Below are 128,416 nucleotides of genomic sequence, written 5' to 3'. Positions count from 1 at the left end.
CATGGTGAGAGAGTGCGAAAGCTGCTGCCCACTGGTAAACCCAGTCAGTGAGGGAGAGAGAACGTGAGAACTCTTCTTCCAGCTAAACGTCTTTCCCCAGCCATTTTAGGTACCAGGCAGCCATTTTGCCTTCACTGGTGTCCTGTTTTCCATCGCAGCCTTAAACCACCGCTCACCACCTAGTTATCATATTCAACCACATTACCGTACTGAGCCATTTTAAACCACCGAAAATTTACCAGAACCAAATTAAACTGTGATGACAGTCATATAGGAACCCAGAAGTCCATGGCCTACTGTGAATGCTCTGGTTCAAACAGACACAGCCTTTTTGCCTGATATCACTACTGTCCTCCACTCCTCTCTCCTTCCCTCCCTTCCTCCCTCCCTTCCTCCCTCCCTTCCTCCCTCCCTCCCTCCCTCCCTCCCTCTCTCTGGGACCTGGGAGCTGTGTGGCATGCTACCGTGGAGATGAGAGGCATAAATGGGGGCGGTTGTCGGTATGACACCCCAGCTCAGAATTCCCTCCTCCCAGGATATGAACAGAGGAGTCTTTCTCTCTCCCTTTCTCTCTTTCTTGCTCTCTCTCTCTCTCCCTCTCTCCTGCTCTCTCTCTCCTTCCCTCGCTCACTCTCTCCCTCCCTCCCTCTCTCTCTAGATCCCGGGTTTCTCTCTTCTCTCATTCTCTCCAGCCTCCCCCTGTCTATATCCTTCCCTGCACAGCTATCTCCTCCCTCTGTCTGTCTGTCTGTCTGTCTGTCTGTCTGTCTGTCTGTCTGTCTGTCTGTCTGTCTGTCTGTCTGTCTGTCTGTCTGTCTCTGTCTCTGTCTCGGTCTCTGTCTCTCTGTCTGTCAGTCTCTGTCAGTCTCTGTCTGTCAGTCTGTCTGTCTGTCTCTGTCTCTGTCTCTGTCTCTGTCTCTGTCTCTGTCTCTGTCTCTGTCTCTGTCTCTCTGTCTCTCTGTCTCTCTGTCTCTCTGTCTGTCTCTGTCTCTGTCTCTGTCTCTGTGTCTGTGTCTGTGTCTGTGTCTGTGTCTGTGTCTGTGTCTGTCTGTCTGTCTGTCTGTCTGTCTGTCTGTCTGTCTGTCTGTCTGTCTGTCTGTCTCTGTCTCTGTCTCTGTCTCTGTCTCTGTCTGTCTGTCTGTCTGTCTGTCTGTCTGTCTGTCTGTCTGTCTGTCTGTCTGTCTGTGTCTGTCTGTCTGTCTGTCAGTCTGTCCCTCTCTCAAACACAGACCCACACCTTAAGACCTCTACTGTGAAACATGTACCATACACACATCCGATTTTCATATTACTGACCAACACGAGGGTACTGTAGCATATCTGCATGTGTGTGTGTGTGTGTGTGTGTGTTTGTGTGTGGGTGTGTGTGTGTGTCTGTGTGTCTGTGTGTGTGTGTGTGTGTGTGTGTGTGTGTGTGTGTGTGTGTGAGAGAGTGTGTGTGTGAGTGTGTGTGTGTGTGTGTGTGTGAGTCTTACCCCACAGTGCCTCCATAGAGCCATCCCCGGGTGCATTCGGAGAAGGAGCACTCCACCACAGCACGTCGCAACTCCTCGGCGGACGCCAGCCGGGCGCCGTGCGCCACACACGCGTGTTCGGCCGCCCCAAACTCTGACACGTTCCTCAGGTCCAACAGGAACACGCGACCTAAGAGAAAAACAAGTGTCCAATTAGGACGTACAACTCTGCACTAGCATCGGGACAGCAAGTCACTCAGGGAGGTTTGAGATACAACCAGATGTATGGAAGGGGGACTCAGATGAGATAGAAGGGGAGAGGTATTAGCTACAGGGACAGTGACATCCATATCATAACAGCTTGGTCCAAAACACAGGTCTACAATCACCTTACCCAGGTCCAATCCAGCCCATAGCCAATGGGGGAGGGAGTTGATGAGCTGATCTAAGATCAGCACTGGAGGTATCCTCTACCCTCTACAGCGATCATTGTATAACAGCGGCAGGATAGGGAGTGGCGCCCTCTGGAGACTCAGGCCTGATGCTCATCATATAGGCTACTGTAGCTCTCTGTGCGCGCATATCTTCATCATCATCATCATCATCGTCAACCTCACACTGACTAACACGTCAAAATAAAGAGCATAAACCAAACCAAAGAGCATAGTGTGTATTTAAAATAGCCCAATTCATATTTCATAATAATACATTTTCCATCTGGAGGAATTATTTCCAAGACTGAGGAGAATAAGCAGTCAGCGGTAGTGTGACAGAGCACTGATGTTTGGTGACGGGATAGGACTCACTGATGCACAGCAAATGCTGACCGACCGCTAATTACCCACAATACTCACTTTTACGCGTAAGTTTAACTTTGCCCATAGGCTTAATCGTGCATGTTGACGCAATATATATGATTTCTGTATTTTTTTCTTAATAATTTCCTTAAATTAAGTTCAAACTGCTGAAAAGATGTAGGTCCCAGGTTATTGGTATGGTAGAGCGCGCGACGAGGCTCCAGTAGTTGACATCTGCGCGCGCCACAGGTACTCTCGGCACCTCCACCGCACAGCCGCTACAATAGGATGTCACAACTCATGTAGAAAAACTTACCGTCGGCGCGAACGACAGAGGCGACCGTTATCCAAACCAAGCATCCAAAGAGAGGAGAGAAAACTAGATTTCGGTTAAAACTGAGTTTCCACATTTTCTGAGCACCCCGTTGACAAGCTTCTTAAGGTTTCCAAAGCTCCAGCACAAATGTCCCTTTGCGAGTTGATGAAGCAGGAGAGACGACAGCTCCCGTTATTTCCCTCCCGGTGGCGGAGATGGGACTGAGACAGACTTGAGTCAACCGAAGGTGAGCTTGTTGACGCGAAAGGTAAAACGGAAAGGAACGGTCGGTGCGGCTCGGATCGAGGCGCGGTTTATCTCTCCAAATAGTACCCAGTGCAGATGGAGCACCGGCGCGAAAACTCGCGTATTCCCGTTAGTCAATACGTCACAGCTCCGAATCTGAAGGGTGGGTATCCGCGCGTGCTAAGCAACACCAACGGTGGGGCTGCGCCTTTACGCACAGAGACAGAGGAAGGCAGAGATAGGGGGAGAGGTAGAGGCAGGGAGAGGGAGGGGGACAAAGAGCAAGCGAGAGAGGTTGGGGAGGGAGGGAGTTACCCCCACATAAAAGTTTCAAAGATGGGTTGTCTGGTGGGTAGCATTTCTTTTTCAGGTAGCCTATAGCCTAGTTCATCCAAGGATTCAAACGTGCATTCAAAACGGGGATGCTGTGTGTGTGTGTGTGTGTGTGTGTGTGTGTGTGTGTGTGTGTGTGTGTGTGTGTGTGTGTGCGCGCGCGCGTGCATGCGTGTGTATGCGCGTGCACGTGTTCCTGTTCCCGTGATGGACCGCCATCACCCATTGTGAGCAGGCGGCTGTATACAGGCATTGTCCTCCTGACCGGTCTGTGAGGGGAGATAACCGATGCACACAGTGAGGGGCCAGCAGGAGGGGTCCCAGTAAAGTTAAAAGAACATAATTACAGGCAGCCCACAGCTGTGAAAACCTATTAAACAACTTGAGAAATGGCTATATTTTCACATAATATATCACACGCACACACACGCACACACACACACACACACACACACATACACACACACACACACACACACACACACACTCTCTCTCTCTTTGTGAGGCTGGGGTCAGAGTTACAGTATCCACCCCAATTCAGCTCAGTTCCCCTGGGTGAGCTTGGGCGTTTTCTCATCTGTAAATGATGGAATCGTTCTCTTCGGAAGAGAGGAGGAGGAGGAGGCAGGAGGGAGGTCTGCTGGTCTCCACACCTGAGGAGAACTCATCTCCTCGACTCCTCGCTCACAGCATAGTGCCCCAGGGGGGGAGGAGGAGGAGGAGGAGGAGGGAGAATCCTTCACCCCTGCAGGGAAAGATGATGAGTGTGACTTCTAGACACAGAAAGTTCACGATTCAAGATTGCTTTTATTCGTCACATGTAATGTACGGTGTACAGTCACAGTGAAATGTTGCTGCCGGCTCCAAGATTATGCTACAGATAAACTCTAAAAATCAATTCCTCAAAAGTGACGAGAGTTTGGGGACTGGGAGAGACAGATGAAAAGGAGGAAAGGAAGAAAAATAAATCCTGAAAAAAGGAGTGACGCATACTCTCAACGCTCCGAGAAATCACACTTACTCACCTCCGTCGTCTCTCACATCACCCCCCCTCTTTTCCTCTTTCTCTCCGATTCTGTCCATCTCCAGCTTCCTGTCTTCACGGTCCTTCTCGCTTCCACGTTTCCGCTTTTGTTTCTTCTTCCTATCAACTCTCTCTCTCTCTCTTCCATATTCCATCTCTGTGTCTTCTACCCAGCCTATAATGTCCTCCACAGTGGAGGGGTCATGAGGAGTTGAGGAGATACCTGTGTGTGTGTGGGGGGGGGGGGGGGGGGGGGTAACGACCTATGCATCACCACTTGAGAAGGGGCCGTCTCAGACACGCCATTCATATTTCACAGGAGCGGAGGAGGAGGAGGAGGAGGAGGAGGAGGAGGAGGAGGAGGAGGAGGAGGGGTGGCAGGCCAGGCGGGTTGTGTGAGTCAGAAGAGGACAGGAGGGAGGGAGGGATGGCGTGGAGGAGAGAGACAGTGATTCACACCTGTGTTATCTGGGAGTGGGTGGTGAGAATTGTGTTGCAGGTGTCCAGGGGACTGAGTATGGGGACTGGAGCTGGAGTCCCCCGCCCCCCCCCCCCCCCCCCCCACCACCACCACCACCACAGACAAGTGTGTAATCTCCCAGGTCCCCTGACGCCGCCAGGAAAACACACACACACACACGTATGAACCCATACACGCATACACATACATCATTTGTCATAAATATTTAAGCATGGACAAGGAGACAGATAAACCAACACAGACACGCATGCATAAACAGACCCCCCCCCCCCCACACACACACACACACACACACGTGGGCTCGCTCACTGAGTCCACCTGATTTCCACAGGGGAGCATTTCTCTCAGAATATCTAGCTGAGTGTGTGGGGGCAGGGGGCCGAGCAGGTGTGTGAGTGACTCAGGGGAAGTACCTGACCTCACACACACGCGCGTGGCCAATGGCCCTGTTTGGTCTCCATGGCAACAGCCTCCGCAGCAGTCCATTATAGAGATGGGAAAATCAGAGGAAAGATGTGGTTTAGACTGCAGCTGCTAATGTCATCTGGTCTGCTAGTGTGTGTGTGTGTGTGTGTGTGTGTGTGTGTGTGTGTGCGCATGTGCGTGTGTGTGTGTGTCTGTGTGTGCGTGTGCATGCGTGTGTGTGTGTGGATGCGGGTATGTGTGTGTGTGTGTGTGTGTGTGTGTGTGTGTGTGTGTGTGTGTGTGTGTGAGAGAGAGAGAGAGAGAGAGAGAGAGAGAGAGAGGGAGAGAGAGTGAGACAGATGGAGGAATCCGTTGTGTGACTCACTGAGCCCTAAGAAGTTAAGATCCAAACATTATGTAGAAGACACTCTATCTACTGTATATACAGAAACATCCTTGTTCTTTATTAGTGGAGTCATTCTGAGCCCCAGACGACATTCTACACTGGGCTGCCAGGATTGGCTAGGAGGATCTCTATTTAAAGATCTGAGTTAATTAATTTGACTTTTTGCTGAGAGATTCTTAATTAACATGCAAAGCACTGGGCTGGGATAGGAGGCAGAACAGATAGACCTATTGTGCATTGATACTATACGTTGATGCATCCACAAATGCAGACCACACACACACACACACACACACACACACTGTGAGGAGGACAACTCAACCTAACTTAAAAATAACTTTTACCTTTTGTGTTAAAGGGTCCATAATTTCTGAATTGCTGTATAGTGAATGAATCTACCAGTATTAACCTGAGCATTCTATTCGTACTCAGTCATTTTATGACGTGACATTTTAACTAGTTGCCTGTTTAAACTAGTTGCAAGTTCAAACTTGCTTAGTCATTTTATGACATGCCATTTTAACTAGTTGCCTAACTCACTGTTGAGTAAACAACTCCTGTCGACCGTTTGGGGTATTGGGGTACTAACACACACACAGACACACACACACACACACACAACATAACATGTAGAAATGTGTGAAAGTCCTGGATTTCTAAAATGTTTTTCACTGTATTTGAAGGCTACCCAATAGGCTACCTGTATAAGCGCGCCCTCTAGCGGTAGTTTTGGGAACAAGTAGAGGTAGGGCATGGAAGATATTTCGTTCCAGATATTTCACTCCCGCCCTCTTCCGTCTTCAGCCAGTGAACTAAAGCCTTGGTTGTTTTTCGCGTTCTCATTGTGTGTCATGTTGAGGTTGAGGTTGATAGACCTTACTTGAACTATGCATTGATTGATTCTGAATTATCAAAGAAACTACCTCGATGTTAAAAACAACAAATATGACAGACGCGTCGCAGACGAAAAGAGGTAGACCCACTGAGTTTGCAACTAGTATTAAAGTTAAAATCTTGGTTATATAAGCTTTGTTCATTGTAAGTGATTTTGAACGCAAGAACCGGACCGTGCGCCTGTGACAGTGATGTAACTGGACGCACGGTGCTAAGTTCGTGGACTTTAAGGCGCTAGCGATCAGCTCTGCCGTATACATTCCATACCCCTGGAAGAACTTGGACAATCAAAACAAATCGGCCACGCGTGTTTTACCCGCAGAAATGACGTCACTACGCCCCGCCCCTTCCCCTATCTACGGGAGGCAACTAGTTAACACATACAGGAAGAAGAACTGCCAAAATACTGAAAACAAAGGATCAGAAAATTATTTAATTGAAGAGCATAGACGTTGTTTCCTTTTGTTTCATGTGTCGGTCTGAGAGATTGGGGCCACTGGAATTTGCGCTGGAGCAGACGGGAGAGGCGGAAGTGAAGTCACTTGACAGACCGTCCATGTTATTATTGTTATTTTGGTAGCTCTGTGATGAGACGGACTGGAGAGCCGTCGCGGCTCCGAGACAACCGCTCCTCCAGGCCGCCCCGGACCACCCTCGCTACTGCCCCGAAGAGAGGAGCTTCGCTACCGGCAGGGGACAGCGCCCATGCTCGGCCTCTTCTCCCTCCGCCCAGGCGATAAACACAATACGGCATTCGTTAAACAGCGTTCGCCCTAGTCTTGTGTGTGCAGTAACACACACAGCGACGTGCCGCCGCAGACATGAATGGCATCACCAAGGGCAGGTTCGAGGTATGACATCTGCGGGAATATGGGGGAGCTCTGCTAATTTATAATATGGATATGAATAGCCTAATAGGTTTTCCTTACCGTGTGTGTGTGTGTGTGTGTGTGTGTGTGTGTGTGTGTGTGTGTGTGTGTGTGTGTGTGTGCGTGTGCGTCTGTTTGTGCGTGTGTATGTCAGTCTGTGTGTGTGTGTGTGTGTGTGTTGGACCGTGCACTGTTCTAATTTTACATGCTGAAGGGAGCCACGGCTTTTGTTGGTCAAGGGTAATCCGAAATCCTGTTATTGTCCAGCCGCACCAGCTGACACGAGCGACAACACTGAGCTCAGGTCTGCGGGACAGGAGTGCCGTGGCAGGGGCTGGAGCTGGAGGTGCCAGGGCAGAGACGGGTCAGCCAGGCATACAAGCCCACTGTAGCATATCAGCAATGATTGGGCTCTATTGAGCTGTATATTAGTCTGGCTCAATCTAAACAGACTCCGTGGTTTCTTCATTGGGAAAACGCCACTGTCATGCCTCACAACCCTTTCAAATTGGCTTAAAGATTGGTTTACTTTGCTGTGTTGACATTTTCCCCATGTAGGCCTAGTGAACCTATCCTGCTATCTGTCAAACCTGTGCTGTGTCAAACCGCAAAGCAGCTCTAGTCCGAAAAGTCTGGTGAACAGAGGGTGTTGGTGTGTGCTGCCATCTCTGTGGATTCCCATGAGAGCCCCATAAGCCTCTTAGAAACAGGATGAAAAACAGCGGTTGGTGAGAAACAGCTTGTGTACATGAGGGAGAGGGGGATAGATAAGGAGAGAGAGAGAGAGAAAGACAGGGGTGGGCAGATGGGGGGGGTGGTGAGGTTTTGTCTGGAGAGAACAACGGAGAGGTGGAGGGTGATCATTCTTAGGAAGACATTCAGCTCAGAGCGGTGTTTCCAGCTCCTCTTGGAAATTCTTGACCAGCAGCTATAGGATCATGTAGCCTAGATGTAACTGAGTTGAATTGGTTAAACTCACTCCTCGGTATAAGTACCGCCCCACCCACGCCATCGAATTGCTAGCTTTTTGGTGGAGTAGCTGCTAGCGGTGTTTGAGTGGTGGTCACATGTGTCAGTAAGTCAGAGGACCCAGTTTGAACCCAGTGAGGGCAAGCAGGGTGGAAGCTATACTGACGAGCGACGTAGTGACACCTGTTACAAGCGGGGCTGTTGACTCCAGACACACAGCTGGGCTCAGCTCCACAGCACAGCTGGGGTCGCTGGGTTCTGGAGTGAGTTTAGTGGGGTGATTGTAACCGAGTTAAGTTTTATACTCACTCCTCAGTATAAATACTGCCCTCCCACGCCGTCAAATTGCTATCTTTTCGGTGGCGTATATCTGGTAGTGGTGTTTATGAGAGTTCAGAAGTCAGAGGACCCAGGTTTGAATCCAGTATGGTACTGTAAGCTAGGTTGGTACTGACGAGTGACGCAATGGCACCTGTTACATGGAGAAGGAACTCCCTATCCTGGAATGCTGCCTCACCAGGCAATGGATGCCAAGCACCGTCACCAGGATATAGCGGAACGTTCTTACTGGAACATTCATCCTGGAACCTTCATTCAGGTCTCTTGACTGTACCACCATTCACTGATGGGTCCAACCCATTAGAAGATTGGTCTGTTTTTTTTCCCCCATAGAGTATCTTGTTCTTGACCAGGCAAACATTGCAGATAGCTCAATGTAAACCCTGGCAAATCCTTGCCCTGTATCCACCATTTTGGCTCTGTGTGGCACAGAGGAGGAGGACAGTCATCCATCTTGGCTCTAGCCCTGGCAGTATCAGTGCTTCCTTCCTGTTGTTATCAGTAAGCTCAGGACGCCTGGCGAACTTTAGGGGCCTATATTTTCTGAGCAGAGCAGTGAGCACGAGTGATGTCTTGTGCCACATATTTGTGTTGACATAAACTGGGTGGCCTCTTTAGGGAAATTAGTTTTTTTTTTTGTGGGGGGGGGGCATTGCTCCGCTACACCAGAAAGTTTGGACCATAAAGCAGAGGTTGCATATCAGAACAGTTTGCAGCCCAATATGACCAGTATGGCCTTAGTTCTCTTGACCGCAGTGGACCCCATGGCTGTTCCAGCTAGCTTTTCACCCCCCCCCCCCTTTGAATAGCTGTGTTCAGACTTACACATACAATGTTTATATCTTTGTCTTACTCACTAGTCCGCCATTATTTGATCCTCCAGTACAGCACTCTGCCTGCTAGCGACGGCCTCTGAGATAGCAAGGCTGCCCTGGGAGGGGAAGAGAAGGAGAAGGAAACTGAGAAGGGCCGTCTGTGTGTCTCTGTCAGTTCAGTGACAAGGTGGTTCTTCCGCTCCGAGCACAATCCAGGTCTGTTAGAGGAGAGGAAGCGGGTTGGGTTCACTCTCAGACAGATTTAGTTTCCTCTCTCTCTTTCTCCCTTCACCGCCCCCCCCCCTTCATGAACCTACTCTGTTGCTAGGGGGTGGTGCGTAACTCCAACATTACAAAATCAACCTTTGGTCTCTCATCTGACAGTCTGTGTGTGAGTCTGTGTGTGTTTGTGTGTGCGTGCATGTGTGCGTGCATCTCTGTGTCTGTGTGACAGGAAGGGATTCCTTTCACATAAGAGACTTGTGTAAAAGATGGACAGAGAGAGGGGAAGACTTCCATGTGAGCTGCGTGTGCGTGTGCGTGTGTGTGTGTGTGCGTGTGTGTGTGTGCGCTGTAATGAAACTCTTGATATGAATAGGGTCTACCTGTACCTGAACTGGAACGTTCTGCCTCCATTCCTCAAAGCCAGCTGATATGGAGAAGCCCGAGCTTAATTACCTATGTGTGTGTGTGTGTGTGTGTGTGTGTGTGTGTGTGTGTGTGTGTGTGTGTGTGTGTGTGTGTGTATTTGTGTGTGTATGTGTGTATATGTATGTACAAAGCAACAGTGCAGTAGACAGCCGAACAACCTGCCAGTAGTCCTAATCGAGTTAATTAGGATAAGCATTCTAGCATGGCTGTTACTTACTAATCAACTTTAGTCACCAGAATGCCAACTGAACCAAGATGGAGGGCGAGCCAGAGTAGTAGCTTAGCATATGCTAGCATGTTAGCTTTGGGAAGCTACAGTTGATCATATATCTCAGGGTGCTGTGGTGATGGTTAACTCAGGGCTACTTCAGGTGGGAGTTGCCGTTGTTCACATGTTTTAGGGTTCCATTATAGCAACATAATGTGCTTTGTATGGATGATTATCTTGTACTTATACAGGATGATTATTATGCGCCCTGCGTCTCTTAACTGTTTCTATCTCTGCAGGTGTTCTCAAACAGCGATGAAGCCCCAATTAACAAGAAGCTTCCTAAGGAGCTTCTGCTTAGGTAAGCCAAATGGCCACACACACACACACATACACACACACACACGACAGAAAACACTGATTAAATAAGGGTAGAGTTGGCAACAAGCAGCTGATCAGCCTCTCGTGTGTATGTGTGTGTGCGCGTGTGTGTTTTGCAACACTTCTCTGGATCGTAGTTCTGATAATAACGTCCCACAGCAGCTGCCTGCCTCAATATAATCCCACCCTAACTCTAACACACATCACACAGTTGTTGTGTGTGTATTTGTACTGATATGTATTCATACTGTATTGTGTGTGTGTGTGTGTGTGTGTGTGTGTGTGTGTGTGTGTGTGTGTGCGCGTGTGCGTGTGCGTGTGCTTGTGCTATATACCTACTGTATGTGTATGTGCTATAAATAGCATATCTGCTGGTGGGGAATTCCGCAATGCTGAACCCTCTTGCTGCTCCAGCTGTGAGCTGTGCGGAGAGACACCAGTATAACCACCCATACCAGTACACACTCTCACCAGTATAACCACCCATACCAGTACACACTCTCACCAGTATAACCACCCATACCAGTACACACTCTCACCAGTATAACCACCCATACCAGTACACACTCTCACCAGTATAACCACCCATACCAGTACACACTCTCACCAGTATAACCACCCATACCAGTACACACTCTCACCAGTATAACCACCCATACCAGTACACACTCTCACCAGTATAGCCACCCATACCAGTACACACTCTCACCAGTATAACCACCCATACCAGTACACACTCTCACCAGTATAACCACCCATACCAGTACACACTCTCACCAGTATAACCACCCATACCAGTACACACTCTCACCAGTATAACCACCCATACCAGTACACACTCTCACCAGTATAGCCACCCATACCAGTACACACTCTCACCAGTATAATCACCCATACCAGTACACACTCTCACCAGTATAACCACCCATACCAGTACACACTCTCACCAGTATAACCACCCCTACCAGTACACACTCTCACCAGTATAACCACCCATACCAGTACACACTCTCACCAGTATAACCACCCATACCAGTACACACTCTCACCAGTATAGCCATTCATACCAGTACACACTCTCACCAGTATATCCATTCATACCAGTACACACTCTCACCAGTATAGCCATTCATACCAGTACACACTCTCACCAGTATAACCACCCATACCAGTACACACTCTCACCAGTATAACCACCCATACCAGTACACACTCTCACCAGTATAACCACCCATACCAGTACACACTCTCACCAGTATAGCCACCCATACCAGTACACACTCTCACCAGTATAATCACCCATACCAGTACACACTCTCACCAGTATAACCACCCATACCAGTACACACTCTCACCAGTATAACCACCCCTACCAGTACACACTCTCACCAGTATAACCACCCATACCAGTACACACTCTCACCAGTATAACCACCCATACCAGTACACACTCTCACCAGTATAGCCATTCATACCAGTACACACTCTCACCAGTATATCCATTCATACCAGTACACACTCTCACCAGTATAGCCATTCATACCAGTACACACTCTCACCAGTATAACCACCCATACCAGTACACACTCTCACCAGTATAACCACCCATACCAGTACACACTCTCACCAGTATATCCATTCATACCAGTACACACTCTCACCAGTATAGCCATTCATACCAGTACACATTCTCACCAATATAGCCATTCATACCAGTATAACCACTCATACCAGTACACTTTCACCAGCATAGCCACTACTTGTATACAGTACAATGACTATGCCACAATATCAAACTAGTAGGGCAGTAGGTACTGGAAGAGAGCCTGGAGTGTTAAGAGTATGTGTACATGTGTGTGCGTGTGCGTGTGCGTGTGTGTGTACAGAGCCAGCCTGAACTGTGTGTGTGTGTGTGTGTGTACAGAGCCAGCCTGAACTGTGTGTGTGTGTGCTCATTCACTTGGGGGTGGTTTGCGGTGACGTCTGATCGGAGCCCAGGAAGTGCAGACTCAGCTCCAAAAACACCCCAGACCAGCGTTGCCGTAGCAACCAGCGGCAGGCGGCGTGGAAGGCTTGTTGTTATCTGACCACGCTGGAGGGGAGCCCGGATCAAAACATCAAACATATGATAGAATACAAAACAAGATCAGATCCGCTCACTCCTCGGGGGAGGGGATAGTTATGTCAGGCATCTTGCTTAAGCTAGATGAATATGACTGACTTGGATGCTGCCCATGCTGCCCAGCTCAGTGGCCTTGTGGTTAGAGTGTCCACCCTGAGATTGGGAGGTTGGGGGTTCGATCCCTGGCCAAGTCATACCAAAGTTCGATCCCTGGCCAAGTCATACCAAAGACTATGCGTCCTTGCTTGGCATTCAGTATCAAGGGTTGGATTGGCGGTAAGTGTGACATACTAGCGTCATGTCCAGGGGGGGTACTTGTACATCAAGCTGCCTCATGCTGAGGAATCAGGAGATAGCTTCTTGCCCTATGGGCCACTAGGCTGGAGAAGCACTTACTTACTGTCCTTGCAGTGCCCAGCATGAAAGTCTGGCTCTGCAGTCAGCAAGCCTCTCGCTCTCTCTCTGACGTGACTTAATGGACCACAGAGAGAGTGAGATTAAACCGGACAGCCAATCAATGGTCTCCGTCACGTTCATTAACCAGTCATCAGAGAGACGATCGATCAGGTCCTATATGATTGGTCAGCTTGTCCCATCGGCCCCTGATCAATCAGAGTGTGCGTGTGTGCGCGCGTGTGAGAGAGTGAACCCATCTGTCAGTGTCTGTGTGTTGCATTACCTTTTTATGTGTGTTTTCTTGGTGTTCCTTGTACTTTGAGTTCAGCTCTGTACATCAGGCAGACATGTCCCTACATGCCCTTATCGACCTTGCACGCGCGCACACACACAAACACACACACACACACACACACACACACACACACACACAGCCTTTGTCTTTGTCTATATGAGGGAACAATGGCTAGCTCTGGTGTCCTGTACTGGGTTTAAAGGGACATGTCAGTTTAGGTACCAGCTGTCGGGGAAGCTTTGGTGTGAGGCTCTTCTGTCCAAACAAAGCATTAGTATATTTTTGATGCATTGTCCCATACATCACGGCCACTTATAGAATCAGTGTGTGGGACAATGAGACTGTCTGTCTGCCACTTATACAATCAGTTTGGACTGTCTGTCAATTTGTCTGTCTGTCTGTCCCTGTCTGTCTGTCAGTCTGTGTGCATGTGTGCTTTGTCTAGCCTGTTTGACAGCCACATTGCTACAGTGCATGCGCTGTATATGATATATATACAGTATATATCATTATTTATACAGGTTTGTCTTTTTCTAGAGAAACATCACTTACATAAATTGTTGTGGACTTCCTTCTATGTGACACTCGAGCAGACAACAGAATGAGGCTTGGCTTGGGGTTGGGCTGTGACCCATACAGTGTGTTTCAGGTGGAAAACAACAGAATGTACTCTGAGGAAGTTTTGAAGAAGGGCTAATGCACTGCCTCTCTCCCTCTCTCTCTCCCTCTCTCTCCCTCTCTCTCCCTCTCTCTCTCTCTCTCTCTCTCTCTATCTCTCTATCTCTCTCTCTCTAGAATATTTTCCTACCTAGACGTGGTCACACTGTGCAGGTGTGCCCAGGTGTCAAAGGTAAGCTACGCCCACTAATGAACTGAACAGAAGTCCTCCTAGAGTTTTACTGATGGAATGGAGTGTTGGTGAATGAGCAGAATGGTTTTAGGAAAAACAGGGCATGCATTGATCATATTTACTGTATGTATTTTTTATTTTTTTTCATGTGACCTTTATTTAACCAGATAAAATCAATTGGGAACCAATTCTCATTTTTAATGATGGCCTGGTCAAGAGGCCCCGGCAAGAATAAATACATACACACATACAGAAATACACAAGGTCAACACAGAACAATACATACAATACATGAGAACAGCTAAGACAGTGAAGATAAACACATAAAACCAATGTCAACTAGAGCTGTGCTGAAGGAGAGAGGGTGGTTGTGTATGTGTGTGTGAGAGCGTGTGTGTGTGAATGTGCGTGTGTGCGGTGGGGGGGCAACCAACAGGAACAACAGTCGACTATGATCTGTTGAATTTTCTGTTTGAAAGTAGTAAGTGATGTGAGTGCAGAGAGTTTCAGTGTGTTTTGTAAAGTGTTCCAATCGTTTGCTACAGTAAAACGGAAGGAGTTGCGGCCTAAAGCAGTGAGTGCTGTTGGGGTGGTGAGCCTGATGAAATCACTAGACTTTGAGTGGTAATCATTGTGAGAGAAGTGCAGGAGAGATGAGAGTTAGAGAGGTGACTTCCTCAGAATTGTCTTGTAAATGAAGTGAAGCCAGCGAAGAAGCCGTTTGGTGTGAAGGAGTGAGGGGTAGTGAAGGGTGCACCAGTGGCAAAGTTAATGGCTGAGTGGTGGAGTATGTCAAGTTTCCTAAGGGCACACACTGATGCCATTTTATAGATTGTGTCGCCATAGTCCCACATAGCATATCCTCTATGGTGAGGGCTAGACTAGAAGAGAGTAAAAATGTTTGTTTGTTTTGTTGATTTTAAGAAATCTTTTGATTGGATTAATAGAGAGCTTTTGGAGTATAAATTAATTTGCTGGGTATTGATGGGAACTTTTACAATGCCATCAAAGCCTTGTGCAAAGCCCCAGTTGCATGTCTGCAGTTAAATCATCAGGATGGGTTGATTCCCTACTCTGTGGGGTGCAGCAGGAAGATGTGATCTATCCACTCTATTTGCCCTTTACGTATGTCAATGATCTAGCCCAAGAAACCACGCAGGCTGACCTGGGTATATGGATTGATAATATGAACTGAAGTATTCTGTTGTATGCTGATGACATTGTGTTGTTTGCTGAGAATGACTTTAACTTAAAATGCTGAATATTATGAGTTGAAGGGGATATGGGGTTGTCTTAAAAAGCAGAGATGTGAAATCATTCGGCTGTGGAACCGCCTTGTCCACTTACCAGAGGGAAGGGTGACCAAAAAAACTTTAATTGCGATAGAGCACAGTTATACAGCGCAAGTTGCATGTTTTTCAGTGCATGTTATACAGTGCATGTTATACAGTGCATGTTATACAGTGCATGTTATTCAGTGCATGTTATACAGTGCATGTTATTCAGTGCATGTTATACAGTGCATGTTATACAGTGCATGTTATACAGCGTATGTTATTCAGTGCATGCAGTGTACTTGGTCAAGAGAGGGTTCTGCAATATTTTCTGTTTCTGATTCATACATAGTCTTCAGGAACAACTTGCAGTGTAATATAAATATAGTTAAACAAACATTGCTGGATGAACAATGGAAGGTGGAGATTTGGAAGAAGCTAAATCTCAGAAACTATGTTCAAATGAAAGAAGATTAATCCATCGAACCTTACACTGTATACCTGTAACATTTAATTTAAAAAGAGGGCAGATATCCTTATGTGCTCAGTTAAGAACCGGTACCCTACCACTAGCGATTGAGGCAGGCAGATATAAAAGTACTCCTTGAAGAGCTGTGTTGTATGTGTAATTTGTGATCTTGGTGTTGTTGAGGATGAACTTAATTTTGTGTTTCATTGTCCTACTGTATGTACAGGGATTTGAGAAAGTCTATATTTGATTTGATTTAAGATTCAGTCGATATAAAGCCTGATTTGTTTTGGCTGTCTGAAGGTCATATGTTGAGTTGGCTATTTAATGAAGAGATGATCGATCTATCTATCTATCTCTCTATCTATCTCGTTGAGGCAGCTGTAGTCTGAATGATAGCTTGCTAACTCTTGAATGATAACTCTTTCCTATTGAACCACTTTTTTCCATTTCTCTCTCTCCCTCTCTCTCTCCTCTATTCATCTTCTCTATCTCTGGACAATTCTCTTCTCCGCCCTACTCTGTTCCAGGCGTGGAATGTCCTGGCCCTAGATGGCAGTAACTGGCAGAAGATCGATCTGTTTAACTTCCAGACGGACATAGAGGTGAGAGGTTAGGGAGGTGTGCGTGTGTGCGTGTGTGCGTGCGTGTGTGTGTGTGTGTGTGTGTGTGTGTGTGTGTCAGTCACAGCCCAGGGCTTAGTGCTGGGTCAGTAGGCTTTGTTGCTGCTGAATGTCTGTGACATCATCACCGATCCTCTGACTAGCCCAGGTCAAATCAGGTTCTCTCTCTCTAGCCCCCCCCCCTCTCTCTCCTTTCTCTCTCTCCCTTCCCCCTCTTTCTCTCCCTCTCCCCATCCTTTCCCTCTCTCCACATTTTTTCTCTACCTCTCTCCACCCTCTATCTTTCTTCCATTCTCTCTCTTTCCCTCTTTCTCCCTTCTCTCTCTCTTGGTTTTAACTCAATTGACCTCCTTTTCCTGTTATGTTTCCTGTCACCCCCTCCTCCCTCTCTCTCTCTCTCTCTCTCTCTCTCTCCATCCCTCCATCCTAGGGAAGGGTAGTAGAGAACATCTCTAAACGCTGCGGAGGATTCCTGCGGCAGCTGAGTCTGAGGGGATGTCTGAGTGTGGGAGATGCCTCTATGAAGTGAGTCTCTCTCTCACACACACACACACACACACACACACACACACACACACACACACACACACACACACACACCGCTGACCGACTCGCGCTGCGTGGCCCCTCTCGCCAGGACGTTTGCTCAGAACTGCAGGAACATCGAGGTGTTGAATCTGAACGGCTGCACCAAGATCACGGACAGCACCTGTCTGAGCCTCAGCAAGTTCTGCTCCAAGCTCCGACAGCTGGACCTCACCTCCTGCGTCTCCGTCGGCAACCACTCCCTCAAGGCCCTCAGGTGAGACCGACCTCCCTCGGCGTCATCAGCCCTCATTAGGCGGGAATCGTGTCGTGTCAGGATAACATCATCCGTCAAGTCAATGACCCCTGCATAGGATAGATGGTAGAGTCAAGTTCTGCGTCTCCGTTTTCACCGCATGTGTGTGTGTGTGTGTGTCCATCCATCCTCAGTGACGGCTGCAGGATGCTGGAGACTTTGAACCTGTCGTGGTGTGACCAGATCACGCGTGACGGCATCGAAGCTCTGTCCAGGGGATGTACGGGCCTACGGGCGCTGTTCCTCAGAGGCTGCACACAGGTACACACACACACACACACATAAAATAAGGAGACATCGCCCTCTTCTGATAGCCTGGTGGTACGACATCCGTTGTTCTTGTGTTTGTTTCAGCTGGACGATGGCGCTTTGAAACACCTGCAGAAGCACTGCCCTGAACTCACCACTATCAACATGCAGTCCTGCACAGTGAGAGGGAGAGAGAGACGGAGACAGAGACAGTCAATGTATTTGCGTGCGCGTGATAGCGGCGGGTAACGCATGCGTGTGTGTTGTTGCATGTGTGTTGTCGTCCTTAGCAGATAACGGACGACGGCCTGGTGAGCCTATGCCGGGGCTGTCACAAGCTGCAGATCCTGTGCGTGTCGGGCTGCAGTAACATCACCGACGCGTCCCTCACAGCCCTGGGACTCAACTGCCCCAGACTCAAGTGAGAGGGAGAACACGGAGAACCCTAAACCTATACTGTGGCGCCCTTTTTTCTTTTTAGAACATATCGGCACCTTTCTCTCAGTAAGGATCCTTTAATCCTCCCTCCTCTCTACTTACTCTCCTCTTGTCAGGATCCTGGAGGCGGCGCGATGCTCCCATGTGACCGATGCCGGTTTCACAGTATTGGCCAGGGTGAGTCTCACACTATCTCTCCCTCTCCTTCCCTTTTTTGGTACTCACTATACTGCTGTCTGTTCTTCCATCTCACCAGCCTACTCTAGCTCATGTTTGTGTGTTTTAACTTGCAGAATTGTCACGAGCTTGAAAAAATGGACTTAGAAGAATGTATTTTGGTAAGATTTCATCTGTTGTTTTCCCGGTCTTGAATGCTCAGGTAATTTCACTGTGGACCAACCTGGCCAACTGATGCAGATCAGTTTGAGATGTTGTTGTTGGTCTGAACCTGAACGTTCTTATCGCTGAGTCTGCGTTTGTCTTCTTCCTGTTTCAGGTCACTGATAACACCCTGGTCCAGCTCTCTATACACTGCCCCCACCTGCAAGCGCTGGTACTGCACGTGTGTGTGTGTGTGTGTGTGCTCGTGTTAGGCTTGTCACGGTTGTCGGTGTTACCGGTGTTATTCGGTGTTGGGTCTTACACCTTATTCATATTCACCGAGACATTCCTTAAACACCGCCCACCGATGTTTTCTGCCCCCACCGTCGTTTTACCTATTTAGTTAATTCTCGCATATCAGCGCCCACTCATCAAACTCAAACAAGTGTCTGATCTGCCCCTCCGCATGCTCACACAGCACAGAGCGGAGTCTAGAGGAATCAGATTTCAGTTTCAGTTCACATGAAGAGAGGAAGGGGGAGATTATGGCTATAGCCTCTCGTGGCTAGCTATTTTAGCTAACATTCAGCTAACCTTAAAGGTTAGGTTAAGGTTAAAGTCCCACTGATTGTCACACACCTGAGTGTGTGAAATTTGTTCTCCCCTGGGGGAGCGGTGAGCAGCAGCAGTGCCGCGCTCGGGAATCATTTGGTGATCTAACCCCCCAATTCCAACCCTTGATGCTGAGTGACAAGCAGGGAGGCAATGGGTCCCATTTTTATAGTCTTTGGTATGACCCGGCCGGGGATTGAACCCACAGTCTCTGGGCGGACACTGACATAACCTAGTGGCTGCTGCCATTAGCTCGATGGCTAGCTTATTCTAGCAGCCTATTCTCTCTACTATTCTAGCAGCGTTCCGTTCATAACACAGATTTGCGGAGGCAATAGGTGTTGAATGCCTCCACAGCTCACCTGCAAAGGTGCGGTAAAAGTTACACTCAGTCCTGTGCTTCTTAATAATCAGGAACAGAATGTGTTTATTGCCATGTAGTTTTTCAACATACTAGGAATTTGCTACGGGTATGGTGCATATTCCTAGTAGGCTATGTTGAAAAACTGCATGGCAATAAACTAATTCTGATTATAAAGAAGCACAGGACCGAGTGTAACGTTTATATCTGACCTTACTTTGATTGCGCGTTTGCAGGCAAGCCGTGGAGGCACACAACACCAAATCCAAATAGGCTACACAACAGTGCTGTTCACCGTAGCCTAAGGCAAAGGTCTAATGTTAAAGATGAAAGTAAGCGCTCTCTTATTATAGGCTAGACGGTGTTCCCAGTAATACCGGTTGTCGTCATGAATTTATTAGTTGGTGGGGAAAAAATCCACACAGTGACATCCCTAGCTCGTGTGTATGTGTATATGAGTGTGTGTGTGTTTGTCATCACAAACAGTGTCTCTGTCTTCCCAGTCTCTGTCCCACTGTGAGCTGATCACAGATGATGGAATCCGGGCACTGAGCATCAGCACGTGCGGCCAGGAGCGCCTCACAGTGGTGGAGCTGGATAACTGCCCCCTGATCACTGACGTCACCTTAGAGCACCTGAAGAGCTGCCACCGTCTGGAACGCATCGAGCTGTACGACTGCCAACAGGTCACCAGGGCCGGCATCAAACGCATACGGGTCAGTCCCACTCTCGTCCTTATCTCCTTTTCTCTTGGCACGGCTCACCTCGTTTGTCTTTTCATTCACGGTTTTGATGGCATGCCAGCCTTTGAGGTCATGTTCTGCAGCGCCTTCTTGGAATGATAGTTTCCTGACATTTACGTTGCCCCCCCCCCCCCTCCCCTCCCCTCCCCTCGCAGGCTCACCTCCCGGAGATCAAGGTCCACGCCTACTTCGCCCCGGTGACCCCCCCGCCCTCGATGCACGGCGGAGGCCAGCGTTTGTGTCGCTGCTGCATCATCCTCTGACAGTGGAGGGCTAGGGGGGGGCACCTCTGTCTGCAGGTCCTGCTGCTGTGAGCCCACCTGGGGGGTGTGGGGGGGGGGGGGTCCTGGGGAGCCTAAGGGAGGGGAGGTGGTGGTGGGGGGGAAGGGGGAGGGGTTGGACCCAATCGCTACTACTGACCACTGGTCAATACACAAGACTGATCACCACTGATCATTGATCCATAGGACTGTCAGCACTGCTGCTCCCTTCAGCTTGGGGGTGGGGGGGGGGGCGGTTCTGAAAGAGGGAGGGGGAAGGTCTTGTGTCTTTCTCGGTCTCCCCCTCTCTCTCCATCAGAAATATACAAGTGTATACCTCCCATTCTCCACCCTCAGACACTTCCTGCGTCGTCCACACATCCCACTGCTAGCCAGGATACTAGGAGGAGGGGTGGGGGGCGGCAGGGGGGGGGGGCGGGCAACGAGCTTCCTTTCACTGGATGTAGGGGAAGCAGAGGAGAGCCCCCAAACAGTGTAACTACAGTACATTGTGCTTAAACAATGCAATAGAGGACATTGTTACAGGACAACGATTTAATCTGAGTGGAGCGTCATCTGAACCAATCATGCACCACCTCTATGTGATCATCCTGTGAGTCACCCTGCTTTGACCAATAGACACGCAACTCTGGGAGGAGGAGAGGGTGATTGTGGGAAATATAGTACTTCAGCAGAGAGGTTGGCGGGATAGGACTCTAGACACTATAAGGCACCCTCTAATTTCGGAGTGGGGGCGGGCAGGCGTGTAGGAACTACAAAAGAAGACACTTGACATTTTTTGTGCATCTGAAAACCTGATTTTGATTCTGTTTGTACAGAGAATGTTTTGCAACGGCAAGAAAAAGAGATACAACATAAGACCTCACTCTCAGATAGGAGGAGGTCTACAACAACAACAACCAATTATTTTAATTTTCTCTTTTTTTCCAGTGCTTATTGTAATTGTCCATGCTTGTTGACCCAGAGAGGGAGATATGTGTATCTTTCCTTTTTGAAATAATAGTGAAAAAAAAAATGCTGTTAAACAGAAATGGACCCTTTCAGTCAGGACCCCAGCATCTGGTGACACCAGGTTGGTCTTGTGTGCTACATCACTGGAATGCGTGTACTCAGGGCCTCCTGTGCAATGTCCTCCTGTGCTGTCGACACACAGACTTCGCTCCAAACCTATTACTAGCCCCTCCTATCTACCTGCTGGAATGAGATTAACACTGAACCTCAAGTGAACTTCTAGCTCCTTCCCTCTTTGCATAGAGGATTGAATTTGGTGAAAATGTAAAACATGTTAAACATTCTACTCATATATATTTAAGATCTGCCCAGGTGCCAAGAGAGATGGTGTTGATTTGGTGTTGAACTGTTTGTAGCCATACAGTGCTGTGTCATCATATGATCCTATTTTGCTGTCAGTGGTTTCATATGTTCAAGGCGGAAATTACATGGATCGTGGGGCTAGTGGTGGGTTTGGGACAAGCTGAGTATGGAGGAAAGCAGAGGTATCTGTGCTGACTCAGATGCAAGGATGTGTGGAGCTGACTGGACCCACTATGTGGCAGGGATACTAACGGCATCTCTTGACAGCTGTTTTAACATGAGTTTTATGTTGAAGAAAATAAACAAATGAATGAATAAAATACATGAATAAAAGTAACATAATAAATGTACTCCGGTTGTGTCTCCAATGTGGACTTTGTTTAAATAAAAATCCACTGCCGCCTCAACTAATGTGTGTGGGTGAGTGTAAACATGAAAGAGTATCCTATTTTACCGCCAGATGTCGCCGGTGAGCTGTGATAAAACAACAAACGGGCATTTCCCCCCTCTTGGGTTACTGGCACTTATTCCCTGCCCAGTATTCATGGCTTGCGTGTATTAAACTAGATCACTGGCGGTAAAACAAAAGATTAGTATTTTATCTACCGGTATGTGGAACCCGTGTCCATATTCACTGTGGATTTTACACTGTTAATCAGGCATTATCCTGGACACCTGTGCAGTGTGAAGGACCTCCGGCCTTCGTTGGTTGCTCGTTTGCGCCTCCCACCAAACTGCAGTGACACCGGCGGCGCGCTGCCTGTCTTACAGAGGAAGATATCTAACGACCGTTACGATTATTCTCGGATTAAGAGTTTCCAGGTACTGTGGGAGAGCAGTAAAATCTTGCCCTCGAAGTTGGGTGCAACTTTCTTTTGACGGGTTCCACAGTGTACAGATACTTTTCAGATCATGGATTACAACAGCAAAATAAAGCCAGGCGTCAGGCCTGTGACCATCTAACGTTAACTGGCTATGCTAGCTAACTAGGCTAGCTCTGTTCTGCTAGGTGTTTACTTTGCGCGGCTAACTAGCTAGCTTGTTAGCTGAGGGCACCAGCTCTCTTGTTTTGATGTGAGGCGATTCAAGTCCGTTCTATCGTATTTTCTATCGCTTTCTCAAAACTTTATGGAAGTGAATTAACCCGCGTTTTGTAATATCGCTTGCTTGCAAATGTGCAACTAGCTAGCCCGCTAGTCTTACCTGAAAAAAATCAATTAACGTTGTAGCTAGCCCAGGACCAGCTAGCTAACGTTACTGTTTTGTCAAGCGGATTATTTGATAGCTAGCTAGAGCATTTGGCCCCGGTGGCTCAGAAAACGCGGGTGGACCGCAGCTAACCGCCTCCCAGTCTATAAACACTCCATTCAACCGCCCGGCCAGTAACGTGAACATTACCCCCTCCTGTCTGCGGCTGGCCACACGGTCCGGCGTGCCCAATGGAGGAACATGACAACATGGACTATTTTTACCAGCAAGTTGTGCAGAAGGACGTTACAAGAAGGCTGCAGGTCGGCCAGGACCTAATCGACTACCTGAACGACCCGCAGCGTTCACAGGACGTGGAGCAAGACAAGCCGCGGCTGGATAAGACCATTGACGAGCTGGCAGGATGGGTGAACTCCAGCAATTACAAGGTGAGCTCCTCAGCTAGCAGCAGCGCATGGGGGCTGGGGGTTGTACTGCGGTGTGTGCATTGCAGTGTTTTCTCAGCTCCTCATTACAACCACCACAACAACATTATTAGCTATTGCACGCAAACTTTATGGGAAGGGGTTGGTTGTTTTGGCGAAATGAAGTAAGCTATTAACGGTAGCTACAACCATAAATGTGTCTAGAGAAGGGGGTAGGTGCTAACGTTACCCAGCTGCACTTAACGAGCTGTCATCGCCTGGGCTCATGAGGGACCGTCTAGCTAGCCGAAAGAATGTCGTATAATCTCACCAAAACCAAACTAATCTGTTTCAGACACATAGTTTGTAAATCTCCCCTAGTCTGCGCCCAAAGTTTACACGTTTTTCCACTGTATTTAAAGGAACATTTCACGTAATTTAATCAAAAATAGCCACTGTGCACGGCTGCTTTGTTTAGTTTGTTAAACTAAGCAATCATTTTCAATTGCCTGAATGGTAAAATTATCTTTTGCAATTTTAGTTCTCGAAATATCGATTTTGATGGAATTCGGGTAATTTACAAAATCTCTGTCTCAGACGGCCCGAGATTTTGGGAGTGTGTTTGAGAGGACCCATTGTCAGGGCGCTCGAGCTGAATGGGGGAGGGGTCATGGCCGTATTGTTTGGACCTGGCTCGTGTGTGTGCGCGTGCGCGTGCCTGTGCCCATGTCATATATTTGAAAACACTGGACTGCGCCTTGCTCACTTTTCCAAAGATTTTTAAAATCCTGACAGTCGTTTTTACTGCCAGCACTATTTAATTCTGAAGCTTAAGTAATGATGACATAATTTACGTTGACATTAACTGAGTCAACCCTGTGAACAAGCACAAATAATACACTAGACTGTACATTATCATAATTGTATATCTTTATATGTATGTATTGGCTACAGTTGTTTTAAAAATCCAGTGGAACTAACAGAATGTGATTGAAGCCAGTGCTAAACATCTAGAATCTATATACTATCCTCTCCTAGTGCCAAGGATTGCGTGTCTTGGGTGGAGTGAAGACCCAGTGAAGACGAAAACGGGATACTTCTTGCCGAAAGCACACGGCTAACATCATCGCAATAAACCCCAGCTGTGATGTAATTTGAACAGGGAGTGATTGAGTTATCATACGCTTAGCCTGAAAACCAGCCTCTGCCACTCCCACCTCCAGTTCTGGTGGCACAGACATTACTGATCCGGGATCAGCCCCCCTCCCCCCTCCACTTAACTGACCTCTAGATCAGAGTCTGGGAGTGACATCATTCTGACCTCTGCAACCTTCATGGCAGGTGCTTTGAGGGATCCAGATTTGTCCAGAGCAGCCAACAGGGGGATGGGCTAGTTTTCCTAGAAACGCTGAGTCAGCACAGACTAGGCTACATATGAGAGAGGGATGCTGAGGGAGAGATGGAGGGAGGGGGCTGGGGGAAGAGATGGAGAGGGGATGCAGAGCACTAAAAGGGGATGGAGGGAGGGAGGAAGGGAGAGGGATAGAGTGAGTTTCAGAGGACGGGTGGAAAGTCGAGTCAGAGTACTCTGAATCATGAGTGCTTCTGTCTAGAGGAGCGGACTGGTGGTCACAGTTCCTCTTTTATTTATGGAGCACATTTCTGTTCTCCTTCCCCTCAATCCCCTCCCCCCCTCTTTCTCTCTCTCTCTCTCTCTCTCTCTCTCATCTCTCTCTCTACCTTTCTATGCCTCTCTTTATCTCTTTCTATCCCTATCCCTCTCTCTCTACCCCTCTGTCTGTCTCTCTCCCTCTCTCTCTCTCTCTCCCCCTCTCCCTCCCTCTCTCTCTCTACCTCTCTCTATCCCTCTCTTTATCTCTTTCTATCCCTCTCTCTATCCCTCTCACTCTACCTCTCTGTCTCTCTCTATCCCTCTCTCTCTCCCTCTCTCTCTCTCTCTACCTCTCTCTCTATCCCTCTCTCTCTCTTTCTATCCCTCTCTCTCTATCCCTCTCTACCTCTCTGTCGCTCTCTATCCCTCTCTATCTATCTCTCTATCCCTCTCTCTATCTCTCTCTCTACCCTCTCTCTTTCTCTCCCCCTCCTTTTCTCTCTCTCTGCAGCAGATTCAGCTCAAGCTCACTAGCGTCTCGGCTCCACTGGGTCCGTCAGCGTCGACCATCAAGTCTCTGGTGCTGATGACAGCGGCTCCGCTGCGTTGCGTTCAGCGCCAGCGTCCGGCGTTAGAGAATGGCCCAGGTTCATTTCTTATTCTTGACGGACTCTGACAGTTGACGCTGACGGCTGCAGTGGAGCCAAGGGGGTTACACTACAGACGGACCGCACAGCAGCAGACATTAATATTATAATATTAATTAATATTGCAGGCTGCCTGTTCTGTGCTTGGCCATGATTGCCTTACGAAAACTGGATCAAGAATAATCGCTAGACTAGGCCAATCCAACAAGTCTATCCCTGTGGAAGGTGTAATTTACTCAGATATAAACTGCAGAACTGTAGCAGTGGGTTAGTGTAACTCTATGGGAGATGATGCTGATGTAGTGGAAGCTAGCCATACCGAGTGTAGCTTCATTCCTGCTTCATCCTCTCCAGCACAGCTGAGACCAGTATGGCAGTATGTTTCTGCAAGGTCACTGAACACGCTAAGATGGCAAATGCTGAACCACAGTGACAGAACTGAGGCGTTGTACGTGTGCGTGTTTGCCACGGTCAGACTGTGTGTTGTTGTGGTGGCCGGCTTGGCGAGGGCCCCCGGTGTACCTGCCTGAGTGGACATCTGTTCCTCCCCCAGCCCTGGTTGTGTGTGTGTGTGTCTGTGTCTGTCTGTGTCTGTCTGTGTCTGTCTGTGTCTGTGTCTGTGTCTGTGTGTGTGTGTGTGTGTGTGTGTGTGTGTGTGTGTGTGTGTGTGTATACACGCACGCCCGGTTCACGCCTCTGCTCCCCCCTACCTCCAGGTAAACAATCACAGTATCCTCCTGCCCCCCAACCCGGGAACCATATGGTCATGGGCCTCGGGCCGGTGGGGGTGTTTTGGGGCGGGGCCAGGGTTGTTGTCTTCTTCTCTCTCTCGTTATCCCGTCATGCTCTTTCTCGCTGTCCTCATCCCTTTTTATTATTACTTACCTCACCCTTGTCTCTCCCCTCTCTTTTCTGTCCTCCCTCATATCTTTCCCTCTCTCTCTCTCTCTCTCTCTCTCTCTCTCTCTCTCTCCCTTTCTCTCTCTCTCTCTCTCTCTCTCTCCTTCGTTCTCTCCTTCTCTTCCCAGTCCTCCCCCTCTCTCTGTAGTACCTGATTCTCTGTGTGTAGGAAGCATGGGGTTGTTTTTTTTCTCTTTTCTCACAATCTTATCACCCTCTTTCTCTCTTTCTTCATCTGTTTTTTCACTGTTATTACTGACGTCACCCTTCTCTCTTCCAGCCCCCCCCCCCCCCCCCCCTCTCTCCTTTCCCCTCTTCCCCTCCCTCTCTCTCATTGGTTACCTGGTTCCCTGTGTTTCTGACTAAAATAGGGAATAACTGCAGTCAGGAGTCTTCTCTCTCCTATGTGGGTTAGACACTAGAGCAATATGTTTTTACAGATTTTCTGAGGAATGTTTGGCTTCCATTGCGCTGCGCTGCCAACACAAGCATTCCAGGAGCCCGGCAGCACCACATGGGATCTGATTCTAATCAGAGAGACTGTGGAAAACTCTACTGCTGGAGACACACAGACACAGATCCACTCTACATAACTACACAGTCAGCTCCACTCTACATAACTACACAGACACAGATCCACTCTACATAACTACACAGTCAGCTCCACTCTACATAACTACACAGACACAGATCCACTCTACATAACTACATAGACACAGCTCCACACTACATAACTAAACAGTCAGCTACACTCTACATAACTACACAGTCAGCTCATCTCTACATAACTAAACAGTCAGCTCCACTCTACATAACTACACAGTCAGCTCCACTCTACATAACTACACAGTCAGCTCATCTCTACATAACTACACAGTCAGCTCCACTCTACATAACTACACAGTCAGCTCCACTCTACATAACTACACAGTCAGCTCATCTCTACAATACTACACAGACACAGATCCACTCTACATAACTACACAGTCAGCTCCACTCTACATAACTACACAGTCAGCTCCACTCTACATAACTACACAGTCAGCTCCACTCTACATAACTACACAGACACAGATCCACTCTACATAACTACACAGACACAGATCCACTCTGCATAACTAGGCAGACACAGGAGCATATAGCACGAACCTCATAGCACAGGAACTTTACTCTAGAATAGTAGACAGTAGAGTTATTCCACAGCATGGTGGCGGCGATGCTAGACTGACGTATTGATTCCACGTACTTGCTTGCATGCTAGACTTGGTGACTGTGTGCTTGAGGTCTGTTTGAATGCGCCTCATTTCTGTGGTGACCTGTTTCTGTCCTTCCCTGTAGGTGGCGCTGTTGGGGATCGACATCGTAGGGGCATTTGTGGACCGTTTGGGAGAGCGCTTCAAAGGATACCTTGGGACAGGTGAGGCAGAGCTTATTGTCCATAGCGTTGCTTTGTGTGTGTGGAGTGTGCTCTGTGCTGGTTAATATCCTTGTGATGAGGGGCATTCGATCTGGGTGTCCTCCGGTAATCTAAACTGTTTGTCCTCCATCTCACTTTTTCTTAATGCTAAAATGCCTCATTTTTTCTTAATCCAGACCATCTCTCTCTCTCTCTCCCTCCCTCTCTCTCTCTCTCTCTCTCTCTCTCTCTCTCTCTCTCTCTCTCCATCTCTCTCTATGTCTATGTCTCTCTCTCTTTCTCTCTCTCTCTCTCTCTCTCTCTCTCTCTCTCTCTCTCTATGTCTATGTCTCTCTCTCTTTCTCTCTCTCTCTCTCTCTCTATGTCTCTCTCTCTCTCTCTCCATATTGCCTTGTCCCTGTTTTAAGGCTGTAAATTGTCTGGCTTTCTGCAGTTCCTGTTACTCACAAACACACCCTATATGAGTTAAGACCATAACAGCTGTTGGTGTTTGTGTGTTTGTATGTTTGTGTGTGTGTGTGTGTGTGCGCGCGCCTGACTGAGAGGGCCATGTCCACTATGCAGTGGTGTCTAGCAAAAAATATCGCCTCCAGTTCAAAACCAATGGAAAGCGTGTGCTGGAAGGCGGAGTGACCTTTCTTCTGGTGGCGGTGCAAACCGCTCCAACACGGCCATGCCAATTCACTATTTATTTACATAAAGTAGACCACAAGGCTATTTTATGCAAATTCAAGGCAAATGTTGGAGAGTAAGGTACACCCTTTTCTGTTTGGCTAGCTAGCTGTCTGTGCTACCAAGCTGTGCGTTTTGGGGCATAACGTGTTTCTATATATTTGTATATATTTATTTATATATATGTGTATTTATCGTATCATTGCTGAAGATACATGTTCCAGAACAGTTCAGGGATCACACTGTTCGTCTAGTATTATCAGAATAAAACTCAACTGGGAATCCTGGCCTGTGCCTGTTGTGTACACATACCCGTTTATGACCTGACCAGCTAGCCATGAATGTTACTGGTCTGCTTGTTTGCTGTGCAACATACTGTATCAGTTGTCAAAATGAAATGCCAACAAACTGGTTATGCTAGCCAGCTAGTGTTCCCAAATAAATGTTAAGTTTGTTTGATACGTTATTTGACCGCCTGTCGCTGCCCGTCTCCGGTCTTGTGATTCTTCCAGTCATGTGATTCTTCCAGTCATGTGATTCGTCCAGTCATGTGACTCGTCCAGTCACGAATGACGGCCTCAGCTTATCACTTCAGATGAGCATGTTTTTGTGAAAACGTCTTTTTACGAACTTTTAACACAACAATATATTCAGCTAGTCAGCTAGTACTCAGCGTATTTGTTCTATGTGCAGTTAAAGTATTATAGCCTACAGAAGCACAACACAGACCCGGCAGCAGTGATCTCCGAACATCAGAGCAAATTTGGAATCAGGGCTTTTACAGTATTTGGATAAAATGACCGCATATTGGGAATTTACTTGGTTGCTTTCTCGCCTGAAAAAATATTTAAACTTAATAAAGTGATTAAGTTCGATCTGGAGCGGCTGTGGCTCAGTGGTAGAGTGGGTCGTCCAGTGATCGTAGGGTCGGCGGTTTGAATCCCACCTCCTCCTGTCCACATGCTGGAAGTGTCCTTGGGGCAAGACACTGAACCAGAAATTTCTGGTGAGCAGGCTAGCACCTTGCATGGCAGCTGCCGCCATTGGTGTGTGAATGAGAGGCCATTGTAAAGCGCTCTGGATAAAAGCGCTATAAAAGTGCAGTCCATTTACCATTTGCTATATTAACAGCCATACAGGCAAAATAACAACAACGGTTAAAGAAGAGAGTCAAAGAATCTAGTAAACCTGTCGGTGGGTAAGAGGCGAGAGGAACACAGCCCCTGACGTCACGCTACGGACAGAGAAGAGAACAACGCCCACAGGCGACTCAAACTGCAGAGTTGATTAACATCTGATGTCATCGCTGCATGGCGGAAGCACACAGCTAGGGCTGAAAATTAACACCCGCCAATGACAGGTCAAATTTCCATTTGGCAACTACATTTCGGAGGCTATCCGCCACGCTGGCGGGTAAATGTTTGTACCAATAGAGTCATGTTATAAATGATGCGTGCGATGTCGCCACATCCATGCCATAGACCGGCGTTCTGTTTGTTGTGTGTTGCACTTAAATAGCTCCCCCCGCTGCACCAAATAAAGTTTTCAGTCACATGACTGTTGCGGAACCTCGCGCACTAGGAGAGACTGGTGACGCGAGGCTACTCGCGCACAGAAAATGTTTCCCATTTACCTCAGAGGACGCTCGCTACTACAGTCGACACCTGTAAGAAAGGCAATTTATTTTGGCCGGTAAAAAATATACTTGGCCGGTGGATTTTTTAATCTACCAGTCCCCTTGGCAGGTGAGCCAAAAAGTTAATTTTCAGCCCTGCACACAGCCCAGGGAAAAAAATGTCCAACTCAAGCAAAGTTTTCGCCTGGCGAAAGGTAGTCACCTTCAGGGAGGGCTAGACACGTGCTACCACGGGTGCATTCTGGGAAACAGTTTTGAAGGCACACTGTGCTAATTATCTAGCTGTGTCAAACTTGCTGGCAGCGTGGAAACACAGCCCTGTCTGACGGCTGCAGGTGTCTCCAGTTGTCATTGTCACCCAGACTGGCCCTTGTTGTCACACACATTGACAGCCGAACAGTTGAGCTCCAGGAGCCTGTCACACACTGTCTGGGACATTGCCTCAGCCAGACCTTACTGTCTATGCTCTCTGTACGTGTGTGTGTATGCGCTTGTGTATGTGCGTGTAATATCCTTGTAGGGAGAGGCTTTCTAATATCTCTGCTCAGAGGAATCAAAACAAAAGAAATTCACACACACAAGCGATAAACAGGAATGGGAGATTAGATCATAGCAATGAACAATGATCATAGCAATGAGTTTCCTTACTAATCTATCATCTGCAAGGCAGAGCAGACTTGTCCCTACAGTAAGACACGCTGTGTGTGTGTGTGTGTGTGTGTGTGTGTGTGTGTGTGTGTGTGTGTGTTGACAGTGATCAGATGTGATGTGGGGAGGAGGGCTCCCCGTCCAGACTTCTTGAAGGAAGTGAACCCGTCAGAGCTGGACAAAGAGGAACAAGGGTGGAGCAGAGCCCTCTGATTGGCTGTAGGCGTCCGTCAGTTCTGAGACAGAGCAGCGTTATTGGCTAGCTGTGTGAAACAAAGAACGGATAGATTAAACAAAGAATGACATGTTTTGGGCGGATTAAGGCTCTTGATAACTGGGGATTACTTGTGCACACACACACATCTGTCTATTCTAGTGTGTGCGTGCGTGCGTGAGAGGTTTGATTCTAACTCCAGATGATGATGTCCTCTGTAACCATGCCTCCTGTCAGTTTGTCTTTGAGCTATTGTATTTGTTGCCATGGAAACTGCTTGTTGTGGAAGCAACACTACTCACACTACCCACTAACATCATCATGACATATGCACACACACACACATTCTTACTCGAGAACATTGGTGAGGTGATGTCATCCCTCCCACGCTTTTGGTGTGTGTGTGGGGGTGGGAGGGGTGGGGGCAGGGGGGCATTTGCTTGTGTGGGTCTGTGTGGGTGCTCTTGGATGTGAATGAGGAAGTTGATGTAATTCAGTGAAAGAGAGAGAAACCTCTGCCATCCTGGGGACTCTGGGTCCAGATTGTTGAACTGGACAGATCAGCAGCCTCTACTCTCAATGTTTCACTGTATTTCTCCCCCCAAAATATTCTGAATTTTAGCCTTTGCAGTTTATGGGAGGATGTTTACTGAGTCACTCTTTTTATGTGTTCATGTAGAAGATTAGTTAGTCTTTGAGTTGTGCGTGTGTGTGTGCGTGTGTGTGCGTAAGTAAGAGAGACTGTTGTTTGATGATGATGAAGCATGTTTGTTTGTGGGAGATTGAATCTTCTGTCATGATGTAACCTGACTGTGACCCTGGAGACAGAAGGATGTTTTACATTATGTCTGAGCCCAATAATTATTCTCTAAACTTTCCTCCCCTTATTCCTCTCTCTCTCTCTCTCTCTCTCTCTTCCTCTCTCTCTCTCTCTTCCTCACTCTCTCTCTCTCTCTCTCTCTCTCTTCCTCACTCTCTCACTCTCTCTCACTCTCACTCTCACTCTCACTCTCTCTCTCTCTCTCTCTCTCTCTCTCTCTCTCTCTCTCTCTCTCTCTCTCTCTCTGTAGTGGTTCCGGCGCTGGTGGACCGGCTGGGTGACAGTAAGGACCAGGTCAGAGAGCAGAGCCAGGCGCTCATCCTGCGCTGCATGGAACAGACCGCCTCGCCCATGGTGAGACACACACTCACACACTCACACATGGGCACACACGCACACACACATGCACACACACACACACACAGAGGCTGTTTTGGGACAACAGGCTGGGAACAGAACCCTCAGGTGAGCTGCTGTTGACGCTCCCCAGAGCTGCTGGTAGAGCATGAGACTCCAGGTTCCAGCCCCACGTTGGGCGCAGCCAAGCACTTCGTTGTACATGGTACCTGTATCGTGTGCATACAGTATGACAAATAAACCACGCTATTATTATTATTATTATCAAAGACAACGAGGGAGGAGAGAGAATGGCAAGATGTCATTATGATAGGAGCGCCCTCTGCTGGGGACAAATGCAACTTTGTGGAACACACACACGCTCACACACACCACACGGATTGTAACCTTTATAAACTTATCTGCTCAGCTCCTACAGAATTCCCCTCTTTACCCCCCTGCAGTCCTTCAGTATTCAGACCCCTTCTCACTCCATCCCTCCCTCTTTCTCTCTCTCTCTCCCTCTCTCACTCACTCTCACACCCTCCCTCTTCCTTTCACTCCTCTCTTTTTCTCACCCCCCCCCCTCCCTCTCTCTCTCTCTCCTCTCTCTGTGTCTCTCTTTCTGCAGTTCGTATGGGAGAGGCTGTTTGCTGGTTTTAAGCATAAGAACTTCCGCAGCAGAGAAGGCGTCTGCCTCTGTCTCTGCGCCACACTCAACACGTGAGTAGCTTCCTCTGTCACTAGCGATCGCTTCCTGTGTCAAATGTGTCAGATGTTGTTCCAGGTCATATACCGCTTTCAGTGGCGTGCACAGACATTTTGGGGGGCAGGTGCTCAGTGAAAAATTAGGGCACCTTGCGCGGCGAGATGTTGATGGACAGACGGACGGACGGATGGACGGACGGACGGGGGGATGCTGACAGAGATTTTTCATTGTCACACGAGTTGTTGACGTGGGGGGGAGGGGGGGGGGGGGAGGTGGGCGTGAGACTTGGTTAAGATTACTACATAATACTAAATATTCAGCTCAAGTACGCTATAGCTACTTCTGTACCAACAACGGATTCTACCGACATTGGTCGTGTGGTGGTCATCATTACGTTAAATCCATTAATTGATTATGACTAGCATCTAGCTTGTTAAGCAGGTGGGCAGTCGGCTAATTTAGGCTCAGCTGTTTGGCTCGGTATGAGACTTCACAACAGAGACAATGCAAGTTATAGTTTGGCAACTGAGGCTTAGGGGGCAAACAATACACTTGTTTGGTTTAAGTGTTACCTGGCTGGTTGGCTGTCATCACTCAGGCACTCTGGATGGGGAAAGGGCAGTGGAGGAGTAGCGTGCCTCCGTTTGTGTCCGCTTTTCGCGTTTACCGTTGACAAAGGAAGAGAGGGAGGGGAGGGGCACGGGTGTGTCGCGGGCACGTTGTGTGTGTGCGTGGGGGGGGCTGGCAAAATTACAACGCATTTTGGGGCATTATTATTACACGCTTTTAATCGAGAATTGATCGATGTCACCATGGGCCACATACAGTAGGCCTACACTGTAAAAAATAAAAAATAGAAGAAAACACAAAAGTAACTTTCAAAAGGGCACTTGCCTTGTCCAGAGGGCAAAGGGCAGGTGCTCTAGCACCACCTCGTGTCTATCTGTGCACGTCCCTGACCGCTTTCCACAAACTGTCAAACTCCACTCTGGTGGAAAAGCATTGGGGTGATGGGAAACAAATAATCATCTAAACTAAAGATGATGTTTTGTAAAGATGATGTTTTGACTTTGATCACTTTTGTCCTTTCTCTTTCTGTTAATGAGGGCAGTGAAGGAGTTCAAAGTACACTTCTAGGAAAAGGGTTAGAGATTTAGACCACTGCCTTCACCAAAGGGAGTGAGAGACACACACACACACACACCTTCTCTCTCAGATTAATCCTCTTAGCTGGTTCAGTAGAGGGCAGATACACACAGCTTGCCAGGGCGGTTTTAGAATTCACACAGCACTGTTTTGTACATGTTTGTTTATATAACTGTAAAATAGAGTAGCATTCTGCACATCCAACCGGTCTATAGGCCAGGTGCAAGATGAAAAGGATATCCACACACTGGATTAGAGCTCCCCGTACTAATACTTCATTATAAAAAGTATTTGGTACTGTAGCTGTAATCCAGTGTGTGTTTATATAACCGTTTCTCAGTCTCGGTTGTAACCCGTCTGTTGTTTCACTTTAGTTGAGCTAGCAGAGCAGCTAATCCCTGGCAGAAAGATGACACGAAACTGCAGTGCACCACTCCTCAGTGTTAGAGTAGCTTGCTGAACCTCCACCACCCTCTCTAGGGTGACGCCACTCCTACACTACAGCCCTCAGCGTCACCTTTCTAACTGTAGCATCAGTTTGTTAATAGCGACACTGTTTTGCTACATGGTAGAGGTCTTCTCGGGTCTAAAATGTGGACCCGAAACCGAGATGGACCCGAGACATTCTTTCCGAGATCCGACTAAATCCGATCATTTTTTAAAATATGTATACCGGACCCGATTTTGTCTGAGAGCCGAGTCGGATCGGGTATTTTACAGATCCGACAAGCAGTAGTAGCAAGTAGCATTAATCGCTTATGCCGGGCTCAGACTACAGGATTTTTGGGCCGATTTATCCCCGATTCACCCCTCCCGACAATCGGAGGAGAAATCTGGTCTGGAACGTTGGTCGGGGCCGATGATCGGCCCAGATTATCTTGTAATGTGAGGGGTTTACAGATCCAATCTTATACCTCCCGATCGGCTCGCAGACCCATCGGGGCGGCCCCGATAATATCAAACATGTTTGATATTTAAGATTATTACGTCCCAACTTTACAAGTGAGACGGCGAGACCAGTGGTTCGTTGCTCGCTCGGGCACGATAAGATCCTGTAGTGTGTGATGAGCCGTTATTTTCAAATCTGACTGTGTGTGCTTGTTTGATATGCGCAAGAAGAATATCTGTTAAGATTCTCCTTATGTGCGTGATGTAACCCGATTTCGAAATTGGTTAGGATTTTAAATATCCTGTAGTGTGAGCCCGGCATTAGGCTGTCACGGCTGTTGGCTTGCATGCTGTTGCATCACAGTTTGATGGAATTGCGATTTCCTCTCAATCTCGACAGGATCAATCGCTGTTTTGTCAGGCTGTGATGTGGCAGCATGGAAATGAAACGGCCGTAAATAAATAAGGCTACACAAAGCTGCCGCTAGGTTTGACCTCTTTATATTCATTTTCTTTCATCTTATTTTTCACAAGGTAGGCTACTGGTGGTGGCTGCCGTGTCTCCGCTCGCGTCACGCCCGCGGTCTCACTGAATTTGTGTCATGTGTTTCTCTCGGGTATTACGCATAATGACAAACAGACCCTGGACCCGAGGTAATAGAATCGGATCCACCCGAACCCAATTGACCATAATAAAAGCGTGGAAATGTGGACCCGGACCCGTACGGGTCTCGGGTCCGGTTCGGGTCCTCTCGGATTTACCCGACCCGTGAAGACCTCTACTACATGGTGCTGTAGCAGGTCTTCGCTGGGCACTGTCACGGCGCTTGCAGCAATTTGGAAGGTCCCGGAACATCCATTGTACGATCTATAATATAACATCCATTGTACGATCTATCAAATTTCACATTTCAACGTGTGTGTGTGTGTGTGTGTGTGTGTGTGTGTGTATGCGTGTTCTGTGTCACCCATTGCATGTGTATGACAAGAATAAAACAACGGCGGAAAAAGTCGGCATGTTTGTTTATACTGTCGATGGATAAAAGTCTAAATGCATTAATATACAGATATATCTGAGCTACTATCCAACACGATACAGCGTCACTAAACCCAGGACAGCAGGAAAGCTGAAGCTGTGTAATAACGCTCCCTGTTCTACTCTCACTCACACAGGTATGGTGCTCAGCCTCTGGGTCTCAGCAAGATAGTACCTTTCCTCTGCACCCTGACAGGAGACCAAAACCCACAGGTGAGACGGAGAGAGTGTGTGTTTGTGTTTGTGAGTGAACAGTGTGTGCGCGCATGTGCGCATGAGTTCGAGGAACTAATAGCACCCCAGTCTTTCTTTGTCTTGGTCTTGGTTTGAGCTCCTAATTCCTGACCTGCAGAGTGTGACGTGTAGAAAGCCGTTACCAGCCAAGCCTGTTATTAGTCAGTGGATGGATGACTGGTCTCTGAAACACCCCCGTCTCCCTGTCCACCCCTACTGATCACCACCCCCTGCTTATTATTGTGTGTGTGTGTGTGTGTGTGTGTGTGTGTGTGTGTGTGTGTGTGTATGGGGTGTGATTCGTGCCAGCGTAACAAACACTCAGTGCTTTCGTCGCCTGAATTGCGTGTATAAAGGTACTTTGGCGAGCTGATTAATAGGCGTGCATATACGCACACGTTACGAGTCGCTCGCATTCTCAGAGGGTGACGTGTCAAAACTGCCGTGCCATTTTTGCGCACATGCATGTAACGTTTGCACGCTCGTGTTAAGTCAGCGGGCACTAGAAGCTGCGAGCGGGGCTCATTTGTCCATATTGAATAAAAATTAATAATATTTATTTGCACTCAATCAAATTCCAGGACCCTCCTTGCATAACTTTTCCTAGATATGTGTCGTTTTATCTCCACTATCGCTACATTTTCAAATAGGTTGTGGCTGTTCGAACTGGTGCTGACGGTGCTGCAGCGCCCTCTATTGACAAGAAACACGTGTATCTGAACATTTGTTTTAAATTGCGAAGAAAGAGTCATTCAGATATTAGGCTTTATTAAAAACAAGTTGCTTAACATGTGCGAATTCCATTTATTGAGAATGCATTCGCAATGGGCAAGGACGAGATTAGAACCAGCTATGATTTAAAGGCAACTGATCTTACACGTGCGGCCGCTAACACGTCTGCTGCGCTAGCAAGGCACTGGCACGTTTGACACGTCGCTATGCAATTTCTGCACACATTACAAGCGAACGTACTTACGTTCATCTATGATTTTACCAAACTGTCATGTGTAGTGTTGGTGTCGCATATGTGAGGCGCATCTAACCTGTAGTGTTGCCGTCACGCACACGATGCGCAATTCGTGTAAACAACATGTGCACAGCGTCTGCGTGACAGGTACGTTACAGCTATGAGACGTCTGTCTCTCCATTGTTTGTCAATGGAAATTATACACGTGCGTTTAGACGTTTGATGTCATCGCGTCTTCTTAAGTAGGCGCAAGTCAAGCGTTTCAGTATGGTGTGCTGGCACTAATCACACCCCATAGTGTGTGTGTGTGTGTGTGTGCGCGCGCGCGTGTTCGTGTGTGTGCGCACGCGTGTGTGTGTGTGCGCACGCGTGTGTGTGTGTGCGCGCGCGTGTGTGTGTGTGTGCGCGCGTGTGCTTGCGGCTGGAGGCTGATCGTGCCTCCTGCAGAGCTTTACCCCAGGCTGGTACAGCCTCTCCTGTCGTCTAACCAATCATCATCTTCCCACACACTATCCAAACCAATCACCATCACCTGGCAGACTCCCGCCCACACAGAGGCAGCATTACACAGGAGTGTTCCACAATCTACCCAATCACAGCATCCCGCCATAACACATCTAGCCAATCGCATGTCTCCGACAACAGTCGTGCGTCTAGACACATATTTTGGTGTGTGTTTGTGTGTGCACAAGACTCACACATGTACTATGTGTGTGTGTGTTTGTGTGTCCTCCACCTCGTGATAATCCCACTCATAGAGGAGTGAGGATAATCTGTGTGTTTACAGAAAATAAACCATAATCCCACTGCCTTTAGCCATGATGACACCCTAGGCCAAGATGCACACACACACAGTCAGACACAGGCTCGCACGCACACACACACACACACACACACACACACGCACGCTACCAGACCCAAGCCGGACCCTGAGTTGCAGAGGGTCGTTACCCACCCCCCCCCCCAACCTGGTATTGACTACTTTAACCTGCCTACTACCTACTGTACCTAGACTCGTCATCATACAGCAGGTGAAGCTTATGTAAGCGAGTGAAACAGAATCCCTGTGAGTCCCGAGTCGGTAGCGAGTCGCTGGTTAAACTCGCCCCCGCAGTGAGCGAGCTTTTCACCGGGGTCGCTGGTTAAAACGGCGTCTGACCCGGGGTTGGAGTCCCGCCCTGGGCTGCCCCCGAGGCAGACGGCGTCCAATCACCTGGCGCCGCATGTCTTCCCTCCCGGCTGCAGGTGCGCGAGGCTTCCATAACGGCCCTGGTGGACGTCTACCGACACATAGGAGAGAGAGTCCGCGCAGACCTGGGCAAGAGAGGACTACCTGCTGCACGGTGGGTGTGTGGGGGGGTGGGGGTATGTGTGTGTGGGTGTGTGTGTGTGTGTGTAGTGTAATTGTACTGGCACATGTGGAGTGCCAGTGTTTTGCGTGTCTGTATGTGTGCAAGGGAAAGGATGGGGAAGGTGTGTGTGTGTGTGTGTGTGTGTGTGTGTGTGTGTGTGTGTGTGTGTGTGTGTGTGTGTGTGTGTGTGTGTGTGTGTGTGTGTGTGTGTGTGTGTGTGTGTGTGTGTGTGTGTGTGTGTGTGTGTGTGTGTGTGTGTGTGTGTGTGTGTGTGTGTGTGTGTGTGTGTGTATGGTGTAATTGTACTGGGACATCTGGAGTGCCAGTGTTTGGCGGTGTGTGTTTGAATGTGTGTGTACGTGTGTGTGTGTGTGTGCGTGGGGGAGGACAGGGAGGGGGAGTGTGTGTGGGGGAGAGTTGGGGTCAGTGAGTCCCGTGGTGTTGTTGGCTCTATCTCTGTCCCAGGCCACACCATGCTCCACTCTGCCCCTCACACACACACACACACACACACACACACACAGGGATTCTTTATCTACCGGACAATACTGACAGAGAGAGGAGGGAGGGAGAGAGACAGCAAGCGGGTTGGGGGGAGACATTTCTGTGTGTGTGTGTCAGAGGGGTATGAGTTGTCCGTCTCTGAAGAGGTCCATTGAGTGGTCGTGGTCTGCTCTGGTCCCCGTGGTAACCGTGGCAATTAGAAGTCCAGTCCCACACAGTCTCTCTCTCTCTCTCTCTCTCTCTCTCTCTCTCTCTCTCTCTCAGCAGGCTGTGAGGGTTCTGTATGTGAAAGCGAGGCCTGTCTATCATATGTTATGCAGATTATGGTGACTCCAATGTAAACACATGTGGTCTGCTAGTGTGGGACAGGACAGCAGTCTGCGGTGGGAATGGTGTGTGGGAGTGTGTGTGTGTCTCTGTGTGCGTGTGCTTGTATGTGTGCTTGTATGTGTGTGTGTGTGTGTGTGCACGTGTGTGTGTTATGCTTGCACGTGTTTGTGTGTATTGTGCTGTGTATCTGCCATTGTGTGTGTGTGTGTGTGTGTGTGTGTGTTTGTTTCTGGGTCTGACTCTTGCTGGAATGTAGAGCTGCAGCCAGAGGCCTGATGACCAGATCACATATCAGCTCTCTAGACCCAGGATCAGATAACCATGACGGAGAGGGAGGGATAGAGAGAGAGGGAGGGAGGGAGGGAGGGAGGGAGGGTGGAAGAGAGGAAAAGAGAAAGGTGGGCGGAAACCAAGGCAATGAGAAAATAGAGTGGTCTTGGCAGCTGTGCAGCCGATATTCACCATGAGAGCAGCAGAATCTGGTCTTTATATATATATCTGGTGTGTGAGAGGAGGATGGAGGGAGGGAGGAAGGAAGGAGTGAAGAAAAGAGAGTGCAGAGAGGAGGGAATGAGAAGCCCTATCATGTCTGAAGGGATCCCAAAAACAGGAGGTAGAGAGAGAGAGAGGGAGGCAGAGGGGGGAGGGGTAGTTTTGCTCTCGTCTGGAGGCGCCATCGTCATGGCCCATCCCCCTCATAAGTGTGTGTCTCGTGTCTCGTGTGTGTGCGTGCGTGCGTGTGCGCTTCGGTCCAGGAGGTTATGTAAAGGGGAACAGAATCTCCTCGCTGTCACACTGCCCTGCTCAGCTCTCTGCTCTCGCTCCAGACGTTGCGCACGCACACACACACACACACACACACACACACACACGAACAAAGCCCTCGTCTCAGATGTACCCCACGTCCCCCTTCTGAGGTGTGCTTCGGGGGAGTGAGTGTGTGTGTGTGTGCATGCGTGCGCGAGGTGGTGTGTCGTGCCTAGTCGCGTGCCTGCTTCATGCATAGGTCTCCCGCTGCGCCTCTCTCTCCCCCTCTCTCTCTCCTCCCCCTCCCTCCCTCTCAAAGCCACTGCACCATGTTGGATACAAAGAGTGGAGGGGAGTAGAGGACCACGGCGTGGTCACAGCGACGAAACAAACCGCTAATCGGCCCGCGTGGAAACGCTAGCGCTGCGCTAAATAGCACGACGTCTAGGCTTCTCCCGTTAGCAGCAGGAATCTGAATGCGAACGCTAATGTTGTAGGCTAACGAGAGGGCGGCGTGGACATGCTACGCAGCTGAGGAGACCGTCGCTACGCTAACCGCCAGCCGCCACCGGAGCTTAGCTGTCTGGTGGGGAAGGTGGGGGGGGGGGATTGTGTGTGTGTGGACGAGGCAGACGGACACAAGACGGTGTGTGCGCGCACACACACACACACATGCATGCACACAGACACAATGATTCTTCTAAGCAAAACAAGGCGGATCGAACGTTTGAGGGCGTGTGTGTTTGTTTCGCTGAAGCGTAGATGTTATAGGAGGCCCGTGTGTACGTGCGCGTACGATGTCGCAGGCTTTGTTTGGCGTATATCTGTCATGTTATTCAGACCATGTTATTATTGTTATTGTTGTTGTTATACCACCTCTTTCTCTCCTCTGTGGCCACTGGCCAGTAGTAATAATATACGCACTGATAAACATTTTCTATAAATAATGTTTTTACTGTCATCAGACCACCCTGATGTCCGTGCGTGTTTAGAGGGGGCTGGGGGTCTAGGTGGCGGGATGTTGGTGTGTGTTTGGGGGATGTTGGTGTGGGGATGTTGGTGTGTGTTTGGGGGGTCCGTGGATCTGGGTGTGGGGATGTTGGTGTGTGTTTGGGGGATGTTGGTGGGGGGATGTTGGTGTGTGTTTGGGGGGTCCTGGGGTCTAGGTGGGGGGATGTTGGTGTGTGTTTGGGGGGTCCGGGGGTCTAGGTGGGGGGATGTTGGTGTGTGTTTGGGGGGTCCGGGCGTCTAGGTGGGGGGATGTTGGTGTGTGTTTGGGGGGTCCGGGCGTCTAGGTGGGGGGATGTTGGTGTGTGTTTGGGGGGTCCGGGGGTCTAGGTGGGGGGATGTTGGTGTGTGTTTGGGGGGTCCGGGCGTCTAGGTGGGGGGATGTTGATGTGTGTTTGGGGGATGTCGGTGTGTGTTTGGGGGGTCCGGGGGTCTAGGTGGGGGGATGTTGGTGTGTGTTTGGGGGGTCCTGGGGTCTAGGTGGGGGGATGTTGGTGTGTGTTTGGGGGATGTTGGTGTGTGTTTGGGGGATGTCGGTGTGTGTTTGGGGGGTCCGGGGGTCTAGGTGGGGGGATGTTGGTGTGTGTTTGGGGGGTCCGGGGGTCTAGGTGTGGGGATGTTGGTGTGTGTTTGGGGGGTCCGGGGGTCTAGGTGTGGGGATGTTGGTGTGTGTTTGGGGGGTCCGGGGGTCTAGGTGGGGGGATGTTGGTGTGTGTTTGGGGGATGTTGGTGTGTGTTTGGGGGATGTTGGTGTGGGGATGTTGGTGTTGGTATTCATGCTGCACCACGACGGCTGCTATAGCTGTCAGTAGCATGACTATGGAGACACACCCACTTCCTCACATACAGCCACAAGTGCTACTGACGCCGGGTCTGTGTTAAGCCTCCAGGCGTGTGTGTGTGCGTGTGTGTGTGTGTGTGTGCGTGTGCGTGTGTGCGTGCGTGCGTGTGTGTGTGCGTGTGTGCATTTGATGACGTATTATCTCATTTTGCTTGTGTCCTCCTAACCTCGTCTGTCTCTCCCTCGTCTCTCCCTCCAGGTTGCAGACGATATTCGGACGGTTTGATGAAGCTCTGAATTCTGGGAACATGGCTCTTAGCCCGGGTCACGGTCAGTCCTCCTCTACTCTGCTCTCTTGATCCCCTGCTTCTGTCGTCTGTTCTGTTTCTTTATCCCTCTGTTCCTCCTGGTCAGTGCTACGTCGAGTCTCAGCTGTGTCCAGTCAGCGCTGTTGTGCTTTGTCGAGTGAGTCAGTGCTGTGTTGAGTCAGTGCTGTGTCGTGTCTGTGCTCTGTCGAGTCTGCCCTGTGTTCAGTCAGTGCTCTGTGGACTCGAGTCTCTGCTGTGTCGAGTCAGTGCTGTCGAGTCTCTGCTGTGTTCAGTCAGTGCTGTCGAATGCGCTGTGTTCAGTCAGTGCTGTCGAGTAGTGCTGTGTTCAGTCAGTGCTCTGTGGACTCGAGTCTCTGCTGTGTCGAGTCAGTGCTGTCGAGTCTCTGCTGTGTTCAGCCAGTGCTGTGTCGAGTCTCTGCTGTGTTCAGTCAGTGCTGTGTCGAGTCTGCTGTGTTCAGTCAGTGCTGTGTCGAGTCTCTGCTGTGTTCAGTCAGTGCTGTGTCGAGTCTCTGCTGTGTTCAGTCAGTGCTGTGTCGAGTCTCTGCTGTGTTCAGTCAGTGCTGTGTCGAGTCTGCTGTGTTCAGTCAGTGCTGTGTCGAGTCTCTGCTGTGTTCAGTCAGTGCTGTGTCGAGTCTCTGCTGTGTTCAGTCAGTGCTGTGTCGAGTCTCTGCTGTGTTCAGTCAGTGCTGTGTCGAGTAGTGCTGTCAGCGCTGTGTCACCAGCGATCTCTGTCATCATGTCGCAGTGTGAGAGACTGAGTTAGTGTGGAATAGAAACACAGGGAATATGCAGCAGGCTTCAGAGGCATGTACTGTAGGCACACTGTGGCTGGAAGGTCTGTCAGAAGAGCCAGTAGGATTAGTGTGGTCTTTAAAATGTAATTGTGGCGTTGAGTGTCCAGCCCCAGACCTCATCTGTGCTCCCTGTTGACCATGACACTAACCTGGTCTCTGCTCCTGGGCCTGGCTGGGAATGTGTGTTTGCCCGGTAGTCAGGAGACGTAGCGGGTTAGCGACATAGCGTTTCATAGCGGGTTATTGTGTTTTAGACTAATAGGACTATACCAGTTTATATAACAGTTTGCCTGTAGTTTTGTGACAGTCTTTGGTTTGGTAGTAATGCATATATGAATATTTGGCATGGCAGTTATGAATGGCATGCTGGTGTATATTGTATAGCTCAGCCAGTATTGCTGCGGTCTGTTTACTGTGTGTTTACTTGCTGTTTAGCTAGAGAGAGAGAGAGAGCGCTTAGGGGGTTGGGAGGTGGGGGGGTTGTTGCTATGATACCGTCTCCGGTGGCACCAGTTGGGGGTGGCTGGGGATTTAACTCTCGGTTGCCTTACTGGGAGACACACACGCGCACACACACAGTTAGGAGGCAATGGGTGCAGCAAGAGTGAACAAGAGAGTCCAGAATCATGGCTGCTTACTCGTCTCTCATCCCTGCGTCGTGTGTTTTTGGCGTCCAGTAATCTCGGCTTCTGGCTGCTGACAGTGACAAACCTACAAGACCATGGAAGGTCAGTGACATCATCACACTGGGGCAGGTGTGTGCGTGTGTGTGTTTTTTGTGGGTCACTAAAGAAGCTAGGCTTGTGTTTGTCCTCCAAACACTCAGTAGTCGCACCCAGACTTCGACCTTACTGGACAGACTACAAACACACACCGCCTCTCTCTCTCTCTCTCTCTCTCTCTCTCTCTCTCTCCCTCTCCCTCTCCCTCTCTCGCTCTCTCGCACAAACTCTTCAGTGGCTCTCATTTTGAGGGTTCAACACAGCTGTTGCTGAGAGGGGAAGGGAGAGAGAGAAAAGGAGGGAGAGAGGGAGGGCTGGATAGGAGGGAGGGAAGAGAGGAGGGAGGGAGAGAGAGAGAGAGAGAGAGAGAGGAGGGAGGGAGCACTGAAAGAGATCTGCAGTAGCCGGGTCACAGAGCTGTGCCTGTCACTGCCTCTCACTGATCCAGCGTGACAGGGAGAGAGGGAGGAGGGGAGAGAGAGAGAGAGAGAAGGAGCCACGAAGAGGAGAGAAGGAGTAAGAAGTGAGAAGAGAGTTTTTGCTCATTATTGACTGTTGCTATGGTGGTCGGGGACAAGGGAGATGGTAAGTGTCGTGTGTGTGTGTGCGTGTGTGTGTGTGTGTGCGCGCATGTGTGCGTGTGTCACTCTACATGATTTTGCGTGTGTAATGGCATCTTGTTTATGCGAGGGATACACAGGCATATGGTGGGGAGTGAGAGCTTATGGTGTGTTAGTCCAGGAGGTCTAAGTGCTCCATATCTCATCTGAGAGTCCGAACTCATGAATGCATCTAAATCAGTACATTTTCTATCGTTGTTCGTGAGTCTTGATGCTGCTCAGTTTTCATAGTCCTGCTTTATATCCTTATCTGCTTTATTTCATTGAGGATTTGTTTCATTACATATTCAATACCTGTTTTTCTCCTCTGGTCCCCCTCCTCTCTCTCTCTCTCTCTCTCTCTCTCTCTCTCTCTCTCGCGCGTGCTCTTTCTTTCTCTCTTTCTCTTTCTCTCTCTCTCTCTTTCTCTCTCTCTCTCTTTCTCTCTCTCTCTCTCTCTTTCTCTCTTTCCTTTTCTTTCTTTTGCATTCTCTCTCTCTTGTTCGTACTTTAGTAGGTCAGGTGTGTTTTGTCATCCTGGCAGGTAGGACAGTGTGTGTGTTGGTGTGTGGGTGTGTGTGTGGGTGGGTGGGTATTAATTAAGACTGTTGGCAGGGGAGGGATGGAGTTTTAGCCTGCCCTTGATCTAACACAGATTTGAACCACCATCAACAACCTTGAGCAAAGTATGTCAGTGCAGCTGGCCTCTATGTTCATTTCTACGTTATCTCTTTCTGAGCTTTGTATATGTGCAAAACACACACACACACACACACATGTTACATTGGCTGGTTAGGATTGCTAATGGTGACACACACGCACACGCACACACTCAGACATGGTCATTCTGCCTCAGTGCATCTCTGTCTCTGCAGAGGAAACGGTGACCCCGTTTCCAGGCTTGCCTGGTTTCCATGGCTAAGCTTTCATGTTGGTGTTGTGGTTGATCTCTTCCCCAGGCCCGGGAGCAGATAGGCTCATGTTGGTGTTGTGGTTGATCTCTTCCCCAGGCCCGGGAGCAGATAGGCTCATGTTGGCGTGGTTGATCTCTTCCCCAGGCCCGGGAGCGGATAGGCTCATGTTGGTGTTGTGGTTGATCTCTTCCCCAGGCCCGGGAGCAGATAGGCTCATGTTGGTGTTTGCTTTTTGACGCTGTGTCTCTTCTACAACAGTGTGCTTCTGTAAAGAATCTAATTTCCTCTGAGCTGGAACTGGAACAGCCTGGCCCATATTAAAGAGCGTTGCCCCCCATCCTCCCACAACCCTATTCCTCCCGTCCTCATCCATCCCTCATCCATCCCTCATCCATCCCTCATCTAGTCTGACAGGACTCCTCCGTCTAGGCCGGCCCTCCTCTCTCCTCCTGTTCTAGGTATTCATCTCTGTGCAGCTACAGGAAAACGGCCCGAGAGAAACGGCCATGTCTGTTTGTTTGTTGAGCTGGTGTGATGTGTGGGATCTGTTCTTTTTTCCCTCCACAGCTGCTACTGTGTGTGTGTGTGTGTGTGATTGTTAGGGATATTCAAATTAATTTAGTAGTTCGAACGATATTCGAATTTAAATTTTTTTGAAAGATTTTTCATGAATATAACAGCCTAATAAAATAATCCTTGACTGTAATATTGTACTGTGAACACTGTTACCCCTCGCTGAGGTGTTTTTGACAGCGCGGGAAATGAACGTTTCGTGCATGAACACGATTCGCTGCATAATTTTGTGTGTGTGTGTGTGTGTGTGATGTGTGATGTGTGATGTGTGATGTGTGCGCGCTGCACCGGGACAAGTCAGTCTGCGTGAAGTGGATCTATGTTTGTTAGTTGTGATGTGTCACACAGTGGAAATATGTGATTTATATGCATGTACTTGTGCTGCTAAACACAGATTACCTGAAGAATGTTTGTGGCACACACACACACACACACACACACACACACAGACAGATGCATTGAACACTATACAGAAGGGCCTCTTGTCTCAGTTTGAATCCATCTTGTTATGCTGCTTACCTAATGTTCCAGACATATGTCATGCTTCACAAGAGCATGCCACTCTGACACAGCACACACACACACACACACTCACTCACTCACTCACTCACTCACTCTTACGCCTTACGTACACACTGACCTCTGTGTAGTTCACACTGTCTCTTAAACATAACCCACACACTCTCATTCTCAGCGCTGACTGAGTCGCACAGCCTTTGTTTATGTTTTGATGACAGCGACAGAGACCAGTGCTGCCCCCCGGTGGACGGACTGTGGCACAGACACAGTTGATGTTTGGCAAGGTGCAAAGGATAAATGTGTTTGGGGCTTGACTGGTTTCACCTCCCCCTGCGCCCCAGCTTTTCTGTGAGTGCGTGCGTGTGTACTTGTACATTGTGTACTGGTGTGAGTGCGTGTCTCGCGTGTATGGATTATGCTGTGTTTACCCTCTGGCCTGGGAATAACTCTGGGATTATTCCCACGTGGATTAGGGACTCAGAAGCGTGTGTATGGCGCTGCTTGTCGTGTGTGCGTGAGAAAGGATTATATTTCATTGTTTAAGATCTGGGAGGTCATATTGAATGTTGGTCGAGTCATTACACGCTTCGTGCTTTTGCTGCAGCCAGTGGTGTATGGCTGAACAGGTGTTGGCTTGGATTTAATTCAAAATAGGGGCTGTGTGAAGGTTCCGGAACTTCCGGTGCTAAGAGACAGCTGTTGATGACATCATACAGCCGGCTACTACTCCCAGTACACCAAGGCCCTGTCACTAGACTTGGTTTTAGAATGCGTTTTGGACGATCAGATCACAAGTGGACAGCGAGACACATCGTCGTTTACACCTTTGTCTAGCATGCGACTCCAAATGTGTCCAGCTGACCACTTGTGTTCATATAGTAACCATAGTAACTCACTCACTCCTGCCTGCGTGCTGTTCATGTAAACAAATCAATAATCAGTCGGTTTGACTTCGGTCAGATTCAAAAAAGTGCGCATGAAAGCAACTGAAGATGTTTGAAGAACTAATGTGCATAATGGGACTATTCCAACTGTTTCAGTTGATGGGACAAGCCATTTGCGACTTGCAGAAGTGCGCAGGATAAGGCGAAAAAGAAGAAATATTCTCCTGCATTGATGACGCGTTTTCCTGTTACGTCTCTACGTCGGGGACTCATCAGGACGCATTAGCGCTTAGACTAAAGATATAGATTAGATTATAAAGATATATATTTAGACTAAAGATATAGATTAGATTATAAAGATATATATTTAGACTAAAGATATGTGGTCAAATACGTCCCAAACCAAATGGTTTGAGTAAATGCGTCACAATGCGTTTTGGGGGCCGTTTACACTTGTAAGCGCTGTCCGCTTGTGATCTGATCGCCCAAAACGCATTTTAAAACCAAGTCTAAACAGGGTCTAAGATGGTAGTGGTGGTAGGTGTGTCTTAAAACCCGGTCTCGGCCGATCACAGCCAATAGCGAACCTGCAACAAGTAGCACGCTTATCGGGATATGGCATATGGGAAATCACGAAGAGCTGTTTAAAGTATCTAGCTTTTCTTCTTTTCTTAGATCTACATGGGAGTGATACTGTCTTTCTTCTCTTTCATTCCCTCCTTCTCTCTCTTTTTCTCTCTCTCCAGTATCTCTCCATCTGAAATAAAGGGAATCTCTGGCAGGAGTTTCCATGGCAACAGTGAGAGAAAGAAGCTCCAGTGTTCTCCAAAGACTGTGTGCGTGTGCGTGCGCGCATGTGTGTCTTTTTTGCTATCTGGTACCTCTGGTGCTGCAGATAATCAGTCCTGATGGACCATCAGGGTTGGGCTCCATTCCATCTGAAAGTCAACTAGGCCTAATTAATTGAATCCTCCTGTTGAATCAGATACTGTATTGTTGGTTTGATTTCCTGATATGTGTTTCCTGGTGTGTGTGTGTGTGTGTGTGTGTCTGTGTGGGATGGTTTTTGCTTGCTGCCGTAGTCTATTCCCCTGAGCCTATGGTCTCTACAGGTCACCATGGTAACAGCCTGTGCAGTCTGTTCACCATGAACGATCCCCTGCCCCCTTCCGTCCATCTCTCTCTCGCTCTCTCTCTCTCAATATTGGTCTCTCTGCGTTCTCTCTATCCGTCTCTCTGTCTCATGGGTGTCTTTGCTCGGTCTTTGACAGCATACACGCCCTCCCAAGGGGGGAGACAGGAGAAAAGCTGTAGATGATAATCACGCTAACGATGCTAATCAATGCTAATCAACGTTAATACAGCCAACCAACCAACAGACTGGTACAAACAGCACTGTTAGCACCCTTAGCTAATGATAAGCATCTCCCTAACGTGATACATCCATCCATTCATAATCCTCATAGAAAAACACTACTCCATGGCTTTGGCCTCGGTTTGGTTTCGCATGCGTTATGGTGTCTTAAAGCTGCAGTATGTAGGCTTTTCATGAGATTTTAAGCATTTAAATATAGCTATGTTGTCTATCAATCAAGAGGGATACGTGATTGAGCTCCTCTGTGAAAACTGTCTTTGTAGACTGCTGTTTGACTAATTATTATAATTTGTTTTTGGGTCTACAGAGCGCATAAAAAATGTTTAAAAAAAAAAGACGCTTGGAGGCGTGGCCACACCGTGTTCAAAGCGTGCATGCGTGCTGAGATCCAATCAAGGGGCATTCTTCTATGGCCCCATGGGTACCCAAATCCAACCTGATGCGTCAGATGGTTTGTTTTGCATAACCATCTGAGAACTCTCCGTTGGAAACTGTTTGGAAAAGGGTGGGCACTTTCAAAACTACTTGGCAGGTGATTGGATGAACCATCTGTCTATCACCGTCTATCATGCACTAACTTGAACCGCTCCTCGCTGTCATCAGCCCGCCCAGCACGGCTGTTTGTATTTCAAATTCCTTAGAACCTATTGGCGAGATTATTTTCTGATCTGGCACAAACGGATCTCTATGGAGAGTATCCAAACTGATTTGCAAGAGAAACAGAATGTGAGCTCGCGATATCAGGATGGTCTCACAAGGCCGCTCATCCGTTGGGACATGCTGGCTCACAGTGCGGTCTCTAACGCCTCTAACTCACCAGTCGCGCAAGCGCAACAGACGCTGTTTGCGCGAGTGGATTCTGAGCGGAACCGAACCCACCGGATGCTGGTTCAGGGCGCACACCCGACAGTGCGCTTTAGCACCGTGTGTTGTTTCTGTAAAACTCAGCAGTTAGATCATATAACTCTCTTCGTTTTTCCACTTCAATGATCAGTCTGATGTCATCCATGTCTTCTGGGTGAAAGTAGTTAGCTACTGACTGACGGATTTGTTGACAGCGTGTTGTCACTTCTGATTAGATGGTAGGATGCAAGCATGTGGAGATGATATTGGTGCTTTGATTATATAATAATAGTAGGTTGAAAAACATGTAGTGATCTGATTAATATATTTTAAATATCCAATGTATTTCTATGAGATTGCACATGCGCGGAAAATTCTCACTCCGGTGAGAACGGCAGCATTCCTTTAACATGGGAGCTGAAGTGAAGCGCAGCAGTGCGCTTTGCGCTTCCGCGACTGGTGAGTTCGAGGCGTTACCCAAACCCACAAACCGTGGGACAGAATTTAACTTGGCAGACTAAATTGTCCCTTGTTGCTAGCTCGAAGCTAGCTCATAGCAAGCTCATAGTGCAGAAGTTAAATACTGCATATTAAAAGGCCTGGCCACCCATCCTTAAATAGCTCTGCCCATTATCATTTATTCTCTGGATTTAATTTGAATTATGGAGTGAATGAAAACTTTGCAGTGAAATTACAATTCAGTATTGAGTTGTCAGGCGAGTGTCTTAAGGATCTTCGGCTAACACAGCTAAACATCACTGAACACAGCGGGCTCTCTCATTAACCCAGCCCGGCTCCCTGGCTTTCGACCTCTGACCCTAACACGCTGATGAAGATGTTCCTGTTCTGGTTGAGAAACACGGATGTCACGCAGCTGTTAATGTAGACTGCTGGTCTGTGTGTGTTGTGTTGGGGGGACTGCTGGGGAAGTGTGTGTGTGTGTGTGTGTGTGTGTGTGTGTGTGTGTGTGTGTGTGTGTGTGTGTGTGTGTGTGTGTGTGTGTGTGTGTGTGTGTGTGTGTGTGTGTGTGTGTGTGTGTGTGTGTGTGTGTGTGTGTGTGTGTGTGTGTGTGTGTGTGTGTGTGTGTGTGTGTTTCAAGGAGCAGGTTTCAGCTGGAGGGTGTGGTTTTGTTCCCTCCTGTCCCGTTTCTCCCTAATCTGTCCATCACCCCCTCCTTCCTCATCACCTCCTCCTTCATCGTCACCTCCTCCTTCATCACCTCCATCTTCATCACCACCTCCTTTCTCCTCACCTCCTGTGTATGTGTGGCTAGCGAGGTTTTGTCATGTGAGCGTTAGTTAAGTTACAAATAACAATGTGTGTGTGTCGTGTTACGTAGTCAATGATAATACGATTAGGTTAGCCACTCTGGCAGTGCAGAGAACCTTGTTAATATTCCAGGGTTGTCCCCCCCCCCGCCCACACACACACACACACACACACACAGTCCTGCCTCCGTACTGGCTGCTACCCAATGATGTCATGCCTCTTCTGATTGGCTGTCTGGATGCAGAGGGGAGGTGGGGAGCTGTGAGGGAGAGTGAGAGGACGGCTGAAAGAGAAAGGGAGGAGGAAAGACGGAGAGAGAGAATGGCAGTGGTTTGGGTGGAGGGTTTTTCAGGTGGCAGTGTGAGGAGCGTGTGTAGCACCGGCTCTGGTGTGTGGTGTATACGTGTGTGAGGCGTGTGTGTGGGGTGTGTTTTGGGGTACGGGTTGAAGAAAAGGGGGGGAGGACGCCCCCGAAACCACGCCCTCCAGGAGGCATGAGGCGTCTCATCTGCCAACGCATCTGTGACTGTGAGTGCAGGGGTGGGCCCTGTGTGTGTGTGTGTGTCTGTCTGTGTGTGTGTGTGTGTGTGTGTGTGTGTGTCTGTGTGTGTGTGCGCGTGTGTCATTTGTTTTTGTGAACGTATGCCTGTCTTTCCATTTCTTTGTCTTTATGCAGGATCCTACAGCAGAGCTGGGTGCTTCTGTATTAGTATGAGTCAGAATGCATGCCGTAGATACAGTAGGTGTGTGTTGCAACTAGGGATGTTTTATGTTATTCAGTGCATGTATGCTTGTATGCATGTGTATTGACATTTTTGGTCATGGTCTACATTGCCCTGATCTGGTACGGTATACACGAGTAAGTGTGTGTGTGTGTGTGTGTGTGTGGTTGATGTATGAGTGGAACGGTTGGGCGCGGTGGCTTTGGCGCATTTCTCCGCACTGCACGGCGGTTGTCACAGCGACAGGAGTACGGGACTCCATTCCACTTTCATCTCGGCCGCCTACTGTAGCTGGAAGCGTGTCTGTGTGTCTTCGTGTGTGTGTGTGTGTGTATGTGTGTGTGTGTGTGTGTGTGTGTGCTTCCACAACACGCATACAAACGCTGGTCGATCAAGGTGCCACGGCCGAAGCCTGGACACAGAGAGCGCTACCACTGCTAGCATGCTAACATCCTCCTGTCGCTGGAGAGTTCTCGTCAGTGGACGTGTGTGGGTGGATATCTTTATTGGCAGGTCCTCGCGTGTGTGTGTGTGTGTGTGTGTGTGTGTGTGAGAGAGAGAGAGAGAGAGCATTTTAGAGGTCAGTGAGTCTATATTGCCTATCCAAGCTGCTTTACCTTCTGGGCTAAAGGCCGCCTCCTGATTCTAATTAGTATTGATTAATGATGGTGACCGAGCTCTGGCCAGAAGACTTTCTCTTCGTCCACCATCACTCTTTTTTCCTGCTCTGTTTTTCTACCTTTTCTTCCTGGTCATCGTCTTTTTTTTATTTTTTTATTTATTTATTTATTTTTTACAGCCCTCTGATTGACGTTAGACTTTTTCAAAGTGTTGCAATAGTGCAAACGTAGTACAATTCTGAACTAAGACTGTCTCCCTCGCCTTGCAAACTACTTCTCAGGACGCTAACTCTCCCTCCCTCCATCTTTCTCTCCCTCCCTCCCTCAGACCGTAGTTTTGACGGAGATGACGACAGCGTTGACGGGAGCCGACCGTCCTCAGCCCAGGCCGCCTTCAAGGTCCCCAAAGTCCCCAAGAAGCCCACAGAGTCCTCCTCGGCTCGCAGGCCCAGCGCCACAGGGGTGGGCAAGATGGGTAAGAACGTACACACACACGGCGCACACACACATATCCCAGAGAAACACACACACACACACACACACACATATCACAGAGAAACACACACACACACACACACATCTCAGAGAAACACACACATACACATATCCCAGAGAAACACACACACATATCCCAGAGAAACACACACACACACGCACACACACATATCCCAGAGAAACACACACATACACATATCCCAGAGAAACACACACACACACACAGAAGACTCTTAAGCCGGGTTTACATACAACACCCGAGATGAGAAGCTTTCCCATAAGATTCGACATGTTAAGTCTTGGGGGGGAGGGGAGGGGGAGGGGGGGGGGGGTTGTTCTAAAACTGCTGAAAACCGTCTGGGCTGTGGTGTGTGAACTCTGTTAGACTAGTCTGGGCTGTGGTGTGTGAACCCGGTGTTAGACTAGTCTGGGCTGTGGTGTGTGAACTCTGTGTTGGACTAGTCTGGGCTGTGGTGTGTGAACCCGGTGTTGGACTAGTCTGGGCTGTGGTGTGTGAACCCGGTGTTAGACTAGTCTGGGCTGTGGTGTGTGAACTCTGTGTTAGACTAGTCTGGGCTGTGGTGTGTGAACTCTGTGTTAGACTAGTCTGGGCTGTGGTGTGTGAACCCGGTGTTAGACTAGTCTGGGCTGTGGTGTGTGAACCCGGTGTTGGACTAGTCTGGGCTGTGGTGTGTGAACCCGGTGTTAGACTAGTCTGGGCTGTGGTGTGTGAACCCGGTGTTAGACTAGTCTGGGCTGTGGTGTGTGAACCCGGTGTTGGACTAGTCTGGGCTGTGGTGTGTGAACTCTGTGTTAGACTAGTCTGGGCTGTGGTGTGTGAACCCGGTGTTAGACCAGTCTGGGCTGTGGTGTGTGAACCCGGTGTTGGACTAGTCTGGGCTGTGGTGTGTGAACCCAGTGTTGGACTAGTCTGTCGCAGAAGGAAACTAGAGAAGCCAGAGGAAGCAGCGCTCCCTCCATGTTATTTTGAGTACTGGCGGATTCTCATGAGTGAGACACTTTTCTTGTCGGGGAGGGGGGGGGGGGTTGTTCTAAAACTGCTGAAAACCGTCTGGGCTGTGGTGTGTGAACTCTGTTAGACTAGTCTGGGCTGTGGTGTGTGAACCCGGTGTTAGACTAGTCTGGGCTGTGGTGTGTGAACTCTGTGTTGGACTAGTCTGGGCTGTGGTGTGTGAACCCGGTGTTGGACTAGTCTGGGCTGTGGTGTGTGAACCCGGTGTTAGACTAGTCTGGGCTGTGGTGTGTGAACTCTGTGTTAGACTAGTCTGGGCTGTGGTGTGTGAACTCTGTGTTAGACTAGTCTGGGCTGTGGTGTGTGAACCCGGTGTTAGACTAGTCTGGGCTGTGGTGTGTGAACCCGGTGTTGGACTAGTCTGGGCTGTGGTGTGTGAACCCGGTGTTAGACTAGTCTGGGCTGTGGTGTGTGAACCCGGTGTTAGACTAGTCTGGGCTGTGGTGTGTGAACCCGGTGTTGGACTAGTCTGGGCTGTGGTGTGTGAACTCTGTGTTAGACTAGTCTGGGCTGTGGTGTGTGAACCCGGTGTTAGACCAGTCTGGGCTGTGGTGTGTGAACCCGGTGTTGGACTAGTCTGGGCTGTGGTGTGTGAACCCAGTGTTGGACTAGTCTGTCGCAGAAGGAAACTAGAGAAGCCAGAGGAAGCAGCGCTCCCTCCATGTTATTTTGAGTACTGGCGGATTCTCATGAGTGAGACACTTTTCTTGTCGTTAACCTCATCATATCTGGGTTTGGTTGGTGACGCCTTTATAATCTGATACATAACTTCAGTACAACATCAGACAGTCAGCTCCTCTTTGGATCCTCCCCCTCTCCCTCTCTCTCTCTCTCTCTCTCTCTCTCTCTCTCTTTCTTTCTTTTTCTTTTCTGGCCTTGACTCAGCAGGGTCAGTTCAAGACAGAGAAGGTTTCGTCTTTGCTGCCTTTTATCTGTCTCCCTCTCTGTCTCTCTCTCTCTGTCTGTCTCTCTCTGTCTGTCTCTCTCTCTGTCTGTCTGTCTCTCTCTCTGTCTGTCTCTCTCTGTCTCTCTCTCTCTCTGTATTGATCCCCCTCTCTCTTTCTCGACCAGAGGAAGGAGGGAGCCATGTTTCCATGACCAGGAAGTCGATTCAGGGCTGGTGTGTCAGATCAGATGTATCCATAACAGTCCTGGCTGAGCACCACTGCACAATGTACACACACACACACACTTAATACACACTCACCCTCACAAACACATACACACACACTCAATACACACTCACCCTCACAAACACATACACAAACACTCAATACACACTCAATACACACTCACCCTCACAAACACACACACACACACTCAATACACACTCACCCTCACAAACACATACACACACACTCAATACACACTCAGCCTCACAAACACATACACACCCACTCAATACACACTCACCCTCACAAACACATACACACACACTCAATACACACTCAGCCTCACAAACACATACACACCCACTCAATACACACTCACCCTCACAAACACATACACACACACTCAATACACACTCACCCACAGACACACACAGTATACACACACACACACTCAATACACACTCACCCTCACAAACACATACACACACACTCAATACACACTCACCCACAGACACACACAGTATACACACACACACACACACTCAATACACACTCACCCTCACGCACACAGACACACACACTATTACACACACATTCACCCTCACGCACAGAGACACACAATATAAACGCACATGCACACACACTCAATACACACTCACCCTCACGCACGGACACATACAGTACAGTACACAAAACACCCACAAACAGTAGTGTGTGTGTCAGACAGTCTGTGACATTTCCGGTATTGTGCTCTGACTGGAGGAAAAATAACACTGTTTTGTTGCTGAAATGTCTTTGAGACCATCGGCTGCAGGTCCAGCTGACACAAAATGACGAGTGACCTTCCGGACCCCTTTGAAGGTTAACCAGGAGCCCGTACCTCGGTCTCTGGGGTTTGACATTCTGGGTTGTGTACTCTACATGGCCAGCCGAGGGTCACCCAGATACGGTCATGTAGCACAGGGACAGGGCAGCCATGAAGGGCCTTGACGATGTCCCGCCCCCCAGGGCTCTGTGCCGTTTGAACACCGTCTCCTTCAACCCGATTGGATCAGAAATATTATTGTTTGGGTATTCTAGCCGGGTGGATAAGCACCGTTGTTTGTCTATGCCTATCACTGTGTTCATTAGCATTCAAATGAGCACGCTCAACACAGACTCAGTCCACACACTCAACGCACCCAGTCCACACACTCAACGCAGACTCCGCCCCAGACAGAGCGAGCGTGACAGAGGGAGAGAGAGATGAGGACAGAAGATAAGCTGGGCAATTAGCTCGGGGAGACGCTGAGAGAGAGAGCGGAGCGGAGGCGGCCTTAGTGCCTCATGGCGGGTCTGGATTAGCTTTGTCCTGAAGACGGCCTCGGCGCCCGGCAGAAATGCACAGCGCCCGTAACTGCAGACGGAAGGACACCGGGAGCTGAGCTGGGGACCGTGCTTAGAGCCATCTCCATCAGTCACTACACACACGCCCACACACACGCCCACACACACGCCCACACACACATCCAGCCTGTGGTCTTTAGAAAGAGCCTGGCGTCATCTCTCCCGCAGCTGAAGGACCCGGCGCTGGACGGAGCGCGTTCTTTTGTCTGGAAGAGGAGGGAGAGAAAGGCCAAGCAGGCTAGCAGTTAGAGATCAGTCATTGATTCCCACACAGCTCGCTCTCTGTCTGTCTCTCTGTATGTCTCTCTCTGTCTCTCTCTCTCTGTCTCTCTCTCTCTCTGACCCAGCTGTCTGACTGAGGCGGGCTGTAATGGAAACAAGCCCAGGGGTAGGAGAGGAAGGTTAGGTTTCCACCGATCGCTCTCCTTCCTCTCCTGTCCTCTCCTCCTCTCTCCTTCCTCTCCTGTCCTCTCCTCTCCTCCCCTCTCCTCCTCTCTCCTTCCTCTCCTCCCCTCTCCTTCCTCTCCTCCCCTCTCCTCCCCTCTCCTTCCTCGCCTGTCCTCTCCTCCCCTCTCCTTCCTCGCCTGTCCTCTCCTCCCCTCTCCTGTCCTCTCCTCCTCTCCTTCCTCTCCTTCCTCTCCTCCCCTCTCCTTCCTCTCCTGTCCTCTCCTCCCCTCTCCTTCCTCTCCTCCCCTCCCCTCTTCTGTCCTCTCCTTCCTCTCCTGTCCTCTCCTCCTCCCCTTATTTCTTTACCCCACATCTCCCCTGTTTCCCTCATCATTCCTTCTCATCTTCCATCCCTCCCATCCCCTCCCTCCCTCTCTCCTGTGAAGGGGTGTGGTTTAGAGCTTCCTGCTTCAGCAGCGCCGGCCCCCTGGGGGCTGTGATTGGCAGGCCTGTTACCGACAGGAAGTCCATTAGCTAGCGATGCAGCATGGGAGAACGAAAGCTGTGTGTTGTCGGGTAGAGAGAGAGAATTGGAGTTATATCAGAGGTATATCAATGGTTGAATTACGTACCCGCGCGCGTGTTTTTCAGAAACACACACACACACACACACACACACTCACTCACCACTGTGTTCTGTTCCCCATCTCCAGGAGCATCAAAGGAAGGTACTGGTGGCATTGATGAGGAAGACTTCATCAAAGCCTTCACTGATGTCCCTACAGTCCAGGTAACACACACACACGCGCGCACACACAGCTTTCTTGCTTATGGCGTTGCTCCAAATTGATTTGTTGGGGTGCATTTTGCCTATGCATAGTCTCTCTCTCTCTCTCTCTCTCTCTCCATCTCTCTCTCTTTCTCTAGATCTACTCTTCTCGGGATCTGGAGGACAACCTAAATAAAATCCGTGAGATCTGCTCCGATGACAAACACGACTGGGACCAGAGAGCATTAGCTGTGAGTTGCCTAGTACACACTACTACTCCCTAACTACTAGTGTACTAATACTCAGATAGGTACAGACAACTTTGCTAATAAACATTTTTCCCCAAAAATTACAAACGCCAAAATGATAACCAAAAAATGACCAATCTTCTTCTGCGTTTGTGCCCTGGGTGGTGCGCATGTGTGGGCGGAACGGTTTTAGAAAACAAACGTTGATACGTTTTTTTTTACAAAAATAAAAAAAAAGAAGCTCATTAGCAGCGCTGAGCTTTCAGAACCCACCATCCATGTTCGCGAAACCCTCAAGCAGCTGTGAGCACCTTTAAGCCTAATTTATACTCAGTCGAAAAGTGTTGTACGACAAATGTCTGTTCACAGAAAAAAAATTCCGACTGACATTTAGCATTTATACTTCAGCGAAGTGTCTGATCAGCGCCATGGTAACTTGCAGATGCGTGACTGATTGATCCATGGCAACGAACGTGCCTTCTATCTAGCTATCCAATCACAGCTGTGCGACGAAAGTGACGGTGTCTGCGACATTAGAAAGTTTGGTAGGTGCAAGACACCCCTGTTCGACACAAAAGTGGTCGACGGTGACATCATTTCTGTCTGTCGACACTTTCAAAACGACTGTAGCTACGGAGAGTGTTAGCTCGTCCGCCGTTACGGTAACCGCACCCAAAGGACTGAAAGGAGTTACCTACACACACTAACCCCTACAACACATGCTTGACTAGTGCACGGTTGACACTCGACTTAACCCAAACCCTTGGAAGTTAACATGGATCCCGATTGGTCGAGCTTCTCTTTGCCTTCCTCTCTGTGATTGGCTGTTCCTGCCGTCTCGTCTAACCTCTGCAGATGAAGAAAATCCGCTCGTTGCTCGTTGCCGGAGCGACGGAGTACGACTGTTTCTACCAGCACCTGCGTCTGTTGGACGGGGCGTTCAAGCTCTCGGCCAAAGACCTGCGCTCCCAGGTGGTACGAGAGGTCTGCATCACTGTAGCGTAAGTACCCCACACCGCCTGAGTGTCTGGGAGAGGGTGGCTGCGTTCCGAATCGCATACTACCCTACTATATAGTATGCCAAAACAGGATGTAGTATGTCCCAATACATAGTATGCCACATGCAGTATGGCAAAAATACCAGGATGTCCTACTACATCCGGTCGTATTTTGCAGTATGCAAGCCAGCAGGCTTTTCTGGCTATTCTGACCCACAATCCTGTGCGCAGCGGAAATGTGCATCACGTGCGAGTCGTGACAGCTGTAGACGAATGTCGCGTTATGGACAGCGACGGATGTGGGCAAATTTCAAGGCGCAATGTTATCACAAGGTAGTATGTCCCAATTGGATGCCTACGGCTTGCAAAGTACGTACTTTCTAAGGGCAGCTGTAGTAGGTACTGGTAGTAAGAAGTAGAAGTATGCGATTCGGAACGCAGCCCCAGTATTTGGGCGTAGTGGTAAAATGGTATTGGGTGGACTGCAGTTACATAGTGCTTTTATCCAAAGCGCTTTACAATGAAGGCCTCTCATTCACCCATTCACACACACATTCACACACCAGTGGCAGCAGCTGCCATGCCAGGTGCTAGCCTGCTCATTGGGAGCATTTTGGGGTTCAGTGTCTTTGCCTGAAGGACACTTCGTCATCAGGAGGAGGTGGGATTCGAACCACCAACCTTACGGTCACTGGACCTGGTCTACCTCCTGGAGTGCGGTGTATTCATCTCTGTGTGTGTGTGTGTAGCCACCTGTCCACCATTCTGGGAAACAAGTTTGACCACGGAGCGGAGGCCATCGTTCCCGTCCTCTTCAACCTCATCCCCAACTGTGCCAAAGTCATGGCCCAGTCCGGAGTGTCTGCCATACGTTTCATCATAAGGGTGGGTAGGAAACGCACACACACACACACACACACACACACACACACACACACACACACACACGTGAGTGTATACTAATGTTTTCTCCCTCTCCACCCAGCACACCCACGTACCCAGACTGATCCCTCTCATTACCAGTAACTGCACCTGCAAGTCTGTGGCAGTGAGGAGGTGAGGAAGAAGATGATGATGATGATTATGATGATGGGTTACATAGGAATCCAGTCTGATGATGGTGGTAAAAAAAAAACATGATGGTGGTGATGACAATGGTGATGGTGATGGTAGTGAGGATGATGATGATGGTGGTGGTGGTGATGATGATGATGATGATGATGATGATGGTGGTGGTGGTGATAATGATGGTAGTGATGGTGGTGATGATGATGAGGGTGGTGGTGGTGATGATGATGATGATGATGATGGTGGTGGTGGTGATGATGATGATGATGATGATAGTGGTGGTGGTGATGATTATGGTGGTAATGGTGATGATGGTGATTCCTCTCTTCCAGGCGCTGTTATGATTTCCTGGATCTCCTGCTGCAGGAGTGGCAGACTCATTCTCTGGAGAGGTCAGTAGTGCCGACAACCGCAGCGACTGTGTTCTAGTCAACAGCAGCAGCAGCAGTGCGCTGTATATGCGTTATGTGCTGTTTATGTGTTGTTTGTGTGTTGTTTGTGTTGTTTATGCGTTGTTTATGTGTTGTTTATGCGTTGTTTATGTGTTTATGCGTTGTTTGTGTTTATGCATTTGTGTTTATGCGTTGTTTATGCGTTGTTTATGCACTGTGAACATGGCGGGTGTCTGTCCTCTCCGCAGGCACACGTCAGTGATGGTGGAGAGCATCAAGAAGGGCATCCGAGATGCAGACGCAGAGGCCAGAGTGGAAGCCCGCAAGTAAGACACACACACACCGCGCATGCACACACACACACACACGGACATACACGTTCAGAAACACACACACACACACACACTTAAATCATGTGAATGAGTGTCACCGTAACATCAGTCTCTCTCCTCTATTCCTCCTTCTCTCTATTTGGGGGTCTCTATCTATCTCTGCATCTCTCTCTATCTCTGCTCCTCCCTCGCTCCTCCCTCTCTCCTCTATCTGTCTCTATCTGTCTCTATCTCTATTCCTCTCTCTGCTCTTCCCTTCCTCCCTCTCTCTCTCCCTCTCGCCTCCCCTCTCTCTCCCTCCCTCTATCTCTCTCTGTCCCTCTCTCTCCCTCCCTCTCTCTCTCTCCCTCCCTCTCTCTCCCTCTCTCCCTCTCTCCCTCTCTCCCTCTCTCCCTCTCTCTCTCTCTCTCCCTCCCTCCCTCCCTCTCTCTCTCTCTCCCTCTCTCTCTCTCTCTCTTTCTCTCTCTCTCTCCCTCTCTCTCTCTCTCTCTCAGGGCGTACTGGGGCCTTAGGAACCACTTCCCTGCTGAGGCGGACTCCCTCTTTAACTCCCTGGAGTCGTCCTATCAGAGGAGCCTGCAGTCGAGTCTGCGCAGCTCTGGCAGCGTGGCCTCCCTGCCTCAGAGCGACCGCTCCTCCTCCTCCTCCCAGGAGAGCCTCAAGTAAAACCTCCCTCAGTCCCTCAGCCGGAGCCCTTCTATTTATGTTGTTGTTGTTGTTTGTGTGTGGCTGTTTTGTTTATACTTTTTTTGGTCTTTTTTTCTTTACCCTCAGTCGCCCTCTGTCGTCTAAATGGTCAGCTCCCCCAGGGAGAGGTGAGTCACGCGCACCAGCAAGTACACACATGCGCGCGCACACACACACACACACACACACGCGACTGCCTGTGTCCAGCGCTGCACAGTGAGTATATGTGGATATCTGATGTATGTTTGTATTTTATCACACACACATACAGCTATGTGTGTCGCTAGATGGCTGTGGTTGTACATATGATGTGGCAAGTACTTGTTGCTGTTGTTGTTGCTGTTGTTGGTGTTTGTGTATCAGTAGTGCTTGCATGTGTGTGTGATGTTTGTGTCGTCTCCCCCGGCTCCTCCCCCGGCTCCTCCCCTGACTCCTCCCCCTCTCAGTGTCCGCTGGCTCAAAGGGCGGGCCGTCAGCCGCCTCCCTGCAGCGTTCCCGTAGCGACGTCGACGTTAACGCGGCAGCGGTCGCTAAGCACCGGCACGTCGGTCAGGCCGGGGGGGCGGGGAGACTGCCTCCCGGCTCCTACTCCTCACTGGGTAAGGGACCTGTCAATCAAGCTGATAATCAGTCAGACGTCTGTGTATATAATGGCAGACAGCTGACAAGCAGTTTGACTCCCTGATCACTCAAAAAAAGTGTTACAGATCAAATATTGGAGTGTGTGTGTGCGTGTGCGTGCGCCCTGTCGTGTGTGCGAGTGAGAGTGTTAGGCTTCATAACTAACGGTTTAGAATCCCCTGTTCTGGTATTATCAAAGGCGTGCAGGAGAAGTCTCTTCGTTTTGGACCAATCAGAGGTCCTGCTGTCTGTAGGGATGGATCCCTTTGGGTCAGAGAACAGCCTCCAGAACCCTCCCAGTTAGCTGATGCATGTCTGTCTCTTTCACACACACACACACACACACACACTCTTCCTCCCCAACTCTCACGGTGCTGCGCAATATGAATGATCCTCTACAGGAGCTCAACACTGGCTGCCTCTCCCCTGTCCCCTTCCCTTCTCCCCTCCTCTCCTCTCTCTTCCTCTCCTCTCCCATTCTCTCCCCTCCTCTCCACTACTCTGTCTGTTTCTGCCTGCTGCCTGTAGGTGTGTGGTCTGTATGTGTTTCTGAATCGATGTGTGTATTCGTGGCGGCTTTGTCTTGCGTGTATGTGTGTGTAGGACCACGTGCACGATTGTGTGTCAGAACGGTTCTCTCACTAAGACAGGCCCTTGTAAAACTCTGCTCTATCTCTCTCTCCTCTGACCTTCCTCCCATCTCTGCACTCGTCTCTTCTCTCTCTCTCTCTCTCTCTTCTCTCTCTCTTCTCTCTCTCTCTCTTCTCTCTCTCTCTTCTCTCTCTCTTCTCTCTCTCTCCCTGCCTCTAAAGATGATGCCTCTGATAAAGCGGATGGTAAGATCATCTCCCGTCTGCTTCAGCCCCCCCACCCCTGCTCAGACCACCTCACGCTTCACTCTCTTTTATTTCTTCTCTTTCGTTCTCTCCCTCCCTCCATAGTGTGTTCTGGGGGCTAGCCACCATTGTGGTCTGTAACCACAGCGCCCTCTGCTGTTTGTCTCTCATAACGACCCTCATCTCATATGCCATTCCATAATAGCTCAGGCTACAGATAGATTAAAACTCCCAAATGTTCAGGGAAGTAATAAATGAAATATCATTTTTAGGATCAGTGTCATTCCTGTGTACAGCATATATAGAGGTGTGTGTGTGTGTGTGTGTGTGTGTGTGTGTGTGTGTGTGTGTGTGTGTGTGTGTATGTGTGTGTGTGTGTGTGTGTGTGTGTGTGGTTTGAGGTTGGTGGTCAGAGGTTTGACTTACACCTCTCCCTCCCTCCCTCTTTGTCTGTAGGGACCAGGTCAGACAATGGTAAGAGATGTGTGTGTTGGGTGTGAGTATGAATGGGTATGTAGACTAGTGTTAAGCAGTAGAGCTCAATAGTAACACTTAGGAGGCTGGGCTTGCTTCATCCCATTCCAATCTGTGTGCGTGTGCGTGCGCGTGCGCGTGTGCGCGTGCGTGCGTGAGAGGCTGGAGTAGTTTGTCGATGCAAACGGGAGGAGTGATTCTGTACGCTGGCGCTTTTCTGGAACGTGCATCACGTCTCACGTCTCGAGTGCGTCCTAACGGCTTTGACCTCTGACCCACAGGGCGCCTGCGCACCAAGCAGCCCCTCTCCACGGCCAGCAGCGGAGTGGCTGCCCCGGTGGACTCGCGAGGACGCAGCCGAACAAAGATGGTGTCCCAGTCGCAACGTACGTAACCACCAGCTGACACAGCCCAGTGACACAACTTCTCCTCACAAACACTTCTCTATGTGTGATGATGACGCCATGTCACAAAACACCACCTCCCTCTTAAACACACGCGCACACACACAACTGTGCACTGCTGTGTGCGTGGTTATACACACTCATTACGCACACACACACACTTTGTGGAGTTGTGCTGTAAGCTGTGCTCGTCATCTAACAGTGACAGTAAAGGTCCCTGCAAATGTTTTTGTGCCTTCAGGTTCCGACGAATCAGATTGCACGCCAGGTATAATGTTTGTACATGAGAGTGAGGGAGAGAGAGAGAGTGTGTGTGCGTGCGTGTGTGCGCAGGCGTGCGTGTGTGTGTGTGTGTGTGTATTTTCTGTAGTGGGAAGGTTGAACACTTGCTGTCACATTGTTTTTTTATATATGTGCGTGGTGGCGTGTGTGTCTGCATGCATTGTTGTCTCATCACTGAGGGTGGTGTGTCCTGGCGTGAAGACTCCATTTCTGCTGCTTCAGGTCAGCTTTGGCCGTCAATAGAATGACGCAGATGTAACACCGCAACAGCATAACACACCTAGCTGCTATTGTGTTGAAGGTGTTAGCGGACCTAGAAGATAAGGTAAGGTGTGTGTGAGAGAGGGAGAGAGAGAGAGAGAGAGGGGGCTGTGATTAGCTCAGCTCTCAGCTTGCGTTTGCACAGTACATAGTTCAGTCCTGAATAATCTCCCTGTATTATTTTGTTTTACATCAATAAAACCTCAAAGTTCACACAAACCTTTTGGCACGTTTGATATTGAAATTGATGTTGTGTGAGCCTTGTCCACACCGATTGGATGGCTGGTTGCGGACTACCCATATGAACCAGTGAAACACCAGGATGAGTCCGTCGCTCAGCTCACACGCTCAGGTCAGGGGTCACACGGGTTTAGTTCTGTGATCAGGAGTTCACGTCTGATCTGAAAGAACAGTTTCCAAGAAAGAGATTAAGAGAAGGAGAAAAAAGAAAGAAAGAGAGAGAGCAGCTGGGTGGAGAGTTCTTCGTAAGGGATTTGGAGGTGTGTGTGTGTGTGTGTGTGTCCGTGCGTGCGTGCGTGCGTGTGTGTGATAGCATATGCACTTCTCAGGCATTCTTATTTTCCTCCATGGTGACCTGGCCTTGCCCTCGTTCCATCAGCTCTGGTGTCACACATCAACCAGCTACATCATCAACGTTCTTCTGTTCCTCATCCCCGGCCGGCTCGGTCCGTCTGCGTGGTCCGTGTTTCAGCGACGCCTCAGTTCTTACTCATCTGTTTTTCATTTCCAGTATTAACAGTTCAATATTTATTTTCTGTAAAGCGTCGTTGTTTTTGGCCCCCTGCCCTCGTTCTCTTGGTCTGGACCAATGGGACGCTCCCGTCATTGCTGCTTTGCGCTGTATGTTCTAACTCCCACAAGGCTCTGTGCTTTTAACTACCCATAATTCATCTGGTTTTTAACCTGCTGTTCCTTCCCCTGCCTCCGCTCCCCCACCACCAATACCAATGGGCTTACGGCTCCTCCCCCCTACAATCCTGCCTTCTTATTGGCTCAGGATCTCAGTCTGCTACCCCAGTTGGTGGTAAGATTCTTACAGTACTACCTTTCACCCCCCCCCCCCCCCCCCTCCTCATCCATCCACTCCACTCCCGCCCCCATCCACACTGGTCACCTGAAACTCCACCCACTCTTTGGCTGAAGCATGCTGGGACTTGTAGGCACAGACTCAAAACGGCTTTCTACACCCTCTTACCTGCACTGCTGCTGCTAGGGGCCTGAGTCTCCCTGCTCTGGGTGTGTGCGCTGCTGTAGGGCTGTCAGCACTTAGAGAGACCAGCAGGTAGACAGGGGGAATCCTGGGAAAGGGATTCGGAATTCCTGAAGAGAGAGAAAAAGACCAGGATGACATGAGAGAGATGGATGGAGAGAGGGAAAGACACCCCAGAGAGAGAGAGAGAGAGAGAAAATATGAGAGAGAGAGAATATGAGGGAGAGAGTGAATATGAGAGAGTAAGCCAGAAAGAGATGCCAAAGAACAGTGCAAAAGATGGATGGAAAAATGAACCCCAGAGGTATTGTGGTCAGACAGATTTGACTGTAGGGAGCAGAGAGACAGAGGTCCTGCTGAAACAAGCCCCTCGTCCACTGCCTTCCTCCTGCACGCCACTGGGTGACAGAGACTCTGAACTTCACCTTTGGTGATGTTTGTGATAGAATCTTAAGGGTGTGTGAGAGAGGAGAGAGAGAGAGAGAGAGAGAGAGCATTGTTTTTGAAATGAGTGTGAACAGGTGTGTTGTGTGTGTTCAGGTGATTGTGAGTTAGATCAGTGTGATAAGTTTCAGTGACGTGGGGAACGCCATGTCCTCTCACTCATATTGGTCACAGTGTTTGGGTTCTCCGTGGTTCTTCCCTAGTCCCTCCACGCATCTCATTCTCAGCACCCATAGAGCTTCTCCTTAGGTGTCGGCCTCTGTGTGTTTTTGACCAAGTAGGTCCGTGTGACGTAGTGTGACACATTGTATTGTATAGGGCTGAGAGGAGGGGATAGCCACCACTGAATTGAAACGCTTTCCAAAATGGCCGCCCAAAATCTCCCTCAAACCCTCCCAGATCCCCTACTCCTGAGCCCTGTGTGAAAACAACAAGCTTGCCTATTCTGAAAACAACAAGCTTACTTATTATCATTGGGTTCATTGTTGACTCTGAAATTCACTGTTTTATAACGGTCATCCTTCTCTCCTATTTTCTCTCTTTTTCTCGTCCTTTCTCTCTTTTTCTCCCTCTCTGTCTTTCTTTCTCCCTCTCTCCCCTTTCTCTCTCTCCCCCCCCCACCCTCCAGCGGGCAGTAGGAGTGGATCACCAGGGCGTGTCCTGACCAGTACGGCCCTGAGCACGGTGAGCTCGGGGGCCCAGAGGGTGCTGGCCGGGGCGGGCGGGGCCAGGCGCAGCCGCATCCCCCGCAGCCAGGGCTGCTCGCGAGACTCCTCCCCCACGCGCCTGTCCGTCGGTGAGTATGCCCCACGGTCATAACATCATCATGTCCATCATCGTTTAACATTTACCCCCTCCCCAGTCCTGCCTTCCTTAAAAGAAACACACTAACAAGTAAACAAAAACAAACGCCAGCCCTTTCAGAACCTCCGTTCCTGTAACTTTTATTTGAGCGTTTCGGTCACATTAGACCATCAGGTTACAATGAATCACAATGTCAGACAAACAAATTACAGAGTCAATGTTAAAAAAAAAAGACCAGCGAATATATAGGAAACATACATCTGGATAGGCCAATTTAGGGGTGTCAAATCTGTCCCACTGGCTGTATGCAATGCAACAGTCGATTAGGGGAACAGCCATCACCAAATAAGGACAACCGGTCACATAAATTACCAAATAAGGACATCCAGCCACATAAAACACCAAATACAGACTTGTTTTTACAATAATCACAATTATATTTATACAATATCGACTACCGTAATTTCCGGACTATAAAGCACACCTGAATATAAGCCGCACCTGCTACATTTAGGGAAAAAAGCAAATGTGTACATATACAAGCCGCACTGGACTATAAGCCGCAGGTGTTTTAATATTTAATTACCATATATAAGGGTTCGTGCACAGAGGGGATTATCGGGAAAGAGATGGCTGTTTGGGGAAGCTTCCATTTTATTAACAATTTTCCATTTTTATTTCAACAAACAAGTTGCATATTTGCATAACTTATTCAAGTGTTACCATTTAGTGCAATAGTACGGAACATTTACTGTGCTGTGTAAACTGTACTGTATCACATAGCGTTTCAGACACAAACTTTCACATGTTTAACAGCATTCGAAACGTGTACACTCACTGTGCAGAAATAATACCGTAAACGGTGCACTCCCAGCGCACGTCCCGGCTTTCTTTTTTTTCTTCCTTTTTAAAAGTTTGTTTTCCATAATGAGGGTTTGTGCATGAAAACTTCCTTTGCGCAAACTGTCGCTCTCGTAATGTCTGTCTTGCTCTCGTTCTGTCTCTCGTACTGCATTTGGTTCCACATTTGCTTTCGGTGTTCGCGCGAACTGCCTGTCTAACACACTTTTCTGGCCTCCGACCTTTCCTGCTGGAGCCCGCCGCTTAAAGGTGGGGGACGTGGACCGGCCATAGAGATAGGTTTAGAAGGTCCCCTAGTGGCCGTTAGCTGTAAAAATCCATAGATTAGCCGCACCGTAGTATAGGCCGCAGGGTTCAAAGCATGGGGGGAAAGTTGCGGCTTATAGTCCGGAAATGACGGTACCCAAAACTGTGTAGGCTGCCTCAAATGCCTCTAGGTCGTATATCGGTTAACACGTACATATAACTACTCAGTGTAATTTTGAGTATAAATAAAGCCTGAATGAATGAATGAATATAAATATATACAATTAGCCCCTTTCAGTAATCAGTGAATTAAACATAAGTGTGGAAACTCTGCATATAGAGAAAACATGAAATTACACAATTAAAATACATTACCATAAGCATAAAGATGAAGTAAAAAGTAGGCTACGAGGAGCATCACAATGTGTTCAATACCTGTCAATATAAATATAGAATTAGAGGGTGTATCTAGTATAACCGCGCTCCGTGGCAGGCATGTCCCGCTGGCTGTCTACCCCACCACTTGATAGGTCCAGCTGCGTTGGTCTAGAGAATGAGTCCACTATAAGACTCCGTCTTCCTCCATGAAGTACAATTGCAGAAAGCGGCGCAAATCCTCTCTGCTATCAGAGCAGTCCAGAACCCCGGCGTCGTCGTGGGTCGAGGCGACAGCCACACTCTCTCCTGCTGCTGACGCTACCTGCGTGCTGCGTCACCTGGTGCACTGGTCTCTCAAACTACACCTCAGTGGTCTCTCAAACTACATCGTCGTCTTTGGCGCACATGTGGCGAGCACTGGTGCTTTCTAACTCTGATTCAAATCTCAACTCCTTTTCTCCTGTCTCCCTCTCTCCCTCTCCTTCCTTCTCCCTCTCTCTTCCAGCTCCCTCCAGCATTAGTTCCATCTACAACGGAGCGAGCAGGGGAGGTAAGACTCCGACCTCCGTCAGCCTCCAGCACCCTGCAGCCCTTCCCTCTCTCTCTCTCTCTCCCTCTCTCCCTGTTTCCCTCTCTCTCTCTCTCTCTCTCTCTCTCTCCCTCTCTCCCTCTCTCCCTCTCTCTCTCTCCCTCTCTCTCTCCCTCTCTCTCTCTCTCTCTCTCTCTCTCTCTCTCTCTCTCTCTCTCCCTCTCTCTCTCTCTCTCTCTCCCTCCCTCTCTCTCTCTCCATCCTAACTCCCTCACCCCTTCCTCCCTCACCGTCGTTCTCTCTCAGGCCACCCGGCCGGCCATCACTCGACACCTCGTTGTCCCAGGAATCATCTATCTAACCTCTGACCCCAAGGCTGCGTTGTTATGGTGACGGGTTCCCGTGGTGATCAGCTCCCCTGCGATAATAGCTGTGTGAAAGCCTCTCCCCTACTAACAAATCGGCAGGCGCTGCAAATGATGAAACTTCACAGGCTCAGGGAAGCTTCATTGGGCCTTCATAACCCCTCGTTAGGCTGTGATTAACCCTGATTGGCTAGTGGGTGCTGAAGCTGGCCAATGAACAGCCTCTTTGTGATGCTACTAGATGAAAACGGATATCCCTACCCTCCCACCCCTGACCTCTAAAATTCATCTACTTTACATTTTCCTGTCCCTCCTGTGTGTGTGTGTGTGTGCGCGTGTGCGTGTGAGCGTGCGTGTGTGCGTATCACCAGGCTTTTTGTGTATATGCATGTGATTCCTGAGTCCAGCAGTCCTCCACTCTTTCGGCGTGCATCTCAACAGTCAAACGTGGCCTCCTTGCCTGGTGCCCTCTCACCTGTCCAGCTCCTCCAGGCCAGTCTGCATGAGGTTCCATAGGCCTTAAGGAAAGGAGACAAAGGGGAGGAGGCCACATTAGTCTATTGAGACGCAACCTGACAGCAAGTGAAGCTGTGCTCATACTACACTCTGACCTGTTGCTATCAGTTTGTCACTCTTGCCACTATTCTCTCTTTCTCTCTCTCTCTGTTTTTGTCCCTTTATTTTTTACTTTTCTTTTTTGTGTCCCTTCCCTCTCCTCCCATCTCCTTGTCTCTGATCTCTCCTTACGTCTACATTTGCTTTTTATTTTTATTTTTTTTACTTTTTTTTTTACTATCTCTTTCTCCCCTCCGTCTCCTCCCTGTTATTTGTCTTCCTTTCCCTTCTGTGACCCCACCCCCACCCCCCTGGCGGTGGTTGTGGCGCTGGTCTGGCGCAGCCCGGGGCAGTCGTATCCCTCGGCCCAGTATGAGTCAGGGCTGCAGCCGGGAGGCCAGCAGGGAGAGCAGCCGGGACACCAGCCCCGTACGCTCCTTCACGCCCCTGGGTGAGTACCGGAGGGAGGAGGTATCGGCCGGCCCGCCGTACGTCGGAGGCTTTACCCGTAGGAGACGTCGGCCCGGTGCCGGCCCCTCAAATACAGGAGGCGCCCGGCCTCTGCAGAGAGAGACCCCCAATGCAGAGAGAGAGAGAGACTTGGGCTGGCACAAAACTGTGGATTCATCATTAAAATTAAAATCTTTGATCAAAGGGTATTAGATGAAAATGCCCTCGGAGGGGGCAAACTCTGACTCTGCACATTCTGTCAGTGTCATCTGCATAGTCATCTCAATGTTTCAGTAGTAGTTTTCAATAGTAAAAAGTTTTGCAAACGTGTTAACAAGCCAATCACACATCTAAGTTGCAGTGCTCCCAGCAGTGAATGTGGATCATGGGTTTACTGTGTGCGGGTTCACACATGGTGGGCGTAGCGTAGCCATGCTGCCTGTGGCGTCTCCTCCCTTTGACAGAGATGGGGGGGGGGGGGGGGGGAGGATAGAACATCAAGCTTACTAGACGAGTGGTGTGTGTATCCTGAACCACTGTAGGGAAGCAGTACTGAACTCTTAACAGGGGTTACAAAACACACACGTCACCCGCACACATTAGCATGATGATTGGGTGTTCTCACTCTGTGTGTGTGTGTGTGTGCGATCTAACGGTGAGGGGTACATGTTTGTTTTCTGTCCTTGGGGTGTGTGTGTGTGTGGGCGTGTGTGTGTGGGCGTGTTCTACATTGCAGCGTCTCGACACTACTCTCGCTCCACCGGAGCTCTACACTCTTCTGATGCTTTACTTGCAGCAGGTGAAGGCTGAGTACTTCTCTCTCTCTCTCCCTCCCTCACCAGCCCACGCCGCGCTCTTCTTTTCCTTCTTTTTCTTAAATGTGCATCACCTCTTCCTTCGTCTGTACCTTTGTTGTTGTTGTTGTTGTTGTTCTTTCCCCCCCGATCTCAACCGTTTCTTTGGTTTCTCATCAAGGGCCTCAGGCTTCCTCGCATGTTTTCGCCCGGCTCGGCTGCCACGGCGACCATACCGCACGCGCCCCTCCGGTGCCATTTTTTATTTTTCCTGTTTAGCCCCACCCACCATCCATACGGACACGCCCACGTGTCCTCCATGTTACATTTCTTTGCTCCCATCACGCTTTGCCCGGTGGCCTGTCCTGGGTTTGGGATCATCTCGTCACCTCTTTCGAGTCATGCGATCGACAAGCCGGGGCAGGGGGGGGGCTTCTGGGATATGGAGTGTTTGTTGAGTGTGGGAGGGGCTGAGTGACGACGCTGGGTGAACGAAGGTCTGCTGAGCGGATGAGTACGGAGAGGTGGGGGAGTGCGGCCTTCTGAATGGGCGTGGCCTTGTTGTGAGCGAGAGTTTGATTGTGAGTGAGTGATCTGCGAGGGATTAGCTCTGTCTGTTTTTGGTGTGTGATACCTCTCCCCTCTCCCCCCTCTCTCTCTCTCCATCCCTCTCTCCCTCCCTCTCTCCCTCCCTCTCTCTCTCTCTCCCTCTCGCCCTCTCCTTTTCTCTCTCCCTCTTTCTCTCTCTCTCCCCCCTCTCTCTCTCTCCATCCCTCCCCAGGTTCAGGGTTGGGCCTCAGTCCCTCTAGCCGCCTGTCCTCATCGGTCAGCGCCATGAGAGTGCTCAACACCGGCTCAGACGCAGAGGAGGCCGTCGCAGACTTACTGGTATACACACACACACACACACACACCCCAACACAACCAAGTACGTCTTACACACAATCCGTCTTTCCTTTGTGCAGCACAAGCCCTGGTTTTGAGTGTGTGTCCATGGCTGAGAGTGTGTGTGTGTGTGTGTGTGTGTGTGTGTGTGTGTGTGTGTGTGTGTGTGTGTGTGTGTGTGTGTGTGTGTGTGTGTGCGCATGTGTGTGCGTGCCTGTGTGTTCGTGTGTGTGTGTGTGTGTGTGTGTGTGTGTGTGTCTGACCCAAGTGTGTGGGCTTTGAGGGATTTTTTTTTTTTTTTTTGACTAACCCTTGATTCTACCTCTGTTCAATGCTCTCAGCTGTTGGGAGACATGCGGTCCAAGGTCAGCCTATTTTTCTGCCTCTGCTGTGTGTGTGTGTGTGTGTGTGTGTGTGTGTGCGTGCGTGCGCGCTTGTGTGATGCAGTAGAGTTTACATTGTTGCTTTGACTACTCAACCCAAGTGGGGGCATGTTTCAAAGCCACACACTAGTTTCCATAAACCATCATACTGTAGATTTAAACCGTAGAGCCATTATCTTACTACTATAGACCTGTAGTGCTCAAGGACTGAACTTAAAAAAGAAATTATCACCACATCTGTCTACTTCTCTCCCCCCCTCTCTACCCCTGTAGAAGAAATCTGCGCGGCGACGGTACGAGAATTATGGGATGTACTCCGATGACGACGCCAACAGCGACGCCTCGAGTGCGTGCTCGGAGCGGTCGTTCAGCTCCAGGAACGGAGGAGCCATCCCCACGTACATGAGACAGACGGAGGACGTGGCAGAGGTCAATAAAAACAAACAAACAAGCAGCAGCAGCATATATCAATATCAATATTGAACCTCTGTGTGTGTGTGTGTGTGTGTGTGTGTGTGTGTGTGTGTGTGTGTGTGTGTGTGTGTGTGTGTGTGTGTGTGTGTGTGTGTGTGTGTGTGTGTATTCCAGTGAACAGGGTGATTGATTTTTGTACGCACCAAAGCCAACCAGTGGTCACAGATTCTGTTTATGCTGTAGTCAGACTAGTAAATCTTGTTCACAAACCAATCTGGCCACCTGCAAAGTTAACAAAATCAATACATGATGGCATTTCTGACACTGATAATAAATGATCTGTCATATCTTACTTTATGGGTCATTTTGAGCTTTTCATAAACCATTCATTTTGAACATCCTCTCTGCAGGTGCTGAACCGCTGTGCCAGCGCCAACTGGTCGGAGAGGAAGGAGGGTCTTCTGGGTCTGCAGGCGCTGCTCAAGAACCAACGCACCCTCAGGTCAGCCTATCACAGAGCAGGGGTGAAACAGATCAGCCAATCACAGGCAGCCCACCTCTGAACACAAGGCAAAACATCCGATTGTGGTTGTTTTGGTCACGTTGTGGTCGTGTTTTGGTCAGATTGTGGTTGTGTTTTGGTCTCACCGTGGATGTGGTTGTGTTTGGGTCTGCAGTCGTGTGGAGCTGAAGAGGCTGTGTGAGATCTTCACCAGGATGTTTGCTGATCCCCACAGTAAGGTATGGATGCATGCTGAGCAATGACTCAAACGCCAACACGCACGCACGCACACACATACATTCTGACAGGTACATGCTCACCCATTTTCACCTAGTATACCGGATTCTGCCGAAACCAAAGCCAGGAGAATAGTGTTCGTAAACACACACACACATTCATGATCTAACATCCGTGCACACCTCTACACAGACACATAGATGAACACACTGAGACAGTACACACACACGCGCGCGCGCGCACACACAAAGGCATGTTCTGCGTGCGGCGGTAGCTGACTGGTATCTAACGGCATGCCACGCCTGAGTTTGCGTGTGGAAACCTCACTCTCTCCGCTAGCCAATGGGATTGCTCTCTCGCTGTCCGTCAGCCAATCCGCTGGCTGTGCTCACTTGCGGTTCACTGCAACCCCCCCCCCCTCCCCCCCTTGCGTAGTCTGAAACACTGACCTCACCCACACACACACAATGAGCAGCCCCACTTTTCCTCATGACTAACCAGCTACGGTTCGAGCCCTCTAACTCCGCCCCGCCCCCCCCTTCCCACTCCCAACTGCGGCGTTGTGAGTGCCCCCCCGCCCTCCGCTCCTACTGCCCCCCCACCCCCGCCCCCGACCCCCCCCACCCCCTCGTTTGACGGTGACGATTGTGAATTTCAGCGAGACTCCGGCAGGGTGTACGGCACGGCAGAATCTGGTATAAGCTCAGCCTCCTTCAAGGTATACATCCCATCATCACTCCCTCCTTCCCTCCACCTCCGTCTCTCCCTCCCTCCATCTACGTCTCTCGCTCCGTCTCTCTCTCCCATCTCCCATCAGCCTTCTGTCTGTTTTCTTTGTTTTCTTCCTTCTCATTTTCCAGGTCTTGTTTCTTTCTCCTCTTGATTTTTTTTTTTTTTTTTTTTTCCCATCTCTCGTTCCATCCCTGTGGTGTTTTTGCGTACAAACACGCCTTTAAGAGTGCTTATGGACAGGTTCAAGTGTAAAACAGAGCTTGCCTTACCGTGTGTGTACACTTGATAGTGACGGAGTGCGTGCTGTGTTTCTGGTCAGGATGCTAACTGCTGTGTGTTTCTGGTCAGGATGCTAACTGCTGTGTGTTTCTGGTCAGGATGCTAACTGCTGTGTGTTTCTGTCTCCTCCATGCGTCCCACTATGGAACTCTCTGTAGAGAGTAAGTCTGGCCCACATTTTATCAGCTGTGTGGATGTGTGGTTGCGCCTCTCGTATTAATCTGATGGGTGACTAATCTGCGACTAGTCTCCACGGCAACCCGCAGACTCACCAACTAACCCCACTCGATGATGTCGCCAGCTGTGACATCACGCCCTCTTATGATTGGTTACCTGTGGTCCTGCGTAGGCCACAGCCAATCAGCATGTAGAGTGATTATTGACACAGATGTTGGTGTGTGGTGATTGCTCGCTGTCTGACATGTTGGTATGATCATTGCTGTGATATTGGAGGTCAACTAATGAGCCGGTTGTGTGTATATGATTAATGGGGTGGATGGATGGAGGGAGGGAGGGAGGGAGGGAGGGAGGGAGGGAGGATAGATGGATGATTGGACATTTTCCTCTGCATGGAAATTTGACCTCGGTATCTCTCCCTGGAAAACTAATACTATCCCATAATGCCTCACTAAAACCTCTCCCTCTAGGTGTTGCTACGTGCTGCGTGCCCTTATGTTCATGGTTCATTGTGTGTGTGCATGCATGCACACAATGATGTGTGTAACCTCTCTGTGTGTGTGTGTGTGTGCGTGTGTGTGTGTGTGTAGGTATTCAGCATGTTCCTGGAGACGCTGGTGGACTTTGTGCTGGTCCATAAGGAGGACCTCCAGGACTGGCTGTTCGTCCTACTCACCCAGCTGCTCAAGAAGATGGGAGCTGACCTGCTGGGCTCTGTCCAGGCCAAGGTCCAGAGAGCCCTGGACGTCACACGGTGTGTGTGTGTGTGTGTGTGTGTGTGTTGAGGGCTGTGTGTGTGTTTACAGCTGCAGCAACGTTTTTTTTTATTCTTCTCTCAGGGAATCTTTCCCCAATGACCTCCAGTTCACCATCCTGATGAGGTTTACTGTGGACCAGACACAGACCCCCAGCCTCAAGGTAAAAAAAAAAACAGTGTTACTGGTGTGTGTGTGTCTGTGTGTGTGTACATACTAGACGTTGAGTGACATTTAAAGATTGTGATGTTTGAATAGGGCAGGGGGAGAGTTGAGTTCTCCAGACGTGTGCGGCGTGGTCGCTGAGGTAGGAGGGAGGGTTGCGCGGCAGACGCTGCGTCTCTGGGTCGCTGTATCTCTGTAACTATGGTAACCTGCCATGACCTCACGCCTGCTAACGCTGGCCCCGCTCCATTCCCGACTCCCGGATTCTGATTGGATAGCGAACGGCTCGCCTCCAATTACACGCTCCTCCTTTGCTCTGCAGACCAGACCCTCCGCTCCTCCTCCTTCGACCTCTCATCCCTCCATCCTCCCATCCCTCCATCCTCTCATCCCTCCATCCTCTCATCCCTCCATCCTTTCCCACCTGTCCCTTTGAGTAACAGTATCCCGTCTCTCCTCTCCCATCCAGCCCCTTCAATAATCTTCTTGCCTCTCCTCTCCCCTCTTATCTCCTCTCCCCTCTTCTCTCCTCTCCCCTCTTTTCTCCTCCCCTTTCCTCTTCTCTTCTGTCCTCTCCTCCACTCTCCTTCCCTCTCTTCTCTCCTCTCCTCTTCTGTCCTCTCCTCTCCTCCTTTCCTCCCACCCCCACTCTCTCTCCTCAACCCCTGTTTCTAAACCACTTGTTTTTCCTTCCTCTTCGTTCCCTGTTGTCCCCGCCCCGAAAACCTCCTCCCCTCCTCCCTTTTCCTCTCCCCCCTACCTCTGTCCCTCTCGTAGCGCTCTCTCTATCTCCCTCCCTCCTTTCTCCTCCATCCTCCTGCTCCCCCCCTAAACCCTCTCTCCGTTGATTGACGCGGTGCTCTCCTCTCTCTCTCTGAAGCCTGTGCGGAGCTCATGTTGCGGGCGAGGCAGGGGAAGGTCCGCGCTAAAATTGCTTCCCCCCAGAGCGAGGCGCCATGCCTGCTCTCTGCACGAGCAGGTCACAGCCTGGAACCAAACCTCCCAGGTCAGTGTGCTCCGGGGGGAGCAATTTTATGACGCGCGCACATTAAGTAGGTGGCGGTCAATATGGTGCACTTTGATAGAGAGAGAGAGAGACGGAAGAAGAGAAAGTGAGAGGGGAGAGTAATAGAACAGGCCAGCGGCGAGGAGGAGAGGATGAGGGCAAGTGCATTTTGTTGGAAAGTTTGTACTGAAGCCATTTTTTTTCATTTGTTATTTCTGTTGTCGTTGTTCCCGTTTTTCATTATCCTGTTTCCATTTTTGCTGATATTTCTTTTCATGCTCTCCAGTTCGTCGGGCGCGGACGGTCATAACACATTACTGTGGTTCTTCCGCTCTCACACACACACACACACACATACATTTTGTCTACAAGAGATTCACCATTGTGATTTAATTTTTCAGATGCGCTGCTTGAGATGCTTGTCCTCTTGGGCTGTGTGTATATTTATGTTGACGTTCTTTCCTTGTTGGTGTTTGTGGTTTGACTAACACCACCATGCAGTGGCGTGCACAGACATTTTGGGGGGCAAGTGCTTGCGTGGCGAGACGTTGACGGGGGACGGGGGGGTGCTGGCAGATAATTTGTATTTGTTTGATTGTCGCACGACTTGTTGACCGGGGGATTGGGGGGGTGGGACTTTTGCCCTGTTCGATTCGTTCGATCCACTCGATCCACCCCTGGCTACGGGCCTGTAGTATGTAGGGGTTGATCATTTCTCCGCGTGAGAATTGTGAAGTGTGGCGTGTGAGTGTGAGAAGAGGCTGAAACGCGTTGGCAGCCTTGTAGGCTAAGCCTAAGGTTACTACATAATACTAATTAAATATTCAGCTTAAGTATACTGATAGCTTAAGCTTCACATGCTGTACCAACAACAAATTCTACCGACATTGGTCGTGTGGTGGTCATCATTACGTTAAATCCATTAATTGATTAGGACTAGCTAGCTTGTTAAGTAGGTGGGCAGTCGGCTAATTTAGGCTCAGCTGTTTGGCTTGGTATGAGACTTCACAACAGAGACAAATAAATGCAAGTTATAGTTTGGCAACTGAGGCTTAGGGGGCAAACAATACACTTGTTTGGTTTATGTGTTACCTGGCTGGTTGGCTGTCATCACTCGGGCACTCTGGATGGGGAAAGGGCAGTGGAGGAGATGTGTGTGCTGTGTGACAAATGAAGAGAGGGAGGGGAGGGGCACGGGGGGGGAGGGGGGTCTGGCAAAATTAGAACGCATTTTGGGGCATTATTATTACACGCTTTTAATCGAGCATTGATGAGAATTTAATCACCATGGGCCACATACAGTAGGCCTACACTGTAAAAAAAAATTAAAAAAATTGAAAAGTAACTTTCAAAAGGGCATCCAGAGGGCAATGGGCAGGTGCTCTAGCACCACCTCATGTCTATCTGTGCATGTCCCTGCCACCATGTATCCTTGCAGGTAAAGGTGTCCATTTTTTTGTGTGTGTATAGTGCAGGATTCATGTATGTGTTTACTGTAATATTGCGGGTGAAATTAGGCCAGTCTATCTATTGCTGTGTATCTATTATGTTTATTAATGTGTGTGTGTGCTCTCTCCAGGTGAAAGTGGCCATTCTGAAGTACATCGAGACGTTGACGTTACAGATGGAAGCTCCAGACTTCGTCAACTCCAGTGAGACTCGTCTGGCCGTGTCGCGCATCATCACCTGGACCACGGAGCCCAAGAGCTCAGAAGTCAGGAAGGTACGAACACACACACACAGGCGCGCGCGCACACACTTTTTTTAATCAAATCTGCTGTTTGTTTGTTTTTCACAAAGTGTTTGGCTACTGTATTTCTTTTTGGGTCATTGGTTGCATAAAGTTGTGTGATTGATGGCTTCCAGAGATTGATGACTTCTATTGTGATGGCGCTGTAAGGTGTGTGTGTGTGCGTGTGTGTGCGTGTGTGCGTGTGTGTGTGCGCGTGTGTGTGCGCGTGTGTGTGCGCGTGTGTGTGTTTTAGGCTATAAGGTCTCTGATCTGTGTGTGTGTGTGTGTGTGTGTGTTGCAGGCGGCCCAGTCGGTGTTGATCTCCCTGTTCCAGCTGAACACTCCAGAGTTCAGCATGCTGCTGGGAGCTCTGCCCAAAACCTTCCAGGACGGAGCCACCAAGCTACTGCAGAACCACCTGAGAAACACCGGCAACACCGCACAGGTAACACACACACACACACACACACACACATGCCTGAATTAGCCTAGGTATGTGATTTATGGTACCAGTTCTGTATCTCAGCCATAACCCAGTACTCCCTAAAGTTCCCAGAGATTAACCTTCTTTACTCTGTTTTTGTATTCCCTTAATTCCCTGATCATTGTTAAGAGCGTTTTGTCTCTAGTTAATATATAGATGTAGAATCTGCTGATGGACCACGCCCAGTTCATTCACCTGTGGAGTGTGGGAAACCCCAGATAAATGGCAGGGGCTCAGTTCATTTCTATTTTGTTGTTGATTATGTATTTCTGATGCATTTGATTTCAGCACACGCATACGAATTGTTTATCACAAATTACAAAATAAACACACCTAAGATGTGTTAAAACCAGAACCTCCTGCCTTCGCTGTGGCCGTACCTCCCCCTCCCCTGGTCATCTGCCCGCGACCCTCCCTGCTACCGACCACCCCCCCCCAACAGTCTCATTCACGGGTGTACCGTGTGCAGATGAGATGGGGTGTAAGTGACGGGTGCTCATGGTGTGTTTTGTTCCCAGGCACCAATGGGGAGCCCTCTCACACGCCACACCCCCCGGTCCCCGGCCAGCTGGTCCAGCCCCCTCACCTCTCCCACCAACACCTCCCAGAACACACCCTCGCCCAGGTACCACACACGCACGTGAACACACACAAACACACACACACACACAAACAAACACTCTGACAGGCAATGCTTATGTCATTGCAGTGCTTTGATTTCTGACCTTGCCTCCGAAAACATAAAGGATATCTTGTCAAAGTATGTACACCTGTAGTTACTCTTTTGTTTGTTGGGTCTGTGTGTGTGTGTGTGCACGCGTGTGTGTGTGCGCAGTGCGTTTGACTACGACACAGAGAATATGAACTCGGAGGACATCTACAGCTCTCTGAGGGGCGTCACTGAGGCTATCCAGAACTTCAGCGTCCGCAGCCAAGAGGACATGAACGAACCCGTGAGTTTGGAATGAACTTTTGAATCACGATACCCAGTGCAAAACCATTTGAAGTGTCAACTTTCAATGACACTTGATGAGGCTGTGTGTTGCCTTGCTCTCACTTCAGCGTAATAAATTCAATAATTCACAATATGTACAAACATATTGTTGGTGTCATATAACATGGTCAAGGGGAATACGAACCAAGTCTTGGGAATTTCACAGCAGTACTCGACTCATTTAAGATTTGATCCTACCCCCTGGCGTGTGTGTGTGTTTGTGTGTGTGTGTGTCAAATTAAATGACAGCTTGTTCTCTTGATTATTTATAGCTTCCGTCTCAAAGTGGACGCCAGTACTAATCCATGAACCCCTCGGCATCCCCTCCACACACACACAGACACCTGATCTGTCCTGACGCCTGCCACTCCCTCCACACTGGACACTGACCCTCACACCCACCCTCAGAACTCACCATGTTCCGCCAGACAGTCTTAAGGCCTCAATATACTCCAGTTTACTACAGTATGTGTGCGTATGTGTGTACTTATGTGAACTCTACACAAGCAGCATTCTTCATATGTACTCCACTACAGACTTAATATCTAAATGGATTTTTAAAAGCTATGTCCACTAGCAGGCAGGTCAACGACAACTAAACTTCCTTTGCATTCTGACGTCGCCAATTTCTCACCGGCTATTCTAGCATGCGTTACTTGTCACGGTGCAGCAGCAACGTCACGTCGTACAGATGTGTGTAACTACAGCCTGGCTCACATCATTTCTCTTCACAATTCACCACGGCTGTGTGCTACTACTGCGTCGTTTCCTGTTACCATCTCGCAGGCCGTTGGAAGACCCTTTGATAGGCTGCCCTCACAATTTCTGTCGGTGTTGCACCTTGCATATGCGTACACTCAAGGCCTAGGGAGACGTGCGCGAAGGACGCACCAAACGAACGTTGCGCACGAAGGACGTGCGACAGCCGTCTTCGTACGCGATGTACTTAGCGTGACGTACATTTCAGCCTACTTTTTGTTACATGCTTGTTTGATGCGGTGAGCTGCACCTGCGGATGCAAGTTGGTGTTTAGTTGCGCTGGGGTTACACACACTTCATACACTGTACACACGCCAAGAAATGCACACCACACACACACACACACACAAACACACAATAACAATGAACCAGGAGCATAAGGGAACATGACACCCCCATGTCAGCGCTTACATCAGCCCTGCCAACGCCCCTTCACCCACATAAGGACATGGTACGGTTGGTATGTCCCGGTACGGGGGTGTGAGCCCCATGACATTTCCCCTTTGGGTCAATCTGAAACTTGATCCCTCCCGCAGGTCATCAACCTGCCAATAGGAGCGCACCTGACTCATCAACCTGCCAATCAGGGACCATGTCAGGGTATTCCTGGTTTGAGTAGAAATATAAACAGTAACAGGAACAGATCCCATATCTCTACTACTCCGCTCTGTCTCTTCATCACCTGAAATGTATATCAGCTCAGATAGATACAGTTAGGTCCATACATATTTGGACATTGACAAAGTTTCCATCATTTTGGCTCCACCACAATGGATTTGCAATGAAACAATCATACTTTAAGTGCAGACTTTCAGCTTTAATTTGAGGGTATTTACATCCAAATCAGGTGAATGATGTAGGAATTACAAACAATTTTATATGCACCCCCTCCCCCCCACCAAACAAACTCATCAGAGAGACAGCAAAAACATAAGGTGTGGCCAAATCAACTGTTTGGTACATTCTTAAAAAGAAAGAACTCACTGGTGAGCTCAGCAACACCAAAAGACCTGGAAGACCACAGACAATGGCCGCGTTTCCCGATAAAGAACCTTCTTAAGGAACCATTCTTAAACAACCCTTTGTATGGGAGTTAAGAAGTACTTTGGAGTTAAGTGCTTCTTAACTCGTTCGGGAAACCCGGCCAATAACTGTGATGGATGACAGAAGAATTATTTCGCTGGTGAAGAAAGACCCTTTCACACCAGTTGGCCAGATCAAGAACACTCCCCAGGAGGAAGCGTATCTGTGTCAGTTGGCCAGATCCAGAACACTCCCCAGGAGGAAGGCGTATCTGTGTCAGTTGGCCAGATCAAGAACACTCCCCAGGAGGAAGCGTATCTGTGTCAGTTGGCCAGATCAAGAACACTCCCCAGGAGGAAGCGTATCTGTGTCAGTTGGCCAGATCAAGAACACTCCCCAGGAGGAAGCGTATCTGTGTCAGTTGGCCAGATCAAGAACACTCCCCAGGAGGAAGGCGTATCTGTGTCAGTTGGCCAGATCAAGAACACTCCCCAGGAGGAAGGCGTATCTGTGTCAGTTGGCCAGATCAAGAACACTCCCCAGGAGGAAGCGTATCTGTGTCAGTTGGCCAGATCAAGAACACTCCCCAGGAGGAAGCGTATCTGTGTCAGTTGGCCAGATCAAGAACACTCCCCAGGAGGAAGCGTATCTGTGTCAGTTGGCCAGATCAAGAACACTCCCCAGGAGGAAGCGTGTCTGTGTCAGTTGGCCAGATCAAGAACACTCCCCAGGAGGAAGCGTATCTGTGTCAGTTGGCCAGATCAAGAACACTCCCCAGGAGGAAGCGTATCTGTGTCAGTTGGCCAGATCAAGAACACTCCCCAGGAGGAAGCGTATCTGTGTCAGTTGGCCAGATCAAGAACACTCCCCAGGAGGAAGGCGTGTGTGTGTCAGTTGGCCAGATCAAGAACACTCCCCAGGAGGAAGGCGTGTCTGTGTCAGTTGGCCAGATCAAGAACACTCCCCAGGAGGAAGAACACTCCCCAGGAGGAAGGCGTATCTGTGTCAGTCAACAATCAAGAGAAGACTTCACCAGAGTCAATAGGGGTTCAAGAGTTCACCACAAGATAGAAACCATTGGTGAGCTTCAAAAACAGGAAGGCTAGATTAAGAGTTTGCCAAAACACATCTGAAATAGCCTATACAGTTCTGGAACAACTTCTATGGACAGATGAGACAAATATCAACTTGTACCAGAATGATGGGAATAGAAGAGTATGGAGAAGGGAAGGAACTGCCCATGAACCATAGCATACAGGTACCACCTCACCAGTGAAGCATGATACTGGTAGTGTTATTGCGTGGGCATGTATGGCTGCCAATGGAGCCGGTTCCCTTGTATTTATTGATGATGTGAATCCTGACAAAAGCAGCAGGATGAAGTGTTTTGGGCAATATTATCTGCTCATATTCAGCCAAATGCTTCAGAACTCGTTGGGCAGCGCTTCACAGTGCAGATGGATATTGACCCAAAGCATACTGCAAAAGCAACCAAAGAGTTTTTCAAGGCAAAGAATTGGAATGTTCTGCAATGGCCAAGTTAATCACCTGACCTGAATCTAATTGAGCGTGCATTTCACTTGCTGAGACAAAACTGAAGGGAAACCACCTAAAGAACAAGCAGGAATTGAAGACGGTTGCAGTAGAGGCCTGGTAGAGCATCACCAGGGATGTCTGGTGATGTCTATGGGTTCCACACCTCAGACTGCCATTGACTGCAAAGGATTTAGAACAAATATAAAAGATGATAATTTGATTTATGATTGTTAGTGTACAATTACTTTTGGTCCTTTAAAAGGGGGGTACCACATATAAAATGTGTTGTAATTCCTACACCGTTCACCTGATCTGGATGTACTGCAAATACCCTCAAATTAAAGCTGAAAGTCTGCACATATTGAATGTTTCATTTCAAATCCAGTGTGGTGTGATGTTTCATTTCAAATCTTTTGTGGTATGCAGAGCCAAAATGATGAAAATTGTGTCAATGTCCAAATATTTGTGGACCTAACTGTACACACACACACAGAACCCCCCCCTAACCCCTGTCCTTCTCTGTGTTCCAGGGCAGTGTGGTAGGCGGGGGCTCTGACGGCAGGGCCGCAGACGTGGTTGACGGTGGCCGGACTGCGCTGGACAACAAGACGTCCCTGCTCAACACCCCCCTGCTCTCCTCCAGCCCCCGGGGGGCCAGAGACCCCTTCTCCGACTCCCCCTACAAACACAGCATCAAAGACACCACTCTGGACGAGTCCGACCAGCTCACTGATGGTACACACACACACACACTCAAGAGCACAAATAAGGGGATGGATGACGTAACTTTGAGATGGAGGCTTTTAGTGCAAGCTTTGATTGATTGATTGATTGATTGATTGATTGCCGCTCATTGTGTGTGTATGCCTGAATGCCCTTTGGTGCTCTGCCTTTTAACAGACAGCTGTCTAGACCAGTCAGAGCTGGTGGCGGAGCTGCTGAAGGAGCTGTCCAATCACAACGAGCGCGTGGAGGAGAGGAAGGCGGCGCTGTGTGAGCTCTTGAAGCTGATTCGTGAAAACACACTGCAGGTCTGGGACGAGCACTTCAAGACCATCCTACTGCTCCTGCTGGAGACACTGGGAGACAGAGAGGTACACACACACACACACACACACACACACCCTAGAGAGGCGAAGTTGTTTCATCATATCGTAGGCTCCAGCGGAGAATTACATTTGTTCCGGTTCGAGAAAGAAAATCACAATGATTTTTATATTGCTCAGTCCCTCTTTGATCATTACTTTTGCATTTGTGCGACTCTCAAAACGAGCCGCAGTAACGAGCGCGTTCTTCCTGCGCAGCACGTGATCCGCGCGCTGGCCCTGCGCGTGCTGAGAGAGATCCTGAGCAGACAACCCTGGAGGTTCAAGAACTACGCAGAGCTCACCATCATGAAGGCCCTGGAGGCACACAAGGACCCGCACAAGGAGGTGGAGTGCGCACACTTTCTCACACACACACACACTCGCACACACATCCAAAACACTTACAGTTCGGGCCCCTAGCGTGCCACGTCAACGTCTGCGCGCGTGTTCTTGCGTGTAGGTGGTGCGGGCGGCGGAGGAGACGGCGGCCATGTTGGCGTCGTCCATCAGTCCGGACCAGTGCGTCAAGGTGCTGTGTCCCATCATCCAGTCAGCCGACTACCCCATCAACCTGGCCGCCATCAAGATGCAGACCAAGGTCATCGAGAGAGTTCCCCGAGACGGCCTGCAGAGCATGCTGCCCGAGATCGTCCCCGGACTCATACAGGTACGACACACACACGCACGGGGAGACACACACACGCACGGGGAGACACACACACGCACGGGGAGACACACACGCACGGGGAGACACACACACACATACAGGGAGACACACATACACGGGGAGACACACACACACACAGGGAGACACACACACAGGGAGACACACACACATATACAGGGAGACACACATACACGGGGAGACACACACATACAGGGTGTGTCACACACACATACAGGGAGACGCATACACGCACAGGGAGACACACGCACGGGGAGACACACACACATACAGGGAGACGCACACACATACAGGGAGAGACACACACACACGGAGAGACACACACATATTATATACATCTTAACCCATCTATTGAGAAACCTTGGAAGTGTGTGAGTCCGCAGCAGTCCCAATATAACCTCCTGTGTCTCGTCCTGCAGGGTTACGACAACTCTGAGAGCAGTGTGAGGAAGGCCTGTGTGTTCTGCCTGGTGGCCATCTACGCCGTCATCGGAGAGGACCTGAAACCACACCTCAGCCAACTGTCAGGCAGCAAGGTGAGCTTTCACACTACTAGAGCACTTTAACCTTGATTCAGAATCATTCTTTTTCTGTCTTTCAGTGTTTTGAGGCTTAGTGGGGGGGAGGGGCCGCCATTTTAACACCCCTGTATTTCTCTCCCTCCCTTCCTCTCTCTCTCCCTCCCTCCCTCTCTCCTCCCCCTCTCTCTTCCTCTCTACCTCCCTCTGTCTCTCTCTCTCTTTCTTTCTCTCTCTCTCCCTCTCTATCTCTCTCTCCCCAGCTGAAGTTGTTGAATCTGTACATCAAGCGTGCTCAGTCTGGCTCCAGCGGCAGTGAGCCTCCAACAGAAGGCCTATAGGAGAGACAGCACCCCCACAGGCCAACCACAGAACTACAACCCTGAAATACACACTCACTCTCTCCTAAACACAAACCCTAATAAACATACACGGATGAGCATACACTTTGATGAAACTCAAACACACAGTTACACACACACAAACAGTTAGACTCACGCTGATATGCAGGCTCAAACATACTGCAATGAACAAATTGACTCAGACATACACGCGCACACGCACACACTCTCTAGACACTGTGCTGGACACCTGTTTTACAGCGTCTTTTTCCGTTCTTACTGCAGTGCATTGTGAGAGTGGTGGTGCGTTGGGGAGATAAGTGTTCTCTTCACAGATGCTTAGGATCCAACCTGCTCTGTTGCGCTCCAACTGACCCTTGACCTCCCCAAGGGTTGCTCTTGTGTCCTCTCGTCTTGTACTCCAATCTCACACACAATCTACCCAAGTGTGTGTCATCGAAGGATAGGGATATTGAACCTCCCTCTCCCTCCCAATCCTCCTCAGCAAACAGCTCCGTCTCCCCGACCACACCCCCTGACCTCCATCTCCATAGCAACAAGGAAGGAAAGTGGGTTGGGCGTGGTCGTGGGAGGGACGAAGTTTATTGTGTCAGAGGGAGAGGTCAGTGGGGTGGAGCCAGATATGCAGCGGGATGTAGCCACGCCCCCCAACCATGTAGAGAGGGGTGGGCAATAGTGTCCTTCCGGACTGTTCTGAGGTCAGGGAAGGGGGGGAGTGTATATTTATGTGCCCAGTCAGTCTTTCTGTTGGCGTGAGGAGCTGTATTGGACACTATTGTTTTTATTTTATTTTTTTTTACTTTTATTTTTTTTTAGCACAGAAGCTTCGAAAAACCCTGGAACTGGTGCTGTCGATCCTGAGGTACGACCACAGCACAGCACTAACACTCATAAGCGCTTGTTCAGCTGGTCACAGCAGCCACATAGGCAGAGTCTGAGGTGTAACGTGCTTGGCTATGCATGAGATGATTTTAACGAGACAAACTTTTTATCGGGGTCTTATTTAAAAGTCAGGAAAGGGTGTCAGGAGTGAAGTTAAAGCAAACAATGTCCACCCCTTTCAAAAAAACAAAAACAAAACAGTCCATGATGGTACCCTCCACTGCCCCCCCCCCCCCCACACACACACACACACACACTCGTCTTGGATTGAACCATGACCGGACATGTCTTGTTATTATTATCAGATAGTGGATATGTATCTAGGCCTATATATGATATTAAAAATGGAATATCCAATAACAACGTTATTTAGGATAGTCCCAAGGTGGCACACCTGCACCCATCCCGGTTTTTTTTGTTTTTCTTCTGTTGCGAGTGCAGTAGTCGCTCTCACCCATTCATTTCTCTCTGGTGAGACATTTTTAGAAATGTATTATTTACAGATCTGGAAAACAAAATGCTTATGTCCCCTTTTCCCTTCCATTCTTGTCATTTTTTTTCCTCTTGTGAGTAACGTTCTAGTTTTTACTGTTGTTTCCTCTGTGCATTTACAAAGCTGTGCTTACAAATAAAAATAAAGAAAACTTGTACAGACCATAATAACCACTGCCTCTTGTCCATCATTAGGATGCAATGTTCTTCAAGTTGCCTTTGAACACGTGGTTATGAACAACTCGTCCTCCTTAGACCTTTAACCATGACTAGATTTGCATTAGATGCATGTCCTCACTGAGGAAATGCTTTTCCCAGCTCACATAGTTCAGAGCCCGATATCTGCGGCCTGATGGGAGTGTTATGGTGGGTATGGAGGGGGTGGTCAGCTGATGAGCCGTGCTTTGCCCTGGCACCCTCGTGTAAAAGAAAGACTAACCCTGGGTTAAAGGACAATGCTCGTTTTTGACAACCTGGACCTTATTTACGACATATTATAAGACGTTTGACTCACTGAGATCACTTTGGTGTAGTTCGGAGGCATGTAGAAGAAATTTAAAATCCAGCGCGAGCCAGTATATCCATGTAATGGCGGTGGTCGGGGCACTTAGAATGCAGTTTCTAAAAATCTATTTTCTGCCGCGAAACGGTTGTTTTCATCAATCTGTCTTGATGAATCGCTGGTTGTGCTTACATAGAGCATAGGCCTGTTGTGGTTTTTCACATGCCTCTGTAATATGATCTTTAGAAACGTCTTTAGACACGAAATAGCTTCCTCACTTGCTCCAGCACGCATGCGCACAGCGTGCTGGAGCAACGATTGCGCACTGTGCGCATTAGTGCTGGAGCAAGTGAGGAAGCTATTTCATTTCGAAAGACGTTTCTAAAGATGGCATGTGAAAACCACAACAGGCCTATGCTCTATGTAAGCACAACTAGTCAAACGTCTTATAATATGTCGTAAATAAGGTCCAGGTTGTCAAAAACGAGCATTTTCCTTTAACTTAGCCCCTTTTCACACACACACATTGTTAACCCAGGGTTAACCCAAGCCCAGAGCTATACAATTCACACTGCAGTTCTACCCAGGCTTAACTCTAAGTCCTGGGCTAAGGATAGCCCTAGGATAAGAATATGCAGTGTGAAAAGCCCTTTGTAGGGGATAACCCAGCAAACTCTGGGCTAACCCTGCTCCGGAGCAGGGCCAGCAAGCCCTAGGCTTAAATCGGGGTTAGCCCACTTTGGAATGTGCCAAGATGCTGAGAAGGTTCTAAGAATGTGTTTAGCCCTGGGCTAAGTGCAGTGTGAAAAGCCCTTTAGTCACTTGTTTAGATAGGCTACACTTGTGAGATCTGGTGAGTAGTAGTACTGACTTCCTACGTTAAATGCAGTTATTGTAAGTCGTTTTAGATAAAAGCGTCTGCTAAATGACTCATGTAATGTACTTTGTTGAGGCACCTTTGAAAACGATTTACAGCCTCAAGTCTTTTTGGGTATGACACTAAGCTTGGCACACCTGTATTTGGGGGTATTTCTCCCATTCTTCTCTGTAGATTCTCTCCAGCTCTGTCAGCTTAGATGGGGAATGTCGCTGCACAGCTCTTTTCAGGTCTTTCCAGAGATGTTCACTCGGGTTCAAGTCTGGGCTCTGGCTGGGCCACTCAAGGACATTCACAGACTTGTCTCGAAGCCACTCCTTTATGCTTAGGGCTGTCCTGTTGGAAACCTTCTCCCAGTCTGAGGTCCTGGGCGCTCTTGAGCAGGTTTTCATCAAGGATCTCTCTCTACTTTGCTCATTTAAGCTTTCCCTCGAATCTGACTAGTCTCCTAGTTCCTGCCACTGGTAGGCCTATTAGCCAGGTGATGTGCGGTACATGGTGTCCTCCATAGGCCTATGTGACGCTTGGCATTTAGGCCAAAGAGTTCAATCTTGGTTTTATCAGACCAGAGAATGTTTTTCATGGTCTGAGAGTCCTTTAGGTGCCTTTTGGCAAACTCCAAGCACTCTGTCATGTGCCAGTACAGTACCCAGGTGTGTGCCAACAAGGTAGCCTACTGAGTAGGCTAAAGGGTGTCAATACATGTGATATTTCAGTTGTTTAGCCTATTTGCAAACATTTATACAAAATCTTGTCTCTTTCACTTTGTTATTATGGGGTATTGTGTGTAGATTTAAGAGGAAAATTGATGAAATTTTAGGGAAATGAATTTAATCGACTTTGGAATAAGGCTGTAGGTTAACATAAAATGTGGAAAAAGTGAGGAAGCGTGAATGGCCTACTTTCCGGATGCACTGTATGTTGTGCAACTGAGAGAACCCTTTTTCTCACGTGGATTGACCATATCTGAAGGAGTATTTAATGTATGCATCTGTTCCTCTTCGCAATAAATGTATCTTTCTGTTACAAGCTATTCCTAGACACCAACCCGCTAACCTCGGTTTGTCACGAAAGTCCTTGGTGGCGATGACGCATTGCCCGGCCGGTGTTGGGTGCGTGCACCGATATGAAACGCGCTGTTATGTCACAGCGCATGGGAGTAGTGGGTATTTAGGGGTGAACAGCTGAAATAATTCTTCACAAGTGTCCCTAAACCACTTATATATAGATATATAGCTTATCCTAGTTAAAATTCACTTGGTAAAAACACTTGAGATTCAACCGCGTCTCCAAGACGCGCTTGTGCACAATCGGCTGATAAATTGACCACAGCAGAGCGCGTGGAACTTGGAACACTGTCTGAGACCAGACTGACTTCGAAGTTGCAAGGGACTTTTCCTGCAGTAGCATACTTGAGTCGAGTACGAACCATAGCAGCAGGTAGCCTCGCGAGTGTGTGTTAGAAAGGACGGACCATTTGAATCAAAGTTCTGCAATACGGAGCGATGTTGTTCTGGCAGTCATACACCGAGAACTTCAGATCCCCGCTCCGGGCAAGCCGCAGCTACACGCGGTAGGAGCCATTATAACCCTGGTTTACTCTAGGAGTCGTTATAACCCCGGTTGACGGTAGGAGCTGTTATAGCCTAACCCCGGTTGAGACCGGAGAGGCGTTCATCATATTAGCATAGCCTAGGCTACATATCCTGGATCTTTAAACACTTGATACATTATATAGACCTATTTTATAATGTGGAGTAGAGCAAAGTCTAGGTTACAGCAGGCTAGTGGATACGGGTTAATAGATAACTGGTTATTACAGACTGCCTGCCTAGGTTTTGTTCCAACTTGATTATTTACTAGCCTACTTCCCCATGAGTGTCGTAACCGGCTCTTACGCAGTGACAAACAATTGGAGACCACAGACGGATAGGAAATATTTAATTAAACTTAAACATAAACTGAACTAACAAAACAGCGTGCTCGGGGAGAAGGGTTTTCCCAGAATGTCAGGCAGGAGTAGCCTACGCTTTAAACTCCTGGGCAGAGGCGGCAGGTGCTCCCATCCTCCCAATTCCACCCAACTTCCTCCAACAAGGAAAGCAAGCAAACCGACAAAGGCAGGCAGAGCGGGGGGCGGCGGTGAGTTAGTCTTTGTTTCAACGCGTTGGCCCGTGTCGTTTGAGGTGATTGAGAGAAGGATGTTTACTGTAACCAGACAGGTTTGATGCCTATAGCCTATATTGATAAAATCTGGGGAGTGGCTGTTCTTGTTTGCCGAGATATTCCTAACAGCCAATAAGGCCTAGTGCTAATATTATATTTCCCAAATAGCCAATAAGGCCTTATGCTGGGGGAAATAAAGTTGATATCTATCTATTGATCTGTCGACCTATCTATAAACCTGGACACAGGAATAAATCCGATAGGCCAAGGCAAACAGAGGAATGGTTAGCCTCCACGAACTGTCACCCAATAGCCTACACTTTTGAGTATCTTCAGACTTCTCATTCCATTTTCTGCACTGGTTTACATCTGTAAACTAAACAAACTGTTCTGTTGAAGACACGGCAGTTTAATGCTCCTCTTCATTATGTGTGTGTGTGTGTGTGCGCGTGTCGCGCGCGCGTATGTGTTGTGTGTATGCGCGCGCGTTGAGCGGATGGAGATGACGAAAGCTCTATGCTCACTGATTGGCTGAGGAGCGTGTGCTTGGCACGAGTGCGGCTCTACGATTGGCCCAGCGCTTCCCCTGGCATCCTCCCTGCTGCTGGCGGTGGGAGGGTTTGAGACAGGGACAGTCGGTAGGAGCCATGTTGATGTTGCCTGGTTTTGTGTCAGCTGCCGCACTTTGGATACCTAACGAGTGTGATTTCTCAGGTCGAGAGACGTAGCACCGGTCGCTCGAGTTCGCGATGAAAAAGGGAGAGCGGTTCCGGGCGGCACAGGGAGCGCTGTCAGGAAGCTTCGCGTAGGATTCGACACATCAAATCAAGCAAGTGTCCTCACCTGAAGTTCGCTAATGCTAGCCTCCTAGCTAGCAGAGAGCACAACCAGACGGACATTGCGTGTGAATGCGGCGTGTGCACTGTCAACAACATCCTCCCTGCTCTTTTTACATAATGGTTGTTGGCTTACTATTTGGCCTGTTCCAGGACTTTGGTTCGGGCCAGCGGCAGCAAGCCTGCTAGCTAGTTAGATTGTCCAACGTTAGATCTGGCTAGCTAACGTTAGCTGCTTGGGCTTTTACAAAAATGGTATTTTAGCAAGCTCAGCTGGCAGTTGGCTATACGCGCTAATGTTACTAGCCTAGCTGGGTGGAATCTAGCTAGCTAGATACTCGCCGCCTGGTCATTGTTGGACTCAATAGCCAACGTTAGCTACATTTGCTACATTCGCCTTCTCTTGTCAGCTGGCTAGCTAGCTAACAAACTCATTCCGGGGAAATATGGCGATGCATCGAGCTTGTGAAGTGCAGTCCAATCGCCTGTCAAAGTTCTCAAGGAGCTAGCTGGCTAGCGTAACTTTCTTTCATCGTCTTCAGCTCAGCGGCAGCACGTTTGTTTGCTAGCTGCGCCCCCGTCCCCGAAGCAAGCTGGCGACCCTCCGAGTGGAAGCGGAGGACAAGGAGCTAGGAGCTATGGCCTGGGTGCTGAAGATGGACGACGCGACCATCGAGACGGGACTGGTGCACGACTTCGATGCCAGCCTGTCTGGAATCGGGCAGGAGCTGGGGGCTGGCGCCTACAGTATGAGGTTAGAGGTTGAGGGGGTTTTGTATCGTTTGGCCGTTTAGCCCGTTGTGAGAAGAGCTCGGTCGTTCCTGCTACAGCAGCCCAGATATCAGACAATTTCAACAGGAGAAGATGGAGGGTGCAGGCTGTTCCCACTCAATGCCTTCCTAAACCTTTTGCGCACTCAACCATATTCTGTCTGAAGAAGGAATTAATTCGCGCGTGTGTGTGGTGTGTCCTCTTTGTGTTCCAGCCCATTGTGTAGTGTTTGCGTGTAAGGTCTCCTGTGTTTTGGTGAGTAAGAGTTGTTGGGGGAGGCGTGGCTTGTGTGTGTTGGGGGGGGGGGGGGGGGGGCTTCTTATCAGGGCCAGAGATTATTACCATGGGGTGGTGTAGCACACCCTCTTTGCACGCACCCTCTTTGTGTGTGTGTGTGTAGAAGATGAGCCTCTTACTCGCAATTTGGCTGCCCTGAGGAACAGTTCTAGGATAAGTGTTGCCACCCAAAGTTCTATAGATAGATCCTCTGCCTAATTACCAGCGGAGAAGGCAAGACAGTTCACGCTAGACCTGTGGGGTAACTGAGAGGGGGAAACTACACCTTTCTCCCTCTCTAGCCCTCTTTATCTACTCAGAGGTGCATCTCAGAGAAATGACATCACAGGCTGCGTTGCAGAAGCAGTTAGCTATGATGCATGAATATAGACCAGGACCTGGGACAGTTACAGACACAACTCCCAGCTCTACTCTCTTCTCTCTCTCTCACACACAGGCAGCTAGGTTGTATTCTTTATTAAGACAATGTCAGGTTTTACAGCACTGTGAATTTCAAGGCTAGGCTGAAGTTTTAGAAGGGCTAGACTGGTCTGTTTGTCTATACCAGATGTGTGTATAATGGGCTTAACAGGTTGTTGTTTCAGAGAGTTGTTTTGTCATGGTTATTTTGTTTCTGTCGGATAAGAGGGACATTCCCAGGATATTTAGCTGTCTTATCAGCAGCCCTGTCACTGCTGGGCGTGTGCAGAAGATAGTGGAGTCAGTAGTTGTAATCTGTGTCCAGCCCATGTTTAGAGTGAACACTGAACAGCTGGTCTGTAGGAACAGAATGTTTCGGAGGAGACGACTCCTCCAGTTTCAGGAAACAGATGCACTGTCCTGGGCTGCAGCAGGAGCCCTCTGGGACGACAGGCACACGGTGGGCAAACGATAGATAATACAGCCTTATCAATGAGATAGCCTAGTAATAGTAATCCAATATCTAAATGATGATCTGATAAATGAACAAAACAAATCTAGTATACAAAATTGAATGCCCACCTTGCATCCAATCAGAATCGAGTATTCAGCCAAGCTTCTGTGGTACATGGCACTTGTAACGAACAATAGCCTAATAATCTGAACATGAATGCATTGAGGTTTAGAGTCCTTTATTTATCACATGTAATGTACGGTGTACACTCACAGTGAAATGTTGCTGCCGGCTCCAAGATTATGTTTGATCCAGATAAACTCTTATACTGTATTCCAAATTACAAAAGAACAGAACAGCAACAGACAATTAGGCAGTTTGAAGCAAAGAACGGTTGAGAGAGAGAGGAAGTGACATGTCGGACGTCCTCCGATTAACGTGAGATTGGAAGTGTGGACAGGATCCACATTCTCTGGCGCGGCGGAGGAGGGATCACCTTTTCAAACCCCCGTCCCGTTGAGCTTTCTGCAGCTCCCATCCGGGTGATCTGAGGACACTGTCTCGCTCTGCGGGTCATGTGTCCGTCTGTCTGCCAGCTTGTCTGAGGGTCAGGGTTCTCTCTGGACGTCTAGTATTTCGCCCAAGTGGTCAGTCATTGTGTAACGAGTGTGTGAACTCTTTCACCGTCTTGTCATGGTTTTGGTGTCACATGTCCCTCTGACCCTGTTTAGACTTGGTTTTAAAATACGTTTTGGACGATCAGATTCAAACTGGACAGCGAGACACATCATCGTTTACACCTGTGTCTTATCATCCTTCTCCAAATGTGCCCAGCTGACCACCTGTGTTTGTATATAGTAACCATAGTAACTCGCTCACTCCTGCCTGTATGCGAGTAGCACAGCTGTTCCATGTAAACAAATCAATAATCAGTCGGTTACGAGCAGATTGGAAAAAGTGCGTGCAAAAGCAACCGAAGATGTTTGAGAACTAATGAACATTAGGACTATTCCCACTGTTTCGATTGATAGATCACAAGTCATTTGCAACTTGAAAAAGCGTGCAGGATAAAGCGAAAAAGGAGAAGGAAAATCCTGCATTGATGACGTGTTTTTGTGTTACGTCTTTGACGGGGACGCATTAGCATTTAGACTACTAAAGATATGTGGTCGAATGCGTCCCAGACCACCTCAGCAAGTGGTTTGAGGAAACATTTCATAAAACGTTTTGATGGCCGTTTACACTTGTATTTAGCGCTGTCCACTTTGAATCTGATTGTCCAAAACGCATTCTAAAACCAAGTCTTAACAGGCTCTCTCCCCCCTCCCCCCTCTCTCTAGTGATGTGCTGGCACTGCCCATCTTTAAGCAGGAGGACTCCAGCCTCCCCGCTGACAATGAGACCAAAAACCCCCCATTCCAGTACGTTCTCTGTGCCGCCACCTCGCCCGCCATCAAGCTGCACGACGAGACGCTCACCTACCTGAACCAAGGTGAATCTCTCACACATACACACACACACGCACACATACACACACACACGCACACACACACACACACACACACACACACAGATAGACACTCTAGCTCGAAGTAGTGTTGTTTGTCCTCTCCCCCCCCCCCCCCCCCTCTCTCTCTCTCTCTGTCATACACCTACAGAACACTTGAGGTACAGGCTTTCCCATTGTGCGTTGTGTTTGTGTGTCTCTCTCAGGCCAGTCTTATGAGATCCGTTTGTTGGACAACAGGAAGTTGGGGGAGTTACCCGAGCTCAACAACAAGATGGTGAAGGTGAGTCGAACTTGTTTCAAGCCGCGTGTAGCGCGCAGTGATGGCGTGGGATGTTGCCGTCATGGTTATATGGTACAGTAACTACAATATGTGCCAATGGGATGCACAGCGTGGGAGAGTGGCACCTATCATGGTTGAGTTGTGTTTTTATAATTACTTTTATTACATGTATAAGTAGCTTCCACACCGGGCCTGGTACTGTATATGACATGGTTGTTTTTTGGTATTCTCTTGGTCATGTTTTTCTGTTTGCTAGTGTAGGGGGGGGTGGTGGTGGGCGGTTCCCCGGCGGTCTGCGGTTGTGTTATGGTTGTTTGTTCTGGTCGCCCCAGAGCACGGTGAGGGTGGTTTTCCACGACCGTCGACTGCAGTACACCGAGCACCAGCAGCTGGAGGGATGGAAGTGGAACCGCCCAGGCGACCGTCTCCTAGACATCGGTAAGGATGCCTAGCAACGAGAAGGGCCACCTGTCTACCTCTGATCTCAGTGTTGGTCGCTGGTCTCTGTGGGGCGTGTGGTAATGACATGACGGTGTGTGTTTGTAGATATCCCCATGTCAGTGGGCATCGTGGAGCCCAAGACCAACTCCTCCCAGCTCAACGCTGCAGAGTTCCTCTGGGACCTCAACAAGAGAGCCTCTGTCTTTGCACAGGTACTCCCCCCCCCCCTCACACACACACACACACACACACATATACACACACACACACACACACACAGCCTAATTCTTCTGTATTCTCTCTGTAGGTGCACTGCATCAGTACAGAGTTCACTCCTAGGAAGCACGGGGGAGAGAAGGGGGTTCCCTTCCGGATCCAGATAGACACCTTCAGACAGGCGGACGGAGGGGAGTACTCCGAACACCTGCACTCCGCCTCCTGTCAAATCAAAGTCTTCAAGGTAAACATGCACACCACACACACACACACACACACACCATAGGAACACCTCACAGGCACGCATTCTTTCTCAATGCAGTCAGTGCCTCACGCGCACATCGAGTCCAAATACTCTGACACACTAAGCCTGACCACGTGCCTCTTCTGGTGTCCCTCCATCCTCATCAACATTCCTCCCTTCCTCCTTTTCACCCCTCTCTCTCTCCCCCTCTCTCCCCCCTATCCCCCTCTCCCTCTCTCATTCTTCCAACCCTCTCTTCCCCCTCTCACCCTCCTCTGCTCTAGCCAAAGGGGGCGGACAGAAAGCAGAAGACCGACAGAGAGAAGATGGAGAAACGGACAGCGCAGGAGAAGGAGAAGTACCAGCCCTCCTACGACACCACTATCCTATCAGAGGTCAGTACCAGCCCTCCTACGACACCACTATCCTATCAGAGGTCAGTACCAGCCCTCTTACCACACCACTATCCTATCAGAGGTCAGTACCAGCCCTCCTACCACACCACTATCCTATCAGAGGTCAGTACCAGCCCTCCTACGACACCACTATCCTATCAGAGGTCAGTACCAGCCCTCCTACGACACCACTATCCTATCAGAGTTCAGTATGAGCTCCTGGCTATGCCCCAGTCAGGAGCCGCCATCCTGTCAGGCCCAAAAGCTTGGACCAGTCAGAATCGCTGTAACTACTGCTCTGGGAAGTCCTACGATTAGGGCTGTTTGATACATACCCATAAGATCCACATTACCATGGAGATACCTTTTTTTATTGTCTATGCACATAAAACGCTCCCGAATAATGAATGGCCATGTTTAAAGGATATATGTCATCAACAGCATAATTTGTGTGCCGCTGTTTCTGGTTGTTGATAAAGCCTGTAGTGTTATTGTTGGCTGTGTCAGAGGTGTTGTCATGTTACTGTTGACTGTGTGTGTGTGTGTGTGTTATTTACAAAGTGTGTCTGTGGTGTGTATGTTATTTAACTGTCTCTGGGTGTGTGTGTGTGTGTGTTTAACTGTCTCTGGGTGTGCGCGTGTCCGCAGATGAGGCTGGAGCCCATCATCGAGGACGGGGGCGACCACGAGCTGAAGAAGTCCACCAAGCGCACGCTCCCCGCCGACTGTGGCGACTCCCTGGCCAAGAGAGGCAGTGTGAGCACCCTCCCCTCCCTTCCTTCCCCCTCCTCTCCTTTCCCCTCCCCTCCTCTCCTTTCCTCTCCCCTCCCCTCCTCCCCCCTCCTCCCTGTGGACTGTAAAGACAGACTGGCTAAGAAAGATGTGTGTGGGGGAGGTTCTATTTGCAGTGTAAAGTTGTTGTTTTTTGTTGTTGTTTGATCGTGTGTGTGTGTGTGTGTGTGTCCTCAGTGCGCTCCCTGGCCAGACAACGCCTATGTCAGCACCAACCAGGCAGCTACCCCCTCTTTCACCTCAACCCCCCTCTCCACCTACACTGCCTCCTCCGTTCCAGACAGGTAACTGTGTGTGTGTGGTGTGTGTGTGTGTGTGTGCGCGTGTGTATGCGTGCGTGCATGTACATACTTGCCTGTGTGTGGCTCAGGCTTAAGAAATGCCCTATCTCATTGGTGAGTTAAAGCTGTCACGGGTCGCTGATCAGGTCTCTCGTCTTCCAGTGACTCCTCCTCTCCCAACCACCAAGCAGAACCTGTCAACCAAGGTACCACAGAGGTGAGTCCTCACACACACACTCCCGTATACAATACACACACACACACACCTGCGCTCACACACCGCACATACACGTACATGCCAATACATACACACACCTGCACTCACTCACACACACGCACACACACATATGTTGGCTACTAAGATATGTGTGTGTTTCTCTCCACAGCAGCTCAGTCCGACAGCTTCTATACAGGAAGCCCAGAAGTGGCTCCTCAAGAACCGATTCAACTCCTACACACGACTATTCTCCCACTTCTCAGGTATACACACACACACACACACACACACACCGTTGGTTCTTCTGTCCCTGGGCGTCCCCCTCTTCTTCCTAACCCCCCCCCCCCTCCTTCCATGTTCTCCAGGTTCTGATTTGTTGAAATTGACCCGGGACGACTTAGTCCAGATCTGTGGACCTGCTGACGGGATCCGACTCTTCAATGCACTTAAATCCAGGTGTGTGTGTGTGTGTGTGTGCGTGCGTATGAATGAAGCAGTTTCAGGGAAACTGCTGCTCTAATCTACATGTTACACTGAGCGTGGGCCTTGTGTAACCTGTGTATATGCAGTATGTAACAAGTATGTAACGTGTGTGTGTGTGTGTGTGTGCGCCTGCGTGTGTGTGTCTGCGCAGGTCGGTGCGTCCCAGGTTGACGGTGTACGTGTGTCAGGAGTCACCGTACGAGGGCCCTCTGCTGGAGAGACCGTGCCACAGCGAGAACGGAGAACACAGCAGCTCCTCCACTTTATATGGTGTGTGTGTGTGTGTGTGTGTGCGTGTTTTTTTGTGGGTGTGTTTTTGTGTGCAGGTGTAGAGTGTTGTACAATGAATGACTATAACGAGTGTGTAGTGCTACACTATGCTTGTACACTCGGTGGCCTCTTTTTTAAGTGCACCTGTCTAGTACTAGTAGTGGAGGTAGGGCCTCCAGAACAGCGTGAATTATCCGTGGCGTGGATTCGACAAACGGCTTGTAAACGGCTGTTATCTGAGCATGTATGGCCTCCCTGTTAACGAGTCTGGCGGGTCTCACTCGTCAGCAAGGGGCTTTTGCCCTCAGAACCGCCGCTCGCTGGACGTTTTTCTGTCTTTCGCGCCACCTCTCTGTAAACCCTAGAGACTGTGTGTGAAAATCCCAAGAGGGCAGCAGTTTCCGAGATGCTAGAACCACCGCGTCAGGCACCAGCAATCCCACCGCGGTCAGTCATTAAGACCACGCGTCTCTTACCCATTCTCATTCTTGGTCAAACGACAACTAAACCGCTTCACTGTGTCTACATGCTTTATACACCGAGTTGCAGTTACATGATTGGCTGTTTGGGGGAGCAGGTTGTTTCCATCAACGAGCAAGGGTACCTAATAAGCGGCAACTGAGTGTGTGTTTCAGCATCAGAAAGAATTTTTCCATTTTAACTTAGTGTGTGTGTGTGTTATGTGTGTCTGTATCTGTCCATCTGTCTGTACGTCTTTTTGTGTGTTTGTTTGTGTGTTTGTTTGTGTGTTTGTTTGTGTGTGTGTTTGTTTGTGTGTCTGTTTGTGTGTGTGTGTTTGTTTGTGTGTGTGTCTGTTTGTGTGTGTGTCTGTTCGTGTGTGTGTGTGTGTGTGTGTGTGTAGTGTACCACGCACTGTACCTGGAGGAGTTGACGGCAGCGGAGCTGATCCGTAAGATGGCGTGCGTGTGCAGCCTCCCTCTGGGGCAGATCAACCAGGTTTACCGCCAGGGGCCGACCGGCATCCACATCCTGCTGAGCGACCAGGTGGGCAGACGGACGCACTCTCCTCACGCGTTCTCTCTCCTCACGCGCTCTCTCTCCTCACGCGCTCTCTCTCCTCACGCGCGCTCTCTCCTCACGCGCGCTCTCTCCTCACGCGCGCTCTCTCCTCACGCGCGCTCTCTCCTCACGCGCTCTCTCTCCTCACGCGCTCTCTCCTCACGCGCTCTCTCTCCTCACGCGCTCTCTCTCCTCACGCGCTCTCTTCACGCGCTCTCCTCACGCGCTCTCTCTCCTCACACGCTCTCCTCACGCGCTCTCCTCTGCTCACACGCTCTCCTCACGCGCTCTCCTCACACACTCCTTACGCGCTCTCCTCACGCGCTCTCCTCACGCGCTCTCCTCACGCTCCTCCGCGGACCCACGCCTCTCCAGGAAGAGACGCTCTCTCTACGTCCTTCATCTCTGTCATGCCCTTTATTTGCATGCCATTTGCATACACACTGTCGTGCAACAGCGTGTTCATCCCCCCACACACACACACACACCCCACAAAACTTTGACCGTTGGTCTGTTCCTCTTTCCCAGATGGTGTACAACTTACCAGATGAGAGCTGTTTTTTGATCAGCACACTCAAAGGTAGGTCTGTGAACCAACACCGATACTGAGCTCTAGTATGTGGTCACGTCAATTAAAAAAAAGTGTAGTTATGTCAGCGGGATAGGGGCCATTTTTGTTGTTGTTGTTGTCGTTTGTCTACCGTGCTGAAACTTGCTCCCTCTCTCTCCCTTCGCCGCCCACAGATGAATCGGGGGAGGGGCTTCACCTCATCCTAAAGTAGCGACGGAGGTCAACGACATCACTGCTACGACATCACTATCCACCCTGCGGTTTAGAGCAGAGAGCTCTCCCTCCCCCTGCCCCCCCCCCTCTCTTTCTCTCTCACATAGTTCAGATAGACCAGCGGAATGCTGGGGAGACTGACTTAAGTCATGTAAATGTTAGAATCTGACATGGGTGTGTCCATTGTTTCATATTGAAAACACTATTAGAGAATGGGAGTGTAGAGGGGAGGGGGATTCTTGTGATGTAACTTTTATTTCTATTTTTGTATGGTTGTATGTGGGACGGGACGGGAGAGAAGGGGGGGTGGCTCTGCTACATAGAGGGGGGGGGGTGAGAGTCTGACCATAGGAAGTAGGAAGAAAGGGAGGGAAGGTGGGGGTTGATCCCCTCCCCCCACCACACACACACACACACAGCCAGTGCTAGGCCAGTATTCTGTGTTCGGCAGTGTGTTCAGTAATATAGCAGCAAATGACAGAAACCCGCTGACTGATTAGAGGGGGATGGGGGGGGGGGGGGGTCTCAACCCAACCCACTCTGTGTGCAGTGTGTCTCATTCACTGTGCCTTCCATCCTGTGGGCTTGGTATACCTTAAACACACCCTCGTCTACTGATGTAAATCCACCAGTTACCCTATCACAATGCTTCTAGCATGTCTGGTTTTTGTCTACTCATTGAAATTCTAGAACTGTTTTTTCCCCCCTTGTTGTCAGACATTTTAGAACTGTGGTCTCATCTCACATTCTCGGGTCGGCTGGTCCCTTGGTGTGTGTGATGGAAGTCCTTTTTAGTCGGGTGTAATCGTGTGGCCTGACCAAGGACAAGAAAGAAATGTGAGAAGTCACGTGGCTTGTGACAATACACGAGAGACGCTTCTATTTCAGCTTCTCTTGTCTCCCAGTGTAGCAGTAGTTCCGGATAGAATTTGGAATTCATGTTCCTGGTTGGGAATTAGGAAGAGGGGAGTTCCTAAAAAGTACCTAGGTCATAGAATCCATGTTCAGATGGAGGCCTATCGAGTGCCAATGAACACAAATGTAGGAAGTGTTAGAGATAAATTCACACCCTTTCCGGATCTACTGCTACACTAGGAGCCAAGTGAAGCTAGGATTCCATAGAAGTGGCTTCCATGTATGTTGAGAACCATGTGTGTGATGTAGGTCCAGTGATGTATCTGACCCATCCGGCTTTTGATGTTCTTTGTAGAGCATGATGCTGTGACATCATCCTTGCTGGGTCTCTGGACCCAGGGCTCAAATGACGGGGGTGTCTTGGGGTGCTGGGCACCTTATATTAAATTAGAACACCTCCACAATTATTGGAAATTACGTGAGCAACCCCATAACTGTTAGATTAGAGTTCGGCCCACATGTGTAAATGTAGTCTATTTGATTTTAATGTAACCTCTACTGGAGAAGACCACTTACATTGGGGCCCTGGTCCAAAGGGGTGTAAAGGTCTCCAGCCATGGTTCTGTCCTCTCAGTACCTCGTTTCAGCATGACTCAAGACAAGTCTTTTAAACTAATTTTTTTCCCTTGCATAACAATATTTTTTATGTTTTTAAGTCTATACTTGTGTTGTGGCTAATTCTTTTGTCATCCGCCGCGTAGGATGCGTTTCTGGTGCCATACTGGCTGTTAGCGAGGGTTAGCGCTGTCTTTCACACACTCAGACATGGACAGTCAAACAGACACGGACATCACACTCACAGGCATCCTCTCCTGCTCTGATTTGGCCACATGGACTGGGTTGAAGTCATGTTTTATACTTAATGGGAATTAAAGAGTTCAGTTGTCAGGGGTCTTTCAAGTCTGTGTAGTTGAGGGACAGGAAACTGGACAAGGAAACCTTTTTAAGATGAGTTAGGCAGGCAACAATTATCCAAAACGTACTATAGAATGGACCAAACCAGTTTTGGATAGGCCTAGATAGATCATAGTTGCTGTTGGGCTTGTATCAGGTGACAGGTGTTATGCTGTATTCTACAGTACAGGTAAAACTAACCCAACTGAATGGACGCGTCTCTATCATTTAGAGTTGCACGTCTAGGGCATGACTATCAGTGCAAGGGCCAGCCAGAGGGTTACGTTACACAACACAATGTACTGATTGACTAGAAGCGGTTGTGTCTTTATATGGAGTAGTGAATCATGTGGCAGCTCTATATACATGTTTCTGTCAGGATACCTGCAACGTTCCAAATGTTTAATGTTTCTGAACACCACGGGTGCCGTGGCAGGGTTCAGTTGCAGTGTAGCTGGTCAGAATGCGACAGTTGTGTCCCAAGATTCACCTGAGAGCAGAGGCTTGAAACCCCCCTACATACTCTCGAAAGCTGTCATCTACTGTATTTGTTCCTTCTCCTGGCTGGGGAATTTAGCAGTGCGTGTGCGTGCGTGCATGTACTGTAAGTGAGAATGTGTGCGTGCATGTGTTAATCTTTTTTTTTTTTTCTTTATTGCAATCGTCATGAAGACTAATTTAGTTTTATCATTTCAGTAGTTGTCAGGTGAGCTTTTCCTACCGGCATGAACATGGACCGTGTGTAGTTTGCCATACGTAGAACAGAACATGGGAGGGAGGGGTGAGGGTTTTTTGGCATTAAAAGGTGTATTGTAGCCCCTTTTCCCCCAGAAATAAAAGACCAAGTCTGCACTGAAAACCACAGAACTCCAAACTTGATGTATAGTCAGTAGTTCTCTACAACCACACCTTCACATGCTTACTTGCCTGAATGGAATAAAAAGAAACAGATGAAATGAAAAGCACCCCCTGTGTTGTGTCTCACCTCACATCTGTGACTGTTGCTCTGTAAGGCTCGAAAGAGAAGCCTTTTATCGCAAGTCCAGGAACAGATTATTGCGCCTACTCTTCCTTATGTAATATATCAAGTAGAAATGTGATTTGTATGAAAGACATCAGTCTGTAATGCTATAGCAACATGAAGCATGTTCCGGTATCATTGAGTGTTGATTGGTACAGAGCCTGTCTGTGGCGTGTGTGCGTGTGTGTGTGACACGTGTACATGCATGATTGTGTGTGTGTGTGTGTGTGTGTGTGAGAGAGAGAGAGAGAGAGCAGGAGAGGTGATCATTGTCTGTACTACAGTCTAATATCATTGATTATTCTTATGTGCACGTACAGTATGCTGGAGATGTGCACAAACACGCACACCTGTACTGGAAATAAAATGATTTCATAAAGATTCTGTTTTGTCTGATTAATGACGATGAAGATCGTAGGCCTGTCTTGTGTTATCTAATAACCACGATGATGAAAGGGGATTAGATGTTGAAAATAAATAATCTTGACAATCTCAACATTCCAAAAACAAAACTAGTTAGAAAATATACTAATATATAACAGTGTTTGCAAATATATTGATATTATTTATCCATATTCATAAATATGCAATACGGCATGTGATCGTGATCGTGGCCTGGCTAGGTTCTGCGTGCGCACCGCCGTTCCAACGTCTGACGTTTCGCACAGAATCCAGGAAGTGAACTGCGCTTGTTTTCGTCCGACCCAGCGAGCGAGATCATCCTCTCCGATTTTATTTGTGAGTTCTAACGGGCTGAAATGGCGACATTTATTTCTGTCCCGTTGAAAAAGTCATCGGAGGTTGATCTTGTTAAGCCGCTTTCGAAATTTGTCACCGCGACATACCCAGCTGGCGAGGAGCAGGCGGAATACATCCGCGCCGTGGAGGAGTTGAACAAGCTCCGCAAGAGTGCTCTGGGCAGGCCGCTGGACAAACACGAGAGCTCGCTGGAGATCCTCCTGAGGTGAGATACGAGAAAGCCTCCTTGCTGATTTAAGACAGAGTGAGCTTTTTAGCTAACTTATCTAGGTTTCTAATACTAGAATGACACACTGTGCGGAAATTGTCTTTCTTCTAAACCGCACCCTTGCTCTTTGCTAGCTAACGTTAACGTTACGTAGCTTGGTCATGCTAGCTGGTAGCTAGCTACCGATTTCTCGGAAACCTTTTTTATTGAGTCGTTTGGTTTACATACATGTATCCCATGCTTGTTAGCAGCGTTAGGTTTTCCACATCGACGTTGTAGCTTGTCAAACTGCCTAGTGATTTGTTCATTGCGGAGAGGAATAGGTTTAGGCCCTTGTTCTGTCAACCTGGCTTTGTTTACTCGCTGCTCCAAGTCAAGCAGAACTGTGTGGCGGTGAAGATGATGTCATTGCCGTTAATGGCAAACCTCGTGTCATAGACCGGTAATTACAGTGTGCCGTTATTATATTTCGACCAAGTCGTTTGTGCATTTTTGACCATTTCACTTTCAGGAACGCGGCAGGAGTTTATAAGTTGTGCTTATTAAATTGAGTGTCTAGAATATAGGTCCCTACTCCCTTCAAGGAAAGGCGTGAAGGTGACAGATGACAGCTCAGCTCTCTGGAGGAAGAGCAGGTCACAGATGAGATGAGGCTTTGATTTCAGCTGACTGCCTTTAGGGGCCAAACATCTCCCGTCCGATCATTAGCCCACGTATGATGTCGCAGTGTTTTGCATAGAGGGCCGTGGAGGAAGTAGGAATGGGATTTGGTTAACAAAGCTCCTCTTCTAGCGGCGTTGCACAATCGACCTACTAATTTTGGACCTGGGTTTTGACCTATACGGGGCTATGTGTTGGACAAGTACCAGTCCTTGGGATACTGCCGACCGACCATTCCCTTAGACAAGGAGCTGACAATTACTCAGCACTTTTTCCAGAATACTTGAGTAGCTGAGGCCTCAACCTCAAACACCAAGGCCAACACGTAAAGCCTGCTATGATCATTAGACCTGCTGGGCCTTTCCTTCAGTTCTGTCACAGCATGTGCTTGTTCAGTCCATCCAGGCAGTGGTGACATGAGCAAGCTTTAGACTTTGCTCTCTCTCTTTCTCTGCCATAGTGACTCATAGGTTAGGTAGGTAAGTGTTTGTCCTGGCCCTGAATACAGTAGGCAGCTAGGTCTAGATTCCTTATAGCTGTGCTTAGCCAGAAACCTTTGCTCTGCCTTTCTGTTTTGAGAAATCTGCTATTGGGAGTGGGCTGGTGGATGCCAATGTGTTAGCATTCTCTGGCTAAAAAAACGTGGTATAGTAGGCTAGTCCTGGCTAAGTTATCCAGAGTGGGACGCTGAATGTTAGCATTGTAGCTCTTTGGCTCTCCGCTCATGTACCAGGGCCACCATGTGCCAGATTGCTATGGCAACGGGGCCCCGTCCTACCCTATCCGTTACACCGCCGCACAGAGACAGACGGCTATTGTGTCACCTTGGCAACCATTGTTTGGTCTGAAAAGTTTCAGCTTTCTACCCTCAACTGCTCTCCGACTTCACCCCAGTTATAGATGATTCTGATAGTGGGAGAATTCCTATTTCTTCCCTGGCCCTAGAACACTAGGTCTAGGAATGATTACTGTAAACTTGTTAGGGAATGCCCAGCCCAGTGCCTTCTGTGTTGTTGTCATTCCTAAGAATAGAAAGTTCCACATCACAGATAGGGGACTGTTAAGAACGAACAGTAAGACACGCCCCTCCAGTCAGCGAGCCAGCATGCATGTTCATGTTTGTCTGTTCTGCTTCTCTTCCTGACTCACTTGTCATGTGCCTCTGAGCCATCTGAGCTTCTTCACATCCTCTTCCCTAGGATTTGATTTAGGCCTCTATAATGCTGCGTTATATTTGTATCGGAAAAGTCGGGATTCCCGGGTTCCACTCGTCAAACTCTACCCTGAAAAATCTACCCTGACTTCATCAACATCAGCTGCTGACGTCAATCAAGATGGCTACTCTGCGCATCAACAATAAGTGAAATCAGTAATAAGACTGTTTACTAGCGCTTCTGTATTATTTGTGTCTCATTAAATCAATCGTACATACGATATTGTCCAATGTCTATCAGTGAACAATGTTGCTATGAAGTTTGTATGCGCAAAATAGCATAGTTCTTTGTTATCAACTGGTATTGTTAACAACATTGGTCCTCATTCCTGAACGCAGTTAAGAACAAGTTAAAGGTATGATATGTTATATGTGGATTATTTGCCCCATCTAGTGTCTAAAGATAAGAACTGCAACAACGCAACGTATTGGTTGCCAAAATCCCAGAGAATGCACTGTTTCAGTCATACTGTGATAAGATCTTCACTCCGAGAAGAACATAACGTTACACTAATCAGTAATCACAATCAAGTATTTCAGAGTGCCATGTAATAAGTTACTTTAGATGCTGTAGTGTGGAGATAACGTTAGGTCTGGCTATGCAGATTCCAAGAAAGAGCTGCCGTTTTATAGTCGCTCACACACTTGATGCTAACCAACATCTATAATGCTGCTAATTCATGGAAGTATAACATTAGCTGGCTAGTGCTAATCTCACAGTGGTGAAGCTAGAATAGTACCTGGCAACCCAGCACGCAGTACCAATGCTGTAATACTATTGGCTGGTATGATATCAACAGAGTGTCATTGTCAGTCTGTCAAAATTTCATAATGTAATAATTTCAGACAAAATATAATTTTTTATGGAACAGAAATACTTTTACTCTGCAGCCTTCGCAAAGCCCTATGGATGTATTTATTTATTTATTTATTTAAATTTTAATTCACATATAACATATTATACCTTTAAGAAGAACAATTCTGGCATTCCTGAATGGTTTCTTATCTGGGATTTGTTCTTATCTAAGAACAGGATTTAAGAACGCGGAAATGCAGTCGTAGGTAGGCCAGATTTGAGTGCGCCCATGTTCGCAAGGGCTGAATTTATGAGAAATCCGAGGTGATTGCGTTCACATCGATTCTACAGACATCCTAGGCTTGAAATTAGAATAATACTAAATACGAGAATATTTGTATCATTTCCAATTAGGTTTCACATTTATAGTCATGATTCTACGAGGCATCGTGGTGTCCTAAAATAAATAAAATCTCTACACAAAAACTGCAAATGGCAGTGAATGAATAAATAAGCACTGAACTCAGTCACTATACTCAGACTCGGCACAACAGCACCTTATATTCTAGTCGTCAGAATGGACACATCTACATTCTGTAAATAAACGTGAATATCCATAACAAAAATATATCATATGGGCCTACGTAATATAGATAGGGCACATCAAGATCCACAAGTAGCCTACTCATGCATTTAACTAAACTGTACAATTTGATCATCTTCTCTCAGCACATCCCATCCTTTTCATGTAGGCTATATATTTTGCCTTTGGTATTAAAAGTCCATATACCGTCTTGTTTTCTATTGTTATTTTGTATTGGTTTTTTTCACCTTGCTTAAGCTTAGTGTGCATGTTGTAAGAGCCAGCAGAGAAACATCTCACTGCTCATTTTGCTGGTATGTTGCGTGACGAATAAAACATAGAATTTGCACATGAACTTGAACATCAATCAACTTTTTCTGCGCTGCTTTATCTTGTCATAATAAAAAGACATCTGCAAAAAAAATGTTTTGCCCATTGACAGAAATCTGAGAATTAATTATTTTCTCTCTCCCGCTGCCTCGATATAGCAGGCTATAAGCAGGCTATAAGCAGGCTACACCAGGTTATAAGCAGGCTATAAGCAGGCTACACCAGGTTATAAGCAGGCTACACCAGGTTATAAGCAGGCTATAAGCAGGCTACACCAGGTTATAAGCAGGCTACACCAGGTTTTAAGCAGGCTACACCAGGTTATAAGCAGGCGGGTCTTTACCGTCCCTCTGTGCGCGGGGGGAGAGGAGCTTCTACCCCGCTGCCTGAACGCTGCCTGAACGCTGTCTGAACGCCATCTACATGGGGAGTTCTAGGGGATTTCTCCCCCGGTGGAAAAGTACAGAGGTGTTTCTGGTGGGGAAGCGCTTATTGGTCTAACCTCTCCCCTGTCCCTCAGGTACTATGACCAGCTCTGCGCCGTGGAGCCCAAGTTCCCCTTCTCTGAAAACCAGGTATCATCGCCTCATTTACATACACAACAATTTTGTGTGTGTTTACGTTTGCACATATGTGTGTTTCTGTTCACGTGTGTCTTCTTAACAATAATTATTTTCTCCCTTTATCATGCAGCTTTGTTTAACCTTCACATGGAAAGATGCCTTTGATAAAGGATCACTGTTTGGAGGCTCAGTCAAACTTGGTAAGAGTTACCATCTCTTTGCACACACACTCTCTCACACGCACTCACACACACCACATGCACTCTGACACACACACACACACACACACACACAGGGCCGGCACTAGACTTTTGGAGGCCCTAGGCAAAATTTTCTGTGGAGGCCTCCTTTTGAAATAAACCCTATCTACCATCAAGCAATAAAGACTGAGGCGCCATCATTCCTTCGTCATGTAATGTTAGGCTATCACGTCAGCAGCAATGACGCACATGAGTATCACATTCGGTTGGGACCTCAGCCAATCAGATCACTCTATTGCTGGGGGAGGAGAGGGGGGTGGATCCTGGAAATCTGGGTTTTATGATCACTGAATAGTACTGTATGCAATGAGAACGCTAACACTTTATAGAGTTTAAAACCAAAAATAGTTTTGCGAGGCCGAAGGCCCCCCGCATCTGCCTCCTCCACATATACAGTAGGAGACGCCGGCCCTGCACACACACACACACACTTACACACGCCTGCAGGCATGAGTGGTTTGGGAGGGATTAAGCGTGTATGAGGCGTGTCAGTCCCCTACCTAAGGCTTCTGCTGCTGTATGCTGTGAGGAACCTGACTGACTGGGTGTACAGTATGTTACCCACATGTACACATGTGTGACACTGGGCTTCTCGTGTGTAGTTGTCACTCCAGTAGACTGGATATTCAAAAAACGGTTTATTATATATGCATGGGCTTTGATGACATAGTTGCACATCAGCCACCGCAGTGGGCGCTAGTGTGTCATCCCATATACGTTGAAAGATGGCTGGTGGAAGAGCAGAGCAGCTCAGGAATTTCTTGCCCTTTAGTAGGAGACCCTTGCAGGTAAAATAACATTTGGTAACATCAAGTTGAGTACAGTAATACAATTGTACAACATTTTTAAGTATTGATATTGGCAGGAAATTACGATTAATCATCTGTACATATCTGGACACGTCGCTGGCTATATTTCAACTTTGACTTGCTTTTGAAAATACTTCAGTAACCTTTTGGGCTGTAAATCAATTAATCAATCAATGTAAAAACGTTCAATTCTTGTTTTTCATGCCTAAAGATTGGTGTGTGTGTGTGTGTGTGTGTGTGTGCGTGTGCGTGTGTGTGTGTGTGTGTGTGTGTGTGTGTGTGTGTGTTCGTGTGTTCGTGTGTTCGTGTGTTCGTGTTCCAGCCTTGGCAAGTCTTGGCTATGAGAAAACGTGTGTGTTGTTCAATGGAGCGGCGCTGGCCAGTCAGATCGCTTCAGAACAGAACCTGGACAGTGACGAGGGACTGAAGGCAGCTGCCAAGTACTACCAGGTACTGCTCAGATACTGACTAAATACTACCAAGTACTGCTCACATACTGCAACTAAATACGGCCAGGTACTGCTTAGATACTACCAGGTACTGCTCAGCTATTGCAACTAATGCCGGGCTCAGACTACAGGGTTTTTGGGCCGATTTATCCCCGATTCACCCCTCCCGACAATCGGAGGAGAAATCCGGTCTGGAACGTTGGTCGGGGCCGATGATCGGCCCAGATTATCTTGTAATGTGAGGGGTTTACAGATCCAATCTTATACCTCCCGATCGGCTCGCAGACCCATCGGGGCGGCCCCGATAATATCAAACTTGTTTGATATTTAAGATTATTACGTCCCGACTTTACAAGTGAGACGGCAAGACCAGTGGTTCGTTGCTCCCTCGGGCACGATAACATCCTGTAGTGTGTGATGAGACGTTATTTTCAAATCTGGCTGTGTGTGCTTGTTTGAGATGCGCAAGAAGAATATCTGTTAAGATTCTCCTTATGTGCGTGATGTAACCAGATTTCGAAATTGGTTAGGATTTTAAATATCCTGTAGTGTGAGCCCGGCATAAGTCCCACTGATGAACTACAGTCATATTACCCAGTGCTACTGATGCACTACAACTAATACTAATATCAGCTACTTGAATACAGAGTGAATGTAGAGTTTTCTGACTTTTTTCTCTTCCCTCCCTCTCGCTCCCTCCTCTCTCTCTCTCTCTCTCTCTCTCTCTCTCTCTCTTCCCTCCCTCTCTACCTCTCTCTCTCTCTCTGTCTTATCTCTCTTCCTCCCTCTCCCTGGCCAGCTGGCCAGTGGGGCGTTCGGCCACATCAAGGACACCGTGCTGTCAGCGCTGAACAGAGAGCCCACCATGGACATCGCCCCCGAGACGGTCGGGACTCTCAGCCTCATCATGCTGGCCCAGGCTCAGGAGGTCTTTTTCCTGAAAGCCACCTCAGGTACCACACACACACACACACACACACCTTCATTCCGCATTTAACGTTTGTATGCACTTGCAACCCAGCACCAGACTCTCTAAGCACGCACTTTCCAGAAAAGCCAAGTATAGATAAGAAAAAATGGTGGCGGTGTGACCCTCAGCGTACAGGTTGGGAATGTGTCTGGCGATGTGCGATCTGAGTGACCATGGCGACTGTTTTCTCTGCAGATAAGATGAAGGATGCTATCATCGCTAAGCTGGCCAATCAGGCAGCAGATTTCTATGGCGATGCCTTCAAGCAGTGCCAATACAAGGAGAACCTCCCAAAGGTATGTGGACCAGTCATACATGCACTAACACCGCCCCTGTGGGATAGCCATGCGTTAATAGGGTTGACTGGTTAGTATACACAACATTTAAGTGCCATATGAGAATTTGTAGTGTGTGTGTGTGTGTGTGTGTGTGTGTGTGTGTGTGTGTGTGTGCATGTGAGTATTTTACTCTCTGTCCACATCTACTGTGTGTGTGTGTATAGGTGTGTGTGTGCGTGTGTGTGTTTGTGCACTTCAGTGCATTTGTGGATATGGATGTGCAAGCCCACTCTTGTCATGATCGGTCCATTTCCTTAGTAGATTTCAGCCTGTTTGGGGTTTTCACTACTTGGACTGCATTTTGATTGGATCTCTCTCCACCTTTACAATCTCAGTCTCTTAACTGCTAAATAACAGGGCTCTGAAATTGTGTTGAGATCTGACAATGTTTCACTGCATGACAGACTACTAAACAGACACATGCGCATGCACGCACGCACACACATACACACACACACACACACACCAATCAACACAAGAACCTGTGATTTGCGCCATGAATAAACATAACGACTTAAGATGCAGATTTATGCAACTTATGATAAACGCCTCATCTCCTGCCTGTCCTGTCAGGGAGTGTGTGGGAGTGTGTGGGAGACGGCTCTAGCGTTATCTCTCTAACCAGCTATCTCTCCATCCACCTGTCTGATCTGAAGGCAGGCCGCGGGTGTGATGTTCTCTGCCACCCACACACACTGACCGAGGGCTCAGATACAGTCTCACACACACACACACACACACACACACACACACACTGATGAGTGCTCAGATACAGATCACCCCAAGCTCTCATCTAGCAGGTTGATGAGGACCAGTGCCGCACACACACACACACACACTCATGCAATGATGTGATGTCTGTTGAGACGTCTGATGAAGTTTGAGTGAACGTCGCTGGGAAGGTTAAATGCTCATGGCCTGTTCTGTTTTCTCTCCTGTTATCCTCCTCTCTTTGCATCCCTCGTGATGGTGGTGTGTGTGTGTGCGCGTGCATGCGTGTGTGCGTGTGTGTGCGTGTGTGTGCGTGTGTGTGTGTGTGCACGTTCCCAACTGCTTGTGCCTGTCCGTGATTGGCTTTCGTGACGTGTGCGTGCTGTACTCATGATTTGATCCTGCCGGTGTGTCTGTGTTTGTGCTGTTCCGTGGGTTGCCTTGCCTGTGTGTGTGTGTGTGTGTGTGTGTGTGTGCGCGTGTGTGTGTGTGTTGCTCCGTGGTTGCCTCTCCCTGGTCAGTATTTTTATTTTCAGGAGGTGCTGCCGGTGCTGGCGGCCAAGCACTGCATCATGCAGGCGAACGCCGAGCTCCACCAGAGCATCCTGGCCAAGCAGAAGAAACGCTTCGGAGAGGAGATCGCTCGCCTGCAGGTACCCCGACAACGTTCAGATAACGTTCAGCAACAGACTAACCCTAGACCACCCAGCAGGTACATTAAACTCGCATAACGATGTTTAGATAACGTTAAAAAAATCTAGTTGATTCTGCGGGTATACAAACGATACATCTAGCGTTGCGCAGAGCGTTCCAGCAAACCCTGCAGATGTCTGTTTTGGTACGAAACCCGAGTCACTGCGTCGCACGTCAGCATTGCTTCCACCTTTACAAACACGTGACCACCTCTCATAAACGCTGCGTTAGCAAGCTACGCCACTGAAAAAGCTAGCCTTGAGCCGGCGCAAGTGGGCGGTATTTATACCCAGGAGAAAGTTTAACCAGTTCAACTTGGTTACATAAGATTCTGCCGTGCTTGGGTCAACCGCCGTCTACATCATCCTGGTCATCTTTCTGCTCCCATCTCTTCCTCTCCGTCCGTTCGTCCATCCCCCAGCATGCAGCAGAGCTGGTGAAGACGGTGGCGTCCCGCTACGACGAGTACGTCAGCGTCAAGGACCTCAGCGACAAGATCAACCGCTGCCTGGCCGCCGCCAAGAAAGACAACGACTTCATCTACCACGACCGCGTCCCCGAGGTCAAAGACCTGGAGCACATTGGCAAGGCGGCGCTCGTCAAGGCCACCGCCATTACGCCGCCCATCAGCCAGAAGTTCACTGGTGAGGAGCAAGACACACACACACACACATAAACATATTCAAAAGGCTCAGAGAAGGTGTCTCACAAGTTGCAAGACATTGTGTCACACATTCTGTACCATTGTCATGTTTTTTTGCATAACTCTGTGTGTGTGTGTGTGTGTGTGTGTGTGTGTGTGTGTGTGTGTGTGTGTGTGTGTGTGTGTGTGTGTGTGTGTGTGTGTGTGTGTGTGTGTGTGTGTGTGTGTGTGTGTGTGTGTGTGTGTGTGTGTGCTTTCAGACCTGTTTGAGAAGATGGTTCCCATGGCAGTGCAGCAGTCTATGAGTGTGTACAACCAGAGGAAGGCTGAGACCGTCAACAGACTGGTGGGGACCATGAGGGAGGCCACCAACCTATGTAACGGGTATGTGTGTGTGTGTGTGTGTGAATGCGGCATGTGTGGAAGGGGGGCTGGGGTTGAGCTAAACCTTTCCCTTTTAAATGAGTGTGTGAAAGATAAGTATTGATTATCATGTCGATTCCATATTTATGCTCAATCAGTGTTTTGGCGTCTCTGAACCTGCCGGCTGCCCTGGAGGACCTTTCCGGAGATTCTATCCCACAATCCATTGTTGAGAAGGCGCGGGCCATCGTACAGCAGGGCGGGCTGCAGAGCATAGAGCAACTGATCAGAGACCTACCTGAACTACTGACGCGCAACCGGGAAATACTGGATGAGGTACACACACACACACACACACACACACACACACACACTCTCTCTCTCTTTCTGTCTCTCTCACACACACAGGTGGAGTTTCTCTACCTGATATCACACATTGTTTCGTGTTGATTCACAATATGAACAACGATGACCTACTGTATGAAGTGTGCTTGTGTGTCACATGCTCCTGGGTATTAAGTGTGTGTGTGTGTGTGTGTCCGTTAGTCTCTGAAGATGCTGGACGATGAGGAGACCACAGACAGTGAGCTCAGAGCCAAGTTCAGCCAACGCTGGAGCAGAACTCCCTCCGGAGACCTCTACAAGCCCCTCAGAACAGGTACACACACACACACACACACACACTCTACAAGCCCCTCAGAACAGGCACACACACACACACACACACACTCTCTACACAGTTCAATGGAAAGCATAACTTGCCGCCACACTTAATGACTGTAAAGACAAACCTTGGAACACACTTTGGCTTCAATCAAATAATCTCTCTCCCTCTCATCTCTCTCTCTCCCTCCCCTCTCATCTCTTTCTCTCTCTTCTCTCTCTCTCTCTCTCTTTCTCTCTCCCCTCTCATCTCTCTCTCCCTCTCCTCTCTCTCTCTCTCTCTTTCCCCTCTCATCTCTCTCTCCCTTCCCTCTCATCTCTCTCTCTCCTCCCCTCTCCTCTCTCTCTCTCTCTCTCTCTCTTCCCCTCTCATCTCTCTCTCCCTCCCTCCCCTCTCATCTCTCTCTCTCCCTCCCCTCTCATCTCTCTCTCATCTCTCTCCCCTCTCATCTCTCTCCCTCCCCTCTCATCTCTCTCTCTCTCTCTCTCTCCCCTCTCCTTCCTCCAGAGGGGGGTAACTTCCGGAACATGCTGGACAAGGCGGTGCAGGCGGACCAGGTGGTGAGGGAGCGCTACAACACACACTGTGACATGATCGCTCTGCTGTGCAAACCTGAGGCCGAGCTGACCGCCGCCATCCCCTCCGCCAACCCGGCCAAGACTCTGCAGGGCAGCGAGGTCAGAGGAAGAGAGTGTGTGTGTGTGTGTGTGTGTGTGTGTATGTGTGTGTGTGTGTGTGTGTGTGTGTGTGTGTGTGTGTGTGTGTGAGTGAGTGTGAGTGCGTGCGTGCATGCGCGCACTGACTGAGCACGCGCTCTCCTCTCCCAGGTGGTGAACGAGCTGCGCTCCCAGCTCACTCGGCTGGACGAGGTCAAGAGAGAGAGGGAGGGGCTGGAGGCGGAGATTAAGGCCGTGACCTTTGACATGACCTCCAGCTTCCTGATGGCGCTGGCCCAGGACGGGGCGCTCAACGAGGAGCAGCTGTCGCTCAGCCAGCTCGACCAATCGTACGGGTCCTACAACCAGAGGGTGCAGGCCAGCCTACGCACACAGGAGGAGCTGCTGGGCAGCGTGCAGGTGAACGCCGGAGTTTACAGCACTCATTTAGGAGATTCATTTAGAAGACTCATATGCAAGACTCGGATATCAGCACTCATTTAGGAGATTCATTTAGGAGACTCATATGCAAGACTCGGATATCAGCACTCATTTAGGAGATTAATTTAGAAGACTCATATGCAAGACTTGGATATCAGCACTCATTTAGGAGATTCATTTAGAAAACTCATATGCAAGACTCAGTAGAAAGAGTGACTGCAATCCCAAATCTCTCTCTCCTCCCTCTCTCTCTCTCTCTCCTCCTTCTCTCTCCCTCCTCCTTCTCTCTCCCTCCTCCCTCTCTCTTCTCCCGCTGTCTCTCTCCTCCCTCTCCTCCTCTCTCTCCCCCCTCTCTCTCTTCTGTGGTCTCCCAGACGTCTCACCAGGGGTTCAGCAGTCTGAAGCAGTCGAACTCGGAGGCCAACGAGCGTGAGGAGGTCCTGAAGAAGCTGGCCTCGGCCCACGACAGCTACGTAGAGATCAGCAGCAACCTGCGCGAGGGCACCAAGGTAACAGTCGCCCAGGCGACGGGAGGGTTACTAAGGCAACTCAACTGGAGTTCTGAAACAGAAGTCGTGTGTATCCTAGTCTCACATAGCCAGAGGTATCTCTAAACTATGTTTACGCTGTGCCAGCCTAAGGTCTGGCTGGACTCATTACCATTTGGAGATGGGGGGAGGGGGGGGACGCTGTATTTCTTTAAACCAATCACAACGTCTTGGGCAGAGCAGTTGCTAGGTGGTGGTTGTTTCATGTAGTGAAGGGGACTTTTGAAAACAGTAACACGCAGATAGCAGAAGGAGAGGAGTCTGGCTTGAATCTGATTGGCTGGGAGAATCCGTCACGACTGAGTGGGCAGTAATAAACCCAATGACAAGGCTGATCTCCAAAACAATTAGTCAGACTACGTGCACCCCAGTCGACTCATGACTCCCCCCCTCCCTCTCTCTCTCTCTCTCTCTCAGTTCTACAACGACCTCACAGAGATCCTCCTCAAGTTCCAGAACAAGTGCAGCGACATCGTCTTCGCTCGCAAGACGGAGCGCGACGAGCTGCTCAAGTACGTAGGGGTTCTGGCCGCCATGATGTGTTTGATTCTCATTGACTGACAGTGGTGATGTTCAGCTTAACATGATGCAGGATGTTTGTATTGTACACAATTAGATTTTAGATCAGTTGGCCGGTCAAACTAGTCGAGAGGCGTACTGTGTGGTAGACTGGTGGTCATGACGAGTGATCCTGTGGTTGTTATGGTCACCAGGGAGCTACAGCAGAGCATCGCCCGGGAGCCCAGCGCCCCATCCTTCAACGTCCCCGCCTACCAGAGTAACCCCGCCCCCACTGCGGCTGGCCCAACCCCTGCACCCAGGACGGTCTTCGTGAGTAGCCAATCACAGCAGGCCAAAGACCGATTTGAAATCGGGGAGCTGAAGCTGTGTTGTGACGTTAAGCCCTAAACTCTCCTCTCTCTCTATCTCTCCCTCCCTCTCTCTGTCTCTCTCTTTCTCTCTCTGTCTCCTTCTCTTTCTCTCTCCCTCCCTCCCTCTCTCTCTCTCTCCCTCCCGCCCTCCCTCCCCCCCCCCCAGGTCCAGCAGCCCGAGGTGAAGCCCCAGCCCCCGGCCAGACCCCCGCCCCCTTCCTTCACCCCCCAGGCCGCCGCACCCGGCGCCCCGCCCGGCAGCCTGCCCCCCAACGCCCCTGCTCCCGGCAACCCCCCGCCCATGGCCCCGCCCTCCCAGGCCCAGGGTCCGCCCTACCCCTCCTACCAAGGCTACCCAGGGTGAGTGTCTGGTCAGGAGGGCAGGCAGGCAGGGGGCTTCTGGTCCAGTTTCAGTTCAGCGTCTTTCTGTTTGATGGTCAACTTTGGGCTGGGAAACCCACATATGCACCTGTTGTATTTATATTTTGCTGCTTTTGCACTTTGGCTTTAGCACTAGAGTATGCTCTTAGTTACTTGTTTTAGAAAGGACATGCGCTTGTGAGTTCTGGCAAGTAGTAGTACACTGATTTCCTACTTTAAATGCAATTATTGTAAGTCGCTTATGATAACATGCTCTTTGTCCTCTCTTTCTCTCTCTCTCTGCCCCCCCCCCCTCTCTTTCTCTCTCTCTCTGCCCCCCCCTCTCTTTCTCTCTCTCTCTGCCCCCCCCTCTCTTTCTCTCTCTCTCTCTCTCTCTCTCTCTCTCTCCTTCTCCCACCAGATACTTCCAGCAGATACCTATGGGCTACAACCCCTACGCTGGCTACGGCCAGTACAACATGCCCTACGTCCCTTACCAGGCTGCCCCAGCTCAGGGTGGCTACCCTGGGGCTCCCCCCGGCCAGCAACACCCCTACCCCGGCTACCCCCAACAACCCCCCCAACAGCCCTACTACCCCCAGCAATAACTGCTCTGTCCCTCCTTCCCTCTCCTCCCTTCATCCTCCCATCCCTCTTTTCCTCAGCCTAACCCCAGCAGCCCCCCCCCCCCCCCCCCTCGGAGCAGATGTACTTCCCCCCCAGCAATAATTCCATCTCACACCCTCCATCGCTCCTTCCCCTCTCTCCGCCCTGTGCTCCTCCCCCTAACCTGCTGATTGCACCAAACTTGTCGGAGGGGAGGGGCTGCCTCGGAGCAGCACTGCACTTCCTACACTCCTCCTCCCCTCCCTCCCCCCCCCCCCCCTCTCCCCTCACTCTTCTTCTCCTACCCCTCAGTTCTCTGTTAACCCATCTCTTCCCTAGCTCACACTTAACTTCTTTTTTTGTATTCGCTCTCTCTCCTCCACTCCTCTCTTCACGGGCACCTCACACCCCCTCCATAATTTTTTGGGGGGAGGCGTACTGCTGACTGTTGATTTGTTCATTCTTTTATTTAAATTCTAACTGTCACCGTTGGTAACTGACTCCCCGTTTGGGCAGGACGGCTGTAGAACACTAGAAGAGCCTGACGGGACTCTGGGATAGCGCTTCCTGGAGTGGGCGTGGTCTTAACAGGCATGTTTCCTTATTTGGGAGCAGGTGGGAAGAGTTATCAGTGATGTCACTGAATGGAATGCACGCCCATATCCTCATTAGAACTGGGCTCCCACCGCCCTCCACTTCTATCTCCTATATCCTATTTTTGTAACGAATACGGATGCATTGCTGATGTATAATCCAATTTAAAATTAAAAAAAAGCTCTGTAGGTTTTCTAATGTAGATGACGATGGTTGAGAGGGATGCACTCTGTCTCTCTCTGCCTTTCTTTCTCTCTGAACCAGGGAATGTCGGTATATTTCTGTTTTACAATCAGAGGCTGTACATGGCTGTAGATGTGGGAGAAAAGGTTATATTATATATGAATATAAATGACTCTGTATGTGGTTAACCAACTCTGTACTCCGTGTTTCTTTGGTTCTAATGTGATTAAAACACTTCTGTATATCAGCGCTGTACTGTGTGAACTATTCTACACGGAAACATACATAGCACCACAGGTGTGCGCGTGCGTGTGTGCGCGTGCGTACTTACAAGAAGCAGCCAGGAGGTGGCAGTCACAGTTTTATATTTCCTGAGTCGGTTGTCTCGTTGTCTCATCCATCCAATCAGTCAGGGAGTTATTCCATTCCACCAATCAGACACCTTTTTAACCTTTAGAGTTCGGGGCGAACATAATTTATTTACTTAAATTATATGCAAATTATGTTTCCATGGGTCATGATCTCATCTAATCATGTCCTCCTGTTTGTGATTCTCCAGACAGATCTGGTCCCCAGATATTTATTCAGTGTCAGGAGACTAATACGTTTAGATTGCGTCTGTGTGTCCGTCTCAGACAGGTGTGTGTTAATTCAGTGTGGTGTCTGGAGGCTACATGCAGGCACAGAGACGCAGCAGTCTGCTGCTCCTCATTTCCTTTCCTTAACCCCCCCCCCCCCCCTCTCTCTCTCTCTCTCTGTCTCTCAGCAGTTGAATTGGGCTGCTTCTTTTTTGGTCTCCACCGCCAAGTCCAATGTTGTCCGAGCAGATGGGAGAGCTAACAGGGAAGGTTACACAGGGTTTAATACATTTAAACAGCCCCCGTACATCACCGGCGGTGACGGCTGGAGCAAACACAGCCACCCACGCACTTCTTCTCGCTCCCTATCAAAGTCGCCGCTCTGTCAAAGTTAATTCATTCATCAGCAAAATGCTTAGGCTATCAAACTTTCCGTCAGGGGTCTTTAATTCCAACAAGACGCACGCCATCAGAGAAGTGTCGCTTTTTAATCGTTTTGAAAAGAATAAAGGTGGCGGTATCAGGCGCGCTCTTATTACTTCGTGCGCTGTGACTCATCACGCCCACTTGGCAAATATAGTCCATCTCTCTCTCTCTCTTTCTCAACATTCAGCTCTCTTTCTGTACATCTCTCCATCACTTCCTCTCTCTCCTTTTCCACTACCTCTCCTCGGGAGTTCAGAAGAAAACCAGTTAAATAAGCGAGGAGAAGGGAAGCGATGAGTGTGTGTAGGCTACGTGTGTCTCTCCTTGTGTGTGTGTTGGATAAAACTGTTGAAGCTAACTAGATAGAGAAGAGATTGAGCTGTCGTGTTGAAGCATAATTATATAACCAAGGCGGATATAAATTGTTCTGCCTGTGTGTGTGTGTGTGTGTCTGTCTGTCTGTCTGTCTGTCTGTCTCTGTGTGTCTGTGTCTGCGCGTGTGTGACCTACAGTATACCAGTAAGACTGTCAGTCCTCAGATATGATGAGTTACCTTCTGTCACGGCACAATCCACCAGGACTGACACTAGGGAACCGAGAGAGATAAAGTGAGTGTGAGTGTGTGTGTATGTCTGTCCTGCTGGGAAGCCAGACGTTGGCAGTGCCACCTGCTACTGTAGAACAAGTATGCCAGAGAAACACATACACCAGCAGAGGTCATAGCTGTCTCTCCCTTGTGCTTAACATAGTGTTAATGATGTGAGTTGCTTCTTAACCCTCTCCACTGAAGCTATTCTAGGACTGTCTGGCTCCCTATCTTTTACAATACCCCTCCCTCTCTTTCTCTCAAACTCTCTCTCCCTCCTTCTCCCTCTCTCTCTCTCTCTCTCTCTCTATCCTCTCATCTGAGGCTAAAAAAATAAATAAACAAGAACTGACTTGGACCTGTCACAACAATGCAGCATCTGTGTGTGTGTGTGTGTGTGTGTGTGTGTTTTGTGTGTGTGTGTGTGTGTGTGAGAGAGAGTACTACCATGTTCAGCTGTCTCTTCAGACATCAGAGGAGAGCATGACATTGTTGAGATTGAGGACATAGTAGCCCACCCTTAGTGTAACCATGAACACAAAAATAACATCCTGTTGGTGTGTTCTGGTGTGTGTGTGTGGGGGGGGGGGGGGCGTGCGTGCGTGTGAGGAGGTCTCTGTACACATCCACTCTCCTTCCTCTCTAGCACTGCAGAGTTGTTGAGGCATTTATTGAAGGGCTGCTCTGATGATCGGATGCCCTCCAGTTCAACATCTCATTTCCTCCGGACTGATCGATACACCCCTGTCACTCAGCCTCTCTGGGGGGGGGGGTATGTTGTTCCTGCACCTGTTGTTCAGGACTTTTCTTCCTATTATAGCCGATATTGTCTGTGTTGATAATCTGAATTATGCTGTTTTTTTGCTGTGTAAATTAGTCGTAGGGTCTGAAAATGTTCAAATGTAACATTTGAGGTTTTGTGGTGTCGGCGTGCTGGTACAGAGAATGATTTGGTTCCATTCAGGGAGTGTGGTGGTGGTGGTGTGATGGTTCTTTTTAATTAGGCTACACTGGTGAGGAACAGCCCACACTCTTAGAAAAAAGGGTTCTTGGGGGTGCCGTATAGAACCATTGAGGTGAATGAAAATAGAACCCTATCACAGCAGATGGTGCATTGTGCCAGCAGGAGGAGCCAACAAACCGTATCTCACGCACGCGAGGTGAGTTTGAATTTCAATGGCAAGACCATTCCAACGGATTTCGGAGTTGCTCTGTCGGCCTACATTGCTTTCTTGGTAAGTGACGGCTAACGTTATTAAACTTCTATTTTTATAATAATTATAACGGGATGTTTTGTGAATACCCCAACTTTGGTAGGGAAAACGGAATGTTAGCTAATGCTGTGTTAGCTCATTGAGATATTGTTGTTAGCTATGTAGCTAACGTAATAGCTAGCCACCCTATTTGGCTAGCATGGATAGCATAGTTCAACTAGCCTACTAGCTAGTCGTTTAACTTAGCTAGTGCTGTCCCTGTTTGAAACAGGTTAGATATGATGCTTTCAGTGTATTGTGAAATGTAAAATGTATGTAGTGGGTATCCTAGGCTACATGATGATGGACCAGAGGGTTAATTTCAGGCATACTGTATTTGGCCGATTAAGAAGCTTTGTGAAGTTGCTAACGTTATCTACTGCTGCCGTTAGGTTTACTAGTTTATGTGCTGTGGGAGAGATGGCGCGCGACCGAGTGCATGTTGTTTTATTCCGGCTCAAGGGTATTTGTGTGTATATTTTGAGGCTCTGTTTTAAGTGTGTGTGATTTTATGTAAAACGAATGGTTAGTAAGGTTTGATGGCCGAATTTTAGTTCATAGTCTAAACTACTGTAGGAGTTGGAGTTCCTGAGGGAGAGAGAGGAGTGAGGACCTGTCCAGGGTTGCCAGATTGGTGTGATGTTTTCCAGCCCAATGAGTGCTCAAAATCCGCCGAATGTGATAAAAAACCGCCCAAATATTATAGTATATAATATATAGCAGTGCATGCTAAGAAAAATGCCTTTCAGTTGAAATACCGAAAATAATAATAACTCGTGGTAAACTGCAACACGCGCCTACACATATGTCACACACACAGCCTACGACAGAGAGAAAGTTGCGTAATCCCATCAAATAGTCAAAGAAATGATAATGCAGGCAACAAATTATAACACATGAGAAGCATGGCTATATCATGAACAGAGGAACGGCGGTGCTGCGGTCATAGACAAGAGAGCAACTTAAGATGACAAGCTAGATAACAAGCTTTAGTGGTGACAAGAAACCGCAGAATGTGACAAGTGGACTAGGCTACACAACTTCCAATGGTAGGCCTATATAACCACCTGTATAACCACCCATGAATAGCCTGCCTGCTCGCCCACAATAACCGAGTCAGGAGTGTGACACTCAGGCAGGCAAGCAGGCAGAGACACAAGTAATGCATCACTCAATGATCCGACATCCAGAAACACCTGCTGTATAGTATTAAGTAAAAATGTCTTACCGTCACGCCGAACAGGCCAGGAGTCCATTCCAACTTCTAACGTAACTCGTCAATGTAAAACTATGTACATGTGGTGAACTTGCTAATTAGCAAGTATTAATAGATGGTTGAGTCAAAGCTCCCCAACAACTGTCGGGGAGGGTGGAACGTTGCAGACGTCAAACCGCTCCGTTAGACCGAGCGCACGTCCATGAGAGCAGAAAGCAGCGGTAATCCCATGCGATTTCTGCCATCATCTTTAGCGTCACTTGGGAAAATTCTCTCTCCACATGAGCATTTGATATGGGCAGAGTGAGCAATATGATTGCGCCAAGTGCCACATCCTGAAATCACAGATTTCCTCCGGCATCTTTAAAAGCCTCTACCTCCAGCCAAAAGGCATCGATGCGGTGATCATGACAGAAACCTGCTGATCCCACATCCCCAAATTGGCATCTTTAGGTTTCTTCGGGGGTAGCTAGCTAGATTTGACTCCGACCTCGACCTTCTCCTTGACCGTGTGAATCAAATGCATTGAACAGGGAGAGCTCCCTCGCCCCTATTGGACAGGTGAACATCTCCCACCCTATTAACATAATTGGATAAAATTGAACCGTCTGTCCCGCCAGTTTTAATTTTTTTTTTTTTTTTAAACGCCCGCCCAATGCTATTTTTTCCAGCCCAACCGCCCAATGCTATTTTTTCCGGCCAAACGTGATCAAAAGAAGCCCAATTGGGCGTGAACCCGCCCAATCTGGCAACACACCTGTCTCTGTGTGAGTGGGGGGCGCGTGCGTGCGTGTGTGTATGTGTGTGTGTATGTGTGTGTGTGAGAGAGAGAGCCCACAGTTCATACAGATCTTAGTATAATGTGTTAGAGTTGCAAAAGTTACTGTGTGTTGTTTAGTCAAAGTAAGAGGCCGATTAGTTGAACACTAAGTGTCATAGAGTTTGTTATTTGAATGCATAGATAATTTAATTATTGGACTGTATAAAAAGCTGAGAACTGTACATAGACAGTAGCCTGTGATGATAAATATGACGGTTCACTGTTTCTATGGCATACTAAGTTACTAGCTATTGTATAGTATGGAATTGTCTGTGAGACAATTTGTTTGATTGTACTGTATATTGAATGTATTATATGTGAGACATTGGTAAAGATGATTGAACTTGAGAGAAAAGAGAACAATTATTAATAGGGGTAGGGGTAGGCTCCCAGTTTTCAATGTACTTTTTGTTATAATCTCTGCATTTGGCATGATGTCTCGATGGTAATCAATAAATTATGATGTTTAAAAAAAGAATTATGAAAATAATTGAATAATGCATTGGAAATGTGCTCTTTCTGTGTTTATAGGAGTCATGGTTGAAACCTGGTCCCAGACGAGACACCTGTTCATGGCTGGATCAACACAATTAAAGCGAAGCGAGGCAAACCTTCCTTGGTGAATAATGATTCCTTTTAATGGAAGCTTTTTTTAGGTGCAGCTTTTGCAATGTTGTCAAATTCACAGTTCAAAAATACCTGAGTCATGTGCAACTGACACATCAGCATCAGCCAGATTTTTTCGCTTCATGTGTGATTGAACAGTGTGGAAAGAAATACAAAAGTGTGTCTGCGTTGAGGGTTCACATATACAGGAAACATCGAAATTGTTTACATCGTGACCCCCAGCCGCCAGAAGAAGTTCGTGAGGAAGAGTCTGATGCTGATTCTGAGACAGATTTAGACAATAATCCAGAAGAAGAGCCTTTGGTCCGTGATGGTTTAGATAATCTTCTTGCAGGTCTGAAAAAGCATGTTTCTCTTTTCATTTTGAATCTCCAGGAGAAACATTTACTCCCCAAAGTAACTCAGGATACGATAGTGACTGATCTGAGATTTATATTAGTTTTTTTTCAGGAGCACTAGTCCAAGAACAAGACTTTTTAAGCTACTTTACATATGGTGAAAAAATTCCCCTTTAATGGTGATGAGAGAATAATTAGGATCCACCTTTATACAGATGAATTCGAAGTTGTAAACCCTCTCGGATCAAACAAAGCCATCCATAAAATTGGTGCTTTTTATTTTTCTATTGGAAACCTTGAACCAAAGTATAGGACACAGCTCCGCCACATCCACCTGTCTATACTTGTGAGGCACCAGCTGCTCAGAGAGAGATATTCCTACGCTGATATTTTGAACCCACTTATTCAAGACCTTCAAAGGCTTTACAGAGACGGCTTCACAGTCAACGTGAATGACCACCTGACTCACTTTCGTGTGGTCTTGACAACAGTGTCTGCCGACAACCTCTCAGGCCATAGCTTGGCAGGTATGGTATGTCCGTGTAGCTTAAAAACTGTAGGCATGGCGACGAGTTAGAAAAAGGGGTAAAAATGCAGAATTAGCAGCTCAAAAGGTAGTGTGGGCCCATACGTTTCAATGGAGAGCGCAGTTGCCGAACAAATCGTCATACAGCGAAAACTATAAGTCACACGGCTTAGATACTTACATTGTACGAATCAGCACAGTTATGGGAACGTTTCGATATATAATATGTGTATGAGCTGTTAAAACTGTAGGTAAAGCGACAAGTTAGAAAAAGAGTAAAAATGCAAAATTAGCAGCTCAAAAGCTAGAGTGCGTTGCCATACGTTTCAATGAGGAGCGCAGTTGCCGAACAAATCTTCATACAGCGAAAACTATAAGTCACACTGCTTAGATACTTTGTACGAATCAGCACAGTTGTGTGAACATTTTGATGTATAATATGTGTGTGAGCTTTCAAAACTAGGAGTGCCAGCAGTTTACAAAATGTGTGAATATTTTCAAAGCAACTGCTGCCACCACTGTAAAAACATAAAGTTTCTGAACATTCCAAAAGCAGTTTCAATGGGACAAAAAATAGTTTTAAAAGTAAAATTTCTTAATAACTATAACAAATATCAAAAATCTGAATGGATCCGTTCAAGAGCTGAACGTCATGAACATTTTAAAGTTTGAATGAAGTTTCTAGCACAAAGTATGAAGAAGTAGTTAAGGAGACAAAAACTGGGGAGAATAATAAGAAAGAAAGAAATTGTGGGAATATCACAAGTTGGGCTAGCTTTTGCAAGCTAGCCCACCTAATAAAGAAAGAAATAGTGGGAATATCACAAGTTTGTAATAACAACTTAATAATAACAATATTTTAAAATAGATTTTTCCATTATGTGTCTAGGAACCAGTGGCCCCAACCCCGACCATCTTATTCCGTTCTGAGTACACGACGCTTCAACCAGAGATGGTCTCTATCAAGATGGATGGCAGCTTGGTCCTTGGCCCTTCCCAGGACATCGATGCCACTTTGGGCCTAGCCTGTTTGTTTGCACTTTACTTCCTCTTCCAGGTTGAGTACCCCAAGGGGGCTCGGCACACACTAAACTTTTTTTGAAAGATGTATGAAACTGTCTGCCTCCAAGCCCTCCACCCCAGTCTTGCGTGTGGAAAAGATGTTGAAGCCATAATAGTAAGTTGCTGAAAATAAATAAATAAATAAATAAATAATAATAATAAAAATGTTAAAAAACAAGTGCTCTTGACCTATTTGAATGTGACATGTTACTATGGAAAGTATTTGTTATTCATGATGTCTTTGTTGTCTACAGTTTCCATTGAAATTAGTAATGTTTTGTCTTTGAAGCTTTCAAACCTAAGAATGTTTAAAACCAGTGCTCTTAGCCTATTTCAATGTGATATAGTCTACAGTAAATGTTATAATGATGACTTGCATGTATATGATTCATTTTGTTATTCATTGTCTTTGTTGTCTACAGTTTCTATTGAAATGATTGTTTTGTTTTTTAAGCTTTTAAACCCTGCTTGTAGCCTATTTGAATACACACTGCATGTTGGTATGGAACATATTTGTTATTCATGCAAGTCTGTGAATACATTTTTTTAACACTAGCAAAATTATTATTTTTTCGACACAAAAACTGCCTAGATCAACAGGCTAAATGGGCATGCATTACATTTTGCTAATAAGGGTGCCATAGGCTATATAGAACCATTATATTAATTTTATGAACCAAATAAAAAATAATAAATGGCACCCTTTATTAAAAAAAAAGGTTCTATTTGGAACCATTTGGGATGCACCCTATAGGGTTCTCCATCAAGCACCTATAAAAAAGGTTCTTTATGGAACCATTTAGGTTGCCTTATATGTATCAAAGGATGGAACCCTAAAAGGTTCCATACAGAACCTTTTTTTCTAAGTGTGCATAATAAGAGATTTAAATATGGGATCTGATTTAAAGTGCAGGGTATCCATAGAGACTGTTGCTATGGCAGAGAGCACCTCATTAAGAACAAATAAAAATAGCTGCGCAAACACTTCTGGTCATCGTGAGACGACCACAGCCAAAAGCAGCGCCTCTGTCTCAGTACAAACACGTGGGAAAGATAGAAAAAACTGTGAGAGAGAATGAAAGAACAGGAGAGGCAAGGTGTGTGTGTGTGTGTGTCGATCAGTCTGCGGGTGAAGATTTAACCTGTCAATCATCTTCTTGAGCGGCAGCTAAGGTAGCGTTTTTAGTCCATGGAGAGAACATTGTTTGACAAGAAGGGGAAGTAGTTGAGGTGTGTGCGTGCGTGCGTATGTGTGTGCATGTGTGTGTGTGTGTGTGTGTCAACATCTCAGTCACTGGAATCAACCTCAGAGAGAGAGAGGGGGGAAGGAAGGAGAGAAGTGAGGAAGAAACAGGAAGGAAGAGTGAATGCAGAATTTGGAGGGAATCGAAATGAAAGAGGGAGTTAGAGGACTAGGGGAGAGGAAGGGAGCAGAAGGGAGGGCGACAGAGAGACCTATGGGGAAAGAGAGATTAACCATGTTTTCAAATTTCCGTTACCAACACTAACCCGCATAACCCACAGAGCTCAGCGCGCGTGGTTCAGCAGGTGCTTCTCTCTCGACGCTGCTCCATCCAAGCATACGCTTCCCAGTTAGGGGCTGTGCTCAATTCATTTATGACGCTCTGTTGCCGTTTCTCCGTTAGAGATGAGTGGGAGGCTGCCGGGTTTATTATGCAACGACTTTATGTCGTCCTGCGCAACAACAAGAAGACAAAAACCGCAGCATCATTTAAGCCACTGAGGGTCTTTGCAAAACATCTGGGTTTTGTGACTATTGATATAAGTCTCTTCTTTTGCGATTGTTGTGTGTGTCTGTGTTTCTGAGATGTTCAATCATTATACAGGCTGATTGGAGGTCCGTCACTGTTTAAATATAACAGATCTGAATATTAATAGAGGTTATGTTAATAGTATTCATTTGTGATCCCCAACAGTGATGTTCTTTACTCAACGACACACACACGCATGCACACACGCACACACATGGATCAAGAGCAAGGGAAGAATGCCCCAAGTTATGGGCTAATAAAATAATAAAGTTGACAGCAGACTGTTATAATACAGTAATAACAAATGGCGTAATCCTCAGTCATTCCTGTACACACTGCTCAAACGTTCCTGGATCCAAGCTTAACTGTAACTGACGTAACACGCTGAGTCAGACACGCACACACACACACACACACACACACACACAGCTGTCTGCTTTCTAATATATTTTATATAAGAGGTCAAACAGACTCTATTTCTGTGTCCGTGCCAGGGGGAAACATGAATGCGCCGCAGAGTCTCCATGTCCACCAACCAAGCGCCATGCCTACATACCACCGAAATCACCAGCCAGGCAGGTGCGAACTACGCTACTGTAGACAGCAGCGTGCGTGCGCGTGTGTGTGAGAGAGAAAGAGAGAGGGGGGGCGAGAGACATTAATAATAAACACATTCGGATAAAGTGCACGTGTGTTTGGAAATGTGCGCGTGGGTGGAGACTGAGAAACAGAGCGAGAGAGAGAGAGAGCGCAAGAGAGAGAGAGAGAGCGCAAGAGAGAGAGAGAGAGCGCAAGAGAGAGAGAGAAAGAGAGAGAGGGAGGGGGCGAGGGAGAGAGTCTGCTTGCTCGTGCGCAGTGATACAGACAAGCAGAAAAGCCCCGTCTCGACTCACTCAGTCGTGACAAGGACAAGCAGTGACACAGCCTGGCCCGCGCGGCTCCTCCGCCACGAGGTAAGTTGACAGACGAACTCTCGCACATATTAACTACACACATGTTGTTTGTGTGTTGTGTCACTTCACTGAGTAGGTTAGGCTACTCCTTCCTTGTGTCGTACGATACAGCCTGACATTGTGTCGTCGTTGGATCCGAACAATAGCCCAAAGCAGTGTGTACCCGGTCCAATTAGGCTAGACAAAATATTTTTCTTCTGACAACTTCAGACAGAATTATTCGCACCCGGGCA

At 48.6% G+C, this 128,416-nt stretch overlaps 4 protein-coding genes across 7 annotated transcripts; all 4 read left to right on the top strand.

The window, feature by feature from the left end:
- Positions 1 to 6,775: 6,775 nt before the first annotated feature.
- fbxl2 (F-box and leucine-rich repeat protein 2) lies at positions 6,776 to 20,495 on the top strand. 2 transcript variants are annotated; one of them, XM_084455645.1, is made up of 14 exons: positions 6,776 to 7,207; positions 10,507 to 10,568; positions 14,197 to 14,251; positions 16,525 to 16,599; positions 17,048 to 17,142; positions 17,255 to 17,419; positions 17,593 to 17,719; positions 17,813 to 17,887; positions 18,001 to 18,128; positions 18,262 to 18,322; positions 18,439 to 18,483; positions 18,642 to 18,698; positions 19,943 to 20,155; positions 20,338 to 20,495. In XM_084455645.1, exons 1-14 carry the CDS (start codon positions 7,178 to 7,180, stop codon positions 20,443 to 20,445), a joined length of 1,296 nt encoding a protein of 431 aa, XP_084311771.1. In that variant the 5' UTR covers positions 6,776 to 7,177; the 3' UTR covers positions 20,446 to 20,495. The 2 variants fall into 2 exon arrangements, with proteins under 2 accessions (XP_084311771.1, XP_084311770.1); XM_084455644.1 differs by having other exon boundaries at positions 17,998 to 18,128.
- A 2,216-nt stretch (positions 20,496 to 22,711) lies between these two features.
- Positions 22,712 to 86,807, top strand: clasp2 (cytoplasmic linker associated protein 2). Of its 3 annotated transcripts, XM_084455343.1 has the most exons (40): positions 22,712 to 23,414; positions 27,888 to 27,966; positions 32,207 to 32,310; positions 32,924 to 33,015; positions 36,209 to 36,284; positions 38,518 to 38,615; positions 42,254 to 42,324; positions 52,486 to 52,632; positions 57,284 to 57,360; positions 57,498 to 57,590; positions 58,443 to 58,588; positions 59,335 to 59,470; positions 59,571 to 59,641; positions 59,986 to 60,045; positions 60,294 to 60,371; positions 60,872 to 61,039; positions 61,152 to 61,192; positions 61,511 to 61,663; positions 63,277 to 63,381; positions 66,246 to 66,413; positions 68,412 to 68,456; positions 69,699 to 69,806; positions 70,542 to 70,604; positions 71,381 to 71,487; positions 72,141 to 72,296; positions 72,692 to 72,783; positions 72,959 to 73,022; positions 73,679 to 73,738; positions 74,799 to 74,962; positions 75,048 to 75,126; positions 77,714 to 77,857; positions 78,168 to 78,311; positions 78,869 to 78,975; positions 79,186 to 79,303; positions 83,193 to 83,397; positions 83,563 to 83,756; positions 83,967 to 84,095; positions 84,211 to 84,417; positions 84,855 to 84,971; positions 85,217 to 86,807. In XM_084455343.1, exons 1-40 carry the CDS (start codon positions 23,217 to 23,219, stop codon positions 85,292 to 85,294), a joined length of 4,542 nt encoding a protein of 1,513 aa, XP_084311469.1. In that variant the 5' UTR covers positions 22,712 to 23,216; the 3' UTR covers positions 85,295 to 86,807. The 3 variants fall into 3 exon arrangements, with proteins under 3 accessions (XP_084311469.1, XP_084311467.1, XP_084311468.1); XM_084455341.1 differs by lacking the exons at positions 70,542 to 70,604; positions 73,679 to 73,738; XM_084455342.1 differs by lacking the exons at positions 22,712 to 23,414; positions 27,888 to 27,966; positions 32,207 to 32,310; ... (4 more) ...; positions 70,542 to 70,604; positions 73,679 to 73,738 and adding an exon at positions 44,295 to 44,424.
- A 4,901-nt stretch (positions 86,808 to 91,708) lies between these two features.
- Positions 91,709 to 100,186, top strand: ubp1 (upstream binding protein 1; the record flags this gene model as incomplete). Its single annotated transcript, XM_084455203.1, has 16 exons — positions 91,709 to 91,824; positions 94,332 to 94,483; positions 94,705 to 94,781; positions 95,114 to 95,219; positions 95,328 to 95,434; positions 95,530 to 95,682; positions 95,967 to 96,077; positions 96,726 to 96,833; positions 97,047 to 97,153; positions 97,313 to 97,367; positions 97,537 to 97,630; positions 97,733 to 97,823; positions 98,002 to 98,120; positions 98,983 to 99,125; positions 99,669 to 99,720; positions 99,885 to 100,186. 16 exons carry the CDS (start codon positions 91,709 to 91,711, stop codon positions 99,920 to 99,922), a joined length of 1,629 nt encoding a protein of 542 aa, XP_084311329.1. The 3' UTR covers positions 99,923 to 100,186.
- Positions 100,187 to 103,440: 3,254 nt separating this feature from the next.
- Positions 103,441 to 118,253, top strand: pdcd6ip (programmed cell death 6 interacting protein). The gene is made up of 18 exons (XM_084454850.1): positions 103,441 to 103,718; positions 107,824 to 107,878; positions 107,997 to 108,066; positions 109,258 to 109,385; positions 110,184 to 110,337; positions 110,550 to 110,650; positions 111,940 to 112,056; positions 112,518 to 112,740; positions 113,000 to 113,123; positions 113,261 to 113,438; positions 113,649 to 113,760; positions 114,274 to 114,443; positions 114,594 to 114,842; positions 115,238 to 115,372; positions 115,829 to 115,923; positions 116,125 to 116,242; positions 116,450 to 116,643; positions 117,065 to 118,253. Exons 1-18 carry the CDS (start codon positions 103,513 to 103,515, stop codon positions 117,249 to 117,251), a joined length of 2,616 nt encoding a protein of 871 aa, XP_084310976.1. The 5' UTR covers positions 103,441 to 103,512; the 3' UTR covers positions 117,252 to 118,253.
- The last annotated feature ends 10,163 nt before the right edge of the window (positions 118,254 to 128,416 follow it).

Source organism: Borostomias antarcticus (assembly GCF_949987555.1).
Source record: "Borostomias antarcticus genome assembly, chromosome: 21".
NCBI lineage: Eukaryota > Metazoa > Chordata > Actinopteri > Stomiiformes > Stomiidae > Borostomias > Borostomias antarcticus.
The sequence above is the reverse complement of the archived record's forward strand: the minus strand, read 5'-3'. Positions and strand labels throughout refer to the sequence as shown.

Bases quoted from the DNA above. Each gene is read 5' to 3' on its own strand.
- pdcd6ip (XM_084454850.1), top strand. From the start codon at position 103,513: ATGGCGACATTTATTTCTGTCCCGTTGAAAAAGTCATCGGAGGTTGAT. The intron at 108,067-109,257 runs GTAAGAGTTACC...TTCGTGTTCCAG, and splicing joins TGGAGGCTCAGTCAAACTTG to CCTTGGCAAGTCTTGGCTAT. The intron at 110,651-111,939 runs GTATGTGGACCA...TTTTATTTTCAG, and splicing joins ACAAGGAGAACCTCCCAAAG to GAGGTGCTGCCGGTGCTGGC.
- fbxl2 (XM_084455644.1), top strand. From the start codon at position 7,178: ATGAATGGCATCACCAAGGGCAGGTTCGAG. The intron at 18,129-18,261 runs GTGAGAGGGAGA...TCCTCTTGTCAG, and splicing joins CTCAACTGCCCCAGACTCAA to GATCCTGGAGGCGGCGCGAT. The intron at 18,323-18,438 runs GTGAGTCTCACA...TTTAACTTGCAG, and splicing joins GTTTCACAGTATTGGCCAGG to AATTGTCACGAGCTTGAAAA.
- clasp2 (XM_084455343.1), top strand. From the start codon at position 23,217: ATGGAGGAACATGACAACATGGACTATTTTTACCAGCAAGTTGTGCAG. The intron at 72,297-72,691 runs GTCAATAAAAAC...TCCTCTCTGCAG, and splicing joins AGACGGAGGACGTGGCAGAG to GTGCTGAACCGCTGTGCCAG. The intron at 73,739-74,798 runs GTATACATCCCA...GTGTGTGTGTAG, and splicing joins TAAGCTCAGCCTCCTTCAAG to GTATTCAGCATGTTCCTGGA.